General features: G+C 47.6%; 1 protein-coding gene across 3 annotated transcripts; it reads left to right on the top strand.

Moving 5' to 3' along the window:
• The first annotated feature begins 67,814 nt into the window (after nt 1–67,814).
• On the top strand, nt 67,815–142,318 carry MB21D2 (Mab-21 domain containing 2). 3 transcript variants are annotated; one of them, XM_034782446.1, is made up of 2 exons: nt 67,815–68,211; nt 140,269–142,318. In XM_034782446.1, the coding sequence occupies exons 1-2, from the start codon at nt 68,007–68,009 to the stop codon at nt 141,531–141,533; spliced, it is 1,470 nt and encodes a 489-aa protein (XP_034638337.1). In that variant the 5' UTR covers nt 67,815–68,006; the 3' UTR covers nt 141,534–142,318. The 3 variants fall into 3 exon arrangements, with proteins under 3 accessions (XP_034638337.1, XP_034638335.1, XP_034638336.1); XM_034782444.1 differs by lacking the exon at nt 67,815–68,211 and adding an exon at nt 116,761–116,872; XM_034782445.1 differs by lacking the exon at nt 67,815–68,211 and adding an exon at nt 136,933–137,153.
• The last annotated feature ends 1,861 nt before the right edge of the window (nt 142,319–144,179 follow it).

The following is a 144,179-nucleotide window of genomic DNA, read 5'->3' as shown; positions in this document are numbered from 1 at the left end:
GTACCATTAAGTGTAGTTACACCCAACACCCTGACTGCACCTGGAATGTGTGCAAATAATTACCATTAGCTACTGCAACAGGGGAACAGAAGGAAGGTAGCATTTTCCTTTTTGTCCTCTAATAAATGTTTAAATCTATGGTGAGAGTGAATGGGTTGAAACAGGATGCGAAGAGCTTGTATATTTCAGCAACTGTTGGGTTGGCAGAGTAAAGATAGGTGTGTCAACAGGACATATTTGGGCATTGCTTAATGGGGCAGAGTTAAGGTTGCAGGGACAACCTTAACTGTGCATTTTCTGATTTTCAGACATTTTCAGAACACAGAACTGAGCAAAGCTCAAAGGGGCAATATACCATCAAGCAACCTTAACTCTGCATGAATGTAGTTTTTTGATACTGAATATACAAATTATTCCCAACCCTGTACTCTGTGCCAGCCTGTAACAGCATAGTTTGACCCCTGATTACAGCATGAGAATTAGAGGCGAGAAGACAATCTTTCCTGTGACAAGCCAAAATCAGACAAGAGGCATGTCTGGATGGTACAAAGTACATCAGTCCCATGAGCAATCGTGCCAGCTTCAAACAATGAAAAATCATGAGTCAGGCCTCAGAAATCATGAGTGCTTAGCAATCATAACATCTATTTAATGAGGGGCATTCTTTTTCTGTCTGGTTTTTGAGACGTTAGCGTACAGCCAGGCCACATTTTTCAAGTTTTTTTTCTCCACAACCATGAGAGGTAGAAACTTTTTTTTAAAAAGCAAAAATTATTGACAGAGAGTCTCAGATATTCACTTAACTCCAGGAGTTGGGGCTTATAAAAGATACCAAATTTCACAAGATACAAGAAGTAGTCAACAGCACTACAGGAGTATCTGAGTAAATTGTGGGCAAGGGAGGGGGAGAAAGTTCTCTGATTTTTTTAGCTCTATAGGTAAAGCAGGCTGCAGACATGGGACCCTGAAAACCCTCCCTTGATGAAACTCCTGTTGCTTTCAGTGGGAAGCCTATGGATGCAGGGCTTGTAGTTTTTACTGAGAATTCCCTGAAGTCTTGCTAGAGTATTCCTCAAATATTTCATGCTTTATTCTGGGTCTGCTGAAAATTCTGTAGCTTCTGATAAAACTCCATTTGACTTTAAGGACTAAGGTACTTTCACATAGAAGGATGACTAAAAATATGTCCATGATGAGAGAGGAAATGTTCCTGGAGGTCATTTATAAGAAACAGTATTATTTAAAACGAACATCACCCCCTCACAAACAGGTGTGGTGATCAGTGAAGGTTGCAATTGAGAAAAAGGGCTTTCATTATAGCCCAAGTTCTTACACTGGATGATGCTAAAACATAAATCAAGAAAAAAAGAAAGCCAAACAATATGATTCCTTAAAATCTTAAGCAAAATTATGAATGTGTGCATAACATTTTGCAGATGTACAACAAACAGCTAAATATTATTACTATTAGCACTTACGGTGCAGATGCTCTGCTAGTTCCATTGTCTGTAGTGGAGTTACAATTTACACTAGCTGAGGATCTGGCCATTGTCCTATGGCTGTACATCCACAGATCTCAAAACCATTTACAAGCGTACTTGTACGATCTAAAGAGCATAGTCATCTACATTTGACAGATGAGAACAAAGAAACAATGAGACTAAGGAAGGTCACACACAAGAACATAGCTGGGAAAAGAGCCCAGATCTCCCAACTCTTCTTCCTGTATCTTAACAGCAGGCTACCCCTTCCTGTATTTTCAAAGCACCCTATAAGCATTTATTTCCAATGGCAAACAGTGGTCATGTTCCTGAGATGGAGAGTGCCTTCATCTCCAATTTACTTCCCTTGAAGCACCCACTAAGACAGACAGCATGTCCTTCCAATGCCCCACAGAAGCAGGAAGCTATTAGCTACATGTCACAGGCTTGGGGGAAAGGAGTTCAGGAGGATTGAGCCAACCTCTTACGGGAATTGGGTGTAGCCCCAGCTGTGACTCATGAGTTGTCTTGCAGGTGGTGAGAAAAGACCAACCAGAGTTCAGCTGGGGTGAAAGCTACTGGCTGGCCAACTTGCTCCTGCAGGAGACCTCCGGCCAGGCGTGTCTGCAGTGCGGTCCCACAAGGAATGATTCTTGGTCCTGCACTATAACATTTTTATCAGTGACCTGGAAGAAAACATGAGCTCGCTGACAGTTTGTTCATGACACAAAACTTGGGGGAGTGGTAAATAATGGAAGGGACAGGTCGTTGATGGAACGCAACCTGGGTCGCTTAGTAAACTGGGTGCAAGCAAACAATATGCGTGTTAATACAACTAAAGACAATTCTGCATATATGACGTTTTCTGTATTTCTATCTCCTAGTTCTTCTTTCTATGACCATTATTTGTGGATTTAAATTGAGAGAGCACCCAAAAGGTGCTAGATTCATTCAAAATACAAATGAAGGCACAGCTCCTGCCCTATAATGTGTACAGTCTAAAACTAGTTAACTTCCCTGTTAGGAAGATTTTGCCTGAAAAAAACAGATCTCCATTGCTTAAGACTTCCTGTATTATAAGTTCTATAACTAACTAACTTGACAGGTCTCTAAATGAAATTGTAAATAGGGAATAGTCATCGAGCAGGTGTGGTTCTACTAGCATTCTGAAGGGATCAGTTCTTGGCTATACACTATTTAACATTATAATGACCTGGACAAAAACATAAAATCATCCCTGATGAAGTTTGCAGATGACACTAGGATGGGGGGAAGTGGTAAATAATGAAGAGGACAAGTAACTGATACTGAGCGATCTGGATCGCTTGGTAAGCTAGGCAGAATAATAATACGTATTTCGATGTGGCCAGATGTAAAGTCATACAGCTAAAAACAAAGAATTTAGGCCATGCTTACAGGATGGGGGACTCTCTCCTGAGAAGCAGTGACTGTAAAGACGTGGTGGTTATTAGGGAAGTTGTAGATAATCAGCTGAACATGAGCTTCCAGTACAATGCTGCTGCTAAAAAGGCTATTTTGATCTTTGTGTCTATATAAACAGGGGAAAGGTAAGTAGGAGTAGGGAGGTTCTATCACATTTGTATTTAGCACTGGTGTGACTGCTGTTGGAATACTGTCTCTAGTTTTGCTTCAAGAAGGAAGTTCAAAAACTGGAGAGGTTCAGAGAAGAGCCATGAGAATGATTACAAATTTAAATGCTTTAGAAAAAATAGTATGTGATCATATAAAGACTATCATAATATGTACCCAGAAGGGGGACAAGTCAAGTTTGAATAGGCAATCAATTCTGGCATTTTTTAAGTTTCTGAGTGAGTTTGTAACCTTAATAATCTTTTAATGTAATGAAGTTTCTTGTGTGTAATTTCCTGCGTTTTTTTAAGTAAATTAAAATTAACAAAAGGGACTTTCATGTGGTATCATATTGACACCCATTTGGGTCATCAGCAGGACTGGAACCTCTAGATCCACCACCTACAGCTCTGCAAATTGAGATAATGAAGTAACAGATAGCAGTAGTAGGTTGTCATCCTCTGTGTGTTTCACAGCTATCTGTTGACAGCAGAGGAATGTTGGGACTAAGGAATCTCTGGTTCCATGCCAGGCTCTAGAGGGGTGTGTGCTGTAGTGGGCACAGGCTCTTCTGCCCATTTCCCCCCCAAGCTTGATCCTTTCTGCCTCTCCCCTACAAACTGCCCCATCCTAATCCTGTCTCTTCCCCACCCCCGTCCCACTCCCGTTCTCCTCACCTAGACATTTCTAGGCTGTACTCCTCAGACTTCTCATCCCAGTCTCAGTTTCCTTGCCCATCCAGCCCTAGTCCTTCACTGCAGACTCCACATCCCAGTCTCCCCTCACTCCCAGTCTCCTTGCATAGACATTCCCAGTTACCTCACCAGCCTCAGTTCTATCCTATCTCATCTGCTCTGCCTTTCTCTTTCTAACTTACCTAATGTTGTCTCCCCTCCTCCATACTTCCTGTCCCAGTCCTCCTCTCTCAGATCATTGTTCAGTATCTCCATGTACCCCTGCTCCACTCTCAACCTCCCCTGGCTCTCAGTCTGCTTGCCCAACTAGTCACTCACCCTCTACCTCAACTCCCAGTGCCAGTTTCCCTCTCCCCTCAGCTCCTTTCCTCTGTTTAATCTTCCTGTCCCCTGGAAGGTCCAGCTCTTGTCCCCTCTGCATTTGAATCTGCCACTTCCTCCTCCTTGCTGCCTGGGTGCCAGCAGGAGGGGCAGGGATGTATTGAGAGGGCTGAAAACAGGGTCTTATAGGGAAGAATTATGGCAACCTTCATAATAGACAATGATATCAGCTCCCACCTCAGCACAGGGGCCAGGACTTGATGACTTCTCAAGATCCCATCCAGCCCTACATTTCTGTAATTCTATGGTAATCACCTACATTTTCACCTGTGACTCGTGAGTTTAGACATCTCAGTTTTTAGGTGCTCAGCATGAGACCCCTCAAAGGGACCCGAGTATCAGATATCATTGAGCTCTGAAAATCAGGCTCTTTGAAAGTGATTCACATGGTTGCACCCATAATCACCAGCTCCCTTTGAAAGAGTAAGCCTTTGTATTTATAAAGATCCCCTGTCATTCATCTAAACCATCACTACAGCTGGGGAATGAAGCCTTTCAGCATTCATATCTACGTGTGACGTTATTTTGTTAACTCTCCTCATTTGGCTACAGTTTTCTTACACTAGCCCCTGACCAACAGATCCAAACTATCTGAGAGCAGGTCTCAGGTCACTAAACCTTTATACACTTACCATCTTTGAAGGTGCCCTTGTACAACTGCACAGCCCTCATTATGAGTCACATTATTATGTATGAAATCAGTCACGGAAGTTAGAGAAATAAAGGGGATTTCCCCTAGGTGAATGCTACAGTGCACTTGACGCTTCTAAACAATGTCCTTTGAAATCACATGACTTTGAGCCTTGTTAGTGAAGACTTGATCAAAATAATGTTAGCCTTATCAACGGGAATGTGAACCAAACACTTAATTCATCAATTTATCTGTTTATTGAGTAAATGGAATGGGGCAGTGGGTCCAACATTCACCCTCCACTCATTTTAATTTCAATAACTTGATTTGGAAATCCATTGTCAAAGCCATATTTTGAGATATAGCCCACACAGGACACAAGCCATATTTTGACACTGACATATGGCAGAATGGCCTGCCGAATACTCATGCATTTCTCAGTTTTCCATGAAGATTCAGCATCAGTTTGTTTAAAAATGGACTCTTTGCTGTGAAGGCCACATTCACTGTTGGATCATGCTCTGAAGTAGTATAAGTCCTTGAGAAAATCAGTTTATTAAAATATAGTTTGAAATAATTAAATTATAGAAACACAGAAGTTGGAAAAGGTAAACACTTGTTACCCAGAAAGTTAGTCCACCCAGTCTCAGGGCATACTGCCTGGGTTTGTGATCCTTATAGGTCTTCAGGTTTAGATAGGGACATATAGGTATAACTTTATGTATCTATAGATATATAAATAAAACACACTGGCCAAAATTTCAAAAGTGACCAGAGGTTTTAGGTGCCCAGCTGAACACACTTTAAGGTGACCTACTTTTCAGATGACAGGTATTCAGCACTATCTGAAAATCAGACCCTGATGTCTCCTTCACATTACGTATAAGTAATGTTAACTTATACGTAATGTGAAGGAGACATCAGTTTGTTGGGGAAGAGTCAACACAGTTTTGGTAAAGGGAACTTCCTGCCTCATCAATCTATTAGAATTCTTTGAAGGGGTCAACAAGCAGATGGATAAGGGTAATGTAATCAGTGTAATATACTAGAATTTTCCATAAGCCTTTGACAAGGTCCCTCACCAAAGGCTCTTAAGGACACTAAGTAATCATGAGATAACAGGGAAGGTTCTCTCATATAGCAGAAACTGGCTAAAAGATAAGAAACAAAGGGTAGGAATAAATGGTGTTTTCACAGTGGAGAGGTAAATCACAGGGTTCTCCAGTGAGCTGTACTTGGACCGGTGCTGTTCAACATATTCATTATGATCTGGAAAAGGGAGTGAATAAGGAAGTAGCAAAGTTTTCAGATAATACAAAATTACTCAAGAGAGTTAAATCCAAAGCTAACAAGGAGTCTGGTGGCACCTTGAAGACTAACAGATTTATTTGGGCATAAGCTTTCATGGGTAAAAACCTCACTTCTTCGGATGCATAGAGTGAAAGTTACAGATGCAGGCATTATATACTGACACATGGAGAGCAGGGAGTTACTTTGCAAGTGGAGAACCAGTATTGACAGGGCCAATTCAATCAGGGTGGATGTAGTCCACTCCCAATAATAGATGAGGAGGTGTGAATTCCAGGAGAGGAAAAGCTGCTTCTGTAATGAGCCAGCCACTCCCAGTCCCTATTCAAGCCCAGATTAATGATGTTAAATTTGCAAATGAATTTTAGTTCTGCTGTTTTTCTTTGAAGTCTGTTTCTGAAGTTTTTTTGTTCAATGATAGTGACTTTTAAATCTGTAATAGAATGACCAGGGAGATTGAAGTGTTCACTTACTGGTTATGTATGTTACCATTCCTGATGTCCGATTTGTGTCCATTTATTCTTTTGCGGAGGGACTGTCCGGTTTGGCCAATGTACATGGCAGAGGGGCATTGCTGGCAAAGTCCAAAGCTGACCGCGAAGCGTTACAGAGGGATTACACAAAACTTGGTGACTGGGCAACAAAATGGAAGGTGAAATTCAGCAGTGATAAGTGCCAAGTAACGTGCACTGGAAAAAATAACCCTAACTACAGATAGAAAATGACGGGTTCTAAATGAGCCGTTACCACCCAAGAAAGCGATCTTGCCCTCACTGTGGAGTTCTCTGAAAAACTGCAGCTCAACATGCTGCAGCAGCAACCAAAAAGGCTAACTCGAGGTTCTCAACTTTTTTCTTTTGGAGGCCCCCCCACAACAACTCCATAGCCCAGCACAGGACAGGGGGGCTCTGGGCTTCAGCTGCATGGGTTGGGGTTTCAGCCCCACGGGACTGGGAGGACTCAAGGCTTTTGCCCCACAGGGCGGGGGACTCGGGGCTTCTGTCCCATAGGGCACGTCTGCTGGGGTGGGGCTCGGGGCTCCCGCCCTGCAGGGAGCGTCTGCTGGGTTTGGGGTGCCAGGGCTTGGGGCTTGTGCCCCAAGGGGTTCTGGGGCTTGGGACTCCACGCTTCAGCTGCTGGGGGCTGGAGCTCAGGGCTCCCGCCCTGCAGGGAGCGTCTGCTGGGGTTTGGGGTGCCAGGGCTTGGGGCTTGTGCCCCAAGGGGTTCTGGGGCTTGGGACTCCACGCTTCAGCTGCCGGGGGCTGGAGCTCAGGCTCTGAGCGGCCCTGCTTCATGGACCCCCTGAAACAATTCATGGTGAGAACTGCTGTGCTAACAAAATGTTATGAATTATGAGGAAAGGGACAGATGATAAAACAGAGAATATCAAATGCCACTATATAGATCCATGGTGCACCCACACTTGGAATATTGTGTCCAGTTCTGGTTGCTCCATCTCAAAAAGGATATAGTAGAACGGGAAGAGATTCAGAGAAGGGGAACAAAGATGATCAAGGATCTGGACCGGCTTCCACAGGAGGAGAGACTAAAAAGATTAGGGCTGTTTGGCTTAGAAAAGAGACAGCTAAGGGGGGATATGATAGAAGTCTATAAAGTCACGAATCATGTGGGGAAAGAAAGTGTTATTTACCTTTTCCCACCATTAAAAAAACCAGGGGTCACCTGATAAAATTAATAGGCAGCAGGTTTAATACAAACAAGAGGAAGTACTTCTTCACACAAAGGATTCAAAAAGGAACTGGATATGTTCACGGAGGATAGGTCCATTAGTGAAGGCAATTAGCCAAGATGGTCAGGAATGCAACCCCATGCTCGGAGTCACCCTAAAGCTCTGACTGCCAGAAGACAGGTGAGGAAGACTGGGGTGGATCACTCCAGCTGCCCTGTTTTGTACACTCCCCATGAATCTCTGGTTTTGGCCTCTGGCAGAGACAGGGTACTGGGCTAGATGGACTATTGGTCTGACCCAGTTATGGAATTCCTTATGTTTTTGTAGAATGTAAGTTGCCAGAAATACCCTTAAGGTCTTTTGGCTCAAAAGATAGATAACTTTTGATCTGAGATCAAGTTTGTTCATCCATTTGCAGCAGGTTACTTAAAGGAGTCTTCATGTTAATGGATCACATTGAGCAAGACATGCTGTCACTGAATTCCTGGATGGCATTTATAGCATTTCAAATTGTTACGGCTATTGTTAGAGCAGAATTACACCTCTGAAAGGTTTTATAGTCTGGGTATTGCCAGCAGGGCACATTTTTCTTCCCCGTGGAGTAATATGGACTTCTACGAATTGTTTATAAACAGATCTGTAGGTTCTCAGCCCTAATTGGAGTTCCCAGAATACCGATATATTTCGCCAATAGATGAACACACTTGAGGGCTAACTGGAAGGATTGCCTTGTGGTTAAGGCACTGGATTGCAAGGCAAGAGGTCTGGGTATAAGTTCTGACTGCCACAGACTACCTGTATGACAATAGGCAAGTCACTTAATCTCTCGGTCCCCTATCAGTAATGTGGGGCTAATTATCCTTCCTTTCCACCACCTCTGTCTGTTTAGATTGCAAGGGGGTAAGGATCATGTCTTACTATCTATTTATATGACACTTTGGCCAATGGGGGAACCTGATCTCAGCAGAGACACAGGTAGTCTGTATCTGGAAAGAAGGTTGTGACTGCTTCTTCCTGATATAGACCAAGCCTGATTGCTGGAGCATTATGCACTTCTGTAGAATGCATTGGCAAGTGCAGTTTGAATTATTGTCTTTAATTTGGAAAAACCTACATATAGTTTGGATCCATGGTACCTTAAAGATCAACAGGCTCTCTGCCTAAGCACCATCCCAGTGGAGATAAGCCAGGCCGGTCCTGCTAGATCTGAACATCAGGGAACGAGAGTTCTTGCCAGGGGACCCCAACTTGGAATTCAGTTCCTCTGTCAGTACAACAAGATTCCACTGATCTTCAGGGCCGTGTGCATGGATCATCTTTTGAGTTAAGTTTCTGTCCAAAGGTGGGGATTAATGCAGCTGGTTGCGGGTATATATAGGGTTTATTTTTGTCACTGTTGTGTTAATTTTTAATTTGTATTTGCCTTGTATTTATGTATTTATACCTGCTCAGAGGTAGGCTAACATTCTATAAACAGACAAAGTAAGTGCCATAAACTAACATTTATCACAGTCCAGGGCAACTGCCCCGTATTTCCCTCTACGGTACAGCTAGGGCTCCCTGGTGGTCAGCTGTGCTGGGTGAAGACCTGCGTCTCTCTCCCTTCTGACCAGGGTATTCCCAGGTTGAACAGTTCCCTCTCTTCACTGTGTTATTCCCAGCAAAAGCCAGTCTGCCTAAACAAGCCTGCTTCACTTCTCCCCTCAGAGATGGCACACCGTGTAATTGCCAACAGCTGTATGTTACCGCACAGCTCTTCCTAGGCAAGCCTGTTTTATTGTAAGGTAACAGTACTATGGAGAAAACGCATTAAAAACATTATAAGAACTAGGGTTGCCATATTTAAACAGTGAAAAAAGAGGACACTCCACGGGGGCCCCGGCCCCGCCCCCGCCCCAACTCCGCCCCGCCCCTGCCCCAACTCCGCCCCACCCCGCCCCAACTCCGCCCCACCCCCGCCCCAACTCTGCCCCTTCCCTGTCCCCATTCCAACCCCCTCCCCAAAGTCCCCGCCCCAACTCCGCCCCCTCCCCTGAGCACCCCGCATTCCCCCTCCTCCCTCCTGCCCCCCGGCTGCTGTTGCGCTGGGGAAGTTGCTTCGGCCCCCGCCGCGGAGGAGAGAGGGGGGAGCCGGGAAAGTTGGAGCCCAGGGAGGAGGCGGCTGTGCGCTCGGATGCCGCCGCCGCCGTGCCCCAGCAGATTGGGGGAGTTGTTAGTTTTGGCTTTGCTGCAGCCACTCGCACTCGGGGTCCCCTTACCATACCTCCCTATTTTCCCGGACATGTTCGGCTTTTTGGAAATTCCTCCCGGACGGGGATTTGAGGACGAAAAAGCCGGACATGTCCGGAAAAATCCGGACGTATGGTAACCCTACCCACTTGCTACTAAGCTCCCAGTTTCAACAGGGGCTGTGACAGGTGATTAGTCCTTCATACCTCACAAAGGGGTCTCATTATAGCCTCAGCTCAGAACCCTGAAAGATTTAGTCCCTCCTTTATTCATTGGAGGCCTTTGAGCTGAAGTTTACAGGAGCAGGTAATCAGTAGACAATGGTGTCAAGTATCAGGGGGTAGCCGTGTTAGTCTGTATCTACAAAAACAACAAGGAGTCTGGTGGCACCTTAAAGACTAACAGATTTATTTGGGCATAAGCTTTCGTGAGTAAAAACCTCATCTGTAACTTTCACTCTATGCATCCGAAGAAGTGAGGTTTTTACTCACGAAAGCTTAGGCCGAAATAAATCTGTTAGTCTTTAAGGTGCCACCAGACTCCTTGTTGTTTTAGTAGACAATGGGGTTCTTTCCCCTGGTGTAGTTTCCAAAAGATGGATTCAAAGTGAGTCATTTGCATTCCCCTCACCCCCAAGTATTTCCTAGGAAATCCACTTCACACCTATTGTCCAAAAAGGCCTTTGAAGTTCCCAGTATCTCCCAGAGATTGTGTTAATCCTACTTTCCTGCTAATGAAGTTCCAGACAATCCCACAATAGTGCACAGACATTTGCAATTTCAGTACAGTGGACCCTAAAGGTGCTAAACATAATTCCATAAAGTTGAACTTAATCCCATGAGGTTTGCCCAGGATATTGCGAGATACTGTCATATCTGTTACAATAGTGACTTCCCTGTAGCCGAGCAATCCCTGCCTGCCTGCCTGTAGAAAGAGTGTCTATAAAGAAGAAATGAAATGACAAAGAATTCAAAACCCAAATATGGGATGTTGCCTTAGTGTGCTAAGTGCTGTAGGTACTCCCCACCTTCCTCAGTATTCCCCTCGAGAACCCTAATGACCTCTGACTCCGAAACTGGAGTTCAAGCCAAGAAAAGCAAACATTCTGAGAGGCAGCACGCAAGAATGTGACCCAGCAAGGTGGGGTGGTTTTTTATTTCCTGATTGGTGGGGCTAGCCAGAATTGATCACGATAGTATTTTTCTTCTAAAGTCATGAGTACCTGGTTTCCTCCCCAGCTGACCTCTCTCTCTCTCTGTATAATGACTTCTAATAGATTCCTTTCTGTGAATAAGTGGAAACTCAGATTTCTGTTTGTGTCCAGCAATCCTTCCAATATTCCTGCAATGAGCAATTCAGGCATTGTTTCTGTAACCTGACATTTACTCCCACTACAGAGTTTTTCCCCTGTATAAATACATAACTAAAAGATCAACAAATCTCTCATCCTTCTGGTTTCATGAGTGTTTGTCTCCATTTAGAGAGACTGGGCAAAAATGCACGTTAAACAAATCTAAAAATAAAAAAAGAGTCCTACAAAAAGTGGAAACTAGGTCAAATTACAAAGGATGAATACAAGTATGTAGGCACAAAATTAGAAAGGCCAAGGCACAAAACAAGATCAAACTAGCTAGAGACATAAAGGGTAACAAGAAAATATTCTACAAATGCATTAGAAGCAAGAGGAAGACCAAGGACAGGGTAGACCCATTACTCAATGGGGGTAGGGGGGAAATAATAACAGAAAATGTGAAAATGGCAGAGGTGCTTAATGACTTCTTTGTTTCAGTTTTCACCAAGAAGGTTGGTGGTGATTGGACGTCTAACATAGTGAATGCCAGTGAAAATGAGGTAGGATCAGAAGAGGCTAAAATAGAGAAAGAACAAGTTAAAAATTACTTGGACAAATTAGATGTCTTCAAGTCCCCAGGGCCTGATGAAATGCATCCTAGAATACTCAAGGAGCTGACTGAGGAGATATCTGAGCTATTAGCGATTATCTTTGAGAAGTAGTGGAAGACGGGACGGGAGAGATTCCAGAAAACTGGAAAAGAGCAAATCTAGTGCCCATCTATACAAAGGGAAATAAGGACAACCCAGGGAATTACAGACCAGTCAGCTTAAACTTCTGTTCCCAGAAAGATAATGGAGCAAATAATTAAGCAATCAATTTGCAAACATCTAGAAATAATAAGGTGATAAGTAACAGTCAGCATGGATTTGTCAAGAACAAATCGTGTCAATCCAACCTGATAGCTTTCTTTGACGGGGTAACAAGCCTTGTGGATGGCGGGGAAGTGGTAGAAGTGGTATATCTTGATTTTAGTAAAGCTTTTGATACTGTCCCGCATGATCTTCCCATAAATAAACTAGGGAAATGAAACCTAGATGGAGCTACTATAAATTGGGTGCAAAACTGGTTGGAAAACTGTTCCCAGAGCGTAGTTATCAGTGGTTCAGAGTCATGTTGGAAGGGCATAATGAGTGGGATCCCGCAGGGATCAGTTCTGGGTCAGTTCTGTTCAATATCTTCATCAATGATTTAGATCATGGCATACAGAGTACACTTATGAAGTTTGCGGACAATACCAAGCTGGAAGGGGTTGTAAATGCTTTGGAGGATAGGATTATAATTCAAAATGATCTGGACAAACTGGAGAAATGATCTGAAGTAAATAGGATTAAATTCAATAAGGACAAATGCAAAATATTCAACTTAGGAAGGAACGATCAGTTGCACACATACAAAATGGTAAATGACTGCCTAGGAAGGAGTACTGCAGAAAGGGATCTGGGGGTCATAGTGGATCACAAGCTAAATATGAGTCAACAGTATAACACAGTTGCAAAACACCTGAACATAATTCTGGGCTGTATTAGCAGGAGTGTTGTAAGGAAGACACGAGAAGTAATTCTTCCGCTCTACTCCGCGCTGATTAGGCCTCAGTGGAGTATTGTGTCCAGTTCTGGATGGCACATTTCAGGAAGGGTGTGGGCAAATTGGAGAGAGTCCAGAGAAATGCAACAAAAATGATTAAAGGTCTAGAAAACATGACCTATGAGGGACAACTGAAAAAATTGGGTTTAGTCTGGAAAAGAGAAGACTAAGAGGGGACAGTCTTCAAGTGCATAAAAGGTTGTTACAAGGAGGAGGAAGAAAAAATGTTTTTCTTAATCGCTGAGGACAGGACAAGAAGCAATGGGCTTAAATTGCAGCAAGGGAGGTTTAGGTTGGACTTTAGGAAAAATTTCCTAACTGTCAGGGTGGTTAAGCACTGGAATACATTACCAAGGGAGGTTGTGGAATCTCCATCATTGGGGATTTTTAAGAGCAGGTTGGACAAACACCTGTCAGGGATGGTCCAGATAATTAGTCCTGCCATGAGTCCAGGGGACTGGACTAGGTGACTTCTTGAGGTCCCTTCCAGTTCTTTGATTCTATGAAAGCTATGAAAGGGAAATGGCTGAATACACCCAACTGAAAACAGACTTGTTTACCTAGCATAAAAGGGCTTCCCTCCCCGTCCCCAGCTTCCCTTATTCCAATACTGCTGTGCAGGTTTATTCTAGAGAGCATTTCCCATCTGCCTGCTAGAATATTTTTTCCCTCTGAAAGCAGTGGCAATTAGGAAGATGTTAGGCCACGTCTACACTACAAAGTTAAGTGGGTACACAGCCACCACAGTTATTATATCGCACATGCACACTACGCGTCTTGTGTCAGTGGTGTGCGTTCTCACCAGGGGCGCTTGTATTGATGCAGAGCGCAGTGCACCATGGATAGGTATAGCACTCTGCAACTCACCTCCATCCAGCACAGGGTGTTTGGGGCAGTTGTTGAAATGCCTGATAGGGCCAAAATGAGTCATGCCGGGGTCAACTTCCCATAATGCAGTGTTCTCGATCCCATAATTTCATATGCATCCCATAATATTTTGTGCCATTTTTTCAAAATCCCCGCAAGTGGCAGGTCCATGGTGCAGTTCCCCACAGCTGCCCATGCAGCTCTTACCATGGACAGGTTGCGGCCCCCCAGCCAGAGCCAGGTCCAGGTCAGAGCTGCATGCAGGCAGCTGTGGGGAGCTGCAGACCCTCCTGCCCTGGGTGGGGGGCCCGCGAGGAAGGACATAGGCCAGAGGCTGCTCTCAACCAGGAGCGCCGCCAGCTTTTCTGCCACCCTAGGTGGCGGAAGGTCCCGCCCCAAAATGCCGCCCCCCCACAGAGGCAGCAGAAGGTCCCACCGCCGAAATACCGCCACTGTCGCTGCCCCCCAGATTGTAGCGCCCTAGGCGACCGCCTAGGTCACCTAATGGGTTGCGCCGGCCCTGCTCTCAACCCCCTCACTCCAGGCAGGTGGAGGGTCCATGGCACGGCTCCCCACAGCTGCTCACGCGACTCTTACCACGGCCAGGCTGCAGCCCCACAGCTGGAGCCGGATCCAGGTAAGAGCCACACACAGTCAGTGGTGGGGAGCCGCAAACCCACCTGCCCTGGGTCCGCAGCTCCCGGCCCACTCTGACTCCCGGCTTGGCCAGGGGCAGGGCCTCAGGTGGAAGAGGAGGGGTGGGGCGGAGGGCCCTGGCCCCCCCACTTTTGGGCAGGCTCTGCTGTCCTTGCGCAGAGGTATAATTGTCAGTGTATTCATGATGGAAATAGGAAACTAGGATACCAAACTCACTTCTCTGGATCCCCAAAAGGAATAAGCACTACTTCCTCTTGGGACTGATAGAGCACGGCGCCAGTCGCAGTACCAGCCATGCTGAGTATGGCCCTCAGGGAAGGAGGCAAGCTTAGGGAAGTGAGGGGGAATAGGTCACATGTATTGTTGTATAGGGCAATGGAACTCACTACATTTTTCCACAGTTGGGGGTGATTTTAGCTCATTTCTCATTCCAGAGGGTAGCAGGTGTTATGAAAGAACTGGATTTGACATAACCCACATCCCTATTGGGCACTTAGCCACATAAACTGGAAGGAAGCACACCGCAGAGTCAGGAAAAATCTGGCCATGGCTTAGGCAGACAGAACAAAAACATCTGCATATTTGCAGTGTTACTAACTAAAACGGATAATGTGAAAGGACAGATTCATGTGAAGGGTGAATAGCTGACCTATTATGAATAGGAATATGAATGAGAGGCTGCTAGGCAGCTCTCCAATACCACATTCTACAGGCCCTTACCCTCTGATCCCACTGAGGGTTACCAAAAGAAACCACACCATCTGCTCAAGAAACTCCATGAGAAACAAAAGAAAAAAACTGCACAGACTCTCCCCTAGAACTCCGACAGGGGTATTCTATCTGCTACCCAAGATCCATAAAACTGGAAATCTCAGGCACTGGCACCCTGACAGCAGGATTGTCTGGCTATGTAGACTCTCTCCTCAGGCCCTACTCTTCCAGCGCTCCCAGCTATCTTCGAGACACCACTGACTTCCTGAGGAAACTACAATCCATTGGTGATCTTCCAGAAAACACCATCCTGGCCACTATGGATGTAGAAGCCCTCTACACCAACATTCCACACAAAGATGGACAACAAGCTATCAGGAACAGTATCCCCGATAATGTCACGGCAAACCTGGTGGCTGAACTTTGTGACTTTGTCCTCACCCACAACTATTTCACATTTGGGGACAATATATACCTTCAGATCAGCAGAACTGCTATGGGTACCCGCATGGCCTCATAGTATGCCAACATTTTTATGAATGACTTAGAACAACGCTTCCTTAGCTCTCGTCCCCTAACGCCCCTACTCTACTTGCGCTACATTGATGACATTTTCATCATCTGGACCCATGGAAAAGAAGCCCTGGAGGAATTCCACCAGGATTTCAACAATTTCCATCCCACCATCAACCTCAGCCTGGACCAGTCCACACAAGAGATCCACTTCCTGGACACTACAGTGCAAATAAGCAATGGTCACATAAACACCACCCTATACCTGAAACCTACTGACTGCTATACTTACCTACATGCCTCCAGCTTTCATCCAGACCACACCACACGATCCATTGTCTACAGCCAAGCTCTAAGATACAACTGCATTTGCTCCAATCCCTCAGACAGAGACAAACACCTACAAGATCTCTATCAAGCATTCTTAAAACTACAATATCCACCTGGTGAAGTGAAGAAACAGATTGACAGAGCCAGAAGAGTACCCAGAAGTCACTTACTACAGGACAGGCCCAACAAAGAAAGTAACACAACACCACTAGCCGTCACCTTCAGACCCCAACTAAAACCTTTCCAGCGCATCATCAAGGATCTACAACCTATCCTGAAGGACGATCCCTCATTCTCACAGATCTTGGGAGACAGACCTGTCCTCGCTTACAGACAGCCCCCTAACCTGAAGCAAATACTCACCAGCAACCACACACCACACAACAAAAACACTAACCCAGGAACTGATCCTTGCAACAAAGCCCGATGCCAACTCTATCCAGATATCTATTCAAGGGACACCATCAAAGGACCTAATCACATCAGCCACACCATCAGGGGCTCGTTCACCTGCACATCTACCAATGTGATATATGCCATCATGTGCCAGCAATGCCCCTCTGCCATGTACATTGGCCAGACTGGACAGTCTCTACGCAATAGAATAAATGGACACAAATCTAACATCAAGAATTATAACATTCAAAAACCAGTTGGAGAACACTTCAATCTCTCTGGACACTCAATTACAGACCTAAAAGTTGCAATTCTTCAACAAAAAACTTCAAAAACAGACTCAGACGAGAAACTGAAGAACTGGAATTAATTTGCACCACTAAATTAGTCTTGAATAAAGACTGGGAGTGGATGGGTCATTACACAAACTAAAAACTATTTCCCCATGCTAATTTTTCCCCCTACTGTTACTCACACCTTCTTGTCAACTGTTTGAAATGGGCCATCCTGATTATCACTACAAAAGTTAATTTTCTCCTGCTGATAATAGCCCACCTTAATTGATTTGTCTCATTAGAATTGGTATGGCAAACCCCATCTTTTCATGTTCTCTGTATATATATATATATATATCTTCCTACTGTATTTTCCACTCCATGCATCTGATGAAGTGGGTTCTAGCCCACAAAAGCTTATGCCCAAATAAATTTGTTAGTCTCTAAGGTGGCACAAGGACTTCTCGTTCTTTTTGTTGATACGGTCTAACACAGCTACCACTCTGATAGCTGACCTTGGTCTGGGTGCCTGTGTCTGTAAGTTTTTTGTTGAAATTGCTTTGCTGATAAGTAGAATAATGAATTATTATTCAATGTTGCTAGGGAGATTGCTAGCCTATTAGAGGCCATTATGAGTTATTGGTTTGGGAGAAAACCTTTAACGAGTTTAGTTAGAGAGTGTGTTTTGGAGGAGCTTGGGAGAGAAGTTCGAGGGGGTTCTACAAGTAGACTGACATCAAACTCCCCAGTGACTAGGAGAAACGCTGGCCACCAGAATCCTGCTGCTGAATCATTCAACACCACCTCAGACTTTGGGTAACTATATTCTGGGGTGTTCTAGTCTATTACTAGGTTTTTATATGTGCTTTAGACTCAATAAAAAGGATTTTGGGGTGAAAGCACTCTTGTGTGTACCAATCATTTATCAGACAGAGGAGCTGTGTCCACATTGATTTATGTCCTGACATCGCCTGGAAAACACAGATTAGTTTCCAGAGCTTTGGGTGCAGAAAACCCCAGGTAACACAGGCAGAGAGAGCACAGCTGCGGCTGGCATCCCGGTGCCACCCAGGCCTGTATGCTGCTAGCCTATGTACTGCAATGGTGCCTGCTGAAATAATTGCTGAGTGGTGTGGGAAAGTGTCCTGCCTCAGAGGAAGAAATAAGGCAGTCTTCCCCAGAAACTTTTGGCAGAGGATTGCAGAGTATCTCCATTGTCGAGATCTCTACAGAGGATTCACAGGACAACCCGGTGCACACAAACAAACTGCTCCATGAGGCCGGCTTCTGTGGAACTCTAGAGGGGAATGAAAAGCAGATAGCAACTCTGCCTCTCTTGGTTGTTTCACTACCTCTTCTAGCAGAAGTAAAAAAAAAAAGAGTAAATTAAAAGATGCATCCTGCTACTTTAGGGGTTTCATCCCTGGAATTTCTAAGCAAACTGCATACTTACCATCAGTTGCCTCCCCTGTGTCAGGCTTGCCCATGTTCAACTGTCAGGACTGGCTGGACTGCGGTGAAGTCTATGAAGAACCAAAATTCCTATCATATGTATGTAAGATCTTGACCACAGTCTCTGTTAAGAATCTTTCACATAGGCCCAAACTCCACGGCCTGGTCTGAGGCATGAGGCCTAGTTAACAATGGACAATACATGGCTAAAGAAAAGCTGGGATAAGCAGGAAACAACCTTGTGTGTTCAACTATACATAAAATAAGATGAGACCGCATAATTCCAGGTGGAGAGCAGTAATTGGGAGGCTTATCATGAATTATAGGCACATAATTCATTGAGAGGGGCCTTAAACTCTGCTCCCTGGTGCAGGAGGAGATAACTGTACATACTCCCCGAATGGCGACCAGGGTTCAGGGAGAGGCCTAACATGACAGCCTGAGTTATGGCATCCGTCCCTCACAGATGCCAATCCACATTTGCAGGAACGCATTGGTAAACCATACACGAGTGTCATTGCTGTGTACTGTTTACTGTTCTTTTTGCTTTAAGACCTTCCAGAAAAGTACCTGTGGGCCAACCTGTCTGGAAAGAGCCACCGTCATTCCTATGGACCTGAAATCAGGATTTAACTTACACATTGCAAGAGGAGAATTTTGAGGGATAACACCTGTGTATTAGCAAACATGTTAACCTGAGCGATGGGCGGAGCCATTGTGTAATCTTTTAGACTATTGGCTTATTGTGCTAATTTTGTCTTGCTGCTAGAACCTATTCAGGGGCTCGGGAACTCCCACTCCATCACTTCTCTCCACCCATTGGAACCCTATATAATCTATTGTAATCAATTGTTTAGCAGTGTCTCACTGAGCCTAATAAGCGAAGTGACACTCCGCCAGTGCTGTGCATAAAAAACCCTCGTGCTTGACTCTACACGGTGTCTAACTTCAGTTCCTTCAGTCTAAAACATGTTCGGGGTCACTGCGCACCTTCATCCCCCAGTCACCTGTCATGGTGGAGTAGAGATGGGTGAACCATTAACAGAAGACAGTTTATCAGAAGGATGTAACCCTTCTTTCTGTTCCGAGATTTTCCGGGCATGTATTCATAGCCAGCAGTTTGCCTGTGTAGCTGCCTTGGCTTCTCTAGTGAGTCTGGCAAGAATTAGGCTTCCACCACTACAGAGAATGATAATTCATTAAGGTTTGTTAGTAGCTTTTCTCCAACCTTCAAAATGGTAATAAAATTGAATAATCAAATTCATGATTCCACCAGAAGGTGGCAGTGTTCAATTTGCAAAGCATACACAGTTCCAGCTGGATGGCAGTGGTAAGAGGCTGTAATATCGCAAACAGAATAGACCAACCTTTGAATTCACATAATCTGAAAAGCAACAAGGAAATGTACTTGTGGCACCTTAGAGACTAACAAATTTATTAGAGCATAAGCTTTAGTGGACTTATTGTTAGTCTCTAAGGTGCCACAAGTACTCCTGTTCTTTTTGCGGATTCAGACTAACACGGCTGCTACTCTGAAACCTGTCATTATGAAAGGAAATGTTCCTATCACCCACAACCGTCCTGCCTGTCTCAAATACAGTGGGACTCTTTTTACCATGTCCAAAGGGCCAAATTTTTAGAGGGGCTCAGCACAGTCTCTGAACTTTCAGGTGCTATTTCGCCTGGATATGTTTTTTGCACAAAATAGGACTTGCCACACTTTTCTTGCGCAGAACTGCATCTGGGCACCCCAAGCGAGTAGCTAGCTTTCTGCGGGCTCATGAAGGTCCAGGTTGGCCTGTGTGAAATGAACTGAAGGAATCAGGCTTATAAACAAGAGTCCAAATCTCAATAAACACCATTACTATGGGCTCTGTCGGGCCTCCTGGTCAGAAACCTCAGTAAAGAGCCTGCGGATTGAATGGGCCATGGAGTCTGAGCTCCCTTTTGCCTCAAGTGGTGATTCCTCCACAGCGGCAATGAAGCACATTTGCATGGGCATTGTTGTGGAAGCTCACGCTGCCATGGCTTGTGCAGAGCCGGCCTGTGGCTAGCTGGAGGAATTAAGTGTCCACCAGCTGTCAAGCCAGCACTTTTCACCACAACTAAATCCATTTACAATAAATGAAAGCAAAAACAGAAGAGAAAAAACGGTGGAACCTTCCTTGACAGCATAGCACCGGTGAGACCTACTGCAGAAATTCATAGGAATGGGCTGTCTGGGGAAACGCCTTCTGGCCATATCCCAGTTACTCCAAGGGATTCTACTGAGTTGTTCCATATTATAGAATCACTGGGCGAAGGAAAAGACCTTTTAGAGATCTAGTCTATTTCCCTGTCAATGCAGGATTGTTCCCGGTAGTACATTTTCCAGGGATGGGTCCAAGATGCAAAATCTTGTTTCAGATCAGCTATTGGACACCCCAGATTTAGGGGGGAGGGGGGTTGAACTGGGGTTTATGGTTCATCTCAATATAGATGGGCCATTTGCAAAATGTTGTCCTGGATTCCAGTTCACATTGTGAAACCCACCCACCAGCCAAACTTAGGGGTGTTTGAGTCTGGGGCTTCTCTCTGGAATATTCTGCTGTCCTGGCAATACAAATGCCAGGGAATCACACATGGCAGAGAGAGATCATCCTGTCCGCATACCCTAGTGAAACCGCCTTCTGCTCCAAACCAGCAGGCCCAGTTTTACACCCAAAGGATAATGATAGAGGGTCTGTAAGAAAATGAGCCAGGAGCAATTAGGCACATCACAATGCATGAATGGCCATGAGGAAGCAAGTGCCTAAAGTTCCGCCATGAAAATGTAAACCTGCCAAGGCAGCTCACGGGCAGGCTCGCTGGATGTGGAACAGAGGATTACAGGCCCAGTGCCTAAAGGTGGGACTTGGCATCTGCATGGCATCCTCCTGCCTTCAGCCTGGCAGGAAGCGCTCTGGTCCTAGCATTTCGAAGAGTTCTCCCCAGAGCCCTTGAAAGCTTTTCCTGCAGCAGAGCTCAATGGCTCTGTCCCCAGGACACTTCGTTTTGCTTGGGGGCATTCGTCTAGCCCAGGGGTCGGCAACCTTTCAGAAGTGGTGTGCCCGGTCTTCCTTTAGTCACTCTCATTTAAGGTTTCGCGTGCCAGTCAGACATTTGAACGTTTTTAGAAGGTCTCTTTCTATAAGTCTATAATCTATAACTAAACTATTGTTGTATGTAAAGTAAATAAGGTTTTTAAAATGTTTAAGAAGCTTCATTTAAAATTAATTTAAAATGCAGAGCCCCCTGGACCGGTGGCCAGGACCCGGGCAGTGTGAGCGCCACTGAAAATCGTCTCACGTGCCGCCTTTGGCACACATACCATAGGTTGCCTACCCTGGTCTAGCCAGTGCCAGGGGTCGCACTCTCACTGGGATGTGCAGTGCCTACTTGAGACAGCGCCATCGCTGATAAGCATGGGATGAGGACTGGGTGCTCATGGGCAGCAATGGCCCTGATGTTACCAAAAGTTCACATCCTTCTCCAGGCAAGGCAGGGCTCTGTACACATCATGGGGAGCGCCTTTCTTACCACCCTTTGGTGCTTTTGCCTCTACAGATATGGTGCTAAACCCTGTATACAATTATTCCTGCGCTGTTAGCAATGATCTTTGAGAACTCCTGGACAATGGGTGAGGTCCCAGAGGTCTGGAGAAGGGCAAACATAGTACCTGTCTTTGAAAAGGGAACAAAGAGGACCCCGGGAATGATAGAGCTGTCAGCCTAACTTTGATACCTTGAAAGATAGGGGAACAAATTGCTAAACAATCACTTTGTAAGCATGGGAACTAGGGGTGCAGCTGGTGGTGCAGCTCTCCCCTACCCCCCAGGTGTCACTGTGAATAATTATTGCTGGTGCTGTAAGAAGGAAGCTAGCATTATTTCATGATTTTTGAGAATCCCGGAGCTGTGCTGCACCTGTGTGGTATGAGCAGGACTTGCACTTTTTCACATTGCTTTTGAACACACATGGTTACAGTTTCATTAGCTGGCTTTCAGCACCCCCATTCTAAACAATGTCCCAGCTCCACTGCACTTACTGGATCACAGGGTTCTAAGGAGCAACCAGCATGGATTTGTCCTGCCAAACCAACCTAATTTCCTTCTTGGACAGGGTTTATGCCCTTGTGGTGAGGGTTAATCAGTGGTTTAATCAGGCTTTCAACACAGTCCCACAGGACTGTCTCATAAGAAAATGATGGAAATGTGGTCTAGATGGAGTTACTATAAGGTGGATGCACAACTGGTTGCAAGGCTGTACTCAGAGTAGTTATCAATGGTTCGCTGTCAGACAAGGAGGGCATATCTAGTGGCATCCTGAAGAGGTCAGTCTTGGGCCCTGTACTAGTCAATATTTTCACTAATGACTTTGCTAATGGAGTGCAGAATACACTTCTAAAGTTTGCAAATGACACCAACCGGGCCGGGGGGGCGGGGGGGGGGGAAGGTTGCAAGTACTTGGGAAGACAGGATTAGAGTTCAAAATGTCCACAAATTGAGAATTGGTCTGTGTGATTGGGTTTACAAACCCCACACTGGAGGACAAGGGGTTAAAGAGCAACCCTGGGCCCATTGGCCCTGCTCAGCCACACCTGCAGGGCCTGCACTAGCTGGAGGCAGGGCTTTAAAAGGGGAGCAGGCTGCTGCCCTGAGGGGAAAGCGCTGCCCAGGAGTGCCATGCCTGAGGCCTTACTATGCAGAGCAGAAAAGAACCCATGAGAGAGAGGCCAGAGGCCGAGCGGGCGGCTCAGAGACCTACGAGAAGTGACTTACTCTGAGGCAAGTAAAAGGGACAAGGTAGGAAGTGGTCCAGGGAGGGTGGACAACTTAGCACCCCAAGGGACCAAGTGTGGCCATCCACTGTTGGCCCTGGACTGGGGCTTGGTGGAGAGGGCAGGCCTGGGGTCCTTTACACCCTCACTGGGCCCTTCACCTAGGGAAAAGGGCCTGCTGGAATGGGCCTTGACTACTCAGAGACCCAGCTCCTGCTGCCCCTGTGCAGGAGCGGAGGACTGGAAATCCTTGGAGCGGGAGCACTGAAGGGCAGGACCGAACTGCTAACCCCCCACCACCACTAGGCAGCACTGTGGGTGGTGGTGCATATTCTACAGTCTGAAATCAACAAGATGAAATTCAGAAAAAGATAACTAGGAAGTGCATAATTTACGAAGGGAAAAAAAATCAAATGCACAACTACAAAATGGGGACTAGCTGGCTAGATGGTGGTAGTGCTGAAGAGAGTCTGGGGGTTATAGTGGATCAAATTAAACATGCGCCAACAATGTCATGCAGTGGTGAAAAAGGCTAATATAGTTCTGGGTGTATTAACAGGAATGTCATATGCAAAACATGGGATGTAATTGTCCTACTCGACTCAGCACTGGGGAGACCTTAGCTAGAGTATTGTGTCCAGTTTTGTGTGCCACACTTTAAGAAAGATGTGGACAAATTAGAGAGAATCCAGAGGAGAGCAACAAAAGTGATTAAAAAGTTTAGAAAAATCTGACCTATGAGGAAAAATTAAAGAAACTGGGCATGTTGATTCTTGAGAAAAAGACTAAGGGGAGACCTGATGACAGTCTTCAAATATGGTAAGGGCTGTTATAAAGGATGGTGACCAATTGTTCTCCATGTCCATTGAAGGTAGGACAAACAGTAATGGGTTTAATCTGCAAGGGAGATTTAGGTTAGATATGAGGAGGAACTATAATGATAGGTACTGGACTAGGAAGGTTGCGGTATCCCTGTCATTGGAGGGTTTTAGTAACAGGTTAGACAAACATCTGTCAGGAATGATCTCGGTATACATGGTCCTGCCTTAGCGTGACCTCTGCTCAGCTTCCAAACTGTTGTACTGAGTCTATTGTAGGCCATGCAGAGGGCTTCACTTTGAACTCCGCTGAAAATGGATTTAATATTTAAAACTAGAGGTAAGCTGAGTTTTGAATTTGGTATTGTCCAAAACTGTATGGAAGCCAGACAACAAATGAGTTCTCAAGCAGCATTTTGCCAAATAAAAGGAGATGGACACAATCCTCCAGGAAAAAGTTTTGGCTCTGTTCCTCCTCTTGTATTCCAGATTCCTGGCAGCAGGCTAACCAAGCTGCAAGAAGTGGAATTTGATAATGGAGTACAAGCCAGAACCTCAGTTGGGGTCCTTGGCATTGCCTACCCAGCATGAGTGTGGCAGGGCAAACTCGCCGCTGGGGAGATTCCACCAAAGTAAAAGTTACCTGGGGGATTAATTTGTTTCTTAGTCTGTGTTGAGAGTTAAAATCCAGGACAAATTAAATCCTGATGTAAGCAGGCATAAATCCCATGGAATTTGGCAAGGAGACTGAAAGTACTCGGGGCTCTGTATAGACTGAGATATATTGCTGTAGAATATGCCAATTAATCTATTCCTGGCCACGCAATAGAGCTCCAAAAACTAAGGTTTCATTAAAAACTCTGCTGCATAAAGTTGTGAAGACAACCTTAGTACGAGCAAATGGAGCCGACTCCTCAGGATTCTTTGTATCTAGAACCAAATGATCCTTTGTGCATGAACCAAAGAGCTTTGTATCAATCATTCTAGGGACTTGGTACACAGGGTGAATGTTGGTGTCTGACCAAATAATGGAATGTGTGTAACAGATTTACCCTAACCCTACTGACCCATGGAAAATCCAGATGGCCTGGAAAAGATCACTTGTCACTGGTGAGGGATACTTGTTATTAACAAGTCTTTCCTGATTGATAAGCCAAGATCTCTCTTTTTATAGAAAACGCCCTGGACAACAATTCCTACTAAGGGCTTAGTTACAGGTATCTTTAGCCTATTGATTAGATAAGCTGAGATACCATCGCATTACCAAATACATATCTTTAGCTCATTGATTAGGTAAGCTGAGATGTCATAAATGAACTTCACATATGGCTCAGTTATGGGAAAAGAAGTTTTCTTAGTCTTAAAGACGTATATAAGGATGAGAGTTTTGAGGAGTTAGTTAGGAGTGACTGGTGCTGCAGTCACTTCTCCAGCCTCCAGATGGCTTTGGTAACTGCAGCCTTCCTTCCTGTATTCTGTTTTGGGTTGTATTCATCTGGGGCTAACAATCATTGATTACAAAATACTAACAGTTGAAACATGAGCCGGGTGTAAATTGAGGAGGTGCCTTCACCTTCCTGCATCTGCAGACTAGCTGGGAGATCTACCCACTATCCCAGTTGTCACAACAGGAGCTAACACAAGAGCAAGGGAGTTCTCAGCTTCATTTCACTGCCAATCAATCATTTTAGCACAAACATCCAGCTAATTTACTTCTCTGATCACCCCAAACTGCTTTCCACTGCTCCCCAGGAACCAACACCACCAGCTGTGCACCATTAGATTCCTGGCATCTCCATTCTCGCTCCTGACAGTTTCTGCAGTGCGGCTCTGAGTTATCAGCCCAAAGAGTCTCTGGCACATCAACAATTCAGTGTGTGGGACAGAGTCAAGTGAATTGAATTTAACATCGATCTAAAGAGCATAGGCACTGCCCACCGAATTGTTCATGTTCATGATCTAGTGGAAACCTACATTTTTGAAGTTACTTGAATTTTTCACAGAATTTTCAACCTGCTACATTGGAGGGATACAGAAGCCAGGAGCCCTGGTTGCAGGATATAGGTGTGACAGGTTCCCCTGCGGGTGCCACCTGGAACTGGGGTACCACTGAGTCCTCTGACCCACAGCCTGGAGGGCTTTGTAAGCACAACACACACCGGTCAGAACTAGACACACCTAGGGCCTGATTGCACAAGCCCTTACTCTTGTGAGTAGTATTTGCTCCTCCACAGTCAGAGGGACTGCTCATGTGAATGACTGAGACTATAGGTTGTAGAAATCACCTTGTTATACACATCCTTACTGTACAATAGCACAATAAGGGGGGGGGTGAAGGGCGCAAAAGGCTGCTCTTTGTTAGCTCTGCACTGCTTGGGCCATTACTATAATTAGAGCAACACTGTAGTTTTTTTTGTTTTTCTTTTAAAGGGCAGAAATATATGTAAATAATTTGGAAATATTATTGATGTCAGAGATGGAAAATTCCTTGATTCACAAAGTGTGTGTTGTACTCAGCTGAGAGACAGATTGTATGGGTGTGAATGATCTTTGAGATTTTGGATTGCAGCAAGAATGTTGTTAAAAAAAAAAAAACATTATTATCAAAATGGCTGTTCAATAAACTAGCTGGGCAAGAGAGGGGTGGTGAGAAGGTTCTCCGAAGACAGGGAAATCCAGACGCTAAGGAACATGTAATGAAAAGAATGTGACTGGAATCTAGCCTGGTTCTGATTATTGCCAGATTGGAACAGCACAAAGGAATCAGTGACCTGCTAAAAGAACAGGAGTATTCGTGGCACTTCAGAGGCTAACATTTATTTGAGCGTAAGTTTTCGTGGGCTACAGCCCACTTCATTGGATGCATAGAATGGAACATATAGTAAGAAATATATACACATAGAGAACATGAAAAGGTGGAAGTAGCCATACTAACTGCCACATATTACTTCCTCTAATTAGTTGCTGCTGTTTTCCCTGGGCTTCCGTCCCCTGGTCACTTTAACTTCGCCTGTTACCTTCGGGGTACAGTTCTCAGGGCCAGTAACTGCGGCCCATTAAGCCCCTTCGGCCAGAGAGGAGCCCCTTCCTTGCCAGCCACGCATCGACCTGCTCAGCCCCTACAACTGCTTTTATTTGAGCCAGCTGGCCTCTGATTGGCTGCTTCCATGCCACCTTTCTAGGCAGACCTGGAGAAGCCACCTTCTGGGCTCATTTTCTGGGGCAGGGAGTAGTAGGACCACAGGCCCTCCAGCAAGGGGCCACAACGGGCCAGGTACCCCCCATCACAACCCATGTGACCTTCTTCCTTGATTGCGAGATTGGGGCTTTTGGGGCTTCTCACAAAGTGTTCTTAATCAAGTCCCAATTACCGTTCACATTTTTCTGATTAAATTCTTCCTCCCAACTGATTTGGCTCATAATTGTTTTCAGCTCTATGAAACTGGCCCTTTTAAAGTACCCAGTATATGTATCACTGGTCTGGGTATTATTCTGTTTGCATATTATAAATGTGATTAAGTCATGATCATTTGTACCTAAGGTACCATTCATTTTTAATTTGGTGGTCAGTTCCTCGTCATTTGTCAAGACAAGGTCTAATATAGAATTCTCCTGTGTTGGATGCAACACTTTTGAGTTAGGAAATTCTCATCTATAATATTTAGAAATTCCAAAGATGTTTTAGTACTGCCAGCGGGAGCCCTCCAGAGTATGTCTCAGATTGAAGTCCCCCATGATCTCAGTTTTTCTTCCTACGCATTACAGATAGGTGCAAAAGGAGCTGATCCTCCTGTTCCCTAGTGTGATTTGGTGGTTTGTAGCAGCCACCCATTAAAACCCCATCTTGTGTTTTATTTACTACAGCGTTGATCCATAAGCATTCAAGATAACTTGGAAAAATATTATCAATGACCCAGGTAATGCCATTTTCGACATAGGGTGCCCCCTCTCCTCCCCTTTTGGCCACTCTCCTTCCGAAATAAGTGATAACCAGTGATTTTAACATTCCAATCATGGGAATCGTCCCAATAGGTCTCAGAAATACCAACTAGATCAAATGTAACTGTGGTTACCCCGTTCCTGCCCTGAAAGGCTTAAAACAGCCCTGGGGGAAGGTTGTGGCTGGGAGCTGCTACGCTGGGCTGATTGGGGAAGCGGCTGCAGCTGGGCCACACCCCAATCAGGCCACAGCTGGCCTGGCTAAAAAGGCTGTGAGCCAGGAGCCCAAACAGATTCCTCTAGCTTCTGAGAGGAGGGGACCTGAGCAGAGTACTTGAGTGGAGCATGGTTGGGGAGGCTCCAGCCTGGAAAGCCCCAGGCTGCGACCTAGCAGAGGGCCCATGGGTACTGGGGGTTGTAGAGGGCAGCCTGGGGGTAGGCAAGGCAGCAGGTCCAAACTCAACCTGGCCTGTGATGAGTGGCTGACACTGCAGTCTGCCCCAGGGCACGGGGACTAGATGGTGACTGGCAGTAGCCCATGACTGAGGCAAGGTGGGGATAGAGGGTTGGGGGTTCCCCTGGGTAGGGAGACTGAGAGAAGGAAGGGTTATTGCCAGGGGGCAGCACCCCAGAGAACAGGGCACTGTAGTCTAGGGAGGGACACAGGGGGCCAAGCAGCAGCGGGATGTTGGCCTGCAGAGGGTGCTCTGGAGGCTGGAGAAGAGCTAATTCCTGAGATGACCAGTAGGAGGTGCCACCGGGTGAGTCTGTGCACTGCTACAAGCTGCAAAAGTAGAACTCGGAAATGTATCATGCAATTTTTCTCTTTTTTTTTTTTTTTTTTTTTTTCCCTTAAAGCTTGAAAAAATATATCCTGTAAATACATCACAGCTGGCATGGGGGGGAAAAACCAGACAGGCAAGATTTCAGCCCAAAAGAAATTAATTTGCCATAACTATGAACAGAAGAATAAAGGAGGTTAGAATTAAACTTCTGCTACTGTACCTGGTATAATAAACACATTCTGGGTCAATATAATTATATTGAATGTTTGGCTGTAAACACTGCTCCTATTTCTTGCCTGTATTCTTCTTCACTAGCTATTTACATTGCATGTAGTATTTTAAAGCATAATACATAGCCAGGTTTTGGACTTCATGACATTTGGCAACCAGCTGTACGCAGCTCTGAGCAGTCATTTCCACTCTATCTGAATCATCACTCAATAGGTTAAGAAGGTTCTCAGGCGGCATGCCCCCTAAACTCAGCAGTTCTCTTAGCAGCCTCCCTAGCCATGAAATCCTCATAGTCACAAATAGAAAATAACAGGTTAGGGAATATCACAATCTCATTATGGGATGCCATCCAACAGTGCAAATACACTGTTCCCAGTGAATTTCCGGAGAGCACAGCCCACGTGGCCACTCACATGTGATAGATGTACCGGGTCTGGATTTATAGTGAAACATGATCCACACGTCAGGACAGTGGCAAGAACAGACCGCAGAGAACACTAGAAATACTGTTGAGAGTTTCTCCTTCATGGTCTCTTGGGCACAATAATCTGTGTTCTGAAGCAGGAGTGGAAACTGTTCTCTGCTGCTAGTCTGACACAGCAGAATCTGTGGAATAATGATTGCCCTTTGTATTAACGCCTGTGGAGCTCTCAGCTTTGCCTTCCAGCCAGGAGATGAAAAGAATGTTACCAACATTGAGTGAGCCTTGCAAAATACTTGTGAGCCAGTCTGTGGCTTTTGGGAGTGTGTGAGTGGACCCCACGCTGAAGCCTGGGCTCTCTGAGATGTTTATTTCACTGCCACCTGGGAAAGGATTGATAACCTCCCGAACACCGTCTGAGCACTCCGCTCTAGCCAGGCTGGGAGAAATCCATTCCTGGGAGGCATTGGCTCCTACAGTCCAATACTGCATTCCCTGCACACCCAGGAATTTCAGTCCAAAAATTGGCTTCAGTCCTGCCCCTTGGGGATTTGGGGTGTGCAAAAATGCAGGATGAGGGGCTGCTGTAATCTTTGCTGACTGACTGTCCTTTCTCCGTTAACTGGAATGTAAAATACTCTAGTCACACCTTCCCCAGGCTCCAACATATCCCCTCTGCCAGGGGCTTCTGGGAGTGCGGTGTAGAAGCAGGGTATGCCAGCTGGGGAGGGCACAGAGTGGCTTTCTTCATGCTGTGGGGCAAAGGGAGCCGAAGGGGCTAGGATTAGCCAATGTGCTAGCAGAGACACCTGCGCACTATGAGCTAAAGTAACTAACAGGTGCTAGTGAGGAAACAGGCACTGAGATAACTTGTAGCTGGACTGGCACTTTCCTGGCATAGGAACAACTTTGTTTAGTACTTTGTCTCTCTGCTAATCATAATCCCAAGCCCTTTACCGAGGTAACTAATATAGCTGTCAGTAGCAGCCGTGTTAGTCTGTATCTGCAAAAAGAACAGGAGTACTTGTGGCAGGCCCCTTAGAGACTAACAAATTTATTAGAGCATAAGCTTTCGTGGACTACAGCCCACTTATGCATCCGATGAAGTGGGCTATAGCCCACGAAAGCTTATGCTCTAATAAATTTGTTAGTCTCTAAAGTGCCACAAGTACTCCTGTTCTTAATATAGCTGTGGGGTTAATAAATAACTGAATAGCAGCGCTAGGCAACAGAGCAGGCATAGGCAGTGGAGAATAGGTTTCTTCTGATACGTGATTTCAAAACAGCTTGAGAGTGGAGGCAGTGAGGGTATGGGGAAGCTGTTCCATGTGATAGGCGGTGCAGAGGAGAAGGCTCTTACACCAAGGGTGGGGAGCGTGTGAAGGGACTGGGGGGCAGAGGTAGGTGAGCAGAGAGCTGAAAGGGTAGAAGAGCCAGAGACACAAATCCCTTTGAGTGCTGTAATGAGTTATTTTATTAGACTGGAGAGTGAAGGTGCAAAAAATACAAACAAAAAAAAAACCTCCAATAACCCGAGGGGCTGATTCAAACCCAGGAGGAGAGCAGTGTGTTAGGGACCAGGGTACACCCCTCAGCAGGAGATTTCCCCACTCCTGGCTTCCCCAGCTTGCCCCATGGCTCTGGTGGGGCAGGAGTAATCTCCTGGTTGAAGGCCAGTGGAAAGGGTCCCTCAGGCACCCAGCTCCCAAACCATGCTGGGTTTTTACAAGTTAGAGCCTGCACCTGAAGCCCCACTTGGAAACTCCAGTGCCGCTCCTGGGTGGTCAGCATGGTGTGCGCTCACGGGGAGGACTCCATTTCCGGAGGTGCTGCAGTCGCAGAGCAGAGATGCTGAGAGCACTTGGCAGTTTACCAGAGGGTTACACAGCACAAGCCCTACATTTTGCTTGGTTCCCATGCTAAGCCAGCACCAGCAAAAATCCCCAAACCATGGGAAAATAACATCTACCCTTGGCGGAGGGTGGGTGAGCGAAGCACCAAACGCAGTCAACACCTTTCACCCAAGCTGGTGCAGGAGGGTGTCATTACAACATTCCTACACTGACACTTCCCCCTGCACAGCAGGGGAATCCACCTCCAGAGAAGGCAGGAGCACAGCTTCCCAGAGAGTCCCTGCGGAGGGGAGGGAACACTTCCTGGCTGTATTGGTCCCTGCCTCTCCTAAGCCAGTGCCTGGTAGCCTTTGGGCCAGTGCTGATCCCCCTTCAGGGAGTCAAAGCTGCTTTTTAATGCCAACTTCTCTGCTCTGACAGCTTTTCCACTGGCTGCTAGGGCTCTGTCCTGGGTGGGTTCCCAACAGTGGAAACCAGCAACGCCTGGTTCAGTGACAAATAAAGAGGAACAACCCTCCACAGAAACAGAGAAAAGGCCAGAGCTAAATGGGTAGTGTTAAATCCCCCAAGAAAGGAAACAACAAAACAAAGCCCAAGGAAACCAGGCTCTACCTAGTGCCCAAAATAAAAGAACAGAGCTCCAGGGATCTGCTGACAGAGGGGAAATGGCAACAGAGGGTCCTGTGGCACCTTAGACTAACAGATGTATTGGAGCATAAGCTTTCGTGGGTGAATGCCCACTTCGTCAGATGCACATAGGGGAAATGATCTACTCCCGGCTGGAGGGGTACAGCTTAGCTCAGGGGAGGGCATGGATGTCCCTTAAGGGAAAGTTCTCAAAGCATCAGGGGAACATTCACCCGCTGGATGAGCAGAATCTATGGTGCTCTCACATGGTGACTGGAGCAGAGCGAATAATGGCATTTTTGGTGCTCTGGCAATTCCTGACAATCCAAAAGAGTTTCATTTTGGGTCGAACTGAAAACAAAACTTCTTGAAATGTTCAGCGAATCCAAACACCAGAGAACATTTAAAGTCAGGGAACAAAATGCTTCATTCGACCTAACTCAGAAATGTCCTTTTGATGATGAGCATTTTAACAAAAGTGAAGGAGGACAAGAGTCACAAGAGGGCTGCGAAGGAGGAGGCAGTGACGGTGGTGGTGCTTAGGGGAAACAGGTTACGGTTTTGAAAAATGTTTTGGTTGTGACAAATTGACATTTGCAGATGAAAAACTGTAGGCAGCTCTAGGCAGGTGTGCGGTTGTGTTGTTTGGAAGAGACGCGCGCAGCTTCCGTTGAATCAATGGGTACGTCTCCACTGCAATAAAAGACCCCTGGCTTGAGCTGCGGGGCTAGAGAAGTGCGGGGTAGATGTTTGAGCTCTGGCTGGAGTAAAGCTATGGAACCTTCGTCCCTCGCAGGGCGGTAAAGAATGTGAGAAAAGCACCGGAGCCAAATGCTCCCAGCACTGTACCCCAGGAATATACCGTCTTGTACTGCTCAAGATAAGTGCAAATTTATTAATTGATTCACCACTTCATCAATGGAAAGTGGATATACACCAACCTTTGCAAAACCTGAGCAGATTTGGCACACACTTCATACAAACTCACTGGTAAAGATCACCAGTAAAATAAGTTTATTGACTACATCAGATTGACTTTTTGCCTCTCATGTAAAATCTGAGTTAGTTACCAAAAGAAATAAAATATAAGCACGCAGTCTAAAGTCTCAACCCTATTAGACTGGGCAACAGCTAGACTAAGCAGTGTCTCTCACCCCACTGGGTATTGCAGTCCTTAATGTGCAGATTTCACCCTTGAAATCTGGGCCAGTCCCCTCAGGTGGAGTCTTCAGAGTGTCCTCGTTGCTTGCAGTGTAGGTGGGTAAGGGAGAAAGGCCCAGCATGTGGCCAAGTCTGTTTTTATACCCTCAGTCCACGTGCTTGGAAAACACAAGTCCAGGCATGTCTGGGGCATTGCTGAGTCTCAGGCCAGGTTAGGCAATTCCCCTGGTGTGGCCTCATGCAGGTGAGTCATTGGATTGTAGCTCCCTTGCTGGACCATGGCTGGTGAGGGTTGTTTGACACCCTCCTGGGCGTTGGTTATTTTCCTTGCTGCTGCCTTGGGGGAGCTAATATCTAGCTGATTGCCCAACTCACAGCATGTTTTAGTGACAACCATACCTCACAATTCTCATAACTTCATATGCATTAATGATACACATCTATGGATAGAGAAATGACTTTCAGCAGATCATAACCTTTCCCCGATACATAGAAAGCATTCCTTGTAAGGTAATATCACAATTGTATACAGATGAGGAAGATGGGGGATTGCAGGGTGCTCCCCCAAGGTACAGAAGGTCACACACCCCAACTCCAGACCCCTACATGCACTCTGGCCAGGGTCCCCACAGCGCAGGGCTTTTGGGCCTCCGTGACGCATCTCAACACTGACTCCAGCCTGTCCCGATTCTGTGTTCACCCAGCCCAGCTCAGGGAAAACAGAGGCACAGCTGGCCCTAGGACAGTCCCCCTCACCCCCCAGCCTGGGGCCCAATTGCCACTTCAAAACCCTGGCCATTTCAAGCAAAAATGGGTCCTTTCCGGCGTTCCAGAGCGAAGCCTCCATGAAAGTCAGGGCTTTTCCCATTCAGAGAGCTAGCTTGTGCCACAGCTGGAGTGAGCCTTGAGCTGAGTTTCCAGGCCAGTTTATGTGTTGTTGATAGGCAACCTCACTGGTTCTGCATGATTTTATCTTGCACTCAAGCAGCCCCTAGTTTTTGGCTGAGTTTCCTTTGAATTCTAGGGATTGTGCAAACCCTACACTCAGTCAAGCACAGTGGGTTGGGGGAGGAGGGGCGGGGAGCGTGAACTCACACGAACTGGGCCTGAAAAAAGGGTTGGGTGAGAAGTGAAAACCCTGAGTTTGGTGCTCTCCACCCCACCTCATCACCGGTGTGAATGGTATTGGCCCTGGGGTGCAATGCAGTTAGGGAGCCAACTGCCCTCCACATTCCATTTCATATTTTCTTTGCCGACAAGTCTCACTTGAGCGCTGCTTTGCTCGGGTTATTAAGGGGACACAAAATCAGTGAAGGGAGTGAGAGGCGAACGACTGAAACACTGAAGAAAAATTTCTGGAAAGGGGAAATCGATAGCATTGCGTAAGCCACTGGCAGCTGACAGACGTTTATTAATTATAGGTATCACGCACCACTAAATTGCTCCCCTTTTTTACAGCAGAGCAGGCTCACGTTCATTGTATAATCCAATTGATTTCCTGTCCCTGGGAGACCGTCACATGATCACACAGCTAATGCCAGAGCATCACTAAGGATGAGGAAGCTGCAGGTCATGTAAGAGAGAGCAGGCTACCCCTTGTGAGATGTCAAGGAGAACCTTGCACCTTCTTAGGGGCGCCCAAATTTTGCAAGATGATGGGCCCTGTCTGCACTTTGCAGGCGCTCAAGGGCCACACCTAATTTTATATCAATGTGCATATTTCATAGCAAAACAAAAATTGACCTACACAGCCCCATGACAGGGCTGTAATCCATCTTGTAGAGGGCGCACACGAGAACTGTGCTGTTAGTACCTCACCTCCGTATATCATCTGCTAGAGAGAGAGAAGTGGGTCTGGAGCTTTGATCATGGGCTTGAAATACAGGCCTTTCTAGTCCAATCCACACGTTACCACTGGCTCCCTCGGAGCCTTGGCACTCCCAGTGCTCGTCCCTTTTGAAATTCAGACCATTTATTGAGGTATCTAAACACAGACTTAGGAGCCTAATTTTATGTATTCTGAGTCAATTTAAAAAAAAAGACCTATCCAAGGCTCGCCGTGTGTCCTTAACATTACAACAAACCCAGCAGCAGGAACTCCTCCAGTGACTTGCAGGAAAGCTCCTTTCCACCCTGCCCCGTTCCGGGAATAGGCCAGCACCCCACTCCAAAATCCCTTGTCAATCACACGTCTCTGGAAGCACTCAGTTCCCACTGACTTCAATGGGAGCCCAGGGGCCTCAGTGAGGCGCAGGATTGAGCTCAAAGTGACACCTGATAAATCCAGAGCCAGGGCCGGCTCCAGGCACCAGCCCTCCAAGCATGTGCTTGGGGCGGCACCTGGAGGGGGGCAGCGCTCACCGGGGAGAGCGGGGCCACGGCTGGGCTCTCTGCCCTCCTCCCGGCGCTCCGGCCGGCGAGAGCGGGGCCGCGCTCTCCGCCCTCCCCCCGGCGCTCCGGCCAGTCGGGGAGAGTGGGGCCCTGGCCGGGCTCTCTGCCCTCCCCTGCCGCGCTCCCCGCTGGGGGGCGGGGGAAGGGTGGGGTGGTGGGAGGCTTTTTTGCCTGGGGCGGCAAAAAAGCCAGAGCCGGCCCTGTCCAGAGCAGAAGAGAATGCAGACCTCCTGCCCCTCGGCCCTGTGCTTTGGCCACAATACCATTCTGCTGGGCCTTTTTACTTGGTTACTTTGATGTAGCACTGCAGATTTCTGGTCTTGCCTCCTGGCACCTTATCCAAAGCAAATTGAAATCAGTGGGTTTTGCATCAGGCCCTAAATACACTGGAGACTGTTCCTCAATATCATGTACCTTAATGCCTCCAGGCCAAAATATTCATATCTTGCTGCCTCAGGTTAGGCTCTTCAGTCTATATTTAGGTGTATTAGTGGATCTGACCAGAGTACCCAGAAAGCCATCTGAAGTCAGGGGAGCTCCGCGTGACCAGAACGATTGGGAATCTGATCACTTCTGCTTAGGTGTCTAAATATCGATTTAGGAGCCTGATTTTAGACATATGCTGGAACATTTTAGGACTAATTCCTGCTCTCCAGGAATACAGCCATGTTGTGGGTTTGGGTTTTCTGGGGAGGGAGCAGTTTATTTTATTACTATTCCAAGGTTTATAATGCAGAAAAAGGCTGTATTTTATTTATTGGTAAAAAGGCCTATGAATAAATATGATCATTAACTTTCATAATGCTGACACTTTTTTCTGCTCTGCAACAACAAGAAAACATTTTATGTCCGTCTGAAATATGGCCAGGGATATATTGGCCTTCTGAGATCCTGGAAGACTTCCAGTGTGCGAGTATTTTCATTGTCCAAGACCAGAAATTGGCATGGTGTGCTGTAGCCCTCACTGTCTGACTGTACATTTACATTAGAAAAATGTTTGCAGTGACACCTAATCTGTAAAATGGAGCTGATATTACTACCCCACCAAGAAGCTGGGAAGATGAATTGTTAAGTGCCATGGGAGGGGCTCAGATACTGTGGGGAAGGGGTGCGGTAGATTTGTTTAAGGCTTCACTGAGGATTGCAGACCTTTCCGCTAAGCCTGGGGACAATGTATGGTCTCACATCCACATTATGTGAAACTAAAGAGACTAAGAAAAGCCTGGTGGGTTTGGCTGAGTTTCACCTCCTGAAAACACTCCTTTTCCCTGATGCCAAAAACATAACGGCTAGGCAGCTGGTATCCCCAGCCCTCTCTCTCCGCAGCAGCCTGGGGCAGGGGGAAGAGGTGCCTCTCCCCGGCCACGGCAGCTCCGGGGCTGGGGCCGGAAGAGGAGTGCCACTCCCTGGCCACAGCAGCTCCGGGGCTGGGGCGCCTCTCCCCGGCAGTTCTGAGGCTGTGATGGGGGAAGAGGTGCCTCTCCCCATCTGTGTGGCCCTTGATAGTCTGCTGCATGGCTGCGCAGCTTAGAGGGAACTTAGTTTGCAGTGTAAGCTCCTTGAGACAAGGACCATCTTTTGTTCTGTGTTTGTACAGTACCTAGGTCTTGGGACTCTTATGCACTACAGTTATACATATAATTAATCTCCCACTTGGATATCAAAATACAGTTGAAGTGGAACTCAAGTGGTGCCTGGGTATTGTGCTAGACATCTGCATAGGAGTGATTCCACCCTTGGATTGATTTGATCTTTGTTTACATAATCTCCCCCCACCCAGTTTAAGCAGTCTTTGAGCAGCACCCTTTGCTCTCAGGAGATCACAGAATCATCATAGAATATCAGGGTTGGAAGAGACCTCAGGAGGTATCTAGTCCAACCCCCTGCTCAAAGCAGGACCAATCCCCAACTCAATCATCCCAGCCAGGGCTTTGTCAAGCCGGGCCTTAAAAACCTCTAAGGATGGAGATTCCACCACCTCCCTAGGTAACCCATTCCAGTGCTTCATCACCCTCCTAGTGAAATGGTGTTCCTAATATCCAACCTAGACCTCCCACACTGCAACTTGAGACCATTGCTCCTTGTTCTGTCATCTACCACTACTGAGAACAGCCGAGCTCCATCCTCTTTGGAACCCCCCCTTCAGGTAGTTGAAGGCTGCTATCAAATCTCCCCTCACCTCTTCACTTCTGCAGACTAAATAAGCCCAGTTCCCTCAGCTTCTCCTCATAAATCATGTGCCCCAGCCCTAGGGTGACCAGATGTCCCAATTTTATAGGGACAGTCCTGATTTTTGGGTCTCTTAGGAGTCTATATATTACCCCTCACCCCACCCCAATTTTTCACATTTGCTGTCTGGTCACTCTACCCAGCCCCCTAATCATTTCCGTTGCCCTCTGTTGGACTCTCTCTAATTTGTCCACATCCTTTCTGTAGTGGGGGCCCCAAAACTGGACGCAATACTCCAGATGCGGCGTCACCAGTGCCGAATAGAGGGGAATAATCAATTCCCTCGATCTGCTGGCAATGCTCCTACTAATGCATTGCAATAGGCCATTAGCCTTCTTGGCAACAAGGGCACGCTGCTGACTCATATCCAGCTTCTCGTCCACTGTACCTTTTCTGCAGAACTGCCGCTTAGCCAGTCGGTCCCCAGCCTGTAGAAGTGCATGGGATTCTTCCATCCTCTGTGCAGGACTCTGCACTTGTCCTTGTTGAACGTGATCAGATTTTTTTTGGCCCAATCCTCCAATTTGTCTAGGTCACTCTGGACCTTATCTACCTCTCCCCCCATCTTAGTGTCATCCATGAACTTGCTGAGGGTGCAATCCATCTCATCCAGATCATTAATTAAGATGTTGAACAAAACCAGCCCCAGAATAGACCCCTGGGGCACTCCACTTGATACCGGCTGCCAACTAGATGTCAAGCTGTTGATCACTACTCATTGAGCCTGATGATCTAATCAGCTTTCTGTCCACCTTATAGTCCATTCATCCAATCCATATTACTTTAACTTGCTGGCAAGAATACTGTGGGAGACCATATCAAAGCTTTGCTAAAGTAAAGATATATCACGTCCACTGCTTTCCCCATATCCACAGAGCCAGTTATCTCCTCATAGAAGGCAATCAGGTTAGTCAGGCATGACTTGCCCTTGGTGAATCCATGTTGACTGTTCCTGATCCCCTTCCTCTCCAAGTGCTTCAAAATGGATTCCTTGAGGACCTGCTTCATGATTTTTCCAGGGACTGAGGTGAGGCTGACCAGTCTGTAGTTCCCTGGATTCTCCTCCTTCCCTTTTTTAAAAGATGGCCACTATATTTGCCTTTTTCCAATTGTCCAGGACCTACCCCGATCACCACGAGTTTACAAAGATAATGCCCAATGGCTCTGCAATCACATCAGCCAAGGTCCCTCACCAAAGGCTCTTAAGTAAAGTAAGTTGTCATGGGATAAAAGGGAAGGTCCTTTCATGGATTGAGAACTGGTTAAAAGACCGGGAACAAAGGGTAGGAATTAATGGTAAATTCTCACAATGGAGAGGGATAACTAGTGGTGTTCCCCAAGGGTCAGTGCTCAGACCAATCCTATTCAACTTATTTATAAATGATCTGGAGAAAGGGGTAAACAGTGAGGTGGCAAAGTTTGCAGATGATACTAAAGTGCTCAAGATAGTTAAGACCAAAGCAGACTGTGATGAACTTCAAAAAGGTCTCACAAAACTAAGTGATTGGGCAACAAAATGGCAAATGAAATTTCATGTGGATAAATGTAAAATAATGCACATTGGAAAAAATAACCCCAACTATACATACAATATGATGGGGGCTAATTTAGCTACAACAAGTGAGGAAAAAGATCTTGGAGTCATCGTGGATAGTTCTCTGAAGATGTCCACGCAGTGTGCAGACGCGGTCAAAAAAGCAAACAGGATGTTAGGGATCATTAAAAAGGGGCTAGAGAATAAGACTGAGAATATATTATTGCCCTTATATAAATCGATGGTACGCCCACATCTTGAATACTGCGTTCAGATGTGGTGGTCTCATCTAAAAAAAGATATACTGGCACTAGAAAAGGTTCAGAAAAGAGCAACTAAAATGATTAGGAGTTTGGAACGGGTCCCATATGAGGGGAGATTAAAGAGGCTAGGACTCTTCAGCTTGGAAAAGAGGAGACTAAGGGGAGATATGATAGAGGTCTATAAAGTCATGAGTGATGTGGAGAAAGTGAATAAGGAAAAGTTATTTACTTATTCCCATAATATAAGAACTAGGGGTCACCAAATGAAATTAATAGGCAGCAGGTTTAAAATATATACAAGGAAGTTCTTCTTCACACAGCACACAGTCAACTTGTAGAACTCCTTACCTGAGGAGGTTGTGAAGGCTAGGACTATAGCAGCGTTTAAAAGAACTACATAAATTCATGGTGGTTAAGTCCATTAATGGCTATTAGCCAGGATGGGTAAGGAATGGTATCCCTAGACTCTGTTTGTCAGAGGATGGAGATGGATGGCAGGAGAGAGATCACTTGATCATTGCCTGTTGGTCCACTCCCTCTGGGGCACCTGGCATTGGCCACTGTCGGTAGACAGGATACTGGGCTAGATGGACCTTTGGTCTGACCCGGTACAGCTGTTCTTATGTTCTTCAGCACTCTCAGATGCATTAAATCTGGCCCCATGGACTTGTGCATGTACAGCTTTTGTAAGTAGTCCTTAACCTGTACTTTTAGCACTGAGGGCTGCTCACCACCTTCTCCCCATACTGTGCTGCCCAGTGCAGCGGTATGGGAGCTGCTTGGCTGTGAAGACTAAGGCAAAGCAGCACTGAGTACTTTAGCTTTTTCCACATCCTCTGTCACTAGGTTGCCTCTAGGGTCCCACACTTTCCCTGACCTTCTTTTTGTTGCTAACATACCTGAAGAAACCCTTCTTGTTACCCTTCACATCCCTTGCTAGCTGCAACTCCAAGTGTGCTTTGGCCTTCCTGATTACACCCCTGCATGCTCGAGCAATATTTTTATACTCCCCCCAGTCATCTGTCCAGTTCTTGTAAGGTAAAGAATCAGTCACTCAAGGTAACACTCTGACGTGTATTTTGCCCCAGAGCATCACAATCAGATCCGTGGGAGAGGCTGAGTAGCTTTTGTTCTGCAACACTTGAGAGGAGAATTCTCATGTATAGTTGAGAGGCCTACCTAAAAGCCTACGGGTCGAATCCTCCTCTCACTTACACCAGGCTAAATCCAGAGCAACTCTGTTGAAGCAAATGGAACTTGCACCAGCGGGAGTGAGCGCAGAATCAGGCCTTACGATCTGTATGTCACGGCAGCAAAATTAATTTCCTTTAACACTGGCATTAGCCACGTTAGCACTCAACCGGCATCACCAAAGCGTTGATACTAGTCTAACAGCCGTATCCTCCCCTGCCTTCCTTTTCCTCTGCTACCCTGGTTTGATCTGGGCAAAGCTGACATCAGTCCTGGAGAGATTTCACAAGTTTAAGTGCTTGTGAGAGAGAGAGGAAATTGCACGAGTCCCTGATAAAGCTGCCATGGGAGAGGGGGCAGAGCGCTGCCAGTAGCGAACATGCACCTCCTCAGATCCAGGGAAACAAAAGGAGATGGATGTATTGCTGCTTTTGCAATTAAAGAGCCATTGTAATCATTTAGGCCCCACTTGGACTGATCTTAACATGATTCCCTACAGGACTGTTAATGTCTAGACTCCAAGGCCTCCAATTTCAGACACACCTCAGCTCAGCTGCCACTTTTACACCACACAGGATTTCAGGCTGAAATAATTGCAGGAGCATCTTATTGGACTTATGGATCTAAACAAGTGATTTGAAGGTACAGTCAGGTAGGTAGTGGTCTGCCTGAGCTATCCAGCTCAGCTTGCCTGCTATGCTCATCGCCGTGTTACGTGAGCACCTTCCAACTGCTTTAAAATTCTCCTGCAAGAATTTGCACCCACAAAAAGTTGCCCTTGAAAAATCTGCCTGAGACTGCCAAGGAGGTTGCCAATTGTGCTCCCCACTGAGCTGAGAGAATCCCCAGGTAGCCAGAAAACCCAACTTAAAACCTGCTTTGCACTTCTGGGGCGTCCTAGATCAATCTTAATGGCCCAAATTGTGATGTGGTCCTCTGGCCAAAGAGGTGAAAGGAAGACTATTGCCCTATAGTCCTTTTGCCAATGAAGTTTGTTTAATTTTAGAGTCAACAGAAAACCAATAAATACCAATGCAAGCCCCACTGAATGGGCAGTTTTCTGTTACCACTGAAGTCTGGAAGCACACATCTCATGGTGGGTCTGAACAACACTTCAGGACTGAAGAATGATGCACTTGTTATTTCTTTACTTGAGATTCCCATCTCAGGATCCTGTTGGAAACTACAGTACCATATGTCCTGTGTTTGTGTGACATGCCACCCCTGTCCTGGAGCTTGATCATACGCATCTACTGTCTGATGATAAGACCCAAGAAGGGCAAAGTCTCCAAGATTGATATTCGGTCTGAAATCCTCAGTGGTTTTTGCTTGGGATACAGGCTGGTTGACCTGATTTATTATAACATTATCAGTAACATTTTACAATGGATTCCTGGTTTCCTTGATTTATTTTTCTGCCTAGGGATGATCGGGTCTTTCTTCATGTACTGGTTCTGTTCTTATGCACTGGCAGCACCTTGTTCACCAGATCTGGGTAGAAGAACTTGAGACCTGGCTGATTCAGGCTGAGTTTGACTTCTGCTCTTGTCACCTGCCAGACTGTTTCTTTAAATCTGGCCAGAAATTTGCCCAGGCCTTTTATAATCCACCCCTGACAGTGCTCTGCTGCCTGGCAGGATCAGATCAGGATGCAACCTGGGACCTCTAGGGTCAAAGCCTCTGCTGGTGAAAACTGGCATCACCCACTGAAGTCAATGTAGCTGATTTATACCCGTGGACAATGTAGCCTATAGTCCAGTGGTTCTCAAACCTTTGCACTGGTGACCCCTTTCACATAGCAAGCCTCTGAGTGAGACCCCCCCACCCCCCGTCTTATAAGTGAAAAACACTATATATTTAACACCATTATAAATGCTGGAGGCAAAGTGGGGTTTGGGGTAGAGGCTGACAGTTCATGGCCCCCCATGTAATAACCTCACGACCCCCTGAGGGGTCCCAACCCCCAGTTTGAGAACCCCTGCTACTGTCCCTATACACCCATAGACAGACACACACAGAGCCAGGCTCATCTCCTCCAGCAGGGGGCAGCAGGCACAGACAGACAGACACAGCCCCAAGAGATAGTGTCAGCCTTTGGCCTGTTCCCCTCCCCTTCACCCTGCTCTGGCAATGTAGCTAGAGACCCCCCCTCTGAGAGCTCCCCCGGCACAGGGGTCTCCCCAGCAGGTGTCAGTGCTCTGCACCAGCCCTGCTCCCAGCCTGTGGAGCATGGAGTGGATGGCTAGACTCTGCTTTCCCACGGGGGGCCATAGCAGGCCTCTGGATAGCCCTGAGGTATGGGAATCACAACACCCCTCCCCTGCATCCCTGCCCCAAGTACAGGGAGACTCAGATCCCTGAGCACCCACAGCTCCACCAGAAACCCAGCAGGCTGGCCGCACTCCTGAAAACTCAGACCTTAAATATCGGAGGTGGGCACCCACCCCTGGAACACCCCAAACCAGTGAGATTTGGGGGTAAAAGACATCTCAGGCCTCAGAGGGGATGAGTATCAGAGCCGGGGCTAGAACTCAGCAATCTTGTCCTGCCCTCAGGCCGCTGGACCATGCCTGGGGGAGTTCAGCCATCTCAAGTGGATGGATTGAACACTTGGCCTGGATTTCAACTAAACTCCCCTCTGGTTTCTTCACAGTCCACAGAATGAGACCCAGAGAGGCCACCAAACGGCCACGGGGATCACTGCGCTAGATTCAAACTGACAATCTAGAGGTGAAAGGTTCCTCTGCCAGTTACCAACCACCCGCCCTTCCCTGCTGGCTGATGAGCCGTTTCCCTGCGCAGTGCCCACAAGGGATCCCGAGCACTCATTCTAGGCTAGTGCTTGCATGCTGTGACGCTGAAGGGCTTCCCTTTGCACAGGGCGAGGGGTTAGCGCAGTGGCTGCATTTGCAGTAACAGTGACCTGCTAAAGATTTAGCTAAGGATTTAATGCAGCTTGTGAATGCCGTGGTGCTGCTCAGGTGAGGAAGGGGGAAGGTTTAGCGAGCAGTTAGATTTGTTCAAACCCACGTGCTGCCTCTTGCCTTCCTACCCCTTTACAACGAGCAACATTGCTTTGATTTTCTCCAGCGTGGTCCAGCAAATGTCGACTGAATGCACAGACAGCCTTAGAGAATGACCCCCCTCTCCAGAGAACAGGTGGGAGTGGTGCGAGCTGCCCCTAGAGAGACCCGCCCATCAAAATGCTGCCACCAGGATGTTAGAAAAAAAGATCATTTCATTTCTGTACCAATCCAGTCCATTTTCCTCTTTAATCCAAAGCTCAGTAAACTCAATGGAAGGTGCAGTGGTGGTTTGAGTGACATGCACGCCTGGTCACTACAAACTGGACTGAGACCAGCAACTGGGTCACAATAATCCTCAAGATATGAGTTACCTCACACAGTTTAATCACAAGAAGCCCAGCCCTGCCCCCTTCAATTCCGTACTCCCCACCCAACTCCCTGTGGAGTCCATGGGACTTTTTCTACTAATGCTGATGTCAGCTAGCTTACCCTGCAATGGACACACTCGCCATTAGAGACAGGAGGAGATGTTTATGAAGGCTACCTGGCTATGACCATGAGAAAAGATGGTGCCCAGCTAAATTCCAGCTAGGTAACTTTCTTCTTCCTGCCTAGGTTCCTCCCGTGCCATCGTCCTGGGAAGTTCTCTGGCCTGTGGTATACAGAAGGAAAGGCCAGATGATTACAATGGTCCCTTCTGGCCTTAAAATCTATGTCTCTATGGACCTATAGTTCCAGCATTCTTCCATTATTCTCCCACCACCATTTGAAATCTTGTTGTGTGTAGCTACTGCAATTGCACCCCAGAAGCAGCTGCATTTCACTGGGGGGCAAGGTGATCCATTTACACTTACAGCCTGATGCTGACAGATGCGACGTTCCAGTGACTACCCCCTAAATTTGTTGGTTTATTCTGCAGGAGCCAACGGGTGCTCCAGGATCTCAGGATCAGGCTGAGAGGACGAAAAGGGTTTGGAAATGAAGGAAGGGCTACCCCTTTGGACTTGAGTCACTAGCTAAAAATGTGGGGTCATGCAGGGTGTTCCACTTAGGAGGGAAACTGATGATAGTCAGGTACCTTTGCTGCAAATCTTACTTCTTTACAAGGAACGTACAAAGTCCTGTTTCCCTGAACACAGGAGGAACCAAACAACGTTACCTCATAGATCAGGGGTAGGCAGCCTATGGAACTAATGCCGAAGGCGGCATGCCAGCTGATTTTCAGTGGCACTCACACTGCCCAGGTCCTAGCCACTGGTCCGGGGGGCTCTGCATTTTAATTTAAGTTTAAATGAAGCTTCTTAAACATTTAAAAAACTTTATTTACTTTATATACAAAAATAGTTTAGTTATATATAGACTTATAGAAGGAGACCTTCTAAAAACGTTAAAATGTATTACTGGCACGCAAAACCTTAAATTAGAGTGAATAAATGAAGACTCGGCACACCACTTCTGAAAGGTTTCTGACCCCTGCTCTAGCCTGTTCAAAACACTGGAAAGCGTGTTGCAGGAAAGAGGCTGTGATGGGCGAGTGCTTGTCTCACTCTGTGTCCTAGGTTTCTGTGACTACTAATAAAGGAAAAGGCCACATATTTCCAAAGACTGGGGTGAAATTCACCCCAACACAGAGGGCCAGCCCATGTCCTCCCATCCTTTCCCACCCGCCCTGTCCCTCCAAATGGGATGGAAGTGGCACCTAGGCCTGGTGCTGGCTCACCTCATGGTGTGAATCTCACAACCTTGTGTGCGACATTGACATCTCCCTGCCCAGGACAATGGCAGCCCCCTTTCCCCCCTCCCCTCAAACAACTGCCCTTTCTCAAATGACAATGACTCCTAAATTAACACCAGGAAAGGAAAATATTCACATGTCTTTGGGGTCTCAGCCAAAGCCCACTGAAGTCCATGGGAGTCTTTAAATGGGCGGACACCCTTAAAGAGCTCCCAGTGTAGTACAGTAGCCTAAGGCATCAGAGCATTCTTCCGAGAAGGGTTTCATTCTAACAAGGGACTGCGTTCTGGTGCTGATGGGACGAACTAGGGGGGGGAAGCACACCAATAAAAGTATTTCCCTTAGATGTGGTGTGCAGTCCCTGAGAGAACAATAGCGTCGTTTCTTCTTTGCTATTGTTACAGGACAGCCCACAATCATTTAAGGAACGGCAAGCAGCATCTTGAAATGAATGGTGATGCAGGCACTGAGGTGGAGTGGAGTGAGGGTGGGGGCCATGCTGGGATGTAAAACAGCCTGATCTCCAGAGATTATTTTGCAAATTAAAATAACAGAATGGAAGATACGTATTAAAAAAAAAAAAATCTATTGTACTCAGTGTATTAGAGCAAAACGTCCACCCCTTTAAACTCTCATTAAAATGCAGCAATTCAGAAATAATCAGTTGACTATGGAGAAAGGGGAAAGATGTGAATCCTCATCTGCTGGAAATGAAATATTAGAGGATTGTGATACTATTTGCCTGCTCAGCACCTGCCATCTGGAGATCCCCAAGTGCCTTATGATGAAGTACATTCCTGGGCTGATACGAGACTTGTTTGCCACAAAGATGGAACTTAAGTCTTCAAAACAAGGCTGAAGTAGGACTCTTCTGGAGCCTTGGCTTTGAGCTGGCGTTCTGCGCTGGGGGGAACTTCATCCCTAGGTTACTAAGGCTCCTGTTTAGCCACACACTTAAGTTCTTATGTCCTCCACAGGTTTTAAACATGGACTTAAAGTTAGACATAGTCTTAAGTATTTTGCTGGATCAGGGCCAATGCCTCTCACCTCCTCCCCAAGCAGATAACATCTTGTTTTGTAGGTGGGGAAACTGAGGCAGAGCAGTACAGTGACTTGCCCAGGGTCACACAGCAAGTGAGGGTGGAATGTAGACTAGAACAAAGATCTCCTGACTCCTAGCCCCCTGCTCTAGCCAAACAGGCAGCGCTGTCTCAGTCTCCCTGACCTTTTTGGTCTATGAAACGAGTCCTGCTAATTTCATAAAGCATTCAAAAAAGTCTTTAAATGAACAGAAGCGGAAATAGCAATACTCCACATGAGCTCCAGTCTTCGAGGATTTTGGAGCATTATGTTGGCATTTTGTAGTGGTTCTGCCGGGATTTATGGCCTTGCTCCCTTATACAGAGCTACCATTGATGCTTTGCAGCGAAGATTTAGCTTTGTAAGCCATTTGTTTCTGAACTCCTGGTGACCTACTTACTTTAAGTTTCTGTTGCTAAGTGGCTGGGATTAAAGATGGCTGGAGTAATGATGTAATCAATGTCAGACTTTGAGGCTTTGTGGCAAAATGGGACACCAATATCAGCTGTAGGTCAGGGCATTTTGCAATGCCCCGCCAGGTGAAATCAATCACTTTGCAATAAAGATGACGAGGAGCCAGCAGGCAGGTATTTTTCACATGGCTAATTGCTGCAGTAATTCCAGCAGGAAGCCTTGCCATTGACAAGTGTAGGCTACACCTCGCCATAACAACTGGAAACACAGCAGTAATGAGCATCTATGATAGCACATTATCTGCAGCCTTCATTTCTTCAGTAGTGCAAGAGTGCTTCTCGAAGATAGCCCAGTTACTAATTAGCTTCACATAGCATCAGGTGGGTTTTATTTCCACATGACTGGTAGGACCAGGAAGCTTCCAGTAGGAGAGGTGTACTAGCAGGAGGTAAATGAACTGGGCAAACAAATGTGTACACAAGACAGTACAGAGTTATGGAGTCAGAACTCCTGGGTTCTATTCCCAACTCTGCCACTGGATTTCTTGAGTGAGTTACTTAGCTCCAGCCCCTCAAAAGGCCTTAGGCACTGAACTCCCATTGAAATAAATGGGTGCTAGGCCCTAAATCCCTGTGAGTACCTGGACCTTAGCTTTTCTGGGTCTCTGTGAAACTGGGGCAAGGATATTTAGCCACAGGCTTATGGGTCTGCAGATGGAAAGTGCGACACACTTTTATTAACATACTATGGAGAACACTCAATCCAGGCTCTAGGATAGGATGGGGGGAGGGAGGGTGTTTCAGTTAAATGGACGAGGCTGAAGGGGCAGGCATGACAAAGCACACAAGGCAAGTGTTTTTAGTAACAGAGCTAGCACACCTGCATTTGGCAGTTCTAGTGAGTAATCAGATTTAGAACAGAACTCGGTATCGTATGGAGCTGCCATCCATAGTCAGTAGTAATCCTTTGTGCTTTTAGATCACAATCTCTTCTCTCCCCGGGGAGAGAAGTCACAACTCCAGTTTTCTAGCTGGGAAGCGTGAACCCAGAGGGTGTCTACTCGCAGTGTGCGCACCGAGAGGCTGAGTGACCTGCCCCATTTCACACAACAGGTTGGCGGTAGAGCCAGGAACAGAATCCAAGGGTGAAATTCTGGCCCCCCATGACATCAGTGACAGAACTCCCATTGACTTTAATGGGGTCAGGATTTCACCCCAAGAGTCCCAACTCCCAGGTCTAATCTCAACTTGCTAGCCAAGTGTTTAGGTCCCATTCCTCCCAGGTGTAAGCCGTGGAATCACTGGACCTTCCTTGGCGCTGTAACTCCAGGGATGAACTTGGCCCTGTATTGCTAAGCATGCAATAGATGTTATTTCAATGTTTTAACGAGGCTCTGTTTATTTTTCATCCCCCATTTGTCCTCTCCCTGAGGCTACCCATCAAGTTCCCTTCAGTGTCTATCAGGGCCACTCCTGGGTCGGCTCAAGGATAAAGCAGCATTTGCTCCCCACGGGGGCTGAGTGCAATGTACTGGAAATATCCGCTCTGCATTGTGGACAAGGTATTCATAACACCTGGAGGAGGGACGGCTCTCTGAAGGGTCCTCCCAGTGCATGCTGGGACAGGGCGCTTCAGGTGTTTCAGTTAGTATTCTGGAGGCAAGCCAAGCAAAGTGCCCTTTAATTCTGAGCCATCCCGTGCATTAACAAACAGGGCCTCAGCCAGTGAGTCACTGAGCTTGCACATGGCTCTACTGGAGGGCAGAGGTTGGGGTCTGCTCTAAAAAAAAATCACAAACCTTGGACCTAATAATCCTGGGGCCCACACTCTACGTCAAGCTAGAGTCTGGCTAAAATCCAGGGGAGCTTTGCTAAAGGAAAGACTCCTGCAGTCAGCTTTATGGTTTGAAAGTAACAGATTAATGTAAAGGGCTTGGCTTTTCCCATTTGGAAAAATCCTGTGGAATGTAAGAAGGGAGACGCTGAATAGGTTCTAAAGCAGTTACAGAGCGTAATAGAGGAGGAGATCCTTGCTAAAGATTTTTGGAATGACCCTATGGGCTTTGGTAGCAGGGAGCGAATCCTCTATTGAATTCTATAGAATGGGCATGGGGGGAGCCAATAGATAGTGGTCACTTTCTATTAAAGTCTAGAGGGCTTGTCCATAAAAGGTATTTTAAAAGCTTTTACCTTACAAATACTTGCAGGATTCTTTGTAATGAATCCAAAGCTCTCTTTAGAGTGGGAGTTAACCAGGGTAAGGAAAGCAAAACCAGAAAGGGAGGCCAATGGTCAGGTTTCAATGCTAAGAGAGAAAGTCCCCACTTACTCAGGGCCAGCGTGCAAAGCATGAGAGCCCATGTCCATAATCCCTGTACATGTCATCCCATGGCCAGGCTAAACAGAAATAAACTAAGTCCCCAGTGGTGCAGGGGGGCTCTGTGCAAGCAGACCCCTGTGCCCACAGCTCGGAGCACCCCCTTGGCATCACCCCTTGCTGGATTGGGATGTAAATGGATAATATTGAGCCACATTGCTCCTGTGCATGTGCGTGGGGAGGAGCCCTCCTTGCCGCTTCCCTCCGCATCTGTGCAGGAGCGGGGTCAGGTTCATTCACTGCGGCAGTTCCGTGTGAGCCTTGTTGTTCTTCACATTGCTAGTATTAGCACCAAGCATTATTAACAGCAGCAATTAAAACTCTGCATTCCCACGGCACTTTTTAGCTATGGCTCTCAAAGCGTTTTACAAAAGAAGGGAAGAGTATCCACACCTTGGAGATGACTAAGTGACTTTCCCAAGTGCAGGCTGTGTTTCAGTGGCAGGACTGGGAATAGAACCTGGTTCTCCTCAAAACCACTGTCCTGGACTACCCTCAGAATCACACACAGTCTCCAGCAGCACCTGGGCCCAGGCCATGGCATCAGAACCTGCAGCCCTTCCTTTGCTTCCGGTAATCTTAATGTTTAGAGCCAAATTCTTCCCTCAGTTACATGGGTGTAATCAAGTAGCAATCTGCCACCCAGTCAAGAGTGGACAATGACACATGGACACAGGGGATCAGCCTCCAAATACAGGGTAGAGTCTGGCTCAAACCATAAACCCTTAGGGACATGGACCATCTCCTTATAAAGCTCCTAGAGCAATGAGACTTTGGTCTCTAGGTGCTATAAACAATAAACCCCCCAACTGGGGCAGGTTGTACCTGCCACTGGCAGATGCCGCAGGGTCTGTTTCTATATTACACTTTAGTCATGCTAACAACATCTCATTGAATTGGCGCCCCCATGAAACAGAAAGCAATGTTGCTGTGTAACTAACATACCTCCCCTTAGTGGTCTAAGCTGAACCACCTATGGAAGCTGTTCCATACCCCTAATCATTTTCCTTGCCCTTCTCTGTACCTTTTCCAATAGATCTTTTCTGAGATGCGGCAACCAGGACTGCACACAGTATTCAAGGTGTGGGTACCATGGATTTATATAGTGGCATTATGGTATTTTCTATCTTATTATCCATCCCTATTCTGGGAGCAGAATTTGGCCCTTATTTGTGCAATGATTTGCGATCTATTCAGTATTAACAGCAAGGTTCTCTCTAATTGAGGCATTTGGAAGCTGTTTAGCACTATCCAATTCCTCACTGAACCCCCTAGATCTTCCCCCTCCCTTTCTGGGGAATCTCTTCTGTAGCTACCACTTTTCCTACCAGCGTGGGGCACATGCAGTACTCAGCCCTCCAGGTCAGATCCCACTATTCTGAGCTCCTGGTACCTTAATGACCTTAGTGCTTCAGGGCATGGCACTTCTGATCGGGAGCTACTTTGCAATGTCAAAAAGAACAGGAGTACTTGTGGCACCTTAGAGACTAACAAATGTATTTGAGCATAAGCTTTCGTGGGCTACAGCCCACTTCATTGGATGCATAGAATGGAACATATAGTAAGGACACACACACACAGAACATGAAAAAGTTGGGAGTTGTCCTACCAACTCTAAGAGGCTAATTAATTAAGAGAAAAAACTTTTGTAGTGATAATCAAGCTAGCCCATTACAGACAGTTTGACAAGAGGTGTGAGAATACCTAACATGGGGAAATAGATTCAATGTGTGTAATGGCTCAGCCACTCCCAGTCTCTATTCAAGCCTAACTTGATGGTATCTAATTTGCATATTAATTCAAGCTCAGCAGTTTCTCGCTGGAGTCGGTTTCTGAAGCTTTTCTGTTGCAAAATTGCCACCTTTAGGTCTGTTACTGAGTGGCCAGAGAGGTTGAATTTTTCATGTTCTCTGTATGTGTATATAGATCTCCTTACTATATGTTCCATTCTATGCATCTGATGAAGTGGGCTGTAGCCCACAAAAGCTTATGCTCAAATACATTTGTTAGTCTCTACGGTGCCACAAGTACTCCTGTTCTTTTTGTGGATACAGACTAACAGCTGCTACTCTGAAACCTTTGCAATGTCACTTCTTCAGATAAATGAATGACAGCAACATCCTATCTCCAGGGCTTTCTGCTCGGTTTTAGCTTCCTGGGCTTTTCTAGGAGTTTCTTGCATTCCGTGGTGTCACGGGGTGCAAGAGCACTGCCAGGTCTCAGTGCCATAAGGGGTTAAGCGCAGCACCTCTTCCCGCTCCCCTTGCACGAGTGCTCAGAGTAAGGGCTAGAAAGTGTCTGCCTGATGCCTACGGGAGGGTCAGGCTCAACAGCTAGGCTCACATGCCCTGGGTCAGGCGGTATTTCTGTTCCCTTTTCTGCATATGTTAATTTATTTTGCTTGCTTGTTATAAATATTATCCCTTGAGGAAGAGACCTTGCTGACTGCAGCTGTTTTCTTTTTAGCTGGCTCATCATTCCACCGGCTGACGGGGCCACACTGAAACAATGTCGCCTCACGCTAATGTTCTGCCAGAGCTTCTCCGTTTGTTTAGAAACGGCACCTAATGCCAGCAACAGAACCTGGACGTGCTGGTAACATTCAGAACAATGCAGCTGCCACTAAACTTCCGGCCTCTTCCCTGTGGCTACAGGAGGAGCTGATGAGGAAGGGGGAAGGCTGAATTTGTGTGTCAGGGGGCTGAGGTTGGGGCTCTTCCAGCCAGGTAATGTCCACATGCCATGCTGGGAGAACAGCAACAACTGGATGCACCTGGCCTGTCAACTCACTTCTAACATCATGGGAGAGTCTGGTTTTTGCAAAGATAATTAAACCAGGGAAAATGCTACAAAGTTCATGCTGAACGCCGGACATTCTGTTCCTGTAGACTGAAAACCAGTGTGTCGCAAACGCCTGGCCTTGGATTACAATAGCTTGGAATTAGAGAACATCTCTTGTTCCCAAAGGGACTCTTCCAAATGTAGGGAGCTCACCTACCCAATGGCCTGCAGAGACCACTTCATCCAGCACATTCCATAGCCCCTTCTACAGGGCAGCACAGCAACATACATGTAACGGCGTGGCACCCACCTCTTGTGAGCACCCCCTTCTGGCCAGGTGTGTCTGCACTTCTCTCAGTTTATGGTGAGCCCTTCCGGCAGTTTCTCTGGCAGCTTCTAGTGACTCAGCCCTCTGGCCAAGTCACACACAGTCTGTACAGAGCACAACTCAAACAGACCCCTTCTGGGAGATTAGTCCAACAAAGTCTTTAAGGACTCCCAGCCCTGGTCGGGAGCTGTGCCCCCAGCACTTCCTTCTTGGAGGCTCTTCACCCACTCTGGTCTGTTCTGGCCCCCGCTCTCCAGCTGGGCCTCAACAGTTCAGATCCCCTTCTGGGGGTTTATTGCTGTCCAATTGTAGGCTACTTCCCCAGTGGCCTATGGGGAGTGGGGGAGAAACCTAGGCCCAACCACTATTCTGGGTCACTGCCCAGGGAAAATAGGAATAGTAGCCACACACCACCGTGTCCTTTTAACAAAACTGTTTTCAATGCCCTGGGCCACTTCCCCACAGCTCCAGCCTTCCCCAGTGCTTCACCCTTTCCTCAGGGCCAATGTTCAGGCCCAGCAGCCAACCAGCCAAGAGCTCCTTCTCACTCCCCCAGTCCCTGCCAGCACTTACCTATCCACGATGGTGTAGTTCCCTTTGGCCAGCCAGGAAAACCCTCTGGCTCCAGCAAGAAAATGACTGTGGGAGGCACTGCAGCTCATTTTATACTAGCCTGCAACCCTCTGATTGGCTAGCCCCTTGCAGTCTCCCCTCCCAATTGGCTGCTTCCTGCGCAGTCTCTCTAGGCTGCTTGGAGGACTTAGTTCTACTGCTCCTTTCCTGGGATGAGTGTGACAGAACCCGGAGGCCTCCAGCAGGGGTCCTCTGGGCCTGGTCCACCCCATCACAATACACAATACTTTAGCAAAGGAAGTGGAAAAGATTCCCTTACGTCATTGGAGTTATAATATAAACTGAATTGAAGTACACAGAATGTAACCATACAAATTAGAAGTTTGGCCAGGATCAGGGCTCTATAGGCCTACTGTTATGAAAGCATTATGGGCTGGGTATTCCCCTGCTTCGCACCTTGTGTCTTCATTCGCCCCAGTGCAAAGTGAGTGAGAACTGTTCCCAAACCAGAATTTGTCACCCACACAGAGGTCATGCGTGGCATGCACTTTGCACAGGCATGAATAGGGGTAATAACAGGAAGAACTGGAAGTCTTGGTACACAAGCTAAATTATTACTTAATTGGCATCACTGATGGTGGGATAAATCTCATGACTGTAATCTTGGAGTAGGGGAGTCCAGCTTGTTCAGGAGGAGCAGGAAGGGGAAAAAGGGAGGAGGTATTACCTTATACATCATAAGAACACAAGAACGGCCATATTGGGCCAGACCAATGGTTCATCTAGCCAGTACCCTGTCTTCCAATGCCAGGTGCTTCTGAGGGAATGATCGGAACAGGACAATTATCAAGTGATCCATCCCCTATTGCCCACTTCCAGGTTTGAGCGGTCAGATGCTTAGGGACACCTAGAGCATGGCATTGCAACCCTGACCATATTGGCTAGTAGCCATGGATGGACCTATCCTCCAGGAACTTATCTAATTCTTTGTTTAACCCAATTATAGTTTTTGCCTTCACAACATCCCCTGGCAACAAGTTTCACAAGGTGGCTGTGCATTGCGTGAAGTACTTCCTTGTGTTTGTTTTAAACCTGCTGCCTATTAATTTAATTGGGTGACCCCTAGTTCTTGTGTTACGTGAAGGAGTAAATAACCTAGGGAGGTGGTGGAGTCTCCTTCCTTGGAGGTTTTTAAGGCCCGGCTTGACAAAGCCCTGGCTGGGATGATTTAGTTGGGAATTGGTCCTGCTTTGAGCAGGGGGTTGGACTAGATGACCTCTTGAGGTCCCTTCCAACCCTGATATTCTATGATTCTATGATAACACTTCCTTATTCACTTTCTCCACACCAGTCATGATTTTACAGACCTCTATCATATCCCCCCTTAGTTGTCTCTTTTTTAAGATAAACATCCTAGTCTTTTTAATCTCGCCTCATATGGAAGCTGTTCCATACCCCTAATAATTTTTGTTGCTCTTCTCTGTACTTTTTCCCAGTTCTAATATATCTTTTCTGAGATGGGGCAACCAGAACTGCATGCAGTGTTCAAGGTGTGGGCGTATCATGGATTTATATAGTGGCATTATGGAATTTTCTGTCTTATTATCTAGTCCTTTCCTAATGTTTCCTAATGTTCTGTTCGCTTTTTTCACTGCCGCTGCACACTGGGAAGATGTTTTTGGAGAACTATCCACAATGACTCCAAGATCTCTTTCTTGAGTGGGAACAGCTAATTTAGACCCCATCATTGTGCATATACGGTTGGGATTATGTTTTCCCATGTCCATTACTTTGCACTTTTCAACAATGAATTTCATCTGCCATTTTGTTGCCCAGTCACCCAGTTTTGTGAGATCCCTTGGTAACTATTTGCAGTCAGCTTTGGCCTTAACTGTCTTGTGTAATGTTGTATTGTCTGCAAACTTTGCCACCTCACTGTTTACTCCTTTTTCCAGACCATTAATCAATATGTTGAACAGCACTGGTCCCAATACAGATCCCCAGGCCCGCCGACAGGAGGGGGCAAAGGGTGCAATTGCCCTGGGGCCTGGGCAATTTAAAAGGGCCCGGGGGTCCCCAGCCACCATCACCACCACCACCAGCACAGTGGGGCTAAGGCAGGCTTCCTGCCCACCCTTGCTCCGCGCTGCTCCTGGAAGCAGCTGACACAGCCCTGAGGCCCTGGGGAAGAAGTGGGTCTCTGTGCGCTGCCTCCGCCCCGAGTGCCGACTCCGCAGCTCTCATTGGTCAGGAACTGTGGCCAATGGGAGCTGCAGGGGTGATGCCTTGCAGCGGCGCAAGGGAACCCCCTGGTCCTCCCACCTAGGAGCCACTGCCAGAGGGGTGTGCCAGTCGCTTTCAGGAACCACCCAAGGTAAGCGCTGACCCCCTCCTGCAAGCAAACTCCCTCCCAGAACCCTCACCCCGCAACCCTCCTGCACCCCAAACCCCTATCCCAGCCCAGAGCCCGAATCCTGCACCCAAACTCCTTCCCAGAGCCTGCACCCCGCACCCACTCCCACACCCAAACTCCCTCCTAGAGCCCAACCCCCTCATCTCTCACATACCTAAACTCCCTCCCTGCACCCCAACCTCCTGCCCCAGCCTGGTGAAAGTGAGTGTGGGGGAAAGTGAGCGAGGGAGGGAGGCGGGATGGAGTGAGCCGGGGGTGGGGCCTCGGAGAAGGGGCAGGACAGTGGTGTGGCCTCAGGGAGGGGACGGGGCAGGGCAAGGGTCTTTGGGTTTGCACAATTAGACACTTGGCAACCCTACCGGGCAGGTATGTGGAAGCCCTGGCCGTGCCAGAAGAGTGGACGGCGTCTGCACAGGTGCAGGTTGTGCGTGCGTGGGGGCCCATTGACTGTTCTGCCCTGGGGCCCAAAATTGCTGTCAGCGGGCCTGCAGATCCCTGGGGGACCCCACTATTTTCCTCTCTCCATTCTGAACACTGAGCATTTATTCCTACCCTTGATAGGACCTTCCCTCTTCCCCATGACTGCTTAATTTGCTTAAAAGCCTTTGGTGAGGGTCCTTGTCAAAGGCTTTCTGAAAATCTAAGTACACTATATCCACTGGATCACTCTTGTCCACATCTTCATTGACCCCCTCAAGGAATTCTAATAGATTGGTGAGGCATGATTTCCCTTTACAAAAGCCATATTGACTCTTCCCCAATAAATCATGTTCATCTATGTGGCTGATAATTCTGTTCTTTACTATAGTTTCAACCAGTTTTCCTGTACAGAGGTTAGGGTTACCAGCTTGTAACTGCCAGAATCGTCTCTAGAGCCTTTAAAAAAAAATCAGGATATACAGACTTGTTCTGAGGTCCAGAAGGAGGTGAGAGGCAGACCAGTTGAAAGTCTCTGAGTGAAGATACAAGAGGAAAAACCAGGGGTGACATCATGGTAGCGGTCTACTATAGACCACCAAATTTGGTGGAGGAGGTGTTTCTAGAACAAATAACAGAAATATCCAAAACATAAGACTGGTAGTAATGTGGGGGACTAACTACCCATAGATCTATTAGAAAAGTAATACAGCAAAACACAAAATGTTCACTACATTCTTGAAATGTGTTGGGAACTTCTTGTTTCAGATGATGGGGGAAGTAACCAGGGGGACAGCCATTTTGACTTGATTGTGACCAACATGGAAGAATTGGTTGCAAATCTGAAGGTGGGAATGGAATTTAGGTGACTCTGAGCATGAAACAATAGATTTCATGATCCTAAGGAAAGGAAGGAGTGAGAACAGCAGAATAAGGACTTCAAAAAAGCGAGCACTGACAAACTCAGAGAACTGGTAGGTAGGTCCCATGGGAAGAAAATGTAAGGGAAAAACGAATTCAGGAGAGCTGGCAGTTTCTGAAGGAGAAAATATTAAAGGCACAACTGCCAACTATCCTGATGTGAAGGACTGAGCGGAAGAAGCCAATATGGCTCTTTAACGACTGAAAATCAAAAAGGAGTCCCACAAAAAGTGGAAACATGGACAAAGTGCTACCAAGGAGTACAGAACAATAGCCCAAATGTGTAGGGACAAAATCAGAAAGGCACAAAATGAGTTACACCTGGCAAAGGACATAAAAGGCAATAAGAAGAGGTTCCTTAAATGCATTAGGAGGAAGAGAAAGACAAAGGAAAGTGTAGGTGTAGGTCATCTACTTAGTGGGGAAAGAGAGCTAATAATAGATGACATCAAAGACGGCTGAGGTGTTTATTGCCTATTTTGTTTTAATCTTCATTGGTTAATGGTTACCAGATACTCCACATGATTAATACTAACAAGCAGGAAGGAACTGCAAGCCAAAATAGGGAAAGAACCGGGTTAAAGAATAGTTAAATAAGTTACATGTATTGAGTCAGCAGGGCCTGATGAAATTCATGCGAGGGTACCAGAGGAGCTAGCTGAAACAATCTTGGAACTGTTAGCAATAATCTTCAAGAGCTCAGCGAGGACTGGGAAAGGCAAACACAGTCCGATCTTTACAAAGGGAAACAAAGAGAACCCAGGGAATTATAGACCAGTCAGCCTATCTCCTATATCTGAAAAGATACTGGAACAAATTATTAAACAATCCATTTGTAAGCACCTAGAGGATAATAGGGTTATAAGGAGCAGCCAGCATGGATTTATCAAGAACAAATCATGCTGAACCAACCCAATTTCCTTCTCTGACAGGATTACTGGCCTAGTAGATGGGGGAAGCAGTACATGTGATAGATCTTGATTTCAGTAAGGCTTCTGACATGACATACTCAGGAGCAATCTAGGGGGCTTTTTGTTTTTATTCATCTCTGAGGCTACCTTCCTGGAGTCTGACCCCCCCTGCTGGGCAATGCCATACTGAATGCAGCCCCTCATTTACCCAAAGCCACAGGCTCTCGATGTCTGCCTAGAGACATGCTGGAGTGGCCCAGAGATGCATCTTGTGCCATCAGAGACTGACAGGTTCTTGGAGAAACAGGGCATTTAAATTTAAACACGGCTGCTACCCTGAAACCTGTCATTATGCAAGGCACTGCATTTAGCCGTATGGAGTGGAAATCCATCAACTTCATGAAAAAACTCGTACAAATGTGTTAGTCTCTAAGGTGCCACAAGTACTCCTGTTCTTTTTGAGGATACAGACTAACACGGCTGCTACCCTGAAACCTTAAATGCACTAGAGCACTCTTGCCCATTGGATTGCTTTTCCTTTTGTGTTTGAAAGCAGAGACACCCAGAGAGCTCTTAGATTTTCATGCTATTAAAAGGGGAAAAGATATAAAAGTCAATGGCTTTACAAGCAATCTGTCACAGGCTAGACAATTTTGAACAGAAGACACATTGGGGAGGGTTTTACTAGACACATACTGGGGAGAAGGTAGAGCTTACAGTCTTTTAGCATTGAGAGCACATCGGAGGACAGTGTCTTATGGCGGTGCCCATGGATGCTGTTAGAATTCCTGGAATGTCAGCACTTCCCTAACCATCCTCCCCCCCCTTTCCACGCCTTTAGATCAATGTGTTTTGCAAAGCACACATTCAGGACTTCAGGCAACTGGAACTTCAACTTTCTATATTGATGCATCTCCTGTGGTTACACCCCATTACACAACAATTAGGAGACGAAGCTGGGTCCCCTATTAACCTGATGCTGGATTTTATATAACTAATGATGCAGGGATGATTATTTTACAAGGCACTGAAGAAACAGCAGATATGGCTAAATCACAGGAAAAGTTGCCAGCTGTCAGGAGAGTGAAGTGTAACGTTTAAAAATCTGGCCAGGGTCAAGCACCGCAGAATGGTCCCTGGAGCCTGGGGGCTTGGGGACAGAGCCAGCAATATGCGTGTCTCCTTGATTCCATACAGAGCCCATTTGTAGGCTCTGGTCCTTGGATATACATTTCTCCTAGCCTGGGAGTTGAGAGAGGATCTTGGTGGCATTTGGCCTTTGTTCCTAGATTTGTTAATATAAATTAGAAATGCTAACGACAGGCTTTCATTATGTGTCTGTACGGTGCCTAGCACAGCAGGGTCCCAATCCTTGACTTAGTTCCCTGTGTTACCACTCTACAAATGAATTATAAGATTAATAAATGCTCTCTTGCTCCACATATGTACTGCTGTAAGAGAGCTTATCTTGCTGATTGTAGACCCTCCCGTATGCTACTAGAGTTGTTTTATTATACAGTAACATGGGTGCATACCTAAACACTGGGTCTTTCTGATCTGGGGGAAATTAGGAGATGGATCTAGGTCAGGATTTGAATTTCACGTTGCAGACCAGAAGATCAGCTCCAAAGTGCCTTCAAACCCTGGCAGAGCTCAGTTCTGGATTCAACCTTTGCAGCTTGAGTCATCACAACAGTCAAATAAAAATAAAAATGTACTCAAGTCACAGAAAGAAACTGAGCAGCAGAAATATGTCCTGACATCATTCACGGAGGCCCTGCCCCAGCTCCCATTGAAGTGCACAAGATTCTGGCTCACACTGACTGCAATAAGAGTTGGGTCAGGCCCTAACTACTCCTTGCAACACCCCAAAGAGGTAGGCAAGTGAGTAGCATCATTTGCATGTCCCAGATAGGGAAATGAGCAGAGAGCTGAAGTGACTTGGCTGGGGTCATGGTCAGAGCTGGCTTGAGAAGCGGGAGCACCTGATTCCCCGGACAGGGCTCAGACTCCTAGCTCACACACCGAGGCTGCTATTTAAAGTTCCTTTAAAAATGCTCTTGCGTGACATTTGCTTTGCTTAGAACATGGACTACGCCTCTACTACTGATTTAAAACCAACTATTTTAAACAATCCAATTGCTGATGCTCTGAGGTTGGTGACTGCCCATGCAAAGGCGTTTTTCCAAGTGATTTTAACGTCCGCTCTTCAAAGGGGAAGCCAGTTTTTAAATCCCGATCAGCCATTAGGGTCTATTGAGAAGACACCAAGCGCATTTTTAAATATGTCTAAATACCGAGGTGTGAGCTGCAGGCGAATGGCTCCAGAATGAGCCTTTGTGTGGACCAAACAGATGGGTCACAATGGTCTAACGGCGCATGTACACAGAGTCATGGAGAAGAAGGGTGTTCTAGTGGCTAAGGCACTATGGGGAGCCTACTCCTGACTCTGCCACGGACTTGGGCAAGTCTCTTGGGCTCTTTCCCTGGGTTTCCCCTGGGATCAGGCCTTAGTCTCTCTGGCCCTGATTCTCCAAGGTCTTTAGGAGCCTAACTCCCATGGAAACCAAGGAGAGTTAGGTGCCTAAAGGCCTTGGAGGATTTGGGCCTCAGTTTCCTGGGTGTAAAATAGGGATGACGGCACGTCCCTGCCTCACCCACGTGCAGTGAGAATAAGCTAGCTGCTGGCTGGGGAGTGCTCAGAGAAGATGCAAATTGACGCTGTCCTTGCTTGCCGGCTCCTACACCTTCTAGCACCCCCAGCCCCATGATGTCTGACCCCTTACAAACACAGGCAAGCTACGCCTACTGAGTGTGCTACTCTGGCCCCCTCGACTCGAGTGGTTTTTAGGTCAATGCGAGCTCGATAAGCTTGCTACAGCCTTGGCTGAGATAGGTCCGGAGGTCCTATGGTCAAGCCCCACTGCCAACAGCCTTCCCAGGGGTGTCAGTTTAACATCTATCAAAGGAGCATGAGTCAATTTGTGTGTCTCTCTGTTCTCTAGGGTGTCTCTTTGGTATGTGATGTAGGGACATCGGGGAAGGTTGGTCGAAGCAATGGATTTTGCCAAAGGCACTGAGGTTTGTAGCTACTCTCCTCTCGTCCGGGTGAGAGTTCCAGTGATGGGACAGTTGCTGTGTCCTGTGCATACGGATCTCATTCCTGAAGCTGACATCTCATGGTTCCAGGGGAACAGAGTGAGGCGAGAGGTCAGGATTATGCAGACTGGGCCAGTGCCAGGGAAGGGGACACCTGGACTTGGTATTCAGCAACTAAAGAAGCAGAGTATTGGGGTGATGGGCTGCTTTATGGGGGAGAGGCAATGTGGTCCAATGCATTGTGTAATGGCCTGGGAGTCAGAGAACTGGCGTCTGTTCCTAGCTCTCCTGTATGACCTTGGGCCACTCAATTCACTTCTCTGAGTCTGTTTCATCTCCCACCCATTGTCCGTTTAGACAGCAAGTTCTCTGTGGCAGGCACAGTCCCTCACTTACAGGTTTGCACAGGGCCTGACACAATGGGCCCCTGATTTCGGTTGCTAGGCGCTATTAGAATATAAATAATAATTCGCAGGCGCTGTGTTTGGAACCAACGGCAGCATTTACAGCCAGTAGTTTAATTCCTAGGAACAGAGCATGGCAGTATCACAGATACTCAGTGCGAGTCTGACAGGAGGGGGCACAGTCTGCTAGCCTGGGCTGTTTGGGGACCCAGGAGCCAAGCTGCACACCAGGCTGTGGGCTGCGTGGTGGCAAAGAGCACAGGCCCTCCATGTTAGGGCGGTGGTAAACAGGTTCTCTGAAGAATGCTCCTCTTCCCACCGCATCACCTCAATGCTTCCTAGATTCAGCTTCAGCCAGGCCCTGGAAGAGCTGGGGATGCTGCTGCTTGTGGCTGTTGTGAAGATTAGAGCTGGCCAGGAATTAAATGCTGATGTCTCCAAATCCCGAACCGTTCCTGGGAAAGGGCCGGCGCCAAACCCGAACATTCAGGGGAAAGGGCCAGCGCCAAACCCGAACATTCAGGGGAAAGGGCCGGCGCCAAACCCGAACCGTTCACGGGAAAGGGCCGGCGCCAAACCCGAACCGTTCCTGGGAAAGGGCTGATTCCGACAAATGTTTCAAGCACCAACCTCACCTGACCAGCCCAGCAGCCTGGCATGGGCTGGATGGCCCTCAGGCCAGATTCACTCATGTTGGTGCCAGGAGATTCAGGTTGCAGCTTCCTCCTTGAGCTTGGCGAGCTGTGCCACGGGGCGTGGGATTCACTTGAGGGCAAGCAGGGAGCAAGATCGCAGATCCTGGAGTCAACGTAGCCCTCCGGCTGTGGTACCCAGGCAGTGCACTGGGCCAAATGCATCCTGGGAGTAACGCCAGTTACTTCAGCTGGTACCAGTGCATTGTGCCAGGATTAATTTGACTCAGCCTGTGTCTGTGATAATCATCTCCAGGGTTGTGCAGCACTTGCCTGGCACAGCAAGGTGTGCTGAGGCGGTTCAGCTCCGAGGGCCAGCTAATCTTCCTCATCTTGCTCCGCTTGTTGCACTCAAACAGGGCATTGGACTGTGAGGATAGTAGGCAGGGAGCCAGAAGCACCTCTCACTGCCACTGGCGTAAATCAGGAGAAACTCCGTTTACGTTAGTGGAGTGACAGTGGTAAAACACTAGAACAAGAGGAGATTTAGGCTCCTGGATCATCCAGTCTGACTCCTGTATGCTGGAGTTATTTCTTGTTTGTAGCTGTTGTCCTCAGTTTCCCCGTTGCAAAATGGGGACGGGGAATTCATACTCACCTGCCACACAGGAAGTTCCAAGTGAGAAAAGCACTTTGAGATCAGGTAATGCTATATACATGCAAAGCGCTATTTTCTTTAGCATCATTGTTCTGCGGGTCATTATATTGCTAACTGCTGCGGTCTCATTTTTGTTTATTTGCTCAGATAATCCCCACTGCTTGGGTTTATGTAAGGGTTGAATTAACAGCGTATTTATTTAGAGATCTTAAATTGCCCTGATGTGATGAGATGAGAATTGCAATCTTATGCAATTGCAGAGGGGATTAACATATACAACATGGTGGTGTAACCACGCCATGCCTGGCAGTATGGTACACCCCATGGCCACTGGGAACTTTGAAGTGCAAGTGGAAACAGGATGCGGTTCTCTTGCAAAAGCCCAGTCTGCTGCTCCTTGAGCGGAAGGAAAATCTGTTAGTACTGCAGGGCCGACATTTCCGATTGAGAAACTGTATAAACTCGAGATGGGCCAAAGCCAAAACCGCAAATCGAACACGTTTGAATATTTTGGGTTTCCAATTCCTGGATCCAAACCTACCTCTGACTTTAATTCTGGTTCCAGATCAAATCCCAAAGGAAAAAGGACCTGTTTCTCAGTTCTGATTAGGCTGAGACCTGAAAGGCCAGCATTGTTACAAGATCAGCTGTACTTGAGAAATGCTCCCCAACTTAGGCAGAAATCTTGCAAGAATGGCACCTGGGATTTCAGTGCCAGTGAGCCCAAACCTGAGTCCTGCTTTGATCCCTAACCTAAACATGATCCAGATCTAAATGCCATCTCCTACTCCTCCATCCATCTCTGGTATATACTGGGAAAATCACCTTGATGACCTTCTAGGTTTAGCTTAGTTCCACTTTCCTGCTTTTCACTGACTCCCTCAATCACTGACTTCAGTGGAGATGCATCTGCATACACAGGGACTGAATCTGGCCCTTTGCTTTCAGCCAGGATCCTTGGTGATATCATTTATTAAGTGTTTTAGGTCAGGACTCTGAGGGTACGTCTACACTACACGGCGGGTAGTGATTGATCTATCGGGGATCGATTTATCGCGTGTAGTGTAGACATGATAAATCGATCCCTGATTGCTCTCCCGTTGACTGCTGAACTCCAGCTTGGCGAGAGGCGGAAGCAAAGTCGATGGGGGAGCCCCGGTCGTTGATCCCGCGCCGTGAGGACGCAAAGTTAGTACCGTATTTTCCGGCGTATAAGACGACTGGGCGTATAAGACGACCCCCAACTTTTCCAGTTAAAATATAGAGTTTGGGATATACTCGCCGTATAAGACTACCCCTCTTCCAACGCACACCAAAAAAAAATTAAAAAAACATCAGATTTGATTTCAATATGGTAATTTTAATTCAAATGCTTATGACATGCAGGTACTTAGCAGGAAAACTGTCACTTATAAACATAAGGCTGTTTGACATCAAACATGTAAACATAAAACAGTGCAAGTGGATTAAACTTTTCCTAATTCACTCTAAAGCTGAAAGGAAGGATAAGACAATAAACCCATGGGAGCTGCCATGCTGTTTGTTTTCTAAGCTGTCAACCAAACTGGAACTGATGATGATAGGAGGAAGATAACAAACAAGAGAGAGAGAGCAAGTGCCGGGCAAGTCCCTGGCGAGTTAGCAACGCCCATCATAACTGCAAGCTACGGTATTTTTACAGGTTTTGCTGGCGTGACAGTTTCCCTTTAAAAGCCTTCAAAATCCTCCTGTTCGTCATCTGATATCATAAGTACATCAATGACATCTTGTGATACATTTGTAAGGCAGTCATCGTATGGATCGAATTCCGTATCAGATGGTGTGGTCTCAGCTTCGGCTTCCTCTTCATCTTGCCACAAGTAGTCGTCCTCCATACCATCTAATGAATTTGATATGCCACACTTCTTGAAAGACTTGATTACTGTTTCTGCATCAATATCATTCCAGGCTTTTATGACAAACTTGCACAAAACATCCAACTGTGGAGCACGCATGTTTCCTCCTTTTGTGAATGACTTTTCGCCGCTAACCATCCATTCATTCCACCGTTCTTGAATGCGATCTTTAAATGGCTTGTTTAGGCACACATCCAGTGGCTGTACCAACGATGTCAATCCTGCAGGAATAACTGCCGCATCTGTGTTTAGTCTTGCAAGCATTTGCTTGGTGCTGGGAGTTAAATGAGCCCTGAACATATCCCACACCAGTAGACTACATTTTTGAATAAGTCCACCTGGTCGCCTGCTCCATACATTATCAAGCCATAGCTTTACCCCTTCTTCATCCATCCAGCCTTTTTCATTCACATGTACAAAACAACCAACAGGGAACTTGAATTTCGGCATTGTTTTTCTTCTAAAAATAATCATTGGTCTCAGTTTGGCGCCATCAGCTGTGCATCCTAGTACCACTGTAAAACTGGACTTCTCATGTCCTGTTGTTTTAATTAAAATTGTTTTTTCACCTTTTTGATGGACAGTTTTATTTCCAACCATATCAAAATTCATTGGAGTTTCATCCATATTTCCAATACTACTTAACGCATAGCCATGTTTAGTGCGCTGTTGTATTACGTATTGATGGAAACTATTTACTTTGCTATCAAGATCTGCAGGTAATTTTGGGGCAATTTTCATCTTTTGCCTCAGTATCATATTATGCCTTCCCATGAATCTAGTACACCAGGATACAGTGGCCTTAAATCTGTTGCTGTGATCTGGGTTAGATTTGGCCCACTGAAGTGCAAACAAATGTATTTTATTTCGTGTCACTACATAACCGTTTTGGCGATGCTCATTCACCATGTCTGCTACATGTTTTTCGAGTTCTGGCCAATGTGGAGTGCCTCTTCTTAATGCACACTTACCCCTTGGCATACTCTTTAATGCTTTTTCATTTGCTTTCCAGTCCCGAACCATCTTTTCTGTTACTCCATATTGTCTTGCAGCAGCGCAGTTATTATGTTCCATGGCAAAGTTTACAACTTTAAGTTTGAAACTGGCTTCATATTTCTTTCTTCTTGCTGGTGGAGCCATGATGGGGTTTTGACTGTTGGACATTTGTATACTGTACTGTATGTACTGGTGCTATACTGTATGAACAGGTACAGATACTGGTGCTGTACTGTATGTACCTACCACTTACACCTTCCCGGTGAGGCGCCCCCTCACCTCGTCATCGGGCGGGGATGCGGCCGCGGCCGTTTTTGAGCTCCCCCCACCATATGCGGCGACCGCAGATTCTCCAGTCCGGCTTGGAAGTTTCAGCACCCGCCCTATAAGACGACACCCGGCGTATAAGACGACCCCTGACTTTTGAGAAGATTTTCCTGGGTTAAAAAGTAGTCTTATACGCCAGAAAATACAGTAATTTTAAGTCAATCTAAGATACGTCGACTTCAGCGACGCTATTCTGGTAGCTGAAGTTGCGTATCTTAAATCAATCCCCCCACCCCCTCAGTGTAGACCAGACCTATGAGTAAAGGTGCAATGTAAATGAATCCAATGTCATAGATTTGTGAATTTCCCAGACAGGAAGGACAATCGGGAGGATTTGATGGGCCAATGGGTGGGCCAAGGTAAAGAGCACAGTCTACGAGGCAGATGATCATACAAACCCCAGGACAGCAGACATACATCCTCAGGCTGAAACATTAGGCATTAAAATATATATATTGAGAAGAGAAGCAGTGGGGTCTAGTGGACAAAGCACTGGACAGGGCGCCAGGAGACCTGGATTTTCTTCCCAGTTTGGCCAAAGACCTGCTGTGTGACCTAGGGTCAGTCGCTTCCCCTCTCTGTCTCTCTCTCCTTTTATCTTGTCCTTTCACCTGTGCCTCCCACCTTTCAGCTTGTCTGTTTAGATTGGCAGCATGGCACAATGGGGCCGTGAGCTCAGTTGTCCCTCTAGGCATTATCGTCATACAAATAATAAATAATGTCCTATAGAACAGCAGTTCTCCACCAGTCATTGGAGTCTGCAGACTATGTCTAAGGCAGTGGTGCCCAAACTTTTCCTCTCGCGCCCCCCCTTACCTGTAATGGAATGTGTCTGGGCCCCTCCCCGCCCCCCACCGCAGCTGGGAGCGGAGTCGTGGCTGGGCCAGGGCCAGGAGTGGAGCCACAGCCAGGGGTCGGGGCTGGGGACAGAGTGGGGCTGGGTGGTGCTTTTTCCCTGCCTCCCTATGGGGGCTGGCCCAGGCCCCATCACACCCCTCAAACGTTCTTCCCTAGGGAGGCATGCTCCACAGTTTGGGGACCACTGGTCTAAGGGGTCTGCAAAAAAATATAGACTGAAAAGTATTCATCTCTCTATACCGGGCGTGGCCAAACTGGCTTGTGAACCACATGCAGGTCTTTTAAAGTTAAAGTGCAGATCACGGAGCCCCTCACCCCCTCCCACACCTATTGTATAACGCTGTAGCAAAAAAAGCCAACATCACTCTGGGCTGGATTAGCAGGAGAAGTAATTCTTCCATTCTACTCTGCGCTGATTAGGCCTCAGCTGGAGCATTGTGTCCAGTTCTGGGCGCCACATTTCAGGAAAGATGTGGACAAGTTGGTGAGAGTCCAGAGAAGAGCAACAAAAATGATGAAAGGTCTAGAAAACATGAGCTATGAGGGAAGATTGAACAAATTGGGTTTGTTTAGTCTGGAAAAGAGAAGACTGAGAGGGGAGATGATAACAGTTTTCAAGTACATAAAAGGTTGTTACAAGGAGCGGGGGAAATGTTTTTCTGAACTTCTGAGGACAGGACAAGAAGCAATGGGCTTAAATTGCAGCAAGGGAGGTTTAGGTTGGACATTAGGAAAAACTTCCTAACTGTCAGGGTGATTAAGCACTGGAATAAATTGCCCAGGGAGGTTGTGAAATCTCCATCATTGGAGGTTTTTCAGAGCAGGTTGGACAAACACCTGTCAGGGATGGTCTAGATAATATTTAGTCCTGCCATGAGTGCCGGGACTGGACTAGATGACCTCTCAACGTCCCTTCTAGTCCTAAGATTGTCCACCTACCAGACTGGGGGCGGAGGAGCTTGGGATTTCTGCCTTAGGGCGGGCAGGGCGGTGGGGCTCAGGGCTTCTGCCCACAGGAGGAGCCTGGCCAGGGCTCGGGGCTTCAACCCCACTCCGGCTGAAGCCCTGAGCACCAGCAGGTGCCTCCCCCGAGGCAGAAGCCCTGTAGCTCGCCCGGCTCTGGGACTGCTGACGGGTATCCCATGCGGCTGGGAGCCCGGCTAGAGACAGCGAGTAGCTTTCCCAGGCGCCGGCCCCTCCGCGGGGCATTTCCGAAGGGTCGGGAGTGAGAAGCGGGTGAGCCCCGCGGCTCTCGGCCAGACCGGGGGGAGACCCGGCAATGCTCGCTCTGAGATTTAATTACGAGCCGTAGCCCGGGCCCCAGGCGAGTCCCTCGGCCAGGGCTGGCACCCGGCGGCGGCGGCGAGCTCGGGGCTCGCCAGGGCTGGGGGCGCCAGCTCCGGCTTCCCAGGCCCGGTCCTGGCCGAGGGCGAGGCTTGGAGCGGCACCTACCAGCAGCCGCAGGAGGAGTCGCCCCGCATCACCCCCGCCCCGGGCTGGATTCGGAGCAGGCGCCGCCGCCGTGCACACGGGCCGGGCTCCACTTCGCTCCGCGGCGCGGCGCGGCGCGGCCCCTTTAACGGGCTCGCGTCGGCACCAGCAGCCGCTTGTTGCGCGGCGCGCCGGGGACTGTCACATTGTTTCCAGCTCGCCGGCGGGCGGGGGGAGGGAGGCTCGGCTGCCGAGCTCGCCGCCGCCAGGGGAGCCCCGGGCCCGCCGCGCCGCGGGGAGAGGCTCGCCGCTGCCGCTCCAGCTCCGCTGGCTCGTGTGCGTGAAGATGGCGGCGCCGATCGGCAGCAAGCCCGGACCCCTGGGCGCTCCCAGCAAGCCCGCCGGCCCCGAGCTCGATTTCAGGTCCGGAGCCCGCACGGAGGAATTGAATAAACTCATCCAGGAATTCACCAAGCACGACCAGCGGGAGTACGACGACCAGCGAGCCCTGGAGATCCACACGGCCAAAGACTTCATCTTCTCCATGCTCGGTGAGCGGGGGGCAGAACCGGGGGTCCCCGAACCCGCCTGGGCCGGGGGGTGGATTTGTGCCAGGTTGAGGTGTTTGTTTTTTTCTCCCTCCTTTTTACATTAAAATTCTCTTTTCTCCCCTTCGTGTGAGTGCCAGGCACACCTTCCTTCCTGGCTGTAGGTGTGCAAACACACAGCTGGTGTGTGCCCGACTCAGACGCACACTCGTGGCCTTGGGCGGGTGGGGGTCAGGCGAGGCCACTGGCACTCTCCGTTATTTATTTATTTATTTCCTGTATGGAGACTAGTGATATAGTTGCAGATCAGGGGTCGGTCTAGGTGTAGCCAGATGGTTTAGTTGCTAGCACACCAGCCCTCCCGTGAGCCGTGTTTCTAGGCTTGGTTGCAAAACTTGTATCCTGTGGACCAGGGACAGTGGCTGGGCTGGAGAATTCTAGTTTGCGTGTAACTTTGATTCATCACAGGTGTGGGGATCCTGAAACCAGACTCAAACAAATGGCAGCCACCCCACTGCTTAAATCACCCAGGCTCTTGGATGACAAAGAGTTAGCACAGATGAAATGCAGAGTGACTAACGTTTGAACTCCACCTGCAGTACAGTCACTGATGAATATTTACCCTGCATTGGTTAAAAATTATTAATCTGAGCAGAAATCTTTAATATAGAAAGGATCCTTTGTAATGGATCTTGACATCAAGCTTTTGGGTTTACATCAGCATCACAAGCATTTTTTCATTAAAATAACAGAAGAGTGAAACATATATGTGGCAGGTTCAAAGTTTTATCTGATATTTAAGAGTCTGAGGTCAAGCCATTGAAATAGAATGTAGGGTCAGTAAATAGCTCTGTGCTTCAAGCAGTGTGTGTTTCTTTCTTTCTCTCCAAAGCATATATGTAACGAAACAGGTAAAGTACATATGCATGTGCGGGGCTGCACAGAATCAATTGATTAATAATTAACCTATACCGCATTTTGATATGAAAGCGTGATGCTATCATAGTCCAGAAATCACTAACTGATCACTTCCTCTTTAGTCATAAATGTACAGTACTTATGTTAAACAAGTGACTACCTGCTGAACTCTGGTTATCTAGGATGACTAGCTAGTGGGTAATTGCTTGCTTTGGGATTCAGATAGTCAATAGATACATCCATTCCAGCCTTACATGAAAAAGAAAAAATATAAGTCACTAACTTTAGCTTGAGAACAAGGGCCAAGTGTTGAAATGTTTAATGGCACTGGTTATAACTGCGGTTTTTGGGAGGGGGGGTTTCCTTCTTCCTTTTTAAAAAAACAACAACCCTCCCTGCATGGAATTCTGGCCCCACTGAAGTCAATGGGAGTCTTGCCATTCTCGCCAGTGAGGCCAGGGTTCCACCCACTATCCTGATCTGACAAACCTCTCAGTTGGGATTGTGTGGGGAAAACATCAACAGGTAGAAATGAGCGACCGCCTCACGATAGCTTGTCTGCAAAGCTCTTTGGTTTGTAAATAACTACACAGCATCTTTCCAAAGTGCCAGGCAGTGCATTTCTTCACCTGTACGTCTCCCCTCCCCCATGCAGACATTGGGTGTGACGGTGGCACAACACCTTCTGTTTCTTCCTAGCCAGCCTGATGGCCGGCTGCTCAGAATAGATCGGGAACTCTTGGCTACTTGGTGCTTACACAAATTAACAAAGCGTCCCGGCCCGTATAATGCACAAGGGGGACTGCTTCAGCTACAATTGTGGAGTCTGAAATATGTCAGAATATCCATCAGTCTCTTTCTGTCAGAATGCTGTGTGTACAAATCTGCAGGCTGAAGCATGCTGTTAGCATACTGACGTGGGGTGTTCACAGAAGTGATGTTCTCGCCTACGTCGTGTCGGGCGGGTTTTGCTTGAGTCAAAATTAAACCACTTCCAGTGGAAGGAATTTTGCCAGAGAAAAGACTCCAGGCCCAGGCCCCGTGGAGAAATACCCTCTCTCACCGGTATTTAAAAGGTTGAGTTTCGTGCTCCCTGTCTCATACCCTTTTTCTCCCTAGCTATTGGACAGCTGAGCACTGGAAAAGTTAATGAACTGCTGTTCTGTTACCTCAGACCCGGTACCGTGGTCCCAACAGCCTGTGTCCCTGAAAGCTAGGGAAGATGTTTGTAGCTGCAACCTTATGACTCTGACCTAGATGGAGCAGGTGTTTGTTTATATAGTTGTTTGGATTGTGGTAGCACAACTAGGCACTCTCCCAAAGAGCTCGCAGTCCTGTTAATGCTGTAGCACTGGAAGTGCGCGTGCTGGGGAGCCCCTACTGGGTACGTTTCCCTGTTTATGCTGAGCGTCACTTGAGGATTGTTTGAAGTTTAGCTGTGTGGTTGTGTCCTCTGTGTGTTAAGTGATGGAGATGGGTGGGGCTTGCATAATTAGGGTCCTAAATGGGGAAAATTGGGGAGGAAGAATGGTCTCGTACTATCGGGACTTTGGAGATCAGGGTCTAACTTTTAGCTCTGCCACTGACTTCTTTGAGACCTTGGACAAGATGCTTATACTCGCTCTCAGTTCTCTGCTGGTAGGATAAGGAAAGCAATAGTTCCCGACCTCACTGTGCTGCTGTGATGATGAATTCCAAGTGCCTGACACGTGTCATGGATACTGTTGTGATGGCGACCGTATTAGTCTCTAGATAAAATAGTCCTATTGGGGTGTTCATCCAAGGCAGGACTGTTCCCTCTTTATCAGGCCGTGAACCCCAGAGAGGAATTAGCTGTGTATCAAGGAAGATTCTACGCAAAGCGTTTAGAACAAAAGAAGAACTGAACTGCTCTGGCTAATGTAGGAGGCGGCGATAGCTGCAGCTCCGGCTGTTCGTGATGCACAGATGTGCTGTGAAATTTTAAAAACCTACACTGGGCTCTTAGGACTAGGCCCCGTGGTTTAGCACTGAGTACTAAACCGACCTCTGAAATTCCCGGCACTGCTGCTGCTGCCTCAAGCTAGCCTGTGGCTTTCTCCTAGGGGTCCTGACTCTTGGATTCTTTTCTTTTTAGGGGTGCCGGCAGCCTTAAGGAAATCTGTAATGGTCCCTTTGTTCCAGGTGGGCTCAGACTTGCTTATAGCCATATAGAGAAGGGGGGATGGGGGTTATTCATCTTGATCCTTTAGTGAGGCCATTTTCACAAACCTCGACTGTTTTGTTTGTTGCCTAAATAGGTCTAATCTCCACAGGAGTCTCCACAAGAGGGAAGGGACAAAATCTCAGCTCCACACAACCTTTTCGGGGGGTGTGCAAGTCCAAACATTGCAGCCTCAGTCCTTTGACAATCTCACGGGCGTTCTAAAGGGTGGTGGTTGTTCTGTCCTCTGACACTGGGCAGGTGGTGGGGTGGGTAAGATTTTCCAAAGCAGCTGATGAGTTTGTAGGTTGAGTCCCAGTGACTTTCCGTGAGACCTTTGGCCTTGTCTACATTTACAAGGGCTTACTGGGATAGATGTACTGGGGGAGATATTCCAGAAAACCTCCCCAGGTGGGAGAGAGCTCAGCCAAGCGAAAGGACGCTCCTGCTGGTGTGACTGCAGCTACACTAGGGCTTTTGTTGGCATAGCGATATTGGTTAGGGTGGTGGTCTTGCTACACCCTGTGGTCCCGTCCCCCCACTAGCTTCTAACAGGTACAGCTAGGCCAGTAAAATTGTCTCATGTAGATCAGGCCTTAGGCTTCAAGGCACTTCTGTTAGGCACTCTTGGAAATGTTACTCTCTGTCTATGGTAGGTGGAGAGAGACTTTGATTCTGGTGCTGTACTGAGGAGCAGAAATAGCTATGGGAGTGGAATGATCTCTCCGGAGTCAAGATTTTGTCCCTCCCTCTTTTCCAAGAGAGGCCAATCACGATAGGCGTCTCCTTGCTGATGTGCCCCTGTGCTGTTGCATACATACCACACAGCTGTTAAGAACAACCTTATTCTGCATCACAGTATCCTTTGTCTCTGGCTTTTGCTGGGTCCCTCTCCCTGCAGGCCATGAGTGTCTGGGTTTATGTTTGAGGCTCTGCCTTGGGTGCAGAAAATGGTAGCTATCTCAATGCAAAATCCTGATGGAAACAAAGCACAGGTAGCTCGTACCTCGATGTAGCTAGTTGAAGTCAACCCTATCCTTATGGCGCCCCCCCGGAGAATACTGGGATGTGGCTAGTCAAGATTTAAAAGCCGTGCCTTCGAATCATAGAATGTCAGGGTTGGAAGGGACCTCAGGAGGTATCTAGTCCAACCCCCTGCTCAAAGCAGGACCAATCCCCAGATGGATTTTTGCCTCAGATCCCTAAATGGCCCCCTTAAGGATTGAACTCACAACCCTGGGTTTAGCAGGCCAATGCTCAAACCACTGAGCTATCCCTCCCCCCCTTGTCTCCTTTATCTCCATATAAACCCCCCGCACCTTTTGTACAGTGAAGACAGCCTGAGAAGCTTTGTCCTAACGGCCTCTGAGACAGTTGAGCGAACAAGCTGGAGAAGTCACTCAATTACTATTTTGAAACGTTAGGTGGTGACGCAGGCTGTTTAGTTTACTAGCTAAGAACATGTCTTCCGGGCACACAAATTCTCAAGGCGGGATTGTCAAGTACTTGCCCAACACCCGTTCTTAAAGTCCGGGGAAATATTTGTAAAGGATTTTGGGAATACTTGCCAAGCCCAATTTTGCTTTAAGGGCAAATTATAATTCTGTTCCTACAGAAGGATGGTAACTAGGATACGTGAATTGGTTTTTTTTCTTCCACATGACTTTGCATGAACACCTAGCGCGAAAGCAGCATAAACAAGACAGATGCGACTACCAGACTTGGAATATTTCTAGCCTGGAAACAAGTTGTTCAGCTTTCTCTTAGCCAGCTGATTAGTTTTATTTAGTATTCAAAATCAAAGTGGAAGTAGAAATGAGGAACAATGACACAAGTGGTAGAGTTGCTTAGGAAGGGGAGTTAAAACTTTGCAATTCTAGGAAACCCCTCCACTGGAAGATTTTTTTTTTTCTCTAGTATGCAAAAATGTGTTTCTAGGAAAGCTCTGATGCTTAATGGGCATTTCTGGGGGCTCTACTCTGCAGCGTGGCAGTTATTTCTCTTGTTAATCACTGCAGAGGACATGTTTGATTTAATTCTCGCTTTGAAGGTTTTCTTTTCACTCATTCAGACACATGCAGTGTCTCTGCTGGTCCGTACAAGATCTGTCCATGTGCAGGGTTTCCTTCGGGGTCCACGGTTATAATCTCACCCCCCTTCAAAAGTATTTGACGATTGGAAAATGGGGATCTAGCCAAACCACAGCTTGTTTGTCATAGAATCGTAGAACTGGAAGGGACCTGGAGAGGTCTCTGGTCCAGTCCCCTGCACTCCTGGCAGGACTAAGTCGTCAGTTATCAAGTGACCACAACCAGAATGGTCTGTCCCTCCTCAGGCTCTCAAGCCCCCAAACATGGGGGAGGGCTGGGTTATATGGAAGGCAGATTTGAACAAAACTTAATTTTGACTTTGCAGACACCAAACCTCTGCTGGTTTTCCCTATCACAGAACACTGTACCAAGTCCACGGACAAGTGGTATCTAAGCTGTGTCTAAATCTTAACAATTCTGTCTGCATAACATCTCTGAGGCCTTATCTACACTACAGGGAAAAGTTGATCTAAGCTACGCAAATTGAGTTATGTGAACAGTGTAACTCAAGTCAACGTAGCTTAGATCTTTTTACTGGGGGGTCCACACTGTGTGATGTCAACAGGAGACGCTCTTCCGTTGACTCCCCTTACTGTTCTCGATCTTCACTAGACCTGCTAAATCGACTGCTGATGCATCGATCGCCACGCGTTGATCCCCCCGTAAGTATAGACAAGCCCTAAGATACAGCTTTTACTGTCCACACAGCTAAAACTCCTTGTTCTGCCTCTCTTCTCCTGTCTTAATTACCACAACATCCTTTTCTCTGGCCTTGACAAATGCAGTCTTGCCCCGCTCATCCATTCAGAATGCAGCTGCAAAGATCGCTTCCCATGTTGACCTGCAAGCTGGTGAGGAGGTCCCTGTAAACATCCACAAAGCTATCTTGTTATCCTCCTTCAGATTCCTCCCAGAAACTCTCCTTTTCCGTGATACCTACAAAAAACACGACAGTGTTAGGCTGTTGGTATGCCGAGGCCATGGCTTCACATGCTGACCACTGCTGTCCCGCTGTTTCCTTGTGCTCCTCCATCCATCTGTATCCATCTGTTGTCTCCTTGCCTTTTACTTAGGTTATAAGCTTTGGGAGAGGGGACTGTCTTTTTCTTCTGTTTTTACAGTGCCTAGCACAGTGGGGTCCTGGGCCACGATGGGGGCAACTATGTAGTACAGTAATACAAATAGATAGTGACAACGTGTCCACTTGGAACTTCATGGCAGCAGCAGGGGTAAAATCCAGATCCCGTTGTTTTTCAAGCACAATCCCTACCCCTTGACCTAAGGAAAGTTACTGTTGTGCAATATAGGGCCTTTGCCCCAGAGTTGAGTGATTCTGATTCTGTCCAGGAGACGGCAGTGATAGATGCTATCCTGCTCTTTGGAATACATAGCTCACAGATTAAAACAAGTCATGGAACTACCAAAATGAGATTAATGGTTTGAGGAGGAAAGGACCATAGCCTTTGCAATTCTTCAGCCCTTCTTTTCAAGCAGGAGGAGATCCTTCCTGAGCTAAACTCCCCTTGATCTGAATTGGGAAGGGGGCGGGGGGGAGGGGAATCATGTTGCACACTTTGAAAAGAATGCACCTTAATTCTGCCTCACTCTTCACCACCAGTTGCCAACCGTTCGTCTAATAAGGAGCTAGATCTCTCTCTCTTCACCCCCCTCTCTAACTCTGGGCAATGTTTATTTTTAAATAGCCTCTGATTAGAAATGAAAATGTAATAATCTTCTGTTTGGTAAAGAAGTCGTGTGCTAGCTTAGTTGAATTATTGGGGCACTCTGCGATCGTACGGGGCCATGTGGCTGGAGTGGGTTGGGAGGGACAGAGCCAGGCTGCGGCTCGTTCCGAGGCGGCGCTGGGGAGCTGTGATGGGCATTGCAGCACGGGCTATCTTGCAGCATGGATGCGCGCACACCGGAGCTTACTGAGGGAGGGCGAATTGGCCCAGCTGGCTGGTGGATTTGGTGGATGGGAAATGACTCTTGGGCAGATGTGTCAAACCGCCAGCCCAGGGCTCAACTTGGGCACTGAAATGTGATATGGGCCACGTGTGAGTTCAAGAAACTCTCTGAACACGGAATATGTATCTACACTCCCTTCACTGGTCAAACCAATTCAAACGCTTTGGGGATCTTTTCTGAACTGCATAGTTCCTGTGGTTGCAGAGGCTGCAGGTTTTAATAATAAAAATCTATTTGTAACCTTAACGTACCAGTCACAGAGATGTGGGCGTTGCTGCTTGTCTGCTAGTGCAACTTGTAACCTGGTTTCTTCCAGGCCTTCAGAATAATTCTTCCAGCAGCTGCTGCTGTTCTGACTGGCGGATGATGGCGTGGATTGCGCTCTCGTTAACAGAGAAACTCCTGTGCTGCTCTGACGTGGTGCTTTTGATTGCAAATAGCAAAGTGCTCTGCCGTGAGTGGGCAACCGTATCCTTGCCCTCCTTTCAGACCTCTGATCGGCGGGTCTGCGTGCGCAGCGATAGCGAGCTCGCCTGGCCTGATCCCTACACTGCGCGGACTCCTTTGGGATACATCCTCTCTCATTTTCAAAAACCTGTTTCAGTGGATCGCCTCTCTCAGACAGTCTTCTGCAGTAGCTTCAATTAGAAGGAACAAACCTTCCTTGAACTGATTTGTTAAACACAGGCGTCAAAGGTCCCCTTGATGCTAAGTAAAGTACAGTGGTCTTATTAACGTGCTGTCTTTCATCCGTCCGACAGTATGCTGTAGTCTAATTTAGAGCATTAATTACTATATAGTTCATGCACTTTGTGCTGATTGGGTTGATGTACAGTGTTCAGAATGAGGGGTGATTACTAATGTTAAGGTGCAGAAACCACGAGGCTGGGATCTGGGCTACCTTTTCTTCCCTTCTGCTCCTTTCCAGGCCCCTTTGGAGAGGAGGCTGCTAATAGTGCTGTGCTGTGCTGCGTGGCTTCTGGGCATCGAACAATGGAGACTGATGAATTTGAATCACAGCCTCATAGACTGTAGTTAAGGCATTGGACTGGGACTCCTCAGACCTGGGCTCAGTGCCCTGCCCTACCCTAGTTGGGCAAGTGCGTGAGTCTATTGACTTTCAATGGGATTGAGGCATTTTTGGAAACTTTACCTGTCTGTGCCTCAATTCCCTGTCTGTAAAATGGGGATAATAATCCTTCCTCTACTTGTGCAACCTGTTTGGCTTGGCAGTGTCGGGCTGGCTTGGTGTGTCTATGTATGGCCTACTGCCAGGGGCTGTCATCTTGGTTGAGGTCTCTGCGGGCTGTTGTAATGTCAAAAATGAGGTGTAACTGCAGGAATATGACAGTTGTGGCCCAGAACTGCTAGTGACCATGTTCCAGGCGATGTTAAAAGGGAATAACATTTTGAAGACTAAGATCATGACCTTTAAGAAGAGAACTTCAGTTTGCTGTAGTATTAGTCTAAAATACAGCAACTCAGCGTTGCATTGCTGCAGGCCTTGAGCACTAGGATGCTGTAGGGCAGTTCTTTCTGCTAAGGCTGTGATGAGGCCATATCTGAGATAGGGCATGCAAAACTGACCAGCAAGCTTCAGAAAGTATTCAAACAAACACTGTAGGAAGGTACTGATGTGCTCTCCTTGCGTGCTGATCAAGCGGCTTGGCCTCAGAGAGAGGTTATAAAGTGACCTACTTATTAAGGTCTAGTAAATAATTCCCAAAGCTCCTTACAAACTACAGTTAAAAGTACAGTCCTGGCTTCAGCCAGAGCTGGTGTGGAATGTATGGTCCAAGCTCACCGAGCAGCAGGGTGCAGCAGTCTGGGACAGAAAGTGACAGCTATCCTATATTGTTGAAACCACGGATACCGGTGTGGGTAACCACAAGGACCTAGGAAAGAGTGTAATCACACTGTGTGACACACACGCAGCCTGGGGTTGTGATTTGAGAGATGGAAAGTAGAAGTGGTTGGATGTAGGATTTTTCCTTTCCCAAGTGCATCTTGCTAAGTGGAATACTCCCACCTCTCGACACAGTGGGCGCTCGTGAATGAAAGTCAGCTTGTCCAGAATAGCTGAGTATGTACAGAATATTGTTGCTGGATGCAGCTACTGAGACGTACAACGTATGTTCCTGCCACAGAGCAGGAGAGCTTGAACTGAAATGCTAGCCCGTGTGCTTTCGTTCTAAAATGTCTCTTGTCTTAAGCCATGTCTATGCTAGCAATACCGATAGAGCTGTGCCACTGTAAGATCGCTCGTGTAGCCGCTCCCGCCGACGTAGCGCTGTCCGCACCAGTGCTTCTGTCGGTGTAACTTTTATGTCGCGGGGGGGGGGGGGGGAGGGGGTTTCATGCCCCTGAGCGACATAAGTTATACTGACAAAAGTGGTAGTGTAGACATGGCCTTAGCTTTTCCATGCATATGGTGGGACCTTTTGATTAGTAATGAAACACAATCATAGTCTCAAAGGTTAAGACAAATGCAATTAACTTCTCTGCTTCTCTTCTGCCCCTTAAATGACTGCTTCTTGGAGCAGCTAGTCCTGGAACCCACAAGAGGAGAGGCAGTTCTTGATTTAGTCCTATGTTGAGCACAGGATCAGGTCCAAGAGGTGAATATAGCTGGACTGCTTGGTAATAGTGACCATAATTTAATTAAATTAACATCCTGTGGCTGGGAAAACCCACATCAGCCCACCACTGTAGCATTTAATTTCAGAAAGGGAAACTACACAAAAATGAGGAGGTTAGTGAAACAGAAATTAGAAGGTACAGCACCAAAAGTGAAATCCCTGCAAGCTGCGTGGAAACCTTTTAAAGACACCATAATAGAGGCTCATGTGTACCCTAAATTAAAAATCATAGTAAGAGAACCAAAAACGAGCCACTGTGGCTAAACAACAAAGTAAAAGAAGCAGTGAGAGGCAAAAAGGCATCCTTTAAAAAGTGGTAGTTAAATCCTAGTGAGGAAAATAGAAAGAAGCATAAAACTCTGGCAAATGAAGTGTAAAAGTATAATTAGGAAGGTCAAAAAAGAATTTGAAGAACAGTTAGCCAAAGACTCAAAAAAATTAATAGCAGATTTTTTTTTTTAAGTACATCAGAAGCAGGAAGCCTGCTAAACAACCAGTGGGGCCACTGGACAATCGAGATGCTAAAGGAGCACTCAAGGACGATAAGGCCATTGCAGAAAAACTAAATGAATTCTTTGCATTGGTCTTCACGGCTGAGGATGTGAGGGAGATTCCCATAGCTGAGCCATTCTTTTTAGGTGACAAATCTGAGGAACTGTCCCAGATTGAGGTGTCATTAGAGGAGGTTTTGGAACAAATTGACAAACTAAACAGTCACCAGGACCAGATGGTATCACCCAAGAGTTCTGAAGGAACTCAAATGTGAAATTGCAGAACTACTAACTGTAGTTTGTAACCTGTCATTTAAATCAGCTTCTGTACCAAATGGCTGCAGGATGGCTAATGTGACGCCAATTAATAAAAAGGGCTCCGGAGGTGATCCCAGCAATTACAGGCCAGTAAGCCTGATTTCAGTACCGGGCAAACTGATTGAAACTATAGTAAAGAAGAGAATTGTCAGACACATAGACGAACATAATTTGTTGAAGAGTCAACATGGTTTTTGTAAAGGGAAATCATGCCCCACCAATCTACTAGAATTCTTTGAGGGGGTCAACAAGCATGTGAACAGGTGGATCCGGTGGATATAGTGTACTTACATTTTCAGAATGTCATTGACAAGGTCCCTCACCAGAGGCTCTTAAGCAAAGTAAGCTGTCATGGGGTAAGAGGGAAGGTTCTCTCATGGATTGGTAACTGGTTAAAAAATAGGAAACAAAGAGTAGGAATAAATGGTCAGTTTTCAGAATGGAGAGAGGTAAATAGTGGTGTCCCCCAGGGGTCTCTACTAGGCCCAGACCTATTCAACCTATTCATAAATGATCTGGAAAAAGGGGTAAACTGTGAGGTGGCAAAATTTGCAGATGATACAAAACTACTCAAGCCAGTTAAATGCCAGGCAGACTGTGAAGAGCTACAAAAGGATCTCTCAAAACTGGGTGACTGGGTAACAAAATAGCAGGTGAAATTCAATGTTGATAAAGTAATGCAGATTGGAAAACACAACCCCAACTATACATATAAAATATTGGGGTCTAAATTAGCTGTTATCACTCAGGAAAGAAATCTTGAAGTCATTGTGGATCGTTCTCTGAAAATAGCCGAGCTCCATCCTCTTTGGAACCCCCCTTTAGGTAGTTGAAGCCTGCTATCAAATCCCCCTTCACTCTTCTTTTCTGCAGACTAAATAAGCCCAGTTCCCTCAGCCTCTCCTCATAAGTCATGTGCCCCAGCCCCCTAATCATTTACGTTGCCCTCCGCCGGACTCTCTCCAATTTGTCCTCATCCTTTCTGTAGTGTGGGGTCCAAAACTGGACAAAATACTCCAGATGTGGCCTCACCAGTGCCGAATAGAGGGGAATAATCACTTCCCTCAATCTGCTGGCAATGCTCCTACTAATGCAGCCCAATATGCTGTTGGACTTCTTGGCAATGAGGGCACACTGCTGACTCATATCCAGCTTCTCTTCCACTGTAATCCCCAGGTCCTTTTCTGCAGAACTGCCACTTAGCCAATTGGTCCTCAGCCTGTAGCGGTGCATGGGATTCTTCTGTCCTAAGTGCAGGACTCTGCACTTGTCCTTGTTGAACCTCATCAGGTTTCTTTTGGCCCAATCCTCCAATTTGTCTAGGTCACTCTGGACCCTATCCCTACCCTCCAGTGTATCTACCTCTCCAGCTTAGCGTCATCTGCAAACTTGCTGAGGGTGCAATCCATCCCATCATCCAGATCATTAATGAAGATGTTGAACAATGTTGTGAATAACTAACAAAGGGATAGATGATAAGACAGAAAATATCATATTGTCTCTATATAAATCCATAGTACACCCACATCTTGAATATTGCGTGCAGAAGTGGTCACCGTATCTCAAAAAAGATATATTGGAAAAGGTTCAGAAGAGGACAACAAAAATGATTAGGGGTATGGAACGGCTGCCATATGAGGAGAGATTAATAAGACTTGGATTTTTCATCTTTAAAAAGAGACGACTAAGGGGGGATATGATAGAGGTCTATAAAATCATGACTGGTGTGGAGAAAGTGATTAAGGAAGTGTTGTTTACTCCTTCACATAACACAAGAACTAGAGATCAACAAATGAAATTAATAGGCAGCAGGTTTAAAACAAACAGAAGGAAATATTTTTTCACACAACGCACAGTCAACCTGTGGAACTCTTTGCCAGAGGATGTTGTGAAGGCCAAGACTATAACAGGGTTCAAAAAAGAACTAAATAAGTTTGTGGAGGATAAGTCCATCAATGGCTATTAGCCAGGATGGGCAGGGATGGTGTCCCTAGCCTCTGTTTGCCGGAAGCTGGGAGTGGGCGATGGGATGGATCACTTGGTCATTACCTGTCTTGTTCATTCCCTCTGGGGCACCTGGCATTGGCCACTGTCGGTAGACAGGATACTGGGCTGGATGGACCTTTGGTCTGACCCAGTTTGGCCGTTCTTATGTTTTGTATGTAAAACCTGCATTTAAAGCTGCATTTGGCTCTAATACATGAGACGATGTTTGGAGATGCTTCAGGGTTTTTTTTGAGTTCCTTTATTAAATCTGTAACTTAGAAGAGCCGGAGAGCTGCATTTGCTGTCATTTCATGCTGTAGTGATTTAATCCGTTGTGACACGTTACTGCTGAGTGTCAAAGTTGATAACTCTAATCTCCATCCTTGGATCAGTGTGGCAGGACCTGAACTACAGGGCACTTTTCAGGAACCTGCAAACTCTCATGTGTGCAGTGAGATTGACATCCATAAACTTGTTTTGCTGCTGCTGCTGACTGAGTTTCTCTACAACACAGCCCAGTGCACTGAAGAATCTGGAGTTTACAGCAAAGAAGAAAGAAGCAATTGAGTGCAAGTTAAGTAGGACTTTGTATTTGGGAAATGCCTTAATCTCCTTTTAAATGCACTTCATTTGCCAACATTCAGAGTTATACCATTTCTGTGGCTCAAAGGTGTCTGAATTCACCTCTCTTCCTTTCTTACAATTCTTACAACCACCTCTACTAGACCTGCACATTGGGATAATTGTTGTGCTGCTTCCAGTTTTTTAATTGCTGAAATATTAGAACTCAGACTCGCTATACTGCCTGTACAGATCGTCAATGCATGGTGAATCACTGCTATTCAAGACTCAAGTAGTTTTTAATAACTTCATATTGTTTGCCATGCACAAAGAGGTGTTTGCATTTATATGGGGAGACAGGTAAGGACTGGCATTCCAACAGCTCTGCAGTCCTCTTTCCCAACTGAGCAGTAGTCTACTTCCCAAATCTTCCTTTCATTCGCTGCGTATAGTGCAGTTTTTAAAGATTGTAGGTATCCCTCAGCTCACTGGGCCAAACCAAGTTGATGGGGAAGCGCTGCTTGCAGACATCTTCTAGCCGGATGCTAAATGACTTCTAGATTCGAGACAATAACAAGAAAGAACACAAGTCTGAGTGCAGATTGTACAAGCTGCAGCAACTCGGAGAACTAAATGACTGCTTTCTCTGCATGTAGAGGTCTCAGAAACTTAACAGCGCAGTACACAGAAAACAAAGGCGCGAGGATTTCATAGCATTAATCTATCGGAGGGAAGAATTTCACTTGATTACATTTTTTAGAGAAACCTGACCAGAATCGCTCATTAAAGTGTTCAAGTCCTTGATGCTGAATTTCTAATGCGAGTCAGATTCCCTAGTGGCCCTTGTGGCTATGTAACGAATGCAGGGTTTCATAAAAGCACATGTTCCCACTGAATATCTTGTTTTGGGAATGCGTACACTTTTAGGGTGTCTGCCCCCGGATTGACAGCAGCATTGTCAACCTGAAGGCAGCACCAACCCCAAACAGTTACAAATCAGAAGTCAGCCCCCAAAATCATGTGGGGTTTTTTTGTTTCAAAAGGCGGGTATCTTATTTGCCTTCTTCACGTCTTCAAACTTTTTAATGCTCATGTTTGCTAATTCTAATTGGCTTCTTAAGAGCTGTTTTCAGCTTTTAATGCAGGCAGATAAACTTGCTTCTCTTATGATGTATCTATTTTAAGATGACAGTGTTAAGAGGGCACTTCTGTATATTGAATTTTGCACAATGAATTCACTTGATCTTTCCTATTTGATTAAACACACACATCTTGCATCACTTAAAACCAACAAAAGAAATGACTTATTCAGCTGGGGCCTGATCCTACTCCCACTTGACCCGGAGTGGCAGCCCCGGATGAGTCCCTCTGGAAAGGGATGTATTTCTCTGATTTGGGGTCTGAGTGGATGGAAGTGGAGAGGTGTTTGTCCTCAAACAGGCTCAGCCCACCCTGGAACTTCAGCCCCCTTTCCTGCGGCTGCATTTGGAGAGAAGAAAATACAGCTTGTCAAGAGACCTCCTGTTGTTCTTAATTTGCCTCTCTAAATAGCACTGCTTCCGCCCTTGTGCACCAAGACAATAATAAATAACGATCCTCAGCATTTATATAGCACTTTGCCATTTTCAAAGCATGCTACGTACATTAACCAATTTATCTAAGATGCAAATGCTCCCTGAGTGAAGATACTTTTCCTTCTCCCTAAGGGAATCCACTATTAGAGCTGGATCCAGATTCCCCCGCAACCCCCCTTTCTTTAACTGCAGCTGATAGGCACCAAAATTCAGTGAAAGGATGATTGCCACATATGCAGTGCCGTGCAGCCCATGATTCATGAGCGTATCCCCACTGTACTGATGGGTAAGCAAGGCGCAGCAATTGAATGACTTACCCAAGGTTGTGCGTGGAGTCAAGGGCACCATTAAGAGTAGAACTCAGGCGTCCGACTCCCAGCCCCACTGCTAAGCACTCAGTAAATGTGTAAGTGTCTGGTGGGGAGCTGCCAGGGAGAGGCATTGATGAGGGCCTCTGTTCATGCCCAACACCATCTGCCTTTGAGGCCCCGTGGAGCCGGAGGGGATGAGTGTTGGAGGCCCCAAACCAGTGCCCAGGCGCCCAACTTGTGCCACGTGGGTCACTCGTGAGCCAGGCAGCAGTGACTCTGGTCACTACCGTTTTGTGCTGTGAACAGCTCTGTAACCAATCATCAGCCCGCCCAGCAACCATAGGGTCACCAGCTTTTGCAGGACAATGACCCAGTGGGTGTGGTAGTGCCATGTGGAGATCTTGAGCCTTTAGCACGGCTTGGGAATGGTATGGTAATAAACCAACCCCGTTTAAAAAAAAAAAAAAAAAGTCTGTCCCAGTAGGAGAATAGAGGATAGAGACTCTACCTAATTTTGTAGCAGACAGGCCAGGTCCCCAGCAGGACGGAGGTGGTTCTGCCACAAGCGAGGTGGGGTATAACTTTAGGATGCCATGGAGGAGGAAAACCAAATTCCTGAATGCTATCAGGCACCGCTCAGTGGGTGCTCCCTGCACCCCAGCACATGGCGGGGGAGGGGGTAGAGTGCCTGGGAAGGAGAGACATGGATCAGTGGGTCCATAGCTAGTGTAAGCTGGTCACTTCCTCATCCCGGGAGGGATGGGGCGTGTTAGAGCCGCAGCAGTGTTTACAGCTCTAAACTGCAATACTAGCTGCAGCGCCCGGCTTGGGATTCCTTCCCTTCCCAGCTTGGTGCAGAGAATAGAGGTGTCCCCGAATGCACAGAAATCTGGCATTTCCATCCCGACAGGCATGGACGCTTCAGGCTCTAGCCACTTGTCTAGTTTGTCCTTTGTTCTACCACCAACTTTTTTAATAGCTTTAAATAACATCTGTTAACTGAAGTGAGGTGTTCGATGAACCGTGTGCCTGCAGACCTGCACTGAGATTCCCAGAGACGCTACTGGACCCGAGCTAGTGTCCCACTCTCCTGGGCCAGTGCGCTGTGCAGAGGATACAGTTAAAAAACCACAATCGCTGTGTCGGCATGTTTCTAACACACAGGGAGAAGGAGCAAGGAGAAAGTGGGCAAACTATCAGCAGCATTTCCCCATCTGCCAGCGGCTTAGAGTGCTCCGCGTCATGGGCCAGGGGCGTGGATACAGCCAGCTGACTGCAATGAACAGGGAAATGAGGTTGGGGAGGGAATATCTTTTTTTTGTTTGTTTGTTTTGTTATTGGACCAGTTTCTGTTGGTGGGAGAGACAAGGTTTCAAGCTTCACAGAGCTCTTCTTCAGGCCTGGGAAAGGAACTCCCAGTGTCACTGCAAATTGCAAGGTGGAATAGATTGTAGGTAGCACATATTGTAAGGGACCATTCAAGGCAGAGAGGCCCGTTAACACGTCTGCAGTCGTAGGACAAAAAGAGAGGGTTAGTGGGTTACAGATTGTTGTAACGTGTCATAAATCCAGTATCTGTTCAGTGTGTGATTTTTGGTGTCTGGAAGGGTAATGAATTTAAACTCCCAGGCTTGTCTTTTGGGTGTTGTGCAGGTTTCCTTTGAGGATGAGGACTGATGGGTCAGGTATAGAGTGATGGCTTTAGGAAAAGTGTTCACCCACAGGTGATAGGGTGTTTTTGTCTTTCTATCATTTTCCTGTACGAGTTCATTCGAGAGTGCAGTGATTGTCTGGTTGTATCCACATAGTTCTCGTTGGGGCGTTTAGTGCACCGGAGGAGGAACACCACCCATTGTTATGATAGGCACGTGTAGGATGCCTGGATCTTGAAAGGTGTGTTTTGGGGGGGTGTTGATGACTGAAGCAGTGGAGATATGTCTGCAGGGTTTGAGCACAAGAAACCTTGAACAGAGAGAAGCACCATCACAAGTCTTCTCCTGCTCCCATCAGCCAGTGGCAGAACTTTCATCAATGTGAACAGGTCCAACCTGAGCAGCTAGAAGCCGTCCAGAGTTAAGCAAGACAAATCAACATTAGAGTGCTATGGAGGGAGGGAACAGGGGGAGAATGTAGGTTTGTCTCTGCCTTTCCTGCTCCATTCTCCCCACAGACCTTCCCTTTTTACCTCCTTCCACAGAACAATGAGAGCAATCCCCTATTTAAATTACCTCTGTGATTTGGCATTAAAATGTTAACTGCAGCCTCTTCAGTAATTGCACTGACGTCTGAAAGCTTCTAAAACGCTGGGGGTGGGGAAAGAATCTACGTTGTGCTGGGGGGACGGCGGAGAGGCCTCTAAACCAGCCCTTTGATGCTGGGCCCCTGCTGTTCCAATGCAAATAAATCTTCCATTAAATAACGCTGTAAACAGTGACAATGGGATTTCAGCGCCAAGATCGCTGCCCCATTGAAGCTTTTTACATTTTTCAGTCAGAACGGAGAGACTAGAGGCAGCCCAGGCTACATTCCTCAAATACCACCCCAGAGGAGCTGTGCGGAGAGTGGGGTGTGGGTATTTTTAACCCTCTGTTTGTGAGTTAGGACCCCACAAGATGATGGGTTAGTGTGCAAATGCAGGCAAGCTACTCATTGTCTGTTGCCTAAGGCACAAAGCCATGAACTCCTGCTGAGACTCATGCCACAGGGCTGGGCTCCAGCGAGCCCGTAGGCTTGGTTCGCGGGCTCTAGAAGTGGGGGCCATCTTTGGTAGATTCATTTGCAGGCCTGAGTTTGAGCCGCCAGAGGGAACAGCCAGTGTGGAAGGATTTCAGGGTAGCAGCCGTGTTAGTCTCTAAGGTGCCACAAGTACTCCTGTTCTTTTTGAGGATACAGACTAACACATTTATTAGAGCATGAGCTTTCGTGGGCTACAACCCACTTATTCCCTGGCCACTTTGGCTGAGAGGCCAGCTGGTGATCCCAGGGTGGCCCATTTCATGGACACAGAACAAGCCAGGTTTCACAAACACATTGTCCCTCAGACTCGGTCTGGGTGCCTTTGATGGGAACATTTTGCACAGGGCAAGGGACTAACCACTTTTCCCAAGACAACTGCTATATTAAAAGGAGCTGAAGGGCCTTCTCCACACTGAGCCAGGCCACCAAAACATACGGTGCTATTTCAAACTGGTTAAAAAAGGCTGCGTGGAAGTTTTTTATTTCAGTTTAAACCAGGTTTGTTTCTGTTTAGCTGGAGTCAGCTAGGAACAGGTGTAAGCTAAACCAAAATAAATTGCTCTTAAACCAAAATAAGATTCCCACACAGGGGCTGACACTGGTTTAACTGAACTGCTGCAAAGGCAAGAATGAAATTGCATTATTCATGGGACCATTTCCTGGCCAGTCCAGGCCAGCACACAGCCTCTCTTATACCCTACAGATAACTCTGCTTTGGCAGGGAACTCAGCAGGAGGGATTGGGGAAAGGAGAGGTCTCAAGGTCTGAGCGCCGTCACACTCCCTCCCTCCCCTCCTTCCCTGTCCCCCCAGGCCACTCAGCTCATAGGATATTTCTCCTTAGCATGCTCATGAACAGCTCACCAAGCAGCGTCTCCACAGGGATGGAGTCAATACCAACTGGGGCAGAAAACTCCAAGACCTTTCCTTTTTCTGTGTCTGGTGCCGCTAAAATGTGGTCCGTGCAGAATTGCGTAGGCCACTGCAACACACTCACAATGGATCCGATTTGGGTTTGTCATTCTTTAAAATAATTTTCTAACGTCACTGTGGTAGAGAAAAGCTTGAAAAGTGTGACCTGAGTGCAGCCTAAAGGCTTGAAGAAAAGAGGAGACCTAGAAGAACAATATTTTTTAAATCTCATAATTTTTTTGAATTTTTGGAGTTGACCATATTGCTTCTCTGACCTTCCAACTTTTGGAGAAGAAATGGGACATGAACCAAGTGGTCAGATAAAACGGCTTGAGTTTGGACTGTCTCTGAAAAGGAAATAAACTAACTCCTGATACATTTCAAATCATTCTGCTCTTTGCGGTTTAGGCATGAGCACGAGAGATGCATAGGACTCCAGTCTTAAAGTCAAGAAAAAAAAAAGTGTGAAGTTCCCAATACACCAAGCCTTAAAAACAAATCTAAGAACTATTTTTAACAAGGCATGGAATTGAAAGATGAAATTTGTACAAAATAATTGTGATTAAGAAAGTCTCCAGCAAATTAAATCCCAGCGTTGCAGTTCAAATCACTCAATTCTTTCTTTCTAAGTCACGCTGGTCCAGTGTTTAATGGGAACATTTTTCACTGTCTTCGTCTCCATGCTATATTTGGAAGCTACAAAGCTAATAAGCTAATTTAAAATCCTCTTTCTCCTGCAGTCGACCATCTCCATGAAATGTCACATGTCAGAAGCAAATGTTCTGTTTGGCCAAGGCAAACACGTTACACGCAATACATCATATGCAAAGGCAGCTCAGACAATTGCATTGTGTGATTGCCTCTAGCAATCTCCATCGGAACCACAAATCTACATCTATTTAGAGGGTTAACGTCATTGTCAAAACCTGTTTTTCTCTCATGTACAGCTGGACAGAGTTCAGGAAAAGTCATAGCAAACAGAGTTTTGATCTCAAAATTCACTATCTCCCTGTGCGATTATATCACTAAAGGGTTAATAGCATTGCTGCTTGCACAGAGATTTAATTTAAAAATGACTTGTTACTTTGCAAGCTTGAGTCTAAAGTTTAGCAAGACATTTCAGTCTTCTTTTTCCTTCTACCCTTAGTTAAGTGCCAGTGAGGTGCCACTCGGGACAGTAAGGTTGCCAGGTGTCCAGTTTTCGACTGGAACACCTGGTCGAAAAGGGACCCTGGCGGCTCCAGTCAGCACTGCTGACCGGGCCATTAAAAGTCCAGTTGGTGCGGGATTGGCAGAATACTGACTTAGACCACAATTCCCTTTACTGAGGCTTTTGGGACAGACCCCTTGTATATTGACAGAGGAACTGGAGAAGAGCAAATGTAATACCTGCCTTTTAAAACGGGTGACAAAGACAATCTGGGAGAATTGTAGACCAGTCAGCCTAACTTCGATACCTGGGAAGATAGTGGAAGTTATTAAACAATCAATTTGTAAGCACCTAGAGGATGATATGAATAGAAGAATAGCAAGTATAAATTTGTCAAGAACAAAAACATGCCAAACCAACCTAATTTCCTTCTTTGATGAAGTTACTGGCCTAGTGGATGGGGGAAGCAGTAGACGTGATATATCTTGCTTTATTTATTTTATTTATTTATTGTGTGGAGTTTGTAGTGCTGGTGGTGTTTTGTTGTTTTAAACTAAGGCTTTTGACTCGATCCCATGTGACATTCTCACAAACAAACTATAGAAATGTGGTCTAGATAAAACTACTATAAGGTGGCTGAAAGACTATACTCAAAAAGTAGTTTTCAGCAGCTTGCTCTCAAACTGGGAGGATGTATCTAGTGGGGTCTCACAAGGGTCAGTTCTGGGTCCAGTAGAATTTATATTTTGATTTAATGACTCGGAGAGTATGTTTAGAAAAATCTCTGGATGACACCAAACTTGGAGGCATTGCCAACACTTTTGCAGGACATAATTCAAATTCAAAATGATCTTGACAAATTGGAGAACTGGTCTGAATTCAACAAGATGAAATTCAGTAAAGCCAAGTGCAAAGAACTTCACTTAGAAAGGAAAAATTAAATGCACAGCTCCAAAATGGGGACTAGCTGGCTAGGTGGTGGTACTGCTGAAAAGGTTCTGGGGGTTGTGGTGCATCATAAACTGAACATGAGCCAACTATGTGATGCCGTTGCAAAAAGGCCTAATATCACTGGGGTGGGAGAGCAGTATTAACAGGACCGTCATCTGTAAGACACCAGAAGTAATTGTCCTGCTCTGCTCGGCGCTGGTGAGGCCTCAGTTAGAGTGCGGTCTCCAATTCTGGGCACTGAACTGTAGGTAGGATGTGGATAAATTGTAGAGAGTCCAGAAGAGAGCAAGAAAAACGGTAAGTTTTAGAGAACCGGACATGTGAGGAAAGATTTAAAAAAAAAAAAAAAAGCAGACTCGGGGGGACCTGATGAGTCTTCACCTGTGGTAAGGGCTGTTGTACCGAGGACAGTCTATTGATTTTCTCCATGTCCACTGACAGTGGGACAAGAAGTACTCGGCAGCAAGGGAGATTCAGGTTAGACATTAGGAAAAGCTTTCTAACTCTAAGGCCTTGGCTACGCTGGCGCTGTACAGCACTGCAACTCGCTGCGCTCAGGGGTATGATCCCCCCCCCCCCCCCCCCGAGCGCAGCGAGTACAGCGCTGTAAAGTGCCAGTGTAATCCGAGCCTGCAGCGCTGCAAGCTATTCCCCTCGGAGAGGTGGAGTACATACAGCGCTGCGAGAGCTCTCACAGCGCTGACGCTGCGACTACACTCGCGCTTCACAGCGCTGCCCCGGCCTAAGGCTAGTTAAACTCTGGAACAGGCTTCCAAGGGAAGTGGTGGAATCCCCGTCACTGGAGGCTTTTAAGAACCGGCTGGACAAACACCTGTCAAGGCTGGTCTAGGTTTACTTGGTCCTGCCTCAGCACAGGGAGCTGGACTTGATAACCACTTGAGGTCCCTTCCAGTCCTACATTTCTGTGGTTCTATGACTCCCCCAAGAGCCCTACCTCCTTTGGACTTGTCCTCGATGGATTCTCTGAGAGCTGAGTGCATCATTTCCCTCAGTCTGTCGATCTGACTTCAGTCAGCTCAGATAAGCCTGGCATCTGCACTGAGCATCCCCCTGGCTCGATGCACGACAATGGCTCCATTTCCTTAGTGGTGGCCAGATAGCAAATATGCACGAGAGGATTGGGCTGAACAGCCAGGGAACCAACTGCTTGGAGAGACGCATCCAATTTTAAGTATCAGAGGGGTAGCCGTGTTAGTCTGAATCTGTAAAAAGCAACAGAGGGTCCTGTGGCACCTTTGAGACTAACAGAAGTACTGGGAGCATAAGCTTTCGTGGGTAAGAACCTCACTTCTTCAGATGCAAGCGAGGTTCTTACCCACGAAAGCTTATGCTCCCAATACTTCTGTTAGTCTCAAAGGTGCCACAGGACCCTCTGTTGCTTTATCCAATTTTAAGTGTTTCTACCAACTCTCTGATTTTAAACTAGTATGAAGCATCACTGACGTTCTTGGCTCTTTCTTCTGTGTCTGCTAGCCCACTGCACTCCTCCGCATCACTTCGCTCACTGCCAGGCAATGCTGGCTTTCTGGGCACTTGTCAGTTAAAGGGGGCAGGAGGGACTCCAGAGATGCTACTGTAGTAACTTTTATCCTGACGTAAGTCACATAATCACAGCGGAAGATGCTTGCAAGATTAAAGCTACAGGGCTCATTCTGAAATTTGGCTAGATTCACATGTTGCAACTAATTCCATCCTGAGCACAGTAAGCTGTCGTTTAGAGCAGGTGAGAACATGTTCATGAAGTTCCTGTTGTATTAATTTAAACGGAATACCTGGGCCAAAAGTGTTAACATAACCCAGTCAAACAGTGATAAACAAGGTTCGGAGTTTTGCATACAGAGACTTCAGCCTGCTTGGCACCATGGCACTCCCATTAAAAATCTTTTTAACCTTTCATTAAAGATCCAGAAAAGAAGGGAAAACAGTTAAAGCATTGAAATGTGCAGTATTAAGGCTTTCATTTTAACTGCATCCCTTGTCCCCTTTCTTTTTAGCTGGAGAGTTTTTTAGAAGGAAAAACCCCCTTGTTTGACAGGCTCTTAGATGGTGTTGGAGATTGTAATAATGGTGCTTTGGGGGAGAAGAGAAGTTAGCTGAGATGGGCCAGAGCTGCAGCTGCTGTTGTTTGTCTGATCCCATCTGGGTACCTCTCTTTTGCCCCTCTGGTCAGGGCATCACTGGAGATCGGGATGATGAAGGCCCAGGGACTCAGGAGATAGTGAAATGTGCTCTAATAGCCACTTTTTCTCCTCAAAGTCTTTCTTTAAGGATCCCCAAAGGGGGTGATGAGTGCAATTGCGAGTCCCCTCATTACTTTGTCCACCAATTCGGCCTAGTTTCCAATACACCAGTTTTGGTTCACGGATTTCGGGTCCCACATGTCTCTTTTCAGGGTAGCAGCCGTGTTAGTCTGTATCAGCAAAAACAACAAGAAGTCCTTGTGGCACCTTAGAGACTAACCAGTTTATTTGGGCATAAGCTTTCATGGGCTATGTCATAACTATAAAGGGAAGGGTAACAGCTGTCCTGTGTACAGTACTATAAAAATCCCTCCTGGCCAGAGACTCCAAAATCCTTTTCCCTGTAAAGGGTTAAGAAGCTCAGGTAACCTGGCTGGCATCTGACCTAAAGGACCAATAAGGGGACAAGATACTTTCAAATCTTGTGGGGGGAAAGGCTTTTGGTTTGTGCTCTTTGTTTGGGAGTTGTCCTCTCTTGGGACTGAGAGGGACCAGACATCAATCCAGGTTCTCCACATCTTTCTAAACAAGTCTCTCATATTTCAAACTTGTAAGTAAAAAGCCAGGCAAGGCGTCTTAGTTTTCCTTTGTTTTCTCAACTTGTAAATGTACCTTTTACTAGAGTGTTTATCTTTGTTTGCTATACTTTGAACCTGAGGCTAGAGGGAGGTCCTCTGAGCTCTTTAAGTTTGATTACCCTGTAAAGTTATTTTCGATCCTGATTTTACAGAGATAATTTTTACCTTTTTTCATTAATTAAAAACCTTCTTTTTAAGAACCTGATTGATTTTTCCTTGTTTTAAGATCCAAGGGGGTTGGATCTGTATTCACCAGGGAATTGGTGAAAGGTTTCTCAAGGTTACCCAGGGAAGGGAATTAGTTTTTGGGAATGGTGGCAGCGGACCAGAACTAAGCTGGTAGTTAAGCTTAAAAGTCTTCATGCAGGCCCCCACATTTGTACCCTAAAGTTCAAAGTGGGGAAGCAGCCTTGACAGGCTAAAACCTACTTCATCGGATGCATGCAATGGAAAATACAGTAGGAAGATATATGTACACAGAGAACATGAAAATATGGGGTTGCCATACCAACTCTTAACGAGACAAATCAGTTAAGGAGGGCTATTATCAGCAGGAGGAAAAGAAGAAAACTTTTGTAGTGATTATCAGGCCTGCGTTAACACAGCCCTTGAGTTCTATCAGGAGGCCTTTTTGTTTGGACTAATTCAGTCTGTCTCGCTTTCGTACCTTTTACCATCAACATTTATTTGTACAGGCTTTGTGACATCTTATGAACTTTCACTCTTCCCAGTTGAGCTCACAATTAGGTAAATTTGTAGACCCAATTATTGCAACAGTCCTGCCCTCCTAATGTTAATATCCCAGGGTGCCCTGCTTCATCTGCTAAATCCTTAGGGAACAGGAAGAGTTGCCCATTAAAGTAGCTTACCAGATGGGAACCTAGATTTCTTAAAGCAGCCAGGAGTTGTGTGCCTGAGAGCAAGGGGCTTAAACCAAGAAGGTGCAGTAGCAGACTGTGCAGAGCACTTACCGGAGAGCCTCCGCTGGGCTCGGCTTCCCCTTCAGGAAGTCCTGTGGAATTGAAAATAAAAATAAAAACCACCTACAGAATCTTCAAGAGGGGCTATAACACGAATAGAATTCTCGTTTTGACTCTATAGGCTCTAGTCTATAGGGCACCCTACGTAACTTCTGTAGAGTCCGCCTGCTTTCACCTTTATAGGACGACTTCATACAAAAGTCATTATCTGGCTTCCATGCATACAAAATGTACCTCCCCTGTCAGGATCAGGCCACGTACGAGGAGGTGGTAAACGTAGCAAGAGCTAATGCCTAGAATGAACCTTTGGAAAAGCTGCAACATGCGCCCCATCTTTGTTTAGGAAGGAGCTGGGAGCGTTGCGTGTGTGACGCTAGGCATCACGAGATGGAAACGCTCGGTGTATCTAGCTATGACAGGGTCGGCAACCTTTCAGAAGTGGTGTGCCGAGTCGTCATTTATTCACTCTGATTTAAGGTTTCGCGTGCTCCACTGAGAGACTCTCCACACCCATGTGTTACTCCATCGACTCCAATGGGTTTGGCCTTGGAATTAATCTGGTGCACGGAGGAGCTTTAAGGAAAAAGATTGGGGATCCTGATCCTACATTAGTTGAGCTTCCTGTCTCGGACTGATGTAATCAGGGTCAATAACTTGCTTTTTAGAAACTGTTGAGTTCTGCTAATCGGCTTTATCCTTGTAAATTAAAAATCTAGAGAATCTACAAAGAAACTGGTTATTTGCCAGTAGATCTCCTGGACACGCCTTGGTCACTAATATCTGATGCTATTAAGGGTGTGGCTAGAATCCAAGAACTTGTGGCAAATCTTGCGGGAAGTGGACCCCACCTCTCACCAGGAAGATCAGCGGGCTAGGAGCCAGGAGCTTCTGAGTTCTAAAGCTGGCTGGGACAGTGACTCGCTTTGTGACCATCTCTCTGCCTCAGTTCCCTGTCTGTAGCCTGGCGGGTGATAGCACTTGGATTAAATTAGGTAACAAATGGCTCTGAAGATGTAAAGGGCAGGGTGATCCTATGAGCACCTCATAGGATGGGGCCTTCACAGGTGTAGCTCTAGGGCCCAGCTGAGTCTGGAGCCATAGGATGTTTGGCACTCGCAAACTCTTCGTGAGAGATGGCGCTTTATGCCAACAGAGGGTCGGAGAAATGAAATGCTGTTATCCCCACTGTAGGGGGCTAAGGCATGGGGAGATCACAAGACTTAGTCTCTATTGGCGTAAATGGGCGATGCTACGCTTGAGCTCCGTGACGCTCGGCTCGTGTACAGCACGAGAGTTAAATCCTGACTTGCAGTTGCTGACAGCCACACAGGGGCGTCTTGTGGAACACCTGGGCACTGGACCCTGATCGCCCGAGTCCCGGTGTGAACCATCTAACCCAAAGGCCACCTTCATAGCCGCCTTTGCACTGACCCCAGCATAACCTCCAGCTGCTAATAGAGTAGGTCGGGCGCTTGAGATCACCTTTTAGTTCTGAACAGTTTCCCCCAGATTCCACCGCCTGCCCCCACTCCACCCCTCAAATGTTTTTTCTTAGGCGTTCTTTTTGCCCTGTGTTTGATTTGGACCCTTTTGAACATGGAAGGGGTCCTTGAACTTCATTGGGGAGGGCACGCTGTGATGCTAGCGGGAGAAGCCACTTCCACTAAAGAAACGTGTTTGTAAAATGTTTATCATCAGGTCAGGAGAAATAGAGGCCGTCGTACTTTATTATTTTCACAACCACCACCAAACAGCGGCAGGAAACTGTTCTAACTATTCTATAGCTTAGTCTCTTGGTAGAAAAGGAGGACAGATGACCGTGGATACCATCTGAAGTGCGTGCCTCTGTCTGTCTTCTTGTCCCATCAATTAACCAGCCGCTGACATAGATATTTGAAGGTCAGCAGTTTTATAACCTAATATTACCATATATTTTTTTCCCTGGGCCTATGATCTCCTTCCAACCTGCGGCTCCGCACCATCTGGTGTGAGCACACAAGGGAGAAAGATTAGAGAGGAGTAAAGCGGCTTTGTTCGTTTCCCCTCACTGGTGCTTGAAGGAGGAATCAGCACTCTTTTATGGGGTGGGGGGGGGGACTGTAGCCCCTTAGCTGGGGAGGGGGAGTGGTGAATACAGCTAGAGGACCTATCGGCAGTTATTAGTGATCTTCCAGAGAGACTGTGGAGCTCCATGATTAGGCAGGAGTCTTCCCATAACTACTGAGCACCATCTACAAGCCTTGTTCTGGTGGCCTACTTTATCAATAACTGTCTCTCCCTCCTGTCAGTTGCTGAAGCACTTCTAATTATCAGCGCAGTGGGCTAGTGGTAGCCAGAGCAGACTGCAGTCCTCCTAGGACATGCACCTATGGTCTTTTTAATCCCCTTATACTGGACAAAATCACCCCGACGGGTTCAGTGTAAATGCATTACATTGCATAGGGACATCCGCCTGATGCTGATCACAGCTAGTCCAGGCTTCTAGGGCCAGATCCTGGGAGACACTTAGCATCTCGGACAGGCTCTTTGCTTTCTAATTTACATATGGGTTTGGATCCAGACTCAACTTTGGACCTTGGTGTAGAGCTGGCAGCAGGGGATCCTCTACATCCAAACTGGGTGGGGTTATGTAAAAACAAATGTCTGTTTCCTTACTCCAAGAATAGAGAGGGGTCAGGAGTGCTTTTCTCCCTGACTTCCAGCACTCGATAAAGAAAAAAACTATCCTCAAACGTTGAGACGCCGGGTGGCAAATCCTGTGTTTGATTGCTCTGTTAAATCAAAACGTCTCTGGCCATAAATAGCTAACTTACATTTAGATACTTAGAATAGCTGATTGCCACATGCATGAAGCCACTGATTTAGACGTCTATTCTGGTGTCTGCTAGAGGTGGGGGTGCAAAGAGAGAACACTAGATCCGAACATCCAAGCCGGGTTTTGAGGACGTGCAAATTGGGGATCTAACTCCATGATTTGGGGGGAGTTTGGGTGTGTGTAGCAAATAACACACATTCAGACTCTCTCCATTTATCCTTCATTTCAGTATAGGAAAGAGCCATGTTGCCTGCTGTCCTGATTCTATTGTGAGTGGCAGGATATTTGTTTTACATAAATCCTCAACTCCTAGAGACAAGTACCTACATGAGAATTTCCACTCACTTTATTGTTTTCAAATGGGAGTTTGCAGGGGAAGACAGCTTGAAAAGGCGAGTCAAGTGGAAAAGATTAAAAAACCAGACAGCAAAGAAAAAGGACTCGACACCACTATTTTGGGGATCACACTCCAGGTTTTTCAACCTCTGGGGCTAGCAGTGCTGAGCGTTTTTCTCATGCGATCCTCGCTATTGTGCCGTATGCTTAGCAGATCACAAAATGAAAAGTGTAGTAGGGTGAGGGGGAAACAAGTCAATTCTGCAGCTGAGGAGAGATACTTAGACCATCTCAAATATGGTGTCTTGTACATGCCCCCACCCCTCAGCAGAAAGGATCCTTGTGCGTGAAGTACAGTCAGGGAATAGGCTGAACTCTTGTTCCAAACAGTGCGATTTTTCCATCCCATGTGAACGCTCAGCACCTTTTGCTCCCGGGTATAAATACCTGACTTAATGAGTTTTCATGCTTAATTACAGCCCTTAAGATGAGGTGACTTGAAAATGAAACTGGTAAATGCATGCATAGCCTGCCTTCGATTTGACTACTCTGACTTGATTGCTTTTTTTAGGTCACTCTCTAAAACTCTGCAAGCTGTGTAATACAAACCAGGATAAGAGTAGCCCCATAAAGGGCAATATGCCAGAGTGTGTGTGTTTTGTCTGCATGACTGTGTGTGGTGTTGCTTATGGAATAAATTATGTTAAGGAAACTTCTAAGGTCAGATAATTAAGCAGTTGAGTCAGGAAATGTCAGAATTCAGATTTCCATGTACATTCTACATTTTTGCATCCCCCTTTGTGTGTATGCTTTGATACAGCTCCATATGCTGTAATAAACATTATGTCCTTTTAGTTCCTATATACAACAATGGAATATACAGTGTTTTCTTAAATGTTAGATAAATGTGCAGCATCTTTGCAGCATACCATGATTTCTGAAGATTGTTTGTATTGAAGACACATGATAAATAAGGCAAGAATTCCGAACCTTCCTTACAAGGTTGTAGGAATAAATTGTGCTTTACCAATGGTATATGATCACTTAATAGGACTGTCCCATAAATACAAAGGAGCCAAGTTAAGGGTACAAGTGTATGTTGAGCACTTGCATTTTGTGGATGTGATGTGCTTAACCATGCAGCCATAGCTTTCTAGGAAAGTGAGTGTCTCTTTCTCTTTAAATGGAGCAGATGGGTTTTGTGTGTGTATGTGTGTGTTCATTAGATTCCAGTTTGCAGTTTTAAATCAACATGCACAAACTAGCAAGACGCATCAAAATTTAGAAGAACTGTTTTTTAAATGGTTTTAAAAAGCAACCTTTGATGGAATTCCTTTTCAGGTCTTGCTGCCCACTGTCATCTACATCAGATATCCCATCGTGTTGCTGTCCCTGGTTCAGTTCTATTGCACATTGCTAGTGCAGTATGAGTGAGGGAGTGTACTTAGACACAGTGGAGGAACGTGGGGTCAGAGAACAAGGCGGCTGAAATATTTGTGTGTGTGAGCATGTGAGTGTTTAAACAAATCCTGTGAGTTATGCAGGTGTAATTCCTATGGACTGGAATGAAAGTTTTCCATGGGCAAGGACTGGAGAGAGATAAGAGAGTCTGGAGCTCAGGACTGGGCCCTTGGGTTGGGTTGTAAAACACTCCCTGGTGTGTTCTTCTGGTAGAACATAGCTGTATAAATGTTCCTTGCTGTGACTCGCCTGGAGAAGGGCTAGATGTGTCATTGTGGTTCCCACACCTGTTTTAGCCGGCAAACCCCTTTTTAAGAGATCCTCTTGTTTCGTAGCCCTCTCCTGTAACTAGGGCATCAGCTTTTCTATCACTGCTTGCCAGGGAGGTTAACCCTAGTGCTCTTTCAGCAAAAGTGGATTCAGCCCAATGACTTCACTATATGTCTAATACGCAGTACACTTCCCCCCACCCCCGGCTCTCTGACCGTGAGAATGTTGCCAGCCCTTCGAAATTGCCATCAGCAGTCTCCCAGTGGCATTACTGATTTTGTCTTTTTCTTTGCATTCTGTTTCTGTTTAAAATGGTGCTTGGTCCTTGTGCCTAGTTCTTTGCCACTGCTGTATTCTTGCCTAGTGCGTGGGTAAACTCCTAACTCGGCAGCGTTCTACGTTACGATTGCTCAGCAAGGAAATGTTACACTCATGATGATTAATTGGATTAATGGATTTAAATACAACATTAATATTCATCTTGTCTGACTTGTGCTGCTTATACCGTCAGTCAATCCTTTTAGCATATGGTGATTGACATGCTCTGTCTTCAGCAACCGGGTTTGCCTAACTCAAGGCCATGTTAACTGCTTGCCATGCCTAACTTGAATAAAACGGATCAGATTGCAGGTACTCTCCACTTCAGCTGAGATGGGTCCAGTTTCAAGCCCTGGATCTGAACCTCCCCCCAACCCACTGTCCCAAATTCTGTAGCACTGATACACCCTTTCTAGTAAAACGTATAACTTCTGGGAGCTGGCCCCAAGCCCCAGGTTTAACAGTGGGATTAGCAATTGGTTTTCTCTGAGCAGATCTTCCAGTTTCTGTTTCAAGGACCGAATGAGATGCTTCTATGGCTGGGATCTGTGGGGGAAGGGAGGGTCCCACAGCTCCTCATTCACGTTTATCTTTTCAGTCTCTAGTTTTCCTCTTTTCCTGCTGTTGAAAGGACTCCATCAAGGTTGATGGGGACAAAACTTAAGCAGTAGCTGTGAGAGACTGAACAAACTGTATGAAATTAAGTTAAATCTTATTGAACTAGGATTAATACTTTGGGGTACATTGTATTAAAAATGCAGTTGGGTATGTGTTTGTGGCGTTGTCTGTATCTTTTCTAGTAGGGAGGGGACGCCAATATATTTCCTCCATGATCAGCCCTTTGCAGCCACCCCCCTCGAGAGGTGTGGATACGCTAGTTCAAACTGGATTCTCCAGGGACCAACAGACAAAGGGATTTTCAGCACATAGCCTGGTTTTAAACTAGCTTGGGGCCTTCTTCCCGATCACAGAAATGGACAGGACCCCTGGTCCGCCCCAGCCCTTAGGGAGTGGTTGGAAGGACTGAGCCCTTTGAGTGCCATGAGACTTCTGAGCTGAAGCGGGGATGAACTTGTAACCACAAGAAAACCCCTTGGGTGGGGATTTGAAGGACTGCTCCTGCCAGAGCCATGTTTAAATCAGGGGTGAACTCTGGTAAGCTTATTAGCCTGCGTGTAGGTTCTCTTAGGCTTTTTAATACAGTTTCTCTGTCCTGCTTTTTGCCTTAAGGGTAAAGTGGGCTTGTGCAGAAAGTGTTGCGTGGTACCATATAACTGTAGCAATGACACCTGTTAGCTGTCTCTGACGAAAAAGCAAGGAGGTGTCCTTGGGCAACCTGTCTGTGGTAGGAATAACACCGTGATGGCAGGGGACTGTTCAGCCTGGAGAGTCCCTTCTGGGCAGGGAGAGCGATGCAGGTCTCCACCCCAGAGAGGTGAGGGCCAGGGAGCCCTGGCTGGACCGCTGAGGGGAAATACAGGCACAGTTGCCCTGAACTGTGATGGTGGCCAGTCCCCATTCCAATCTCCTGTTTTTAATTTAGGAGTGGCTGGGAACAGGCAACATTTCTAATTTCGTCCCCAGGCAGCAAGAAGGTTTAATCTGCCTTTGAGGCGAGGGCAGCGTGGTCACTGCACTGAATGGTGTATTGTATCCCTGGCAGTGCTGATGAGAGAGGTTTCCTGGGCCACTCTCCTCCTGGCTCCACGTTCTTCCTCTGTCTGGAGGGGAGGGGAATGGATGTTGACTAAGTGTGGATCCACCAAGACTTTCTGCCAGGGTCTGAGCCCCCTGCAGCTGGGGTCTCATAGACTCCTATAAGCCCCGGTTCCTGCCCTGAAGATGTTTTTAGAGTGTTGGTAGCGGTCGTTTTTTAAAAAATGGTTCTAACCCTTGTGCCCCTCTGTGAACTCGCTTTTCACTGGTACGGAGCATTAACTCGATGGTTCCTCTTTGCCACTCGCATAAAAATCCCCACTGTTTCATCGTTCCTCTTTGTGTCTCACGTAAAACTCCGCACTGTTCCTGTTTCGGGGTCTGTCCTGCTCCTTTCAGGAAGTTCTCCAGTTGTGTTTTGCTGCTGCTAGCAACCACAGTGGTGGCTTTCTGAGTTATGGGAAACAAAGTGAATTGATTTCCCCTTTTGCAACCTGGGATAGAAATTGTGATTTCCTCTGTCTGCTCTGTGCTCGAGGCGACTATCCATTTTACTTTCTCCTCCTCCTGTGCAATGGCTGTAGAAAAGATGTTTTCCAGATCATGTGTGTGGAACTGAGGTGGTTTGTATTACCAGATGAATTAGATAACCTGGGTGCCAAAACATATTCTTGAATTCTCGACTGGCTGCCTGGTTGAGCAACTCAGTAATGCGATTTTAAAATACTGGCCAATGCTTGGCTCTTGATGTGTCTCTGTAACGGCATGCCTTCCAGTCCCATTCCCTCGTCTAGCCCCAGTCTAACAAAGACGGAAAGAAGCAACCAGAGTGAGGAACACATGCACACGTGGGCTCATGGGTAGCTGTGGCTCACCACAAAGGCTAGGTCTACACTACCTGCCTGAATTGACGGGTACAAATCGATCTCTCGGGGATCGAATTATCGCGTCTCGTCGGGACGCGACAGTCGATCCCCGAATCGACGCGCTTACTCCAACAGCGGAGGTGGGAGTAAGCGCCATTGACGGGGAGCCGCAGAGGTCGATTTTGCCACCGTCTTCATAGCGGGGTAAGTCGGCTCCGATAGGTCGAATTCAGCTACGCTATTCGCGTAGCTGAATTTGCGTATCTTAAATCGACCCCCCCCCTGCGTAGTGAAGACCTGCCCAAATATTGATCGCTTGTTACCACTAAGCACTCATCAGTCTAACCTGTCACTTTTTCTAAGGTGCCTAGTGCTGTCAGTGCTTCAGCACTCTGCCAACACTGGTCGAATCCCGAAAAGCTCCCACTGAAATCCATTTGGCGGTGACGGTGGGTGCTCAGCTGCTTGCAGGCTCGAGCCTATTATTAATAAAGTCTCGTAACATCTCTGCAAGGCAGGGAAGCGTTATCGGCTCTTTGTACAGCAGGAAGAAAATCAAGGTGAAGCGCTGTAGTGCCTTGTCAAAAACCAGAGAGGATATCGGTGTTGGAGTTGGTGCTCAGCACTTCTGGGCCTCGGTGGCTCAAATGGGGTACCCAAAATGGAACTCTTTGGCCTCTATTTCCCCACCTGTGAAATGGGGATAATAGTCCAGCCTCACCACAACCTTGGGAGGAAGCAAAATTAACTAATGCTTGAGGCCCTTAGCTGTTGTTTAGTTACAGTGTTTTCTGTGTCGCTTATCAGCATAATATCGATGTGTCATTGCAAACACCCTTGGACTGGGCATGTGAGTAATACAGGTGCACACACTCCATGTCCAGATCCATACATTGCTTGCTCCTTCCCTTCTCAAAGCATTCATTTATCTGTGAATCTGGGGGAAACACCAGCACCACAGGGGTTAATCAGGGACTCTCCAGCCTACTGCGTTTCCTTCCAGCTTCTGTTCACATGGAGGAAACTGTTTTCATACATGAACATTTGATTAGCTCACTTCTTCCTATCAAGCTGGCAGCCTCCCAGACACCAGCTGGCAGGATCATTTCTTGGCCTGGGCACTTGGACAGGCTCCTGCCAACGACGTGAATGTGCAGCTGTTCTGAAAGTCCAGTATTCGAGGGAAAGTGTGTGTGGTGGTGTGGTTGTTTTAAAAGGCCCTTTGATGTTCCCTGGAGTCTGGGGGATGAGTGGAGGTGCAACTGTAGGGTGAAGCTTTCTTCTTAACTTTATTGCTGCTGCTATAAATCAGGGGCACTTTAACCTCAATGCAGGTTAAACTTTTACCCTTACCCCCCAAGGCCCCTGTGTCACCCCCGTTGCTGGCTGAGGGAGTCAAGCTGAATGAATGCTGATTGGCTGCTGGAGCCAGTGATTGCTAAATATTAAGCTGGGATGCTGTGCTCTGTTTCTACAGCACAAAGGGCACTTGTGATGGATATGACATTGCAGAGACTTAATTTAGCATTTGGTTAAAGAGACGCTGTCAGGCTTTGGGTTTGCAGACTTGCTGTCCGAAATAGTGCTGGTCTGGATGGTGTGTGCCAAGGGGTGGAGAACTATTACTGATTCACTATCCTCCCTGGGAGCCAGGTCCTGTTAGTCTAACATAGGAGCATAACAGGGCTTGAGTATCTCTGGGATTGCGCTGGGAAATTCATAGGAACATGCAAGCTGTGGCAAAAGTTTAGGTTGAGGTTTTTACACTGTTAATAAAGGAAACCTTAGGAAGGGGATACTTTTGGAGCCAGTTATGCATATGGGCATGCTATGTTAGGAGCAGGGTGGGAATGCCACATGTCTACAACACACAGCCCTCTTCCCACCCCACCCCCCCTTTTTTTTAAAGGGATATCATCTGGTTAAAATGAGATGATTACTCCGCATCTTGCGGGGCTGGGGTGGGGGGAGGTTTGGCACTCTGTACATGCCAAGGAACTGTTTTTCTGCTACTCTGTATTGCAGCTGTCTCTGGGGTGGAGCATGGTATGTTAGTGCACAGCGACAGTAGCCAGGTTCCTAAGGAGTAGTGACTCTTTTCATGAAGCCAGAGAACTGTCTTGCTTTAGAAATCAGAATCACTTCCCACCCCAACCCTCCACTTTCAGCTACAGTATACGACTGAATGAGGCCAGAGGCGTCCTACTCCGTGAACTGCAGACTATGTGGCTTACCTCCAAAGAGCACGAGGAACAAAGAGCATGTGATGTGCTGGAAAGAATTAGGCGGTTGCCCTCTGCTGTATTCCACTGTGGGTAGTGGTGGTGGCAGGAATGGGCAGTGCCCCCAACTGTTGAGGCTGGTGCCTGCTCTGACCCAGTCTTCATCCTGAACTTGCCCTGAACAAGAGCTGTGCACTCTGACTTCTCTGAGCAGAGTATGTGCTCTCTTAAGCTGGGAACTGGGACTTCACTGCCACCTTGGCCGACTGACTTAACCTCCGTCTGTGCCTCAGTTTCTCCTTCTGTAACCTGGGAAGAATACTGGTGCACCATGTCCGTGCATGAGTGTGTGTAGTAAACACTGTTGGTTGGGACTTAGCTGTGAACCTGTGGCTTTGCTGTTCTTTACACAACAAAGCAACAGACACCACAACTGCTCACGGAGTCTCCGTAGTGACCAGAACTGGGGCTTTCGGAGCAGGCGGCTCAGTTCTATCCTTGCTGTCACTGCAGTGTTGAGTCTGTTGTGTGCAAGTGTAATGACAACCGTGAAGTCCTGGGCCAGGCCTACACTAGGAGCGAGTTCTCCAGGGGACTTCTCTCCCGATCCTGCAGTCCACTTGGCCAGCCTCTTACAAAGGGGGAAGAAAGGATGTTCCCCAGTAAACGATACAGGCTAACAAGTGAATGTCCAGCACTGAAGCTCTCCTCCTCTTACCCCCCCCGCCAAATAAATAAATAAATACAAAAGCACAATGAAGACATCTGTTCCTTTGAACCCACTAACAGACTTACTGGTAATAAAACGGGGGAGAGGAGAGCCTGTCCTGGTCGTTCAAGTGGCTGTTAATCACCGATTGAGTGCCCAGGGGGGTGAGCTGTCATCACAGTGACCCTCTTGGGGGATGCTGAAAGAGGCTGGCACCCAGCTAAGATTTAAACCAGGGAAATCCGTCTCTTTTGTGCCCTGTCAAAGGGAAGGTTTGGGCATAGCTCTGTTGGAGCAGGAGCACCGAATGGGCGGGCTGCTTCTCTTTGGCTGCGGTGGCTCTGTCTAACTGCTCGGGCAGCATCTGTCCCTTGTAAATGGGCGGGCTCGTGCGGGAGCTGGCAGGAGGGCAGTAAACCAGCTGATGGGCTCTGCAGACAGAAGAAGCCTCTTGTCCTCTGGATCAGATGCTCGCTGGTTGCCTGTGACTTCCTCCGAGGATTTTAAAGGCTTGTTGTCACAGCCGAGCTGCAGTGCCTGTCTCTCCCTCCCCTTTCTCGCCTCAGCACCCTGCATAATCTCATTCTCCTGCTTAGTCACAGGAAAGACCATTCTAATGGGTTTAAGTGCCCCCACCCCTCCCTGGGGCTTTGGGGTATATGGGTGCTTTGTTTGGGATGGGATGGCTGGTTTTGCACATTTTTGGCTTGAAAGCACCATTGTTGTGTCAGCAGGTGTGCACATGGATGTTGGGTTTCCAGCTTGAGTATCACACTAACAAACCATAGCAGTGTGGGACACGCGCTCCCCACTTGCTGTGATGACGATGCACTGCTCTATTAGCCGATATAATCATGTGACTTTGAACAGTCTGGTGAGTTACCTAATGGCTGCAAATGCAGCAGATCTCCCAAGACTTCTACGTGGGTTTCTGGAGAGCACCAGAGCAGAGACTGCTCATCGTGGTACTTATTAGTGCCAAAGATGTAGCAGAGAAGACCTGAAAACTACACTTAAATGATTGACTCAGCACACCTGGGGTAACTTTCTCTGGCATTCTGAAGGTGCCACGCAGAGGGCCTATGTCGCTCAGGGGTGTGAATATTCCACCAGTGCTTATGCCGCTCGCAGAGGTGGGCTGTTGTTTTTTTTTACACCAACAGGCGAGCTCTCTCCCAGCAGCATAGAGCGTCTTCACCACACACGCTGCAGCAGATGTACATGTAGCCATGACCTTAACAGCACCAGTCCAACTGAAAGTCCCTGGGACTTGTCACGTAGATTCTTGACATCCAGCCATTAAATAATGATAGGCAAAAGGCCAAAAATGTATCTGCACCAACATGAGAAGCAAAATGAGGTGAACTAGATCGCCTGGCAGTGGAAGCGGGCTCTTGACACAGATGTGACTGTGAATGACTAAAATCAATGGGGGTAGTTTATAGCCATGTGTTGCACTACAGGTCATAGATGTGAGGGAGTAGCATTCTAGCTAAAAAGACTCTCTAGAATCAAATGAGCGGTTCTGAGCAGAGAACTACACACCCAGACCTGTAGGGATGCAAATCCCAATCCATGAGAAGACAAGTGTACGGGTAGGTAGGGTTGTATCGCTGCCTGCCTTCCTCATCAGGAAGGGATAGAGTGTGCATTGCTGAGGGGGGGATCAGAAAGGCAAGTAAATCTAACCAAACGTAAGACAAGAGAAGAGGCTAGTCCTGACTTAGTCCTAAGTAACGCATACGTTTGATTCAAGAAGTAACTGCAGTTGAGCCATTGAATATTAGTAACCGTGACAGAATTAAGTACAACATCCTTGAAGGATGGATCATACCGAAAACTAACACGCAGACAATGAACCCTAAAGAGGAGAAGTAAAAGAACAAAATTACTCCTCAGTTAGACAGTACATTTTAAACCCACAGATTCGGCCTAGTGGCTACTTAGTCCAATCATAAGCCTCTCAGAAAGCAGGCCTGCCTGTGAGAAGCAGGAAAACAAGATTAAAACCCAGTATGGCTTAAACTGCAAGGTTCAAGGTCATTTCAGATAGCAGGCACTCTCCAGAAAATGGAAATCCACGGGACACCAACACAAATAGGGCTTGTCTACGGCAGGTGGCCATCAGCAAAGAGCCCAAAACAGGCAGGAAGATCTATCATCGTCAGGAGGAGGCCTGCAAGAAAACTGTCGGGTCCACAGAACTGTCTGGGGTAAGGCAGGAGTTAAGCAGGCTAAGGATGCTGCAGAGCGCCAAGCGAGGTCTGATAGCAGTGGTGCTGCCTGTTGACCTAGTTTCTGGGATGTTTGCTCTATGAACCTATTGGTTTAGTGTAGTAGGAGGCGGGAAGGAAACCGTGGCTTGAGATCACTTCCATACAGTAAATGCTTGAATGTTGTTTCGGGACAATGGCAGAACCGTTGGCATTGAGGATTCTGGCTCCACTGCCTGGTGAGCCCATCAGAGGTTTGGATGAGTGGGGCCAAGGCCCGGGAACTGACCGGGTGAAAACTGGCTGGGGGGAGGAGGGGAGAGAGAGAGAACACGATCTCTCCGACAGTAGTTATCTGGGGGCTGTTCAGTGAAACCAGACTGGCACAGATTCTCCCTTGGTTGTCTGAAGAGCCATCTATGCCTGGTCACAGACCCCTGAAGGGAATTGTCCCCAGTGCCAAACCCAGTCTGACCTGCTGGGTAGGTACAGTTGATCCACGTGGTGCTGTAGCCCAGGGCGAGTAGGAGAACTGCGTAATTCCACCCCAGGAGAGGCGCGGGCAGGCGGTCTGGTGCGAGAGGGGGTGTGGTGGGCTGAGGACTTAACAGGATTCCCAAAACAGAAGCAGTTCTTCCATCCAGGGCACTTGGGGCCCCAGGCTGCTGCCCCCTTCGCGAAAAGCGGAGGAGAAGAATAGCTTCCGGGGCTTTGCTTTAGTCACCTATAGTTGTGCTGGGTTAACAAAATGAAATTGCTTGTCCCACTTCTAAGTGCAATATTGGTGCATGGCCCAATAGGAGAGAGGAAGCGCAAACAAAGGATCACCAGCTGCTACATAAGCTACTGTCTGGTTGGCTTATCATGGCTTTCTGACTAGCAGGAGTGATTCTGTTAGTTAGCACGCAGCACCCTCCGAGGTGTGAACTTTGCTGTTCACACCCGTGAGTGTTGTGAAGAAACCCTTCAGCAGCCGTCCCTCTGGTCTGGTCGGGAGAGAGGTTTTTCTTTCCGTTTTGTTTAGTCCAGATTATTCAGCGTAACAGACAACTCTGCAAGCTAACGTGCTCCTAAGGGTACGTCTGTACTATGGGGCCTATACGGGCATAGCTCTGCCGACATAAACCTATCGTGTAGATGCAGTCTACACCGACTTCCCTCCGTGTAGGAACACCCTCTCCCTGAGCGGTGGTAGCTACTTTGACAGAATCATTCTTCTGTCAATGTAGTTGCATCGACACTGGGGACTAAGTTGGCATAGCTGCGTCAGTCGGGGTGGATTTTTCACCCCCCGTCCAGCGTAACTATGTCAACCTAAATCTTAACGGTAGACCAGGCCTCGGTAAGTAGTTCAGTGAATTCAGTGTCCGCACGCTGGGGGAGAAGGTGCCATGGGCAAGGGTGATAAAACTGGGCCCTGGTGTCCAACTTCACCTCTGTGTTTAGTTCTGTGGCTTTAGGCCGCTTTTGAAAATGCTAGTGTGCCTGCAGTTACCGCTCGTATTCAACGGCTGGCTCCTGGGGTCCCTTAAGCAGAAGCAAATGGGGCTGCGTGTGAGAGTTAGGCTGACCAGCCGGAGAGAGCGTTTGTGGGCAGGCTGGGTGGGTGTCTTTCTGGCTCCCTGACCGCTAGCTCTGCCAGGTATGGATTTGACAGGCCCTGTCTCGGAGTCCTGCAATGGCTTAGACGGTTTTAGGGTGAAATTCTCTGCTCATGCAGGCAGCAGTCCCCTCCACAGAGCTCTCATTAATGGGGAGCAATATCCGCCATGGAGAGGTGAGAACACAATGTCTGCTCTTGGAGATATGTGTGTGTGTGGGGGCGAGGGGTGGGATTCACTGCCCCCAAAGCTACAGTAAATCTGTGGGTAGCATGTGGGGCAGCTCTGCAGACCTCATCCACCCCAAAGGTGGACTAGCAGGTGCTCCTCCGGTGGGGTCCCACGAACTGGATCAATGTAACACTGCTTTGGACCTGACACACAAGGTGGTGGTGAGGGGGGGGGGGGATATCTTTTATTTAGCTAACTTCCATTGGTGAGAGCGGCAAGCGCTGGCGCTGGGCTAGTGCTCACCTGGCAGGGCACAGGCTATGCAGAGCCTGCTTGCCCAGGGATGTGCTGGATTTTCTGCAAGCAGGAGGGCAGGCCCTACGCCACCCCACAAGCTTCATGGCATGAGATCAGTCCCCAGAAGTCAGGAAGAAACTTCTTCTGGTGGCCCAGTATTGTGGGAGCAGGTCACCGAGTGGTATCATGTTCCCTCCTGAAGCATCCAGGTTGCCTGGCTTGGGAGGCAAGGTAACAGACTCAAAGGGCCATTGCTTCTCTTTTGGTGTGACAGTGCCTATATAGCAACATATGGACTGGGGCATAGCCACCAGGGGGCTGACAGGCTTCCACTAACAAACCACAGTCTCTTCCCCCATCACCCTGCCAACGTGCTCCTAACATAACTTCTCTTACAAATTCCCCAAATATCAGTTTGAATTTAGCAACAAACCAACCCGACAGACTAAGTTTGGCAGTCCTTTCCCCCGGAGCAGAATTGGATTATCCAGCGGTGCTGCAAGGAACGTGCATGTCACTGTCTCTCGGCTCTCCCCTCTTTCCCGTTATGCAATGGCTTTGGCTGGACTGGTAGTAATGATATCATTTACTGGAGCCTTCGGCCTCAAGCTGTCATTGTCTGGTAGAGAAGACATAGACTGGGGTAGGCAACCTATGGCACGGGTGCCGAAGGCGGCACGCGAGGTGATTTTCAGTGGCACTCACACTGCCCGGGTCCTGGCCACCGGTCCGGGAGGCTCTGCATTTTAATTTAATTTTAAATGAAGCTCCTTAAACATTTTAAAAACCTTATTTACTTTACATACAACCATAGTTTAGTTATATATTATAATATCCCATCTCCTAGAACTGGAAGGGACCTTGAAAGGTCATCGAGTCCAGCCCCCTGCCTTCACTAGCAGGACCAAGTACTGATTTTTTGCCCCAGATCCCCAAGTGGCCCCCTCAAGGATTGAACTCACAACCCTGGGTTTAGCAGGCCAATGCTCAAACCTTATAGAAAGAGCCCTTGTTAAAATGTATGACTGGCACGCGAAACCTTAAACTGGAGTGAATTAATGAAGACTCAGCACACCATTTCTGAAAGGTTGCCGACCCCTGATGTAGAGGTTTTACTTTCTGGACTGGATCTTAATGTAATCCTGCTTTTTCTCTTAAAGTGGGGGATGGGAAGGACTCTTCCATAAGGCTCCTGCTCTATAGAACTGGAAATGGTTTGAAATACGGACCCTTTGCCCGTGGCATTTGTTGCGGGTTCTGGAATAGAACGTCCCTTTCTGCTGATCTGCGTCATCCCTTTCTCTCAGGCCACCACCGTCTGCCTCACTCTGAGCTCTTGCCTGGGCGCCTCTGTCACAGCTACCCCAGTTGAAGACGTCTGCGTGATGCTCCCGAAGCGACATCGTTAAAGTGAGCCCACGAGGACGCTCATTCCAGGGTGGGTTGTGGGGGGCGGGGGTCTGGCAAGCAGACATGAGTATCGGGAGCAATAAGTGTGTCTAAACCCCAGTCTCCTCGCACAGCCACAGATAAGCGATTTTGCTGTTTCTCCCTGGTGTGAGCGTGTCCAACATGACCATTGGCACAGGATTTAGGAGTCGGACACTCCCCTCATTTCTCCTGTCTTGCTATCATTGTCACATCAATGATATCAAAATGCTTCAAAGAGATTAAGCCTCTCCGCAGCCCTCTGGAGTAGGGAAGGGTTATTACACCTTAGTTTATAAGTGCGAAAACTCAGGCACGGAATGGTTGTGAGTTACCCAGGGTCACCCCCTGAGCTGGGTATAGAAAGCCCAGGTCTCAGCCCCGTGCAGTCATAACCAACTGCCCACTTGGCGTTGGCCCTATGCTAGTATCTGAGTGACTGTCTTGTGGAGTGGCCACAATGCCCGCATTGCATCCGTCAGGGAGGTTTGCATGACGGACGGGGCAATGAGTGTGCAAAAGGTTCACAGTGAAACTCAATACTTTGCAAAGCTGGCTTGGTTCTGGGCTATGCATGAGCTTTGTGAGCCAACGTGATCAGTTCTGAGCAAACCCCGTGGGGGCAGGGGGGAGAGGGGACGGGACGGGACGGACGCATTTCTTGGTTTTGTTGTTTGTTTTTCATTAGACTGGAGATGCTGGTTTCACCAGCCTTTCACTCTGTTGCTTTGGGTCTCTTTGTGGGAACAGCCCCTTTCTGGAAGGAGGATGGTCCACATTCCAATGTGTATCCAGTACCCAGTGGCTCTGAGATTGCCGGTTGTGACGGGCTTGTCGATTGCAGCTGCTAGGAACTGGACTGAAACCTACACAGACACATCTGGTTAGACTGCTTAGCAGCCATTGGAGGGGAAAGACTGGTTACTAAGATCAGAGGGGGAGCTGTGTTAGTCTGAATCTGTAAAAAGCAACAGAGGGCCCTGTGGCACCGTGGTTACTAAGAGTTTGCTGGAGGTATGAAATGTGCCTTAGCAGTGCTAGATGAGGGATTTCATATCCCAGTATCACAGGGAATGAGTCTGACATGGCATGTGATTATGCAGCTGGATTTTTTGTTTTCAATTGTCTCTTTTATTATTTAATGCTTTTTCCCCTTTGTTCTGGGCCACTGTTCACACCCTGGCCCTTTGTGCTTTCTTTGGTGCAAGAATCACGTACAGTTCAAATAACGGTTTAGAAAGACTGCTGCATTTATTTGGAAGGTGCTGCCTGCCTGTTTGGGCTGCAGTGTCGAGCTCACAGATAGCACCTTTTGCAAATCAGAGTCTTTTTCCTTGAGCATAAAGGCCACAAACATCAAAGCTTTTTGCTTTGAACTCCTCTTTAAATATTCCATTAAAATGCCACTCTGAGCGCACATTGAGCATGCTCGCCAAAGCTTCCCACACCAAGGGCCCTGACATGCATGATGCAAAAGGAGATGTTCGTAATTGTGCTCTCACCCTTAGCTTGATCCCGGTCCTTTCTGTGCAATACCCAGCTATGAATCCTCATCACTGGTCTTATTCACTTCTAGACTGGGGAAAATAAATGCACTGTATATTACTGTAACCCCTCCATATATCTATTAACTAGATATAGGGTGTACACACCATGAGGTCTTATGTAGTCTGGTATGATTAATTTTTAGGGCCTGATTCAGTTCCCACTAAAGCCATTGGAAAAATCCTATTGACTTCAGTGGGGTTTGGATCAGTCCCCTAATCCTATCAAAGAAAGTGGCTGTATTCTTGTGATGTTCCTAGCATGACTGCATGCTGAATACCATAATGACTGTTGCGATAATAACCCAAGTATTTTCCATCTGGGTGTGAAATCATCTTGATGTTTGAAACCGTTCAGATATTTTTCTAAACCATTGCTTATCTCAGCATGGGAGTGTTGTCCCATAATAGCCTTGGGGTGATTGAATATTGCATGCCTCACAACCATGAGTTTCCCCCATAATCCACTGAGTTCCTAGGGTCTTTTTGAAAACTTGGGTAAGGAAAGGGGAGGAGGATTGGAACGAGACTTTAAAAAGAATCTGTAATGAACCTTCACAGACAGAGAATTAAGCATTGTAGGTCTGTTAGTGTGGCTTTCGGCCTCCATTGACGTCTTACTTTGAAGCTATTTTGTAGATTTCTATCATTTTTAATCTTTGTAGCATTACTGAAGTGTATCTAAAAACTATCAGGAGGTCATCCCGATTCATAGAGCTTTAGGCCTTTGTTGGTTGTGTTTTAGTAGGTTGACCAGACAGCAAGTGTGAAAAATCGGGACAGGAGGTGGGGGGGTAATAGGTGCCTATGTAAGAAAAAGCTCCCAAAATCGGGACTGTTCCTATAAAATCGGGCCATCTGGTCACCCTATGTTTTAGTAGTGATATTTGCATATGTTTTGTCTCATGAAGACGAAAAAACATTTTAAAAACAATTTTCATTAGGTGTGTTATTAATGACCACCTTCGATATTTGTAAAAAACCCTTTCTGTGTGAACAGCCGGAGTTCTCTGTCTTCATGGTGGCAGGTTTTACTCTTTGCCCTTCACTCATCTTGGAGAGCTAAGCACAGGCTGACCACGCTCACTTCTGGGGTAGTCAATTTCTCTTTCCGGGTTTCATGCAATGCTAGCACAACGGTTACTAACACTGCAAAAAGACACGACTCCTTTAATGAACAGTCTAATAAAAACAAACAGGCAAATCAAAAAACTTTCTGGAAACGTCTTGTTGCCCTCGTATTAAAAACGGGTTTGTTTTTAACCAAGTTTTTACATCATGAAGTGGATGTACTTTGCATAGGTGACCGTTGTGACTGACGGGCACAGCTTAATGTACGCTTTTGTGAGGGGAAGATTCCTTGCAGTATGGTTTTGATGTCGTTCAATTCTCAACTATTTCTGATACCCGTTGGCGTGGAAGGGGGAGCACTAAATGCCACACGCTGAGTGAAGTAAGCCGGATAGCAGTGAAGCAGCTGAGAACTCTGGCAGAAAAGCTGGTGTATCCCACTTGAACTAGATTTTGGTCTTTTTCTCGCTTGCGGAACAGTCTCAGTGACTGGCGGCACGACAACCAGAATCTCCCCACAAAGGGACACCATCTTGGCACTGTTATTTGTCCCTGGCACTACTGAAATGCGGCAGCCTTCCGCCGCTGCTTGAGCTCCCTGCTCTACACCGTATGTTTCCTGGTGAAAGGTGGATGTGAACTGAAGTGCAGAGACCTGTTAGCTGGTATGGAGGGGCCAATGAGTGCCTGACCTCGTCCCATGACTGCCCTTCCCCGGCAGGCTTGCTCTGCTAGACTCCTGTATCTCCCAGCCGCCCTGAGCTCCAGAGCCGGCTCCTTTCAATGCAACTTCCAGGGTGCTGGCAGCGACAGCTTGGGGAGATGGCCGAGCTGAAGCCCTAATACACGCATGTTGGTGCCAGATGTCGGCCTATTTCTGATGATGGGAGTGATGCCAGCTCCTGGGGAAGGGATGGGAAAGAAATAGATTTGGAGGGGAGGAGAGAGACTACTTGGTGGGGAGATGGTTAGGGGTCAATCTAGGGCTAAGCTATGGTGCTCTGAGGCAAAATCTAGACTAGCTAGCTCCTGAAATGGCAGATTCTTGGAGCCCAAGTGCTGCTCTCTGCTCCCTTTTCAATCTCTCAGCAGAGTACGCATGAAAGGTTTACTGGCTTGTGTCTGCAGCCCCTCAGCAGCCTCTGTCCCACTGTTTTAACCCTGGGGCATGTTATTGAGATGAAATGCGTGAATCCAGATCCTGGGGTCATTCAGTGTAGCAATTGGTTCCTCCCTGTCGCACCTTGGAATGCAAGCAGTTGTGGTGACGTCATCCTGCATTCTGATTTCAAGTGGGCGTTAATTAGAGAGCCAGGAATGCTCCGTCTGGCACTTTAATAGGTCCCTGTGAAACTCTAGCACTCACCCTCTCATTAGTCTGCCTTGCTGCCTGTCACAAGCCCTGCTCCGGCTTGCACGAGGCGTGTGAAAAAGCTGGTGACCAGAGTGGCCGAGCTGGCGGCTTTTTCAGTATTAGCCACCTAGGGTTAAAACCATCCCCTTTCTCGGAAACGTTAGACCCTGAAGCAACGACGCGGCCCCCCCCCTTCTATTTCGTGCAGTCCTTGCTGGGTTGCTGCTAATACCAAGAACTGCCTTGACTCTCCTCCGAGATGCACACCACTCAGCCGGTGTCAGGGAGCCCCTTAGGCCAGCACCTGGTTTGATGTAGGATCTGCTGCAGGGGAATCCCCAGTGGCTGGGGAAGCCAGCGTTGGGGCAGCCGTGTGCTGCCTGAGTGGCCTTCGCATAGGGACCCTGGCCCAGTGCTTGAAGTCTTGCCCCATGGGTCCCCGCTGGGCTGCCTGGCACTCTGGCTCGCTCGTGTCTGTTTGCAGCTGAATCTGGGGCAGAGGTTTGGGCTTGGTCAGACACGTCAGAAGTAAAGAGGAAGCCGCCCTCTCCCCCAGAGCTCCTTGGGGATCTACCCACCATGCCAACAACTAGGCCAAATGAGAGGAGGCAGGAGGGGCCTGTGGGGCTGGGGGAGAGAGAGATGAGGGTAAGAAAGGGCCTGCTGCGGTGGTTGCACTAAAAACCAAGATCTTTCTTGAGTGGTAACAGCTAATTCAGACCCGTTTTTTTGGTATCTGTTGGGATTATGCTTCCCGATGTGCATCACGTTCCACTCATCACCATCGAATTTCATCTGCCGTCTTGTCACGCGGTCACCCGGTTTTGAGAGACCCCTTTGTAACTCTTCGCAGTCTGCTTTGGACTTCACTATCTTGAGTCATTTTTATTGTCTGAAAACTTGGCTACCTCCTGTTATCTGTAGTGACACCGGGGACCTCTGGCTGTGTGCCCTCCTCCATGGGAACTGTCAGGGAGCCGTAGGGACGCTCCTTTCTTATTGCCCTCCAATTCCTTCTCCCCACTCGTTTGGAGATTTCCTTCTGGCGAGGGTCGTTGGCAGCTTGCCCCAGGCCTGGTCCAGCTCGGTCTCCTTTATTCCAAGTGTGCCTGGGCAGCTAGGGCTGGCGGTGGGTGCCTGGCTTTACTGGGGCGTTCCTGGCCTGGAGCCCTCTGTGGAATGGGGGGGAAGGGGGTCACTGAGTTGCCTGTCCTCAGTGAGGTGTGGGGTGGGGATGCACACCACTGCCCTTCCAAGTGGTTGGTTGGCTTACAGACGACAAGAGCGTGCCCGTGCTGCCAGCAGCGAAGAGATTGCCCTCTTAGTCAAGAGAGAGACTTTTGTTTTGGAAGCCAAAGGCTGCTCATGGAGGTGTATTCAGTACCAGATTTGTTGACTCAAAGTACCTTTAAAATGGAGTAGGTCGGCTTTTCCCTTTGGGCTCGTAATAAAACGCAGAGAGGTCGAAGCAATGTTGTGATGCTGATCGGAGACTGGTGCCGCAGGGCTAGGGCCATGTTCTCTAACCCTGCACTTGTGCTGTTGCTGTCGGTGGTGGGAGCCACCTCGGGCCCATCTGAAGGCAGGTTAATCCCTCAGGGCCAGATTCTGTGCTCGGTTGACCCGGTGTCAGCACAGAATCCCCATCTTCCCACTAGTGTAGCTGAGAGCAGAAGCTGGCTCCATCATGACGACTCTTGCTACAGTTTAACCTACTTGGGCAGGAGTTGTAATAGTCACGTTGTGGGAAACTGAGTGTAAAGTTGGTCTGACAAGGAACCACTACAAATAAAATGGCTTTAAACCCCTCCCAGCTAGTCTGCATTAGAATAGAAACGGACGCTTCCTGTGTTAGCGGAAGGTAACCCACCTCCCCGAGCAGCACCAGCTAGGTCTATGAAAGAATTCTTCCATAATCAATTTAGCTGCCTCTATGCTGGGGGCTAGGTCAGTTTACCAAATGACACACCCCGAATGACGTAGCTACGTCAATCTAAACTCGAAATATAGACCAGGCCTCAGATGCATTCTCTGTTCAGACACAGGCCAACTGCAGCCCTTGGACTTCAGTGAGGGAGCTGCATTCAGTTAGCAGAAAGTAGAGTTACTCCCTGTAACGTAGGTTGGTTCAGTCCAAGCCCCAAAGTCTAAAGTACCAGTTGTAAAACTAGAGAAGAGTTTGCAAGAATCTCTTACATGTAGTTAACTTTACACTGGCTTTATGGTCACAAACTCTGAATTAATTTTAAAAAACAGTTGCTGAGAATTCAGATTGTGAACCTGGGAGTGCACACTATGCCAAAGCTGGGGATCAAACCCAGATCTCCTGAGTCACCGTTCAGTGACTTAGCCACCAGACTGTCCTTCCTTTCAAATGTCGTGCTCCATGGCTTAATACCTCTTAACTCCATTTGTCTCACTAACTCCGATCGATTCTTTAATTTTGCACTGCGTTTGGAACATGCCGCGTATGAAAGAAACTGCACCAGATAAAGCCGTGTTGCAGTAACTGCCTGTGGATTTTCAAATGGTGTGTGTGTGTGTGTGTGTGTGTGTGTGTGTGTGTGTGTGTGTGTGTGTGTGTGTGTGTGTGTGTGTGTGTCAGAGTCACCTGCATTCCCAGCTAGGCTATTCCTTCAGTCCTCAGCCTGTGACATTCTTCTTGAGACATGGGAAATTAGCGCTGCGCTGTCAGGTGCTGGGAATTAGAAAGAGATCAGCTGACTCCGGCTAGTTTTGCATAATTCCTTCCTTTGTTGTGACTGCTCTGTTTCTACCTGTGCTCAGAAATGCCCGGGCAGTCAGCTTTCCCTGGGTACCTACCTGCGTTCTTCCTTTCTCGCAGTTGTTGGGTTGCTTCATCTTCTGTGCCCATGAGCCCTTCCCTGCCTGGCAATGCTCCTGGGAGGGGCTGTGTTTGTACTGTAGGGGGATGTTAATGGCAAACAAAAGAGGGTTCTGCTGTCACTCTCCTTCACTGAATCCCATCTCTGTGACGGGCACAGGGAGGTAGAAATGCAGAGGGAGGTAGAGAGGAACTGGAGGAGGAGGAGATACTCCGGCAGGTGAAGGCAAAGAAAGGGACACTGTGGCCTGAGCACGAAAGCTTATGCTCTAATAAATTGGTTAGTCTCTAAGGTGCCACAAGTACTCCTGTTCTTTTTGAGATTTCTCAGGATTTCCTAGGGAAGAAACTCCCTGCTGTACCTTGGTGAGGTCCTGTGCACTTAAAGCAAAGCTCTCGTAATGCACCTTCCTTCTGCTCTGTCTTGCATCAGCCAGTGTCTGCTTCCGAGCTCAATGGACCACTGATCGATAGGACCATTCTTGCATTCTCTATGTGTATTTATTTTATGGTTCCATTGCTATTACATTTCATCTGTCCCTGGTGTGTGTGGGGACCTGAACAGATCAGGGTGAAGACACAGGCCTTTCCCAGAGCCTGTTTTTAGCGAGAACATTGCAAGCTTATAACACGTGGGAGAGTCAGGAGAGAGAGCAAAGGTCACCGTGAAGAGTGAGATCATGGGATTTTTCTGCAAATGATGTCTCTTTCCTGTTGGGAGAGGAAAGAGTGTAAGGGGGATGGCCTTGGCCAGCGAGAGGAAGCAGGGTGTGAGACGACCTCTCTGAACAGGGAGGAAGGCGACAGACTGCTGTTTATGCCGAAGTGTGATGTCGGAGACGGGATCTGTGCGGCTCTGCTGTGTGTTTGTCCGGTAGGACGGTACGTGAGAGCAAAGTGAAGATGTTAGTGGTCGCAGCCAGTGTGCGATGTCCCACATTTCAAACCTGGGCCCCCTAGCGCTTTTAAAACCACAGTTACCGTTCACTGAGGCTTGAGTGGAGCTGGCTAGGTCAGGCCTGGGAGTGAGACAGTGAGTCCAGCCCAGCGCAGTCAGGGTGCTGCGAGGTCTCTGACGGCTGCTCAGCCGTGTCCTGCTATGTGCACTAGGTTGGGGGTCTCAGTGCATTTCTAGTGGCTTTGCTCATGAAGCAGAGATCAGCGAAGCGAGCTCTCCTGTGGAGACGCCAGTTGCTGAGCTCGGAGCTGGCATGGAACCTGCCCTGCCCTGTGGCCCCTGGAGCTGCGGGAGGTCGGGTGAAGTGCCGCGTGCCCTGCAGACGAAGGGGCTAGAATGGGAGGTCCTAAATGCGCATCTCTCTCTGGCTGCAGACTAACCCCTGCCCTGGTTCAGTGCAAAGCTGGCTGCTGCTGCCCTGAACACATCTGAACGGATTGCTTCAGAGCCGAGTCCAATCTGTGCATGTGCGGGGGAGAGCGACCGCCTGGCCGGAGCAGCAGACCCAGGAGGGACTGTGTGTGAGCGTCGCTGGGGAGCAGATGGGAGGGAGTGCTCCTGCAATTCCCAGCCCAGCGTGTCCCTGGAGTGCCGCGCTCCTGGCAAATGGCTCACTGCAGCTCTGGGTGAATTGTGCTGTGCTTTCTGTCACATGCAGACTGCGGGGCCTTCTGGGCAGGCCCTGTGAGGGAGACGTCCCCCCTTCATTCCCTGAGGGAGTTCAGACTCCCTCATTCTCCCCACCCAAGGAAGCGTACCTCTCTCTGTTGTGGAAAGAGACAAAGCAGAGCTCCCTGTTTCAACATGCACCTCTAGGAAACATCAAGCCAGTGCGCTCAGCTATTGAATCTAATAAGAACCTTAAGGATGTTTAAAGGAACTACAGTACATCCTGCTCCCCAAAGGGGGAAAGGAAACTCTCAATCTTACGAGACACCTACCCTCCCGTGGCCGCTCCTTGAATTGCAAACAGCCCTGGCTGCAGAGGGTTTTGTGCTGCTCGTCCCCTGGGGATTGCGGTAGGCCAGACTCTGAGCAGCTTCTCGAAGGTGGTACCGTGTAACCCACAGCTGTGCTTACCAAGGGTGGCTGCTCTGCACCCTGGCTCCACCACGCCTAGTGAGTCAGGCCTCTTGCGCATTTCGCTGGCCTGCACAGTTGCCATTACCAGATCAATCTGAGGCATGGATGGGTGTCGGCTGTCCAGAGGGGGAGTGTCACGGGGAATTGGTTACTGGGTGCAGCGTGGCCGACCCCAGGCAACCAGGAGTCCTGAGTTGGGCTCTAGAAATAAAAATACCTCTGGCTTGCTTTATTTTCTTCCTGCCCTCTGAGCTTTCAGGTCTCACTCAGCTCGTGTTTTCAACGTTTCTCTGCCACCAAGAGGGCTCGAAACGGTTTGCTGGTAAATGGAAGCTGAGATTTGCACATCATCACCTGACTCCAGGAGCTGGGGCTTTGAGCAAAGCACCAAAGACCATGAGACTTGCGAGAGTTGGCAACAGGCTGTGTGTGTTAAAGGTAGTCAGTGCACATGCTCATTGGCGAAAGCATACCCTCTCCTAGGGCCAAATCCTGCTGCCCAAGAAAAGGATGTTGGGCCCCAAACACAGTGGCAATGATGCGTTTCTGCTGCTCAGGGGTGCAAGAGTCTGCACTCTTCAGAGCACGGCCACGTGGAGGGGGGGAGGACAAAGGTGGCTCTCTAATTACAGGTGTGCCTTTTGTAAGACCTGACGAAATTTGGCCTGGAACGCTCCCACCAAACGGCCATTGTTGTTACAGGACAAACGATGCACCTGCTGCTGGACCTGGGCACCGAGGAGCCCAAAACACGGCTCCACACCAGGATCCTGGAACCCGTCTCTCATTGCCATGCTTCGAGATTCCGGAGCTTGTTCCCATTCACGCAGGAGGTTCAGATGCCTGCAGATCAAAGGGGTGTGATAACTGGGCAAGAGAGAGCTGCTTGTTGTATAAGTAATGAATGCAGAGCTGATGCTGGGTTGACTGTACTGAAGGCAGAAGAAATTTAAACTATATATCCGGTCTATAAATAAACACTTGCACTTAAATTCAGGCTTCAAATAGCTTTTTCACATGCCCCTGGGAGCCTGGGTTACAGTGGAATGTGGAAAGTTACTTACGAAAAACGACCGAGAATAAAGATCAGATGGGAGAGGGAGGGCGTGATGCAGTGTAGGCTTGTCACGTGTCTAGATCCCATCCTGCAAACATTCACACGTGATTTAACTGTGCATGTGAGTAAGTGCAGTGAGATCAGGGGTATGCCCATGAGCACATATCCATGGCATCAGAGTCCTACTTCAGAGAAGCAGAAGAGATCCCCGAAGTTACTGAAATGAGTTGTGCTTGCATTTGCTGCAGCGGGAAGGGTTGACTCTCCAGCCTAATGCAATGGCTATGTCCTTGGTACTGCGGGGTTGTCCATGTGGACATGGTGGTGCACGCGGGAGGTAACTGCATGCTGGGTTTACTCCAGAGGGAACTTTGGCACAGGTTTCTAGAGGTTCCAACGTGTTAGTCGTTCAGCTGGGTACAGGGTGAAAAGACGTCACCTGACACTGTTGCCATCTCTGGTAATATTGGGTGTTTTCCGTAAAGTTCCAGATCCTGGAGTCCTGGGACTATGTGGGAATCTCAGTTTTCACTTTACCAAAAAAAAAAAAAAAAAAAAAAAAAAGTGGCAGCAAGTTTGCAGCCCTCATGGTTGCAGAGAAAAGCTTGAAAATGTGACCCAAGTGCATCCTAAGGGCTCAGAAAGCAGCAAAGGGCAAGAACCCAACTTTTTTGTTTTAATTTGGTAATTAAGCCAGTCCCGTGGCGTTCGGCGGCCCCGCTCCTGAGGTTTGAATGCTGCGGGTAGGTGATGCTGTTTTTGACTGGGGCCAGCTGCAGTATGCTGGTTCCTGATTGAAAATGCAGAGTGCGTCCGGCTCGCAGGCCGGATAAGAGCGCCGAGCTTGCGGTGCAACCTCTGTGGATTCAGGTCATCTTGGTCAAGCAGAAGTAGTAACAAATGCAAAGCTGACCGTTGCCTAAGCCATTAATACAGGAATGCGATGGCTTGGGGCGTGCTAAAGCTGGGGCAACGTTAAATGCTGAGCCTAGCAAGCGTCCCAGGCAGGTGAAGGCCGGCTGGCTCCCAGCATTCCTTGCTGGGTTCCTGGTAACGTTAAGTGTGTTCTCTTCCCCACTGCCCGCCTCCTGCATTTCCTGCTTGGAGTGTTTTAAGCAATCTGTCTTTTCATAGTGACCTGGATCTGGACGTTACACAAGCTCTCACTGCTGTGGTCTGGATTCCTAGCCCCGTGGCCACAGAATAAGCCGCTGCCTCCTTTTCCCTTTCCGAGGGTGTTGCAGCTCCACAGAAGGAGATTGAAATGAGGAGCCTAGTCCCTAGCACAATTGTTATAGGCCTAAATCTACCTTGAGAAACCCTAAGAATCTGCTCCCGGACTGTACGACCCCACTGAGCTCACTGGCAGCTTCACCTGTGGCAGGGCTGCCAGTTTTGTCTCTGTTCACATCCAGTTTACTGTGGCCAGACGCTCTCTCCACCCCTGCAGGTTTCCCTGTGGAACGCCTGGCTCTAGGGACTTGTGCACGTTCTCCAGGTGCACAAAGCCCAGGCTGGTGGTCCAACTGCTGATGGCTGATCTGAACACACGGGCTCCCGCTCATAACATGCAGACCGTCCTCCTAAGAACAGACCACGCAACGGTCCCTGAGACCCACAGAATACTGGCTCTGCCCCACCCCGAGGTTAGGGGAGGGTTCCAGAGACAGATGCCCTGGTACCTGCCTCCTCCCTTCTTATCCTACAGGGCTACCACCATGGGGGAAAGGAGGGGTGGGCACAGGGACCCAACCCAGGGTAGCCTTGCTCTACCCAGGCCATGTTGCTCACAGTTGAGATTCTACATTTTGAATTCCTCTGAAGTCAGATTGGCAAGATTTTAATATAATTTATTTAACTAAAACGCTAATCCTGGCTCCCAAATGCCTCATTAAATTAGATGCACTTTTAATTAATTTTATTTCAGAATCTCTCAAGTAATTGAAAGCTTTATAGACTGGATTCACACATTTACTGTCAATCTCTCTCTCTCTCTCTCTCTCTCTCTCTCTGTCTCCCTCTTTCTCTCAATTGTAGATTATCAATTCAGTGTAGAACCAATGAACTCCAAAATCCCTGCATTTTCCTCCGGTTTATAATCCAAGCCTATGTGATAAGTAACAGCTTGCAGTAGTTCAACAGAAATAATGTTAAATCTCTCCTTTCTAACTCATTATTAAAGCTGTGTGTTTACTTTGTCTGAAAAGAGTGAAATGGGACCAGACTGAAGTGAAAGTGACTAGTGGGTCTATTTCACTCTCTCAGTGTTTGGGCTGCAGTCACTTCTATTTTAAAATAACCAAAATCACTTGCTTCCACTGAAACTCTGAGCTATTTCTCCTGCTAGGTTTTTGTGAATGCTTGACTTTTATTTCTTAAACAACCTCTACCCTAACTTGGGATCGAATTTCACTTGCAATTGCCCCTGTAAAGATGATCGTTTCTTTTCATAACTTATTAATATGCAGTTGCAATAAAGTCTTAACAATGCTGCTATAAACAACGCTTGTTCTGTTCTCTCGCTCTGATAAACAGTGTCAATTGCCTGTTCCCTGCTTGGATTTTATGATGCTATAAAACACCATAAAGTGGCTACTAAATACTAAAATAAAACCAACACAAAAGGTGCCTTGTAAAGGTGGTTTGGCCAAAATACCAGCCTTCCGTGACAGTTATTCTGTATGGAAGTTCTTCAACTCATTTGCAATAGACAGGACGCGTAGTTAGGTATGCTGTCCATCACCTCGCCACCCCCGACTCTTCTCATCACCCTATTCGGATGATACCAAACTGGGAGGGATTGCAACTGCTTTGGAGGACAGGGTCATAATTCAAAATGATCTGGACAAATTGGAGAAATGGTCTGAGGTAAACAGGATGAAGTTTAACAAAGACAAATGCAGAGTGCTCCACTTAAGAAGAAAAAATCAGTTTCACACATACAGAATGGGAAGAGACTGTCTAGGAAGGAGTACGGCAGAAAGGGATCTAGGGGTTATAGTGGACCACAAGCTAAATATAAGTCAACAGTGTGATGCTGTTGCAAAAAAAGCAAACATGATTCTGGGATGCATTAACAGGTGTGTTGTGAGCAAGACACAAGAAGTCATTCTTCCGCTCTACTCTGCGCTGGTTAGGCCTCAGCTGGAGTATTGTGTCCAGTTCTGGGCACCGCATTTCAAGAAAGATGTGGAGAAATTGGAAAGGGTCCAGAGAAGAGCAACAAGAATGATTAAAGGTCTTGAGAACATGACCTATGAAGGAAGGCTGAAAGAATTGGGTTTCTTTAGTTTGGAAAAGAGAAGACTGAGAGGGGACATGATAGCAGCTTTCAGGTATCTAAAAGGGTGTCATAAGGAGGAGGGAGAAAACTTGTTCACCTTAGCCTCTAAGGATAGAGCAAGAAGCAATGGGTTTAAACTGCAGCAAGGGAGGTCTAGGTTGGACATTAGGAAAAAGTTCCTAACTGTCAGGGTGGTTAAACACTGGAATAAATTGCCTAGGGAGGTTGTGGAATCTCCATCTCTGGAGATATTTAAGAGTAGGTTAGATAAATGTCCATCAGGGATGGTCTAGACAGTATTTGGTCCTGCCATGCGGGCAGGGGACTGGACTCGATGACCTCTCGAGGTCCCTTCCAGTCCTATAATCTATGAATCTATTCGTGCTGCGCCTCCCCTCCCTCCGGCCACACACAGGGTATCATGGCACTAGCTAAGGCACTCTCATGCTGGGAGAAAACCCATAATGGCTCTGTGATGACCTGACACTGTAGGTGTTTTTCGTCTCCACCTGCCATGATTTGGTGCAGCAGAACTGATATAAAATGCTCCTTAAACCTCCAATAGGTGGGGATCTGTCCTAGCCTTGTCCTAGCCTCCTCCCTTGGCAAATGTTCAGTCACTCAGTTATTCTGTCCTTGTAATTCTAATATGTTGCCTTAGTGTTTCACCTGGATTTCCTTGCCCTGGCTTCTAACTTCTGTTCTGGGTGATTCCTTCATGGTGGGGGGAGGGGATGGGCGGTGAGAGAGAGATTTCTCCTTCCTTCCCCAGAAGTGCAGTAGGAAAAACCTAACCCCCTTGTTTTCAGCTCTTCTCCAACCCCCCCTCTCCTTCCACACATCCGCTGCTCTCTGCAGCCTACAGTAAAACCAATGCATTTGCTCCATCTGCTGATAGAAGAGGTAATTTCACAGTAAGGAAACTGCTGTCTTCTTGCTGTATCGTTCACAAGTGCCATGGGGATCGCAGCCCTTCAGAGAAAGGAGAATATACCTCTGATTGTTAGGGGGGGGCGAAGATTAAGAAATGGCATGGATATTTCCCCTCCTTAAATCCTGGATTTTAACCTGTTTGGATAACAGGTATGAGATCAGCAACCGTCTATGAAACTACATATTTTGCATGCTTGTAAACTACCCATCAGCCTGGAATGACTTGCAAAATAACTGACAAGTTCCCACGTCGGGTACTTGGGTGGATAGGGAATATAGACGGTACACACGCACGAGCTCTCTCGCTCTCTACTTTGTGATGTACCCTGAAGGCCAATATGATCGTGCCTTCGTCCCATCAGAGGGAACCTGCTCCAGGGGCTTTGGACCTCACTGTCTCCCCATAGCAGTTCCTCGGAAGTCACCCCTCCCCCTTCCCTGTGATCCTTTTGGGAAGGGAATGTGTGTGTGTATATATCTCCTCAATATATGTTCCATTCTATATGCATCCGAAGAAGTGGGCTGTAGTCCACGAAAGCTTATGCTCTAATAAATTTGTTAGTCTCTAAGGTGCCACAAGTACTCCTGTTCTTCTTTTTGAGAAGGGAGAGGACTAGAGCAAGGCATACTTGTGGCTGCGGAACTGGAGTGAAACTTAAACATGGGTTCTTGTCTCCGTTCTTGGTGTGTCAGGTCTCCGGGTCTCATTTCCCCATCCCCGGTACTTCCCTGCTGCTCAGAGTGTTGTGAGGACAGGCCCAGTGAAGTGTTTTCGGGGACTAATGATTACACTGATGAGCAGCATAGGAAAGCCTGGGAATGGATAAATAAACAGGCTGCTGTGTTTTATTGTGCACTCTGGTTTTGTTCTCTCTGTTCTATGCTTTGGCCCTGCTGATGGCAAGGCTGGCCCTCGAGAGCTCTGTACTTGCAGGGCCATGGGTGCTGTGAGAACGTCTCTGCTCTGCGTGGGTGTGCCCCGACGCTCTCTGCGTGTGTGCAGAGCAGAAAGGAAAGCCTGGGCCTGTGGACAGCTGTCTGTCACAGCAGGATCTCTTCAGCTAGGCAGAGCGTGGCGCTCCGTACATGACTTGTGTTTGCTAGCTCCTATTTGCACGTTGCTTTTATTTGTATCCACTAAAAAGCCGGGGCTTTGTTCTCTTCTCAACCCTTCCCCAAAGCTGTCAGGATTGAATAACCAGGATTCTGGACATGATTTGTGCTTCCTCATTTTGATTTTTCTAATACAGTGCCCGTCTTAAGGGGCCAGTCTCGATGTTAGTGCTTCTGCTTCTGGCATACACAGTTCTGTTGATGAGATAGAGAATTGGGGAGGTCTGTGGTCTTCCTCACCGTGGGGTCCAGTTGTCAGCAGGGGGCTGGTGAAGTTGCTATTATCTGATGCCGTATATGCAGCAGAATGTTCTGCTGACACCTGTGTCCCTTCTGAGGGACAGCTTCCGTGCCGGGGATGGTGAGTGCTGCAGAAACACAGCCTCCATAAGGGCACTTCCATCAAAACAGCTATAAAAACTAGACCTAAAATGTTTGATTTCTTTGAGGTTCCTAATTTTGGTTATACCTGTGAAGATGATCGAGATCTGTCGTATACCTTAAGCCTTTTGGTCCGCCTTCTCCATTGTACGCTTCTTGTGAGCAAAGCTTTAGGTTGTATTTGTTTCGTTATTAACCTAAATCTAGAATCCTGTTGGGGTTGAATGTCTCGCAGCAATGCTGTATAGTGAAAAAATATGGTCTTGTGGCGAAGACAAATTAAACTACATCAGCCAATCTGGCAATATTTGATGTTTTTTCGTGACGCCCCAGCTTCTGGAGTCTCGAATTGCGATTGCTCCTCGGTCAGAGGTTAACGCTGCAGCTGGCGTGTGCCTGTCAGGCCACTGTTCTCAGGAGTGATGGGCGGCTAGATGGAGCCAGTGGCACGGCACCTTCTGCCACATCCTCTAACACAGGGATTCTCAACCTTTTTCGTTCCGAGGCCCCCCAGACATGCTAGAAAAACTCCCTGGCCCACCTGTGCACAATAACTGGTTATCTGCATATAAAAGCCAGGGCCGGCGTTAAGGGGTTGCAAACGGGGCAATTGCCCGGGGCCCCACACGACAGGGGCACCCACAAAACTACATTGCTCTGGCTTTGGCTTTAGCCCCGGGTGGCAGGGCTCAGGGCCCCGGGCTTCAGCCCCATGCGGTGGGGATTCAGCTTTCTGCCCTGCGCCGCAAGTGAGTCTAAGGCAGCCCCACTTAGTATAACCTTAGTACGAAAATTGGGAGCACCAGCCTCAGGGCAGACCCCCCAGACTGGCTGTATGTTCTATCATTCGATTTCACCAGCCCAGTACAGATGGGAACACCTAAGCAGTGTAACTGCCTTACCAGACAGTCCCCTTGGGCACTCCGGTCTGGATGGTTGCTGTGCACCAGAGGATCACAAAACGTTCAGGTTGCCCCGTCCCAAGAGACCAGTCACTTACCCCAGCTCGGTTTGTACCTCAGATCTCACACCAAAGACAACACGAACAGTCCAATAGTAAACTAAGAGTCTGTCTACACAGCAAAGAAAAGCCCGCGGCTGGCTTGTGCTAGCCGACTCAGGCTTGTAGGGCTGTTGTGGTGATCTGTAGGCTTCTGGGCTCGGGGTGAAGTCCGGGCTCTAGGGCCCTCCCACCTCGCAGGACTCAGAAGACCTGAGGTCTGTTCTTGGTTCTGCCACTGGCCCACTCTGTCACCTCTCTCAACTCACTGCACCTCTGTGCCTCAGTTTCCCTATCTGTAAAAGGGGGAAGTGAGACACACTCATTTTACCCAGGTGTAGGTTTTTCTCTGCTGTGTAGACATGCCCTAACTAAGGCTTTATTAACTAGGAAAAATAAATGAGTTATTTACAGATTAAAGCAGGCACAAATGAGTTACCATTGATGGTTCCAAAAGGTAACAGAGTTGCAGTAATCTGTCCGCTCTGAATGTCTTCTAGGGCTACCCAGGTTGATTCCGGCATCTCTGCTTCTGTTTCGTAGCTCCAGCCCTGTCAGAGTCCAAACAGCCAAAGAGATGAAAAGTTTTCATGTCCACTATCTTTATTTCCTTCCAGAATTCAAGCTGATGGAACAAGCCCTTGCCCGTAGCCTGTGCAGGGGCAACTAGTGAAGTCTGTATTGTGACGTCGCACAATGGCCCATTTCGTTCTCAGAGCCCTTCCTGATGGGCAAGAGGCGATTCCTTTCATAGGGAGTCAGCATTTAAACCAGTCTTAGGGCTGGTCTACACTAGAAAGTCCGGTTGACCCAGGTACTTTGGTCTGGGATGTGAACAATCCACATGCCTGAGCGGCGTAGTTAAGCTGACCCAAGCCCCAACGTAGATCGCGCTAGGGCGATGGAAGAATTCTTCAGTCAACCTAGCTACCGCCTCTTGGGAAAGTGGATTTACTGCAACGATTGGAAAAAACTCCTCCCATTGCTGTAGTGAGTGTCTACACTGAAGCACTGCAGCTGAGCCGCTGTCGCATTTCTAGTGTAGACAAAAAGTTATTCTTGTCAAATGGTTTATGAGAGAATTTGTGAGGGACCCAGCTGCTTGTGTTTCCCAGTAGCCGGGAAGTATCATAGAATCATAGAATATCAGGGTTGGAAGGGACCTCAGGAGGTATCTAGTCCAACCCCCTGCACAAACCAGGACCAATCCCCAACTAAATCATCCCAGCCAGGACTTTGTCAAGCCTGACCTTAAAAACCTCTAAGGATGGAGATTCCACCACCTCCCTAGGTAACCCATTCCAGTGCTTCACCACCCTCCTAGTGAAATAGTGTTTCCTAATATCCAACCTAGACCTCCCCCACTGCAACTTGAGACCATTGCTCCTAGTTCTGTCATCTGCCACCACTGAGAACAGTCTAGATCCATCCTCTTTGGAACCCCCCTTCAGGTAGATGAAAGAAGCTATCAAATCCCCCCTCATTCTTCTCTTCTGCAGTCTAAACAATCCCAGTTCCCTCAGCCTCTCCTCATAAGTCATGTGCTCCAGCCCCCTAATCATTTTTGCCCTCAGCTGGACTCTTTCCAATTTTTCCACATCCTTCTTGTAGTGTGGGGCCCAAAACTGGACACAGTACTCCAGATGAGGCCTCACCAATGTCGAATAGAGGGGAACGATCACGTCCCTTCTATTGTTTCAGAATAGGAATGTATCGGTGGTGGGTGTGGCGGGCCCACGTTTCTAGGAGTTGACAGGTTGCCCCTGGGGTGCCACCTGTAACGGGTACCACTGAGCCCTCTGACTCACCAGCCTGGGCTCCCTCTCTCACTGTGCTGCTGTGACAAGCGGCAGACCCTCTCCTGGCCTACACTTCCACCAGCATACACACAGGTAGGGACACCCCCAGCTGCAGTTACATGCAGGCTGACCAGTCCACTGCATGAACCAACAATAGAGAGGCTACGGCCAAGATAATCCCCAACCCCCCGGCACGCACCCAGAGTAAGCCCATTTGAAATACAGATCACTAGTCAATATTTATAGCTTTGTATACAAAAGCGATACATGCATACAAATAGGATAATCACAGTCAGCAAATCATCACTTTTCCAATGACACTTCACATGACCTGTCTTGTACAAAATGCATCGTAATTATGCCATAATCGTAATAATACTACTAGGAAGAATATGGGATGCAGTGTCCCAGTAGTGTCCGTAGAGAACCGCCAGACTCGGGTATGGAAGTGAAATGTCATGGCTGGGTCATTGGAGACAAAAATTATGCATGCTAGATACCCATGTACAAGCCCAGCAGCAGCATAACAATGTCTAGTTCTTGTATAGAAGTTTTCATCAGCAGATCTCAGAGTGTCGTACAGAGGGAGTCCAGTATCCATATCCCCATTTTACAGATAGGGCAACTGAGGCACAGAGGTGAAGTGACTTGCCTGAGATCACACAGCAGACCAGTGGCAGAGCCAAGAATAGACCCTGGGTCTCCTGAGCCCCAGTTGGGGGGCACTATCTCTAAGCCCCACTGCCTCCCACGTTCGGTGCACCCCTGGTTTCACACCGACTGAAAGGAGGGGGGTACACTGGGTGTGGCTGCGTTTCTGTGAGCACAGCCCACGCGAGCTGTCTGCAAACAGGGCTCTGTGGATTCATTTAGCTTTTTGTGCCCCTAGGGACTAGAAGACAAATAGCAAATGGTATGTCCCAAGGGCAGTAAACCATCCTGGAGAAACCCCACGTGCTGTGTGTACTCTGGTCAAAGTCTGACCTGACGGGCCTGCGTGCCCCTCTCATTGGCGTGACCGGGAGGCTCCCGGGAGTGACTGCGAGCGGAATTTGTTCCTTGTGTGGGTACAGAATTGCTGTGACCATCACTGGGAGGCTGCTGGACCTGCCAGCAGAGACACCTGGCAGCGACCGGTCAGTGTGGAACCTGCGCTGGGCTTTGAAGTCAGACTTCAGTGTCTTCCCAGGTGCAGCGGCAGCAGCCCTCCGATGCCACAGGAGGGCATCTCTCACTAGTATCCCCTGCTGAACCGGCGGACTTGGCATTGGCTTGGTGGGGAAGCAGAGAGACTGTCCACAAGGTGGGGCTTGGTGCATGGTAAAGCTGCATCACGGGGAGCAGATGAGCTGCAGACCAGGGCTGAGTTAACACCGCAGTAGCTGTCAGGCCAGATGACCGAGGAGCTGGCCAGGGGTTGGGAAGAGCAGAGATGCTGCTAACAGTGCAGGGCTTGGATGTCCTGTATACAAGTCAAAGGGGCCCAATCCTGCAAGCTGCTGCTGAGTACCTCCTTCAGAGAGCTCAGTCACCTTGCAGGACTGGGCCCCAAGCGAGTAAACTCCTTGAGTCTCTTCCAAAGCAAAACCTTCTGGGCTGAATCCTCCCCCTTGGTCCCACCTGAGCAGCGCCCCGGGGGTGCACGTGGGGGCAGAACTGGGCTCTCTTAGCCCACCAGGGGCATGGGTGGGTTCTAGTATTACTTCTGGAGCTTATTTGGGATGCAATCTCTGCAGCCATGCTGAGAGGCGGGAAAAATCAAAAAAGATAAATGCTGTACCAGGGCACCAGTTAGGTAGTAACTTGTGGTGCAAACATCTGTAGCTTGAAGTAGTTAGTTGGAGGGCGCAGTGATTTGGGGTGAATATGTCTTATGAGACTTTTTTTTAATGAAAAGGCTGCCCAAAATATTTACTAGTGCAGTCAAAGATCAATGAAACTCCACTAACTGCTCTGGGTCCTAATCCTAGAGCTGCATCTTTATTTTGGGGCGGGCGTGTGGGGGAATTGGATGGCTGGCCTCTCCAGCTCTTGGCTCTTTCCGAGTCATCATTTCTTTCCTATTGGCTCATGCTCCTTGCATGACATTCCACAAGGTAGCAACGCCTGTCTTTTGACGTGAGGTTTAAAATAGTTTCCCAAAATAATATAAAAAACCAAAATTCTCTCGAGCTCTCCTTCAAAGGGCAGGTTCATTTAATGACACACACTTTGCAAGAAAGTGGCAGTAAAACACGTTCTAAAAAAAGAGACCGAGCGAGATTACCAGTGCCTTGTCTGTAAAAAGCCACTTTTTGTCCCATCAAATTCAACAAAGATTTTTGTCGGAGACTTCAGTGTTTTAGCCTAGCTTTCTTTGGCTCCTGACCGGGGAATTCAAGGTGTGTGGGTTTGGGGGTTTTTTGTTTGTCAAAGCAACCCACCTCATTAAGAATCATGTTTCCCGCCCTGCTGAGTAAAAGCTCCCTTTTGAAGTGGGTCACAGAGTTATCCTAAGACAGAATCGTCACCACCTTCTCTGTGGTTTGTAAGGACCCGTGCGAGTTGTAGAAGGTGCATTTCCATCAGGGGAACAATGATGACTGAGAAGGTAACTTGAGCGTTTATGAGAAATCCTATTCTGGTTAAATAAACGGCGGCCCAGGGTCCAGGAAACAAATGTCAGGGGTAAAAAATACGATGCTTTCTAACGTTAACCAGAGTACCATCAAGCTACTTGCTGTTTTTATCTTTTCTATCCATTCGCTCCTCTTCCCTGCTTGGTTGCTGCCCTCCGAACTCATGGTCAATATTCCGGCCATGCTATCCCTCTGTTCAACTTGTGATCCTCTTTCTGTGCTTTGCTTTCCGGGCCAGAGTCTGATCTCCACTTCCCTGGTGAAAATCTGGAGTAACGCCATTGGATGAGCAACGTGGTTCCTGCACCATGAGTTGGTGATCAGAATCTGACTCCCAGAATCTAATTGACGTTTTTCCTGTCACCATTAGGCCTCGGTGTACAGTAGGGATTCTGACAGCGGTATGCAGTTAAACGAAAGAAGTGTCCCCGTTTCTTCCTGCTCTTGTAAAGAAAGCATTGAGATAAAAGCTTGACTTTTAAAACAAGAGTGCTAGTTACCTGCCGTGTGTTCTGCAGCCTGCTCACAAAAGATGGGTAAAAGGAGAAAAATCTATAGGGCTCCAGCATAGCAATCCGCAAAGAATTGCTTGCTTGGCTTGCCTCCCATATTGGACTAAATTGGCATCACATGGTTTATTCTCTCCATCCTGACCTCCCACCCCTGCCAAGGGTGCTTCTGTCAACACTCCCCTAACATGCGCTTTGAAACTAAAGACTGTTTTAAAGAGCTCACTCTTCTGTTTGCTCAATAGAATGAGAACTTGCACTGCTCAAAAATAGATTTACAATTAGCAACAGGAATGGAAGAATCTGTGCACACCTTCCCCGAGTGCACATTGCTTGCACTAAAGCAGACACATCAGCCTCCTTTAATGAAGCCCCTGGAATTAGGTGCAAGTCACTGTAGGGCAACAAAGAGTCTGGTGGTCTCCATGCATCTGAAGAAGTGAGGTTTTTACCCACAAAAGCTTATGCCCCAAATAAATCCCTTAGTCTTTAAGGTGCCACTGGACTCCTTGTTGTTTTTGTGGATACAGACTAACACGGCTACCCCTTGATACTCTAGGGCAGTGGTTCTCAAACTTATTTGATCGGGCCCCACTTCTTTGTGTCTGTAGTTTGTTTATGCTCTCCCCCGCCCCACAAGTACATATACTGCCACCCAGCTCTGAAGGCAGAGCCGAGAGCAGCGGCTGCTGGCCGGGCGCCCACCTCTGAAGGCAGGGCTGTGGCAGCAGCAGCACAGAAGGGAGGCCATTTGAAAAGTGTTATCTGTCAATATCACTTTTCACAGCAGACTTAGCGCCCCATTGCCACCCTTTCTTCTGTGCTGCTGCCACCCCGGGGCTGACAGCCAGAGCCCCGCTGCCTCCAGGTTGAGGGATTGGATGGGGGAGAGCCTGAGAGGGATTGAGGAGTGGAGGGGGGAGGGCTCTTGGGTGTGCACGGCCCTTTGGCACGACCCCCAGTCACCCAGGGCTGACAGACGAGGGGTGGGGGGAAAGAAGCACACAGCTCGCGCCTCCCGTGACGTGTTCCCACGCCTCCCTTGGTGTGGTTCTTGTTTGAGACCCGCTGCTCAAGGGGCCGTTGGGAGAACGCTGCCGTGGGGTTTCCTTTGCAGAATGTTCCTTCCTGCAGCAGAACAGTCCCCAGGATTCGCTGTTTGTTGCGGGATTCCCAAAGAACTGCAAACTGCCGGCACTCGCGCGCCTGTAAATGACCATGGACATGCCTGTGCAATGAAAGCTGTGCACTGGCTAACCTGCCTGAGCTAGCTTGAATCACGCAGCGCACAGTTAACCTGTGGAACTCCTTGCCTGAGGAGGTTGTGAAGGCTAGAACTATAACAGAGTTTAAAAGAGAACTGGATACATTCATGGTGGTTAAGTCCATTAATGGCTATTAGCCAGCATGGGTAAGGAATGGTGTCCCTAGCCTCTGTCTGTCAGAGGGTGGAGATGGATGGCAGGAGAGAGATCACTTGATCATTGCCTGTTAGGTTCACTCCCTCTGGGGCACCTGGCATTGGCCACTGTCATAGACAGGATACTGGGCTAGATGGACCTTTTTGGTCTGACCCGGTACGGTCGTTCTTATGTTCTTAATCCGGCTAGTGCGGGGAACAGTAGCGGTAAAGACAGTGCAGAATAGGATTCATAGAATCATAGACGATTAGGCTTGGAAGAGACCTCAGGAGGTCATCTAGTCCCAACCCCCTGCTCAAAGCAGGACCCCCACCTAAATCATTTGTCAAGCCAGGTCTTAAAAACCTCTAAGGAAGGAGATTCCACCCCCTCCCTAGGTAACCCATTCCAGTGCTTCACCACCCTCCTAGTGAAATAGTGTTTCCTAATATCCAACCTAGACCTCCCCCACTGCAACTTGAGACCATTGCTCCTTGTTCTGTCATCTGGTACCACTGAGAACAGCCGAGCTCCATCCTCTTTGGAACCCCCCTTCAGGTAGTTGAAGGCTGCTATCAAATCCCCCCCTCAGTCTTCTGCAGACTAAATAACCCCCATTTCCTCAGCCTCTCTTCATAAGTCATGTGCCCCAGCCTCCTGACCATTTTCATTGCGCTCCGCTGGACTTGCTCTAATTTGTCCACATCCCTTCTGTAGTGGGGGGGACCAAAACTGGACGCGATACTCCAGATGTGGCCTCACCAGTGCCGAATAGAGGGGAAAAATCACTTCCCTCAATCTGCTGGCAATTCCCCTACTAATACAGCCCAATATGCCGTTGGCCTTCTTGGGAACGAGGGCACACTGCTGACTCATATCCAGCTTCTCGTCCACTGTAATTCAGAGTGGGTTGGCAAGCAGAGTACGTACCTAGGGTCTGTGCCGAGCTGGTATCTGCCCATGCTGCCCTGTCTTCCCTGTTGTTACCTGCCCTGCTGGATTCGAGCTAGCTCAGGAAGGCCGGCGGGGACACAGCCTTTGCTCTGTAGACAGAGCTGATGTTTTGGTGATTAGTCTGGAGTTTCACGGCATTTCTCCCCGCAGCCGAGTGTGAGAATTGCCTGGGGAAGTGAAATGGTTTTATATGAAAGATGGGGGGAGTGAGGCAAGGAGAGGCTACGTGTCGTGCTTGAGGTTACACAGCGAATCAGGCAGACCTGGCAGAGAACCCAAGAGTCTGACTCCCAGTTTCATGCTGTAACCCCTCGGCCGTGCCAGACCATGGCAGTGGGGGGCAGGGGAAGCTCCCCTCTCATCCAAGGCACAAGAGGCAGCAGCACAGTGTCCCTTTATCTCCCCAGGAGCAGCAACAGGGATCCCCTCCCCTGGGGGGCAGCAAGGATAAATATCTGCAGGGTCACCTCCTCCCCTAACTGCCTAAAGGGGTTGGGGTGGCAGCCGGCAGTTGTCCCAGTTCGTACTCCAGCGGCTGTGCAGTACCTGCTGGGTGCGGGGACTGGGCACGCTGCACTTTTCCCCACCGGCCACACACAGCCTCTGCTGGGTTGGAGTTGGCAGGACACCTGCATGGGGCCCTGGGCCTGGGTGTTAACACGCCATTGAGATGCATGAGGCAGGCCCAGACTGTTCCAGGCTCTGTGCAGACTCAGGCAGGCACCTCTGCCTCTTCCACACCTGGGTCCCATGGTCATGCTTTTCTTCCCAACACTGTGGCCTAGAAACGGGCATTTCTGTTTTCAAGGGAAGCTGAGCTGTTGCTTTGTGTGACTTCAGGAGCGGTGGCTGTAGGTGTGGGCCAGCAGTGCCTTCGTGCTGTCTCATGAATGGTTCTGGGAGTGTCCCAGGGTCAGTGAGTCTCCGTAGAACACACCCACATCCTAGGCCAGACCCGTGCAGCCAGCAGCCGTGGTGCTCTGTGCACACGCCGGGGGGCTGTTTTTTCAAAGCTGGACGAGGGCTCGGGCAGAAGCTGGGTGATTAACATGTGGTGCAGCTAAGCTGATGCTATGTGGCTCTGTGCTTCGCCTCAGGGCAGATTTGATGGCGAAGTCGAGAGGTGACTGGAGAAAGGGCAGTGGCCAGGACTAATGGCTGGTTAGCACAGCTCTCTTGTTGAACTCCAGCGCACGGCTGCCAGCGGGCTGCAGGCACTCGCTTCCCATAAACACTCATTCGTTTTCTTCTAGCAAGTCTCTAAGTTCGTCCCTCCTGACCAGCCCCCGCCCGCCCTGCAGTCCTGGGTTCGCTGCTGCTGCTGCTTTCACAGCAACCCTTTACCAGCTCTGGGCCAGCTCGGGCTGGCTGGTTTTCAAACGCTGCAGAGTTCAGTGGACTAGTGCTTGCCCTGTCTCCTAGTCGGGTATAAAACAGGCAGGGATGGGGGAAACAGTCTGATATGGGACTATGTTAACGCCTGGTTTAAGACACAGCGTGGGGCCCAGCGGGTGTGGAAAGTCTGCTGGGAAGGGGAAGATAAGGTGCCTGCTGCCTGGAGGAGACAGTCCAGGCTGAGCAGTGGGTGACACTGGTTCGGGGGGAGCTCGGCCCAGGGTACACATTCGCTTGGTATGTCCCTTCTGCGGCTTCCACCAGCAGGCCCCCAAGGATCTGCCACGCAGCTTTCCCTGCTGCCAACCTGGCGGAGATGGAAACGTGGCTGATCTAGCCCTGGAGCTCCAGCTTGTCCCAGAGAAGCAGTGCATGTTCTGATGTTTCTCCAGAGCACACAAGGGGGACTGGGCTGTATGCTCTTCCTCTGCTCCAGGCAGCCGAAATCTGGCTTTTCTGCTGCATTCTGGGCACTCTGTGGGCTGCACTGGAGGTCACAGGGTTTAACCTGATGAGACCAGGTTGGTCTTACTAGCATAGCCTACCTCCCTTTTTCAGGCTGGTGCTTGCTTTCCTTACTCTCTAGCTATAGCTGCTTTAACGGAGACGTCAGCACTAGAATGGATGTCTGCAAAGACGCGGGTGTTTTATTTCATGGTCAGTTTCTCTATAGAGGGAACTGTACATCTGCTTATTTGCATGAAGTATTTCCTTGGGTGGAAGCAGAGCCCTGCACACACACACTGGCTGCTGTGAAATCAATTCACATTGAAATACCGTAATGGGTTGAGAGCGTCTCTGCATTACTTCTTAATATACAGGATATGGTGTGTCTTGTGCCTCCAAGCATCCCAGTTCATTCGAGGATATAGCCCAAAAGGAAAAGTTAGGTAAAACTCACCCCTCCTCCTCCTCCTTTTGTAATGCTCTGCCCTCTTTCCCTTGCAGGATGTGGGAATAAAAATAGATCACGTTTCCTGCTATTAAAAGGACAGTGATTTATTTTAACAAAAATAATCTCTCTTGTGCACGCAGTGTAGCCTAGTGGAGGATGCGCTAAATGACAAGCTCTGTGACTGTGGGCACTGGTCCCAGAGCTTCCACTGACTGCTGGTTTTAATACTTTTATGTTTAACAATCCTTATGAGGAGCCAAGATTTCATACCTTGGGGCAGTACTCGCTAATTTCATAGGTAAGAAAACAGAGTTTCTGTGAGGTCACCTCAGACAGAACGGGGAAAAGAATCCAGGTCTCCGAAGCCACGTAGCTACTGGCCAAGCAAGCTTTCAGAGGGAACATGCCAAAACGAAGTACTTCCGTAATCCACTCTGACAACGGCTGGCTCTGTGTTACCGTCTAGCAGCAAGGCCATAGATCGGGGTCTATGACTCCTCTCCTGCCTTAATGTTGAGAGATCTGATCTTTGATCCCAAGTGGTAGAGGCTTGTGCTTTTGCACCCTCAGGTCCTGGGTTCAGTCCCTGAAGATGATTCAAACAGGGACCTTGTCCTATTTCACTTTCTGTAATCTCTAAACCACAATCTGCTCCTAGAGCCAAGAGTCCCGATGCCTGGCCTTCCACTGTTGTCTCTCAAATACTAGGACTTTGGTTCACTTTGACCATATCCTGCCTCTTTAATATTCCCAGCTTTGCTAGGCTCGATCGGCCTGATTCAGCTGGGTATACATTTGCTACTTTGGATACGGGTATTTGGCCCAATCAGTTGTGAGGCTTGATGCCAAAATCGGATGCTTGGTTTACTGTTTGCATGTGATATTCCTTTATATATTTTCAAATACTCAACAGAGTTATAAACAACAGGGCTGGTTTGAGTTCTTAGCAAAGTCCATAGGCTGTCTAAAAACCTCGCTGAATCTTGTACGTGACTAGCTCTGCTCTTCACAGAGCCTTTCATTTATGTCTTATGTAAATTTTAAATTGAGGAGACCCTGTTTCAGACCCCTGCTCTGTGGTCTTCAAATGTGGCAGCATTGCTGGTCCTGACCACTCATGAAGATTCCTTCTCTAGCTGAATGCTGGAGCTCCTGCTATTTTTGGTCAGCGGATGCTCATGTTGCAGTGTCTGGAGGGGAAAGGATGGGCTTGGATTTAAAATCTGCAACTCTCCAGGCAGAGAGATTTTGACAGCCCGATGGTTCATCTCCTGTAGCCTTTGTGTGGACATTAATGCTTCACAGCTCCCCATGGGCTGGTAGATCCAGATGTCTGCAAGGAAAAGAGTGGCTGGTGATTTATTACACTTTCTCCTTTCAAATTTCTGAGAACTTGCAGACTAGCCTGGTAATGGAGCTCACACACAGGCTCTTATCTCTAGAGGAATTGCACACTGCTTATCAAAAGCTTTCTCTGGCTGCCAGCCTTTCGGACGGCTTTACAATGGGAAACGAACACTTCCAGTTTTGTTTTACCAGAGGGGAGCAGAGGGGCCTCGTCAGCTGGGGTGCGAGATGGTCAGGGGTACTCTCGCTGTCCCCAGGGGGTTTCAGCCCTATCGAAGCTGCAACTTCTGGTGATTGCACCACAGCCTGGGCTCAGAAGAGGCTTCTTCCCAGCTGAGCCCAATCACTGCTGCTGCGAGCCCTGCCACATCTGGCTCACAGATGGGTCCATCTTCCCCTGTCCAGCTGTCACCCCTACTGAGCCCCACAGGTTTGAAGGTCGGTTGGTTTTATCCACCACTGTCCCCTAACATGAGACAAGACAAATGACAGCTTGTAAAGCGTCACAAAGTGTGTGTGTCTATATCTGTCTCTCTCTCTCTCACACACGCACACACACTTTAATTCTGGATGTGCTGAATATTGGTGGGTTTAAACCTCAGACGGGGCTGATGTTTGTGTATTTTGCTTTTTAAATATTTTTCTGTCTTTGCAGCCAATTTTTTGTATTTTTCTACAGAGAAATGGCCAACCCCATTTGCATTTATATAGAACTTTCCAAGTGAGTCTGGCTGGTTGTACATCAGATGCAATTAGTCGGTGATGCTGAAAGTGCCAAATAAGTGTTCCGTGCTAACATGCTTAACTGGGCACAAGTCTTGAATGTAGATTTAAACAGTGAAATAGTCTTTCTGTTTGGAAGATTAGATGGAGTACTATTCTACCCAGAGCCGGGGTGTAACAGCCAGGGGCTCTGCGCTCCACAGGCCTACGTTGTAATGCTGTGATCACTCTTGTACTGTACATAGGTTTTTGGGGCCATCCTATAGAATTTAATAGATGATTTTTATCCCTCCTGTGGCACAGTTCAAAAAGTATTTAGGAAATGTATATTTATCAACTTCTGCAGGTTTTAAGAGTAATTTCCGTAGAATTCTGTTACATCCTGACCCCAGGAATATCTGAAAACTTACCCGTGGGGGGGATACATTGTGGTCCTGAGTGTCAGAGGGTGTGTTTGGACCAGCCTATGGGCAGGACTGGTATCTAGCAACTTGTCCTGCGTAAGGGGCAGTGTGTAGGGCAGCACAGGACCAGAGCAGGGATCCAGTTCGCTGTGTCTGAGTCACAGTTCTGGCCCTGCTCGCTGGGGGGGTGCAAGCTTTGCCAAGCTCACAGCCGATGCAGGTTGCTTCTCCCTCTGCCCTGGCTAGTCGCTGCTGGTGGGTGTGTTGTGGGGGCGAAGAAGGAGAGGGTGCATTGGCTGGTGTGTGGAAAGCGCAACTCCCAGTTCTGAACCTTTAACAACAAGACCAACTCAAATAGTGACATTGACTTTCAAACAGTGAATAGTCAAAAAAGAGCTACATTTTAAGCCTAAAATTTTAAGTTGACTTAGAAATCGAGGGCAATGTGGTGTTTTGTTCTTTTGAACGTTGCAGTGATTAAGTCTCTCCTGTTGTTCTTAATTAACAGTTTTAAAAACTCATCAAACATGAGAAATTTTAACTTCTGCACTGTATAGGGGGCAAAAGAGTGTGGTGTGATTTGTTTAGCAATGACAGTACAAGCTCAGTATTCACATGCCCGGCTTGGGAGCTAGGGCAAATAATTCAGGGAATGCCACCTTCATTGCAACCTGAAGGATTAGTTTCTAAATTAAGTTAATCAGGGTGTTAGAGTGGAGTTACTCTGTGAAATTCCCTCCCATAAAAGATGGGAAAACAACCCCAGCCCTTACTGAATTCAGAACTAAATGCAAAATCCCTGTAAGTTCCACAGAGACACTCAAACACAAACCAAAAACCCACCTGCTAATCCAGCTCTTTCCCCCTCCTGGGGAACAAGAGGGGTATGGACAGAGAGGGAGGCAGTGTTAATGTTCGTATTTTGAAATTCGTGGGAGGTGCTTGGCTACTCAGGACGGGAGCCCTAGCAGCTAGACAGCTAAATCCTGGTTTTGACCGGGCTTAACAGGAGTTACATCTAGGCCTAGAAATAGCTTGACGATGTTTTGCCAAAGCCCTTTGCTCTTTCTGAATGTCGTACTTAGCAGTACTGGATGGAATCAGTCTGTTTTAACTAGACCACATATCCCTGCATTCAAGAGGGGCCCTGCTGTTAACTTCTGTGGGAGCAGGGCCTGGCTTTATCCTTGGCAGGAGCACATTGTTCAAGGGCTGTCAGGGTAGAGAGTTAGCATACGGCAAGCGGGCCTGTCCGTGTGCAGCGCAGTAGTCTGCCACACGCTGAGCATCCATATGGACCAGGCTTTCGCGCACTGAAAGTTCACTAGCGTGCATTGACCGGCTGCTGTCCAAGCATGCTGGGGAACTGTTAGTGTGCAGTAGCGGGGTCCACAGGGCCAGTTAGCGTGTGGCACACCAGTGCGCTATAAATTTCCACCCCAGCTTGCTACACTAACTCTTCTAGACAAGACCTCAGACTCATGTCTCCTGTAGCATATGTGAGCAGTGCTGGATTTCCATGGTGGTTGTCAAGTATCAGGGGGTAGCCGTGTTAGTCTGTATCTACAAAAACAACAAGGAGTCTGGTGGTACCTTAAAGACTAACAGATTTATTTCGGCATAAGCTTTCGTGGGTAAAAACCTCACTTCTTCGGATGCATAGAGTGAAAGTTACAGATGCAGGCATTATATACTGACACATGGAGAGCAGGGAGTTACTTCGCAAGTGGAGAACCAGTGTTGACAGGGCCAATTCAATCAGGGTGGATGTAGACCACTCCCAATAATAGATGAGGAGGTGTCAATTCCAGGAGAGGAAAAGCTGCTTCTGTAGTGAGCCAGCCACTCCCAGTCCCTATTCAAGCTCTGATTAATGGTGTTGAATTTGCAAATGAATTTTAGTTCTGCTGTTTCTCTTTGAAGTCTGTTTCTGAAGTTTTTTTGTTCAATGATAGTGACTTTTAAATCTGTAATAGAATGACCAGGGAGATTGAAGTGTTCACTTACTGGCTTACGTATGTTACCATTCCTGATGTCCGATTTGTGTCCATTTATTCTTTTGCGGAGGGACTGTCCGGTTTGGCCAATGTGCATGGCAGAGGGGCATTGCTGGCACATGATGGCATATATCACATTAGTGGATGTGCAGGTGAATGAGCCCTTGATGGTGTGGCTGATGTGGTTGGGTCCTCTGATGCTGTTGCCAGAGTAGATATGGGGACAGAGTAGGCAACGAGGTTTGCTACCGGGATAGGTTCCTGGGTTGGTGTTTCTGTGGTGTGGTGTGTAGTTGCTGGTGAGTATTTGCTTCAGGTTGGGGGGTTGTCTGTAAGCGAGGACTGGCCTGCCTCCCAGGGTGGTTGTGTGTCAAAGATAGCTTTTGATGTCTGTCCCGCTTTCTGAAATGACTCTGGCTTCTCTTTCAGGGATGGTGCAGAAGTTGGACCAAAAGCTCCCAGTAGCCAACGAGTATCTGCTCCTTTCAGGCGGGGTCCGGGAAGGTGTGGTGGATCTCGATCTCGACGAATTAAACGTTTACGCTCGAGGAACGGACTACGACATGGACTTCACCCTCCTGGTGCCAGCGCTGAAACTGCACGACCGAAACCAGCCGGTCACGCTGGACATGCGCCACTCAGCTCTGTGCCATTCGTGGCTCAGCCTTCGGCTGTTCGACGAAGGGACTATAAGTAAATGGAAAGACTGCTGCACAATTGTGGACCATATTAACGGGGCTACCAATTATTTCTTCTCTCCGACGAAAGTGGCGGACTGGTTCTATGACTCCATTAGCATCGTTCTGTCCGAGATCCAGAAGAAGCCGCAGCGAGGGATGCCCAAAGTAGAAAAGGTGGAAAAGAACGGAACGATCATCTCCATCATCTTGGGAGTGGGCAGCAGCCGCATGCTGTATGATATTGTCCCCGTGGTGTCTTTCAAAGGGTGGCCAGCGGTGGCCCAGAGCTGGCTGATGGAGAACCACTTCTGGGATGGGAAGATCACAGAGGAGGAAGTCATTAGTGGGTTTTACTTAGTGCCTGCCTGTTCCTACAAAGGCAAGAAGGACAATGAGTGGAGGCTGTCGTTCGCCAGAAGCGAAGTGCAGCTGAAGAAGTGCATCTCCAGCAGCCTGATGCAAGCCTACCAGGCCTGCAAAGCGATCATCATCAAGCTACTCTCCCGCCCCAAAGCCATTAGTCCATATCACCTGCGGAGCATGATGCTGTGGGCTTGCGACCGGCTACCAGCCAACTACTTGGCTCAAGAGGATTATGCTGCCCACTTCTTACTGGGCCTCATTGACGATCTGCAACATTGCTTGGTCAATAAGATGTGCCCCAATTACTTCATCCCCCAGTGCAACATGTTGGAGCACCTGTCCGAAGAGACGGTCATGCTGCACGCCCGGAAGCTGTCCTCGGTCCGCTCGGATCCTGCAGAGCACCTCCGAACTGCCATTGAGCACGTCAAAGCTGCTAACCGGCTAACTCTGGAGCTCCAAAGACGAGGCAGCACTAGCAGCATCCCCTCCCCGCAGTCAGACGGAGGGGACCCCAACCAGCCTGACGACCGATTAGCCAAAAAACTGCAACAGCTGGTGACGGAGAACCCGGGGAAATCCATCTCCGTCTTTATCAACCCGGACGACGTCACGAGGCCCCACTTCCGAATCGACGACAAATTTTTCTGAGCTTTCGCCAACGTTTGTATTTGTTTTTTGTTTTTTTGTTTTTTTTTTTAAAGACTTTACAACGTGTAGGTTGTTTTTTGGTGACACGGTCCCTTGTTTTTTACATATCCAGTGTAGATTGGATCTGTCAAGAACAAAATGAACACGTTCTAATTCCTGGTTCTGCAGGACAGTGCAGACTTTGAAACAGTATATTACTATTTCATATGCTGCTTTGATTCTCACCCACCCCCCATTGGTTTTGTGTGTAGTTTTTTAAAAGGAGAACTTGAGCCATAAACACACATGCCCACGTCATTTTTTTTTCAAGCTTCCATAATTATGCACAACTTGTTTGGGTGGGGAGGAGAGAATTCACCTTCCTCTGTGTAAAAAAATTTAGTTGCTCTTTCCATGAGCTTCCATCACCATAAAGAAATTGGGTGAGATTCCGGATTGGGAAGCGCTACTTGGCTTTTTTGCTGGCCAAACCCCAACTTCCCCCCATGGTGAATGTACTGTGTATCTGCTCTTCACGCTTTTTTCACACTGAGGGAGCAAGGAGACTTGAAAAAGCTGATGATGCAACAAACAATTGTTTGGGTTTTTTGGAAGCCACCTCTTCTTGAATGTAATTGTTCGTAATTGGACTTTGTCGGGCATGGAGGGTTTTCTGCCGTTTTTTCCTTGCGGAATAAGGTTATGGAATGTTAGTTTTAGTGTGTGTAATTATTCAAAGCCTTATTTAAATTCTCTATTAAAGAACTTACCATTATAAATGTTAATTGCACTAATGAAATCTTTTGCCATTACCTCAGCACCACTGTTTGTGTTTCTTTTACGATTAGCATCGATTCTTAAGGCCTTATTCTGCAAGGTGCTTAGCACCCTCAACTCCCCCTGTCTTCAGTGGCACTCCTACCATTGGGCCTTTCGAGAGGCCTCTGACTTGTCATTAGTCCTGTTACACTCAAGAACACAAGCCTCCTGCATTGGTGTGGTTCTCCTTTAAATACTGTGTGTCACGTGTCACTCGCGTTTGCTGCCACTGTAAAATATATGATTAAATGGTGTCCTATGCAAAGTGAATCATCCAGACCAGGAGAGAAGAGTAGAGTGTCTTACACCCTGATTGCTGCTAAGATAAAACACACCCTGGGCCTGGTTCTCCTCTCCCCTGTTTCTGTTCCATTTTGACTTCAGTGGTGCCACTCGGGATGTGAGCTCCGAGCTGGGCCTGCTGTGCACCAGGGTTACTTGCATTCTATTCCACTGCAACCTTACATATGTAACACAGCCATGGTGCTCTGCAAAAGAAACCTGGCTCCCTCTGCAGAAAGTAGGTTACAATATACAGGAATGATGATGAATTTGAACGGAAAATGTGTCCACTCTGTCCTTGTGCGGCTTGCTCTAGGTTTTCTGTCCAGCCAGACCATAACCCGGACCGTGCTTTAGATCAGCAAATTGAATTTGCTGATCAGACCAGAACAACTCCTCCAGGAGCAATTTTGTGCGCTCTTTAAAATGTGATGATTAGAGCTTTGAAAAACATGTCCCTCTTTTTGACCCCCTCTCATGAATGAGTGACCAGTTTCCTGGCACAGCAGAGACCTGCTTTAAAAATTACCTTTTGTCTGTTAGATGATAAGGGTCACATTTTTCAAAAGTGATTTTAGCGCTTAAGAGCCCAAGTCACTTTTGAAAATGGATTTAGGCTCCAAAGTCACGTAGGCATTTTTGAAGATTTTTACCCTATACCTGCAACAGGTAAAACAAAAACCTTCTGAAACCTGAATTAGATAATTGCCTGATGGGAGCTGTTAGCCCTGCTGGCTAGATATCAGTATTTAGCTTCAAAGGCGCCAGGCTGATAGGATTAAAAATGAACGTTAGGAGATCCCAACACTTGCAGTCAGTAGGCGTAAAATGATCCACAGTGCTCATCACGAGGGAGCCCCCTCCTGTCCCTCTCCCCCAGGTTCGAGAACATCTGACTTGCATGGATGCGAGAGTGCTCAAAGTGCAGATCCCAATAGCACAACTGGATTCCTGGCTGGAGACGTCGTTCTCCCCCTCCCCCACCTAGGGAAGTTGGGACCCTAACTTTTGGGGAATCAGAATCTGAATTCGATTTTACTACTTGGCCCAATCTCGGTTTGACCCAGACTGATCTAAGCAGAGATCAGTGCAGGCTGGAACCTCTGTAAAAATCAGCTGGTTGTTGCTGACGACTTCTCTCTCCCCGCCCCCTGGCACGGCTCCACTGCAGCCGTTTCTCAGAAGTATTTAAGCACCGAAGGGAGTTTTCCAAAGCAACTAAGCAGGTGCTGTGCCCCGCTCCCGTTGGTATCTCACCACGCTCCATTGTTTTCCAGGGGAGTTGGGCACCTTGTCTTTGGTGTTTTTTGAAACCTCCGCTCTGCACTTGCCTGGTGCTGTTAGAGGCCTAAAAGACCTTGGAAGATTTGGCCCCTGGAGCTGTAAAGGAGCGACTCTGCCTTCGCTGAACATCGGGAGGGAGTTTCTGTTTGACGTGGGCAGACTACCCACCTATTCTTCCCCTGGGAGATTTCACCCCATGTGCTGACTTTTGAGGCCTGATCCTGAGCGTTGCTGAGCTCCTTTGGAGGGAGCCAACCAAAGATGCTCAGCACCCTTCTGGAT

The sequence above is a fragment of the Trachemys scripta genome, chromosome 9 (genome assembly GCF_013100865.1).
Source record: "Trachemys scripta elegans isolate TJP31775 chromosome 9, CAS_Tse_1.0, whole genome shotgun sequence".
In the NCBI taxonomy this organism is placed as follows: domain Eukaryota; kingdom Metazoa; phylum Chordata; order Testudines; family Emydidae; genus Trachemys; species Trachemys scripta.
This window is presented reverse-complemented; position numbering and strand designations above follow the sequence as displayed.

Excerpts from the sequence above, each read along its gene's own strand:
- MB21D2 (XM_034782446.1), top strand. The coding sequence starts at position 68,007 with ATGGCGGCGCCGATCGGCAGCAAGCCCGGACCCCTGGGCGCTCCCAGC. Across the intron at positions 68,212-140,268 it reads CTTCATCTTCTCCATGCTCG|GGATGGTGCAGAAGTTGGAC; the intron begins GTGAGCGGGGGG and ends CTTCTCTTTCAG.